This window comes from Lithobates pipiens, unplaced genomic scaffold (genome assembly GCF_037356315.1).
Source record: "Lithobates pipiens isolate NorthernLeopardFrog02 unplaced genomic scaffold, aLitPip1_a1.2 Scaffold_8, whole genome shotgun sequence".
In the NCBI taxonomy this organism is placed as follows: domain Eukaryota; kingdom Metazoa; phylum Chordata; class Amphibia; order Anura; family Ranidae; genus Lithobates; species Lithobates pipiens.
In genome coordinates, this window is record NW_027507903.1 from 73400499 (window position 1) to 73516124 (window position 115626).

Below are 115626 nucleotides of genomic sequence, written 5' to 3' on the forward strand. Positions count from 1 at the left end.
GCGCCCTCACATTTTTATATTATTTTTATAAAATTTTCTAAATATTATTATGTTTCCATTTTTATAGCATTTTATAAAATGTGCATATAACTGTGGGACAGCGCTGTGTGTATATAGCCGTACTGTGCTCCTTTATTGCTAGGAGTGGAGTTGATGTCACACCTCAGTCACACACATTCCTGCTCAGTGACTGACTCACTACAACTCCCAGACTCCCCCGCGTTCGGCTTCCAGGGAGTGTCTGCGCAGGCGCAGTGTGTGTGAGTCGGAGTGAGCGGAGTGAGTTGTTGGTGGGTGCTGGCGGCTTCCTGGCAGCGGAGCCGGGACACGGAGCGGACAGGTAGGGGCACACGGTGTATGTCAGAGGTGTGTGTACCGGGAGGGTGGAAGACGGGGAGAGCGGGCGGGGGTCAGAGAGTTCTCTGGGAGGAAGAAGTTCTCCACAGCCGGTGCAGGAAGTGTGCGGAGAGCCCAGACTGGGGTAATAGGGGGTCCCCTACCGGACCGGGAAGTCACCTGTAGATTCGGTGCTGCTGTACAACTACAAGACTCAGCATGTTGACTTGCTGGGAGTTGTAGTTCCTCGGGGTCACTATAGCTCCGGTCTGTATACAGCTGGACATACAATTTACAATCTGATTGGACGATCTCCTAGCCATGTAGTTCAGGGATCTGCCTGATTGGCTCCAGATAGGATAGGCTGGTGAATCAGATCTGTACATTGTATGGTGGAGATTGTATACACCGATCAGCCAGTACATTATGACCACAATGTGAAATAACATGAATTATCTGGTGACAGTGACATCTGAATGTGGGTGGGATGTTTTAGAATGCAAGTGAACATGTTGTCCCAGAAGTTGATGTATTGAAAGTAGAAACATTTTGATTTGAGTGACTTTGACAAGGGTCAAATTGTAATGGTCAGAGGATGGGTCAGATCAACTCTAAAACAGCAGCTCTTGTGGGATGTTCCAGGTCTGCAGTGGTCAGGATCTACCAACAGGGGTCCATGGTATGGGGACCGGTGATGGGTGGCCCGGGCTCATTGATGTATGTGGGGTGTGAAGACTGGACCGTGTAGTCCGATCCAATAGAAGAGCTACTGGAGCTCAGATTGCTAAAAAAACATAAAAAAAATTGTGTGCTGCTTCTAGGTGTCAGAACACAGCACATTGCAGTTTGTTGTGTATGGGGCTGTGTAGCCACAGACCAGTCTGGGTGTATACCTTGACCCGTGTCCACAGCCAAAACTGCCTACAATGGGCACGTGAGCATCAGAACTGGACCACAGGGCAATGAAAGAAGGGTGGCCTGGTCTGAGGAACACAAGTTTGAGGTGTTGACTTGGCCTCCAAATGCTCCAGATCTCAGTCCAATTGAGCATCTGTGAGATGTGCTGGAAAACAAGTCTGATCCATGGAGACCCCACGCCCTGCAGGAACGTTTCTCTACTTCAGTCTTCAAGTACCACCAACAGGTCATGTTTTCAGGCTTCCCTTCATTATTTTGCACAGGTGACTTGATCAGTTTCACTGCCTTAGTAATTACCAAAGCCGCCTCATCTGAGGGAAATCCGAAAAATATGACCTGTTGGGAGGACTGGAGTTGAGAAACTCTGCCCTACAGGCTTTAAAGGATCTGATACTGACAGCTCCGTGCCAGATACCACAACATGTGTTTATTGGTGTCTGTGCCCCAACGGGGTATGGTGGGTGGTTATAATGTTGTGGCTGATCAGTTTAGAGATTGTATGGTCAGCTTAAAGCAGAGTTCCACCCAAAAGTGGAAGCTCCACTTGTGTTAGTCCACTGACAATGTTGGAAGTTATTATGGCACCCACTAATGCCCATGTTGGGGGTTAATATTGCATCCAGTGACATGATGGGGTTATATAGAATGTGGGCTGCAGAAGATCTGGTAGTCCTATAGGAGATAGCCTGACTAGGATGTGTGTATATATATATATATATATATATATATCACACACTGTAGAAGATCTAGTATTCTACTTAGGCTGTGGGCTATAGAAGCAGTGTTTGCATTGTAAGGAGCAGACATTTAAACAGCAGTGTGGAATAGCCCCTCTTATTGGGTGTGTGGACTAGGTATATGATTCATCGCTCCCTGTGTATCCGCTCTCTGCAGTACAAGGGACACATGTGTCTGTATTATGTAATACACTCTTCTCCACACTAGAGATCATAAAAATGTGTTACTTTGTTTCCTCAATTGGTAACTTTGTGTTCTTCTTTGTTTTTGTTATTTTCTTTTGTATTTTTAATTTGTAGATGTGATGTATGTTATTTATCTGTATGTGCAGTTTTATTTGCTTGCATATGTTATTTTGGTATGATAATGTAATGAAGATGTAGGGTTTTATTTCTTTTTTTTGATTGAAGGTTTTTTTTTTTTTTTTTTGTAAACATTCGTAGAACAGAAAAACTAGGCACATATACCGTCTGTACTAACACATATCAATTTAGAATACACTAATATTAAAAAAATAGGAATACAAATATCAATATACAGAGGAAAGGATAGACAAAATTGAGATTGGGACGGGGATAAGTGGGCACCAGCTTGTAGGTGTATTGTAGCTGTTAAGATGGTGTATGCACTATACTTCCAACCTGGGTCAAGGGCCCTTGAGTAACTAGGCATGTGATTCCCCAATTGGGGTGCTTGCTGTTAAAGCGGAGTGCCACCCTAAAAAACAAAAAATTACATCAAAATGTTCCAAAAAATCAAATTTTCTTTTTTTTTGTTTTTTTTTTAACTTGACAGAAATGGCTGTTGCTAGGCAGATCATCCTAATCGTCAGTTCTTTCACCGCTGTGATCTTCAGTCTTCTCCTCCTGGCCTTGTCTAATGGGGAATGGGGAGTGGTGTGTTCTGGGAACTGTGTGTCCCAGAATACAGCGTGCCACATACACAAAGCAATGCGCGACTCACGCATGCGCAGTAGGAAACTGGCTGTGAAGCCACAAGGCTCCACTGCCTGTTTCCCTTAGATAGAATGACGGACCCAAGAGCCGAGGGATGGGTCGGCCTTGGGTGGCCGACATTGCAGGCACCCTGGACAGGTAAGTGTGCTTATTAAAAGTCAGCAGCTACAGTGCTTGTAGCTGCTGACTTTAAAAAAAAAAATAAAAATTTTCAGCTGGCCCACCACTTTTTAAGAGGATAGCTTTATAATGTTTTCTTACAATATGATAATTTTAGTTATTTTATGCTACCACAATATGCAGATTTAAAGTGGAGTTCTACCCAAAAGTGTAACTTCCGCTTATTTATCTCCACTGCCGGGTTCCCTTAACGGCAATGTCAGCAGCTGCATTAGACAGCCAATATGAACATCGGTTGGGGAGCTAACATTGCGGGCTCCTTGGACAGGTCAGTGTCCTAATATTAAAAGTCAGAAGCTACAGTATTTGTAGCTGCTGACTTTAAATTTTTCGTGGGGTTGGCAGACCTCCACTTTAAGTCCCATATTTTTTATTAAAAGTGCCAACAAATGACACAGAGCTTTTATAAACTGTTCATTCATATAATGTCCTGCCCTTAGGGTGCTTACATTCTCAAGGTCTCATCTACATACATAAAATATCTCTTTAAAAGTGAGTACACTCATCAAATTTTTTGTAAATATTTTATTGTAACTTTTCATGTGACAACACTGAAGAAATGACACTTTGCTACAATGTAAAGTAGAGAATGTACAGCTTGTATAACATTGTAAATTTGCTGTCCCCTCAATAACTCAACACAGCCATTAATGTCTAAACTGCTGGCAACAAAAATGAGTCCCAAACAAATAAATGGCCCCTGCCCCCACCTATAATGGTCCTTCACAGCAGGGAGCACATGGAAGGGAAAATGCATAAAAGACAAACACAGAACATTCCATAGCTCAACTCACCAACCAGTCTGTTAACCTGTCCAACAGTCGGAGTTAAAAACAGGGGTTTAGTTAGCATGCATTTGATAACAAAAATTAGTTTACCCCTAAGTGAAAATGTCCAAATTGGGCCCAATTAGCCATTTTCCCTCCCATGTGACTCATTAGTGTTACAAGGTCTCAGGTGTGAATGGGGAGCAGGTGTGTTAAATTTAGTGTTATCACTCTCACACTCTCATACTGGTCACAACATGGCACCTTATGGCAAAGAGCTCTCTGAGGATCTGAAAAAAAAAGAATTGTTACGCTATATAAAGATGTCCTAGGCTATAAGAAGAAGGCCAAGAGCCTGAAACTGAGCTGCAGCATGGTGGCCAAGACCATACAGCGGTTTAACAGGACCCGTTCCATTCAGAACAGGCCTGGCCATCGTCAACCAAAGGAGTTGAGTGCACGTGCTCAGCGTCATATCTAAAGGTTGACTTTGAGAAATAGACGTACGAGTGCCGCCAGCATTGCTGCAGAGGTTGAAGGGGTGGGGGGTCAGCCTGTCAGTGATCAGACCATACACCGCACACTGCATTAAATTGGTCTGCATGGCTGTCGTCCCAGAAGGAAGCCTCTTCTAAAGATGGTGCACAAGAGAGCCCACAAACAGTTTGCTGTAGACAAGCAGACTATGGACATGGGATTACTGGAACCATGTCCTGTGGTCTGATGAGACTTATTTGGTTCAGATGGTGTCAAGCACGTGTGACAGCAACCAGGTGTGGAGTACAAAGACAAAAGTGTCTGCCTATAGTCAAGCATGGTGGTGGGAGTGTCATGGTCTGGGGATGCATGAGTGCTGCTTGCACTGGGGAGCTACAGTTCATTGAGGGAACCATGAATGCCAACATGTACTGTGACATGCTAAAGCAGAGCATGATCCCTTCGGAGACGGGGCCACAGGGCAGTATTCCAACATAACGACCCCAAACACACCTCTGAGATGACCACTGCCTTGCTAAAGAAGCTGAGGGTAAAGGTAATGGACTGGGCAAGCATGTCTCCAGACCTAAACCCTATTGAGTATCATCTGTGGGGCGTCCTCAAATGGAAGGTGGAGGAGTGGAAGGTCTCTAACATCCACCAGCTCTGTGATGTCATCATGGAGGAGTGGAAGAGGACTCCAGTGGCAACCTGTGTAGCTCTGATTAACTCCATGCCCAAGAGGGTTAAGGCAGTGCTGGAAAATAATGGTGGCCACACAAAATATTAACACTTTGGGCCCAATTTGGACATTTGCACTCAGACCCCTTTCACACTGGGGCACTTTGCAGGTGCTACAGCTCTAAAAATAGTGCCTGCAAAGCACCCTGAAACAGCCGCTGCGGAGCTTTCACACTGGATCAGTGCGCTAGCAAGATGGTAAAAAAAGGTCCTGCTAGCGGCATCTTGAAATCAATGGGGCAGCGTGGCTATACTGCTGGCAAAACGCTGCTGCAGCAGTGCTTTGTGGTGGTCTTAAAACTTTCTCGGGAAAACCCCCCCTGCTAGCAGCCGAATACCGCTGCTAAAACGACGGTAAAGCGGTGCTAAAACTAGCGCCGTTTTAATGCAGATGCTACTCCCACCCCAGTGTGAAAGGGGCCTTAGGGGTGTACTCACTTTTGTTGCCAGTGGTTTAGACATTAATGGCTGTGTGTTGAGTTATTTTGAGAGGACAGCAAATTTACACTGTTATAGAAGCTGTACACTCACTACTTTACATTGTAGCAAAGTGTCATTTCTTCAGTGTTGTCACATATAATAAAATATTTACAAAAATGTGAGGGGTGTACTCACTTTTGTGAGATACTGACTACTGTACATTAGGACAGAAACCAATTAACCTTCCAGGATGTCTTTGTAGTGTGGATGGAAATCCACACATGGAGAGCATGCAAACTCCATGTAGATGATGTCCTGGCTGGACTGGAGTCCCCAGTGTTGTAAGGCAGAAGTGCTGCTCACTAAGCCACTGTGCTGGGTCAACATGAAACGCGCCGCTGTGAGAAGTTTAACTTTGCAACAGAGAACTAGAAATGCGCATCTGTGTGTTCATAGTTCTCAGGCACAATGTCATAATGTTGTTGTCAGTTTGTGCATCTAGGCTGTAGAAAACTTGTTCTTAGTACCACAATTTTCCACATAAACCTGGGGGCTGTACACAGTCATTAATGCTCGCAGTCTAATGTCATTACCATATCCATTTAGACATGCCAGCTTGGACAGAATCCCAGCACGTTTCACATTATGGCAGGGAACTAGAACACCTGGAGAAAGCCCATATAGACAACGTGATATATTAACCTCCATGCAGATCATACCGTGGCTGGAATTCAACATTGATCTGCAGCATAGTAAAGCAGGCTTGCGTATATACACATGTGAGGCCTGTGTTTTGCCTGCACAGGTGTTCCATTAATCTGTGTGCAGACAGTCCCATTCATGTCAGTTGGAAAGCAGAGGCTGCACGGACAAAGCTGCTTCTTCCAATCAGACATCCATGTGGGTACATGTCCCCGAATGCTGGCATTGGGGGTTTGGGGATATGTACCCTCAAGCATACGGATGTCAAATTGGCAGTAGAGGCTGTTTCTGTGTAGCTACCGCATCTCAATTGCCATGGATGGGGCTACTGCCTGCACTCAGATGCCATGGAACATCTGTGCATTCAATGTATGCAAAACATGGCCCTCACATGGGTGGTACCAAACCCGTAGTACTGCTTGGGTCAATGGGGATAGTGACGACTCCACATACTAAGCACACTTGTCCAATAATATGTATTATCATTTTTTTATTCATGCTAGATAATAGGTATGAGTCAATCAATTAGCTCATGTGCGGTTAGAATGCTTTGAAGTACTGTTGTATAGAGATGAGCATGTGTCTCCTGAACTCCAAACTCATGCTTTTTTTTTTTTTTTTTTTTTCCTCTACTCCTGTAAACTGCGGGCCTGGTCATTCCCTATTGAAGCCGATGTGTAATTGCTTCTAGCTGAAGTTTAGCATTTTATTTTTATTTTTTTTTCATTTTGGAATACAGCATCATATACATTAGTTACCTGTAATGGTGTAACTATTACAGGTCCTGCAGGCTGCTGCTTCATGTAATAACTCGTCCTTCATGCTACTGGATATTGTCCTGAGTGGCTGTCTTCCAGTGCTGCAGGGATTAATCGCAGCCAGTGCTAGTGTGAACAGTTGAGTGAGTCACTCGCCCACCCAGAGGTGTAACTACATCCTTCAGGGCCCTGGTGCAGTCAACCTCAACGGGCCCCCCTAACCATTGGGTTCCATTTTACTCTTGTCGTGAAGTCCTTTTATAAGCCCCGGTTCACAATGCTGCAAAACTGTAATTTCAATGGGTGCCGGGAAAAAAAAAAAGGTTCCTCCACTACTTTTCTGCAATTTGGGTATGTTTTGAGTTTCATAGACTGCAATGTTAAATCACAAGTTGCGAGGGAATCGCAGACAAGTCACAAGACTTTGGGATCTCAGCTTGTGAAATGAGCCTTACAGGTCCTGCAGTGGGACCCTTTCACATATTCTGCAGAGGGCCCCTTTCTGCTGTCTTGCCACCCTACCCCACCCCCCCCCCCGCAGTGGCGAAATGCCAGGGCCCAGCAGTCATAAGTGAAACTTTTGCGACCCTGGTAGATTCACCACTGCACCCGCCCCCTTCTGCCCTCCTCCTTTCAGTGAGCTCCTCATTCACAAAACACTATTGCACTATGGGACAATAATAGTGCAAGGCAGAAGGGGGCAGGCAAGGGACTGAACTCTTAACCCCTGCTGCCCTGGAAGATCACCCCACAGGGCTCTGAGGGCAGAATGAAGGAAGGATACGTACATGGAGTGTACAGGACAAAGAATACACACCATTACACATAACTAACGTGTTTGGTGCACAAAAAAATTGTAAACTTTAAATGTAAGCAAGAAAGTGCTGTTCATAGTAATTCCATAGATGGGTGCTGCTCTTATCTCTGTGAGCAGTTCAGCCTGTTGAACATGTCTATGAATACTGATGTCTGTAAGGAAGATTTTATCCTTTTCAGCTGTTGTGAAAAAATGACAACAATCCTTTGCAGCCTCTTGTTATTTTCATACTTGAAAGGACCTCACCTCTCACTACAGATTTATTTTTTGCTTTTAGCTTTCTTGTTTATTTATATATATATAATATAATATTTTTTTTTTTATGTAAAAGTGGTTTTAAACCCACAGGGAGAAGCGAGAATCTGCAAGACAAAGGCATAATGAGCTAGTATACATAGCATACTAGCTTATTATGATATACTTCCCTTAGATCAAAGTCCTGGCACACCACTTTGGCCGGTGACATGTCTCCCAAAGTCACTTCCGGGCATCGCCGCAATGACGTCACTCCCACGCATGCGCATGGGAGCCGCTGATAACGGCACACTAGTTGAAGAAACTGCACATATGAGCTGTCTCTTCAGTGCGCATGTGCCGATGACATCGTCAAATGCTTATACAGTGAATATATCCTAAACTTTGCAAGTTTAGGAGAAATTCATGGTAGCTACAGGTAAGCCTTAATATAGGCTTACCTGTAGGCAAAAGTGGTTGTAAAGGGTTTACAACCATTTTAAGGAAAGTACTTTCAGCAAGCTTTATAGGAACACTGGAATCCAATTTTACAAGCTAACCAGTTAAAAAGAACATGAATGAGTTATTTTTTTTTTTTTTTTTTTTTATCAGCATTGTACGTTATGCTGTGACTCAACTTTGCTTTTCTAAAGTGGCACATTTTTAGGGTGCGTCTATTATTAAAATTCTTTAGAGGTTATGTTGAAGATGGTCTAGATCAGCCTTTCTCAACCTTTTTACTTTGGAGGAACGTTGTTCAGTTCTCGCTATAAATTTAGGCCTGGTTCACAGCTATGCGTTTTTTGCTGCACTACAGTTCATTTAATATGGGACACTTTCACATGCATACTTCTTTCATCCGCTGTGTTTTTATTAAAGGCCTGGGACTTTTGTAAATGCAAAGTGATGCATTCAACTTGGGTACATTCAGCCTGCCCACATATGGTTCAAATCTTGGGCAATATTTGCTGAACCGGCTGGGACTCAAATCGTCTATTGCTGGCTTAAAGAGGTTGGTTTGAGGGGGGACCCAAAAAAAACTGTCTGCTGTAGTAACTATCCAAAGTTTGTATAGTGGCCTCCCCTGCTGAGCTGTTGTGTTCTGACAGGGAGATGGTCCTCTCACCAGAACACTCCATTCAGCGCTCTCCAGCATTGGCTGAGATCACTGATCGGGAGTCGGTCAGCTGCTGGTTTTCCAGACAGGGTGGCATACACACAGGCCAAATGTCGGCACTTTTTTTTTTTTTTTTTTTAACACGGCCAATGTCTCCTGATATTTTTTTAACCCGGCCAATGTCTCCTGATATTTGACCAGTGTGTGTACAGGGCTCTAGTTTTTATTTTCTTACCTGTTTAATCAAATGTTTACTATGAAAAGCCTCAATAGTTGGTATCTCTGAGTGCCTCCAAGACGTATTGTTACCTGCATGGTCAAATCGGGTACTATCATCTGATAGTTATAGGTACACACAACCCACTATTGTGTATGTATAGGCCAATCGGTGTACTGTCTGTGGCTGTGCCATACAAAACTGCAAGAGGCTCATCGGGCAGTCATGCAGTTAGAGTCCATTCACACAGGGGCAACTTGAAGTCGTCCCAAGTTGCCTCAAGTCTCGCAAAACATGATATAATCAATGTAAGTGAACGAGAGCCGTCTTAATGTTCACTACTCAAGTCGCTCCGACTTCAGAACAGGTTTCTGTAATACTTCAATTCGACTTCTAGGCAACTTGTGCCCATTGATTTCAATGTAAGTTGCCTCCAAGTCGGATCCCCTGTCTTAACTAAAGCAACTTTCCAGGAAGTAAAAATAGTTTTCTAGGCAAACCCCTCCCTCCCACAGAGCTGATTGTTATGTGATTGGTCATTGGCAAAGCCCCCTGTCCTGGAGGCAACTTCAAGTTGCCTTGTAAGTTGCCTCAAGTCGTGCTGTGATTCATACTCAAGTCGTGTCCAAGTTGCCTCCCAGTCTCGCTGGAAGTCGCGCTGCCCCTGTGTGAATGGACTCTTAGGATAGAGAAGGTACCATACTTCCACTGATGACTATATTGGTGTCTGTTGTGTTACTTCAACAAAAGTTTGCTTTAAACGTTTTTGATTTTGCAGTTAATGCATTTTCCCAGACATGAATCACATTCTTTGATAGAAATTTGTTGATTTCCATTCTACTGCTTTGGATTTTCTAATCGCTGCAGTTAGAAATTAATGTAAATTTGACCCCACTATGATTAGACAATCTAACAATAGTTCTTAATCCTGATTTTTTTTTTATTTTTTTTTTATTTTTTTTAATGAAATTCTACTAGTACTAGCTTTAGTGTAATCTGCCTAGAAGAGGTTCTAGTTGGGTGAGTAGCGTAGGGTTTCTATGTTGTTACAATGATCATTTGTTTAAAAGCTTGAGCAAAATGTCATAATACCTGATACAGTTAAGTCCTGTGGGTCACATTCTGATGTCAAAATATTCCAGTTAGACTGGGATAATAAAATATGAGGTCACACTTATAGTGACTGTTGTTCCAGCAGGAAAGACGAGTTGATCTGGCACAGGTGATTTTATTTGGTTAGTATGAGGATGGGCAGATAGACTAAAAAAATTGAACTAGCTACATTTGACTATATTTAGCTTCTGTGAAAATAAAACAAAAGATTGGCTTTAAAAATGTGAAGGTGTAGGCTGTAATCTTTCCTGAGATCTGTTAAGCTGCCTTACAGCTCTGATCCCTGTCAGTTGAGATGATAAATGAAAGCTGCCTATTATAGTCTCCTAGGCACAAAATTGACACAAATCTTAAAGTGGCTGTAAAGGCCCAAGGTTTTTTACCTTTATGCATTCTGTGCATGAAGGTAGCAAACCTTCTCTGTGCAGCTGCTCCCCTAATGTTTACCTGAGTCCCATCGCAAACCAGTGATGTGCATGACAGCCTTGGCTCTCTGGGGACTCACTCCTCATCGGCTGAGGCAGCAGCGGGAGCCATTAGAGGGGTGGTGCTGAGCCACGGCTGTGGGTGTGTGAATGGACATGCAGAGCAGTGACTCTGGAGTGACCCTGCTTGGGTGCCCCCAGAGCAATCAGTTTGCTCTGGGGGCACTCGGGAAGGAGGGAGGGGCCTGGAACACCTTCAGGGAACCAGGAAGAGGAGAATCCAGGCTCTGTGCAAAAACAACAAGCCTTTATGCTTTAACTGATTTACTACGGTTTGAACATTTTAAAGCATTTAGAAAATATGTGAAGCTAAAGCTGGCCATGGATGGAATGAATTTAAGCTGATTCCTACTAAATGTTCTGAAATCAGTAGGTACCACCCAGCTCAACAAAAGGTGGAAGATGCGCTGTTCACCTGGCCAGAACACAACTGAATTTAGAAGGCCCAATAACATTGTTCTAGCAGCTTTTGCACTTAATGAATATTAAAGTGTTTGTAAAAGTAAATTTTTTTTTAAACTTTATACTTGCCTGCTGTGTGCAAGGGTTTTGCACAGAGCAGCCCTGATCATCCCTTTCTGGGGTCCCCTGGCTGTACTCCTCCTTTTGATCAAGTGACGCTTTTCATGGGAGCACTCGTGCGGACATGCTTCCGAGTCCTGCTGCTGAGTCCATTGACACAGACGGCAGGGCTCAGCCCCGCCGCCCCGGCTCCAGTGTCACTGGATGGGCAGCTCCAGCAGATTTTTCACCTTCATGCATTATGGTGAAAAACCATGAGACTTTGCTCAACAATCGAAATCCTAGGTTTTCAAATCGTACCTGTTCACATTTGAGCGTTCAAAAGCTTGTAGCTCAAGCTCCAAAAGATGCATGAGCTGCTTTTGGAACAGAGATGTGTTTTTAGCATCATTGACTTTAACAGAAACACATGACAAAATGTGCAAACACTGTTTTCAAGCACTCCCAATATAGTTATCTTTGAGGCTAAAAATGTGTGATTCTGGCACCAAAATGTGGGGAAAATGCACAAAATGATCACCTCAAAATCGCCTACTTAAGCTAATCTCAACTGTGAACTGGGGCTTACAGTGGTTCTGGAGGCTAAAGGCCTTCCAGTATCGGCTCCTCTCCCCAAATAATTACCTTGCTGGCATCATATAATGAGAACTCTGCACTAGATATTTGGCATTTTTTAATCGGCATCGCCCGATTGTGCTGATAAAAAGGGCGATTATATGTTCAGCGCAATTTACAAAGACTTCTGTAATAGAAATCAATGTAAGTTGCCTGAAGTTTATCAGTGAAGTGACTTTGCTCCTCTCTGGGCAGTCTGCCAAGAAAAGATCAAAAAGATACAATGTTTCTTCTTCAATGGATTGAAGTCCCTGTGTAGGAGTTCTCAGTTTAACCATTTAAAGACTAAATCTTTTCTGACACTTGTTGCTTACAAGTAAAAATCCTGTATTTTCTGCTAGAAAATCACTTGGAACCCCCAAAAATGATATATCTATATATATATATAGATATATTAGCAGAGACCCTAGGGAATAAAATAGCGGTTGTTGCAATATTTTATGTGACACGGTATTTGCGCAGAGGTCTTTCAAACGCAATTTTTTTGGGAAAAAATACACAGATTTAAAAAAAAAAAAAAAAAACGAAAACCGTAAAGTTAGCCCTTTTTTTTTTTTTTCGTACAAAAGTTTTGAGTACCTGTTTTTGTGTATTTAATATATAGTTTTTGTTTTTTTTTTAATCCTAAATTATACATACAAGTGAACTGATTGGAGGTTTGTTTTGTTTTAATAAATGTTTAAATGTAAGAAATTTTCTGTATCATTTATTACTGAAGACTGCTTTCACACTGGAGTGGGCAGGCGTTGACGGTAAAATGCTGCTAGTTTTAGCCGCGCTTTACTGTCATTTTAGCGGCGCAATTTGGCTGCTAGCGGGGCACTTATAACCTAGCTAGTGGCTGAGGAAGGGGTTAAATGCGCTTGTGAAGTGCTGCTGCCAAATCGCATTGCATGCGCTTCAGCGGTGGTGCCCATTCATTTCAATGGGCAGGAGTGGTGGAGGAACGGTTTACACCGCTCCAAAGATGCTGCTTGCAGGACTTTTTTTTTTTTTTTTAACATCCTGCCAGCGCATCTCCTCATTGTGAAAGCACCCGGGCTTCCACACAGACTGCAGGGGAGCCGTTTTGAAGGCAGTTTACAGGCACTATTTTTAGCCCAAAAGCGCCTGAAAAACGCCCCAGTGTGAAAGGTGTCTAACTTAGATTTTATGAGATGAAGGGGGAAAAAAAAATCGGCCTAACATATCGGCCCAAAAAAATCGGCATCATATATCGGGCATCGGCCGCTGCGATTTTTTTTATTTTTTTTTCCACAAGAAGGGCCGCCGCGATTTCTAAATATCGGCATCGGCCAGAGAAAAACCCATATCGATCGACCTCTACTCTGCACTTCGAAGTATCAAAAAGGAGCAGCCAGCACTAACGTGATACCAAATTCTAAAAAATTATATACATAAGTGCAGGGCTTATAAAACATGTAAAAAGATACTCAAAAACCAAAAATTGAAGAAAAAAAAAAAGGCAAACATGTCATGTACCTGCTTTGTGCAATGGTTTTGTACAGAGCAGCCTTGATTCTCCTCTTTTTTCAGGTCCTCATACCGGTGCTCCTCTCCTCTCCTCTATCAAGTGCCCCCATAGGAAGCCGCTTCCCCTGGGGGCACTCTAAGCCGGGTTGTTTGTGTGGAGAGAGAGGGAAGAAGAGCTGCTGCAGAGTGCACTATGTGCTGAACCGAGATCTGGCTCAGCTGAGTATTTGGGGGGGGGGGGGGGGGGGGGGGTGGCTGCAGGGGAAGCTGCACTTGAAGTGAATGTAAACCTGATTCATGAAATTTTGAGCTGGGCACATATATCTAGTGGTTTTTGTTGTCTCTCTTTAACCACTTGAGATCCGCGCTATAGCCAAATGACGGGCTCTCTGATCGGCGAGTCCATGAGACTCGCCTGATCACCGATCCGTGCAAGGGGTCGATCCCGACCCCTTATCACGTGATCAGCTGTCAGCCAATGACAGCTGATCAGGTGATATAACGGAGCCGGTAATCGGCTAGTATTCTTCCTCGCGCTGACAGCGCGAGGAGAAAAAAAAAAGCTGATCACCGGCGGCCGTGATCGGGACATCAGTCCCGATCACGGCCAGAAATGCAAGCGCCCACCTGCCCCTTGCAGTGCCACCCTAATAAAAAGTGCCCCCCAGCAGTGCCCACAGTGCCACCCAGCAGTGCCCAAAGTGCCACCCAGCAGTGCCCACAATCTGCCTCAAAGGTGCTGCACCCCAGTGCCGCCCATCAGTGCCCAGCAGAACCACCTATCAGTGCCCATCAGTCCCATCTATCAGTGGTACCTATCAGTGCCCATCCGTGCCACCCATCCGTGCCAATCTTTGCCCATCAGTGCCGCCTTATCTGTGCCTATTAGTGCCGCCTTAACTATGCCTATCAGTGCCCACCAATGCAGCCCATCAGTGCCGCCTAATCAGAGCACTTCAATGAAGGAGAAAAATGACCCGTTTGCAAAATTTTATAACAAACTATTAACCACTTCAATACAGGGCACTTAAACACCTTCCTGCCCAGACCAATTTTGAGCTTTCAGCGCTGTCGCACTTTGAATGACAATTGCGCGGTCATGCTACACTGTACCCAAATGAAATTTTTATAATTTTTTTCCCACAAATGGAGCTTTCTTTTGGTGGTATTTGATCACCTCTACGGTTTTTATTTTTTGCGCTACAAATAAAAAAAAATACCGAAAATTTTGAAAAAAAAAGTTTTTTTTTGTTTCAGTTTCAAAACTTTGTAAATAAGTACGTTTTCTCCTTCACTGATGGGCACTGATGGGGCTACACTGATGGGCACTGATAAGGCGGCACTGATGGGCACCAATGAAGTGGCACTGATGGGCGGCACTGATGGGCGGCACTGATGGGCGACACGGATGGGCAACACGGACGGACACTGATAGGTGGCACAAATTGGCACTGATAGGTGGCACAAATTGGCACTGATAGCTGGCACGGATGGGCATGGATAGGCGGCACGGATGGGCATGGATAGGCGGCACAGGTGGGCACGGATAGGCGGCACGGATAGGCGGCACAGGTGGGCACGGATAGGCGGCACAGGTGGGCACGGATAGGCGGCATCGGTGTTATAGTAATGGATGCCAATCAGTGCCAAACAATAATGCATGCCAATCAGTGATGCCCATTGTGGGCACTGATTGGCATCCATTATGGGCACTGATTGGCACCCATTGTGCTGACTGGCATCCCTGGTGGTCTAGGGAGGATTATGGCCTTTATTACCTTTTCCCTGGTTGTCTAGTGGCGTCCCTGGTGGTCCAGTGTGGGCATCCTCGGGGGGGCTGTGCTGATAATCGATCAGCACAGACCCCCCCTGTCAGAGGAGCAGCCGATCGGCTCTCCTCTACTCGCATCTGACAGATCACCGGCTCTTCCCATTTACACTGTGATCAGCCGTGATTGGACACGGCTGATCACATGGTAAAGAGTCTCCGTCGGAGACTCTTTACCGAGATCGTAGTTGCCGGGTGTCAGACTGACACCCCGCAACAACGATCGCCGCGATGCGCGCCCCCGGGGGCGCGCAGCGGCTCATAATCCTGATCACGTCATATGACGTCCGGTCAGGATTATGAAACCACTTTGCCACCGTCAATTCCCTATAGGGCGGGCGGCAAGTGGTTAAAACATGATTTATTTTTTATTTTTTTTTTGCATCTTTTTTTGTTTAGCAAAAAATAAAACTCCGAGCTGTAACTAAATACCACCAAAAGAAAGCTCTATTTGTGGGAAAAAAATGATAAAAATTTCATTTGGGTACAGTGTTGTATGCCCGCGCAATTGTCATTCAAAGTGCATCAGTGCTGAAAGCTGAAAATTGGTCTGGGACTGAGGGGGGTTTAGGTGCCCAGTAAGCAAGTGGTTAAAGCACTGTCCTGTAGATGTCTCCTGCTCCATTCTTCTGTTATCAGCCTGATAACTGCTGACAAATTCTCCATTGCATATGATAAAAGCAGCCTGAGGTTTGTGTTGAGGAGGATGGGAAGGGAGCTGAAGATATAAGGGACAGAGCTGAAAGTCTCTACCTATGAGAAGCGGGGTGTGTGCCTTTCCTGCAATCAGCTGTCCTGGCTGTATGCCCAGGCTTCACTGAAGTGCTAACCAGGAAGAGAAAATCTCCTAACACGACAACAGATATGCATGTAAAACGTATGTAGGGAGATTTATTTCATCCCTGTGTATCATCTGGGGCTGTTCACTTCACTGGGTGTATGTGAGGGTTTACATCCACTTTAAAAGGTTTTGCATAGAATACATTAAAGAGGTTGTACAGTCTTGTGTTTTTTCACCAATGCATTCAGGTGAAAAACATTCTGTGGTGCAGCTGCCCCCAGAGCCTCATTTTCACTTACCTGAACCCGATTTTTCCAGTGACGAGAATGAGCCCAGCAGCTCTAGCCGCTGTCTAGGGTCCTCGTTTGATATATTGATAGCAGTAGGTACCATTGGCTGCTGCTGCTGTCAGTCAAATTCAATGACACGGGAGCTGGGGGACAAGGCCGAGTCCTGCTGTTTGTGTCAATGGATGCAGCAGCAAGACTTGGGAGCGTGCCTGCACAAGTGCCCCCATGGAATGCAGCTCTCCGTGGAGAAGGAGCCAGGAGTGCTGCCGGGAGACCCCAGAAAAGGAGTATTGCGGTCGCTCTGTGCAAAAAACCCTTGCACAGAGGAAGCAAGTATAACATGTTTGGTGTGTGGGGATATTTTTTAACAAATCTTTACAATCACTTCAAGGTAAAAGACCTTTTACCTTTACAACCACTTTAACCTTCCACCATATTATACATCAGAAGACCCTTCAAGCACTGCATGTTCACCCGATGTGTACACAGGGTACCTTACCAAAGAACCTGTTAGTGGAGATTAAGCCTCCAAAGGATAACATAGAAGGAAGAAAACTCTCATAATGTAGTCAGGCTTATTTACATATATATTATGCCAGAATGCACACTTACATCGTTATAAATGTACAAAAGCGGTATAAGGGCTCATTTGCACTTGCTTCGGCTTCAACACACATTAGCGGTTAGTTTACAATTGCTTCAAAACCAGGCTTCGGACAAGCTTTGTTAAAGTCTCTGAACGCCAGTCAAAGCCCCTGTCACTAAATAAAATGGTTAGCGTGCAGTACTGTTTACACCTTGATTTAGCTTTGCTTTTGTCTTTGCTTCAGAAATTGTACCCTATGTAGCTTTAATGGTGCTTCAAAGCGTTTTCAAAGCCTCCATAGAAGTCTATGGCAAAGTTCGCTTGAAGCTCCACCAAAGCCTCATCAAAGCACCAGGCAAAAGCAAGGTGTATACAGGACTGTAAGCTAACCATTTTATTTAGTGACAGGGGCTTTGACCAGCATTCAGAGAACTTTAACAAAGAGTGTCCTAAGTCATGTTTTGAAGCAAGTGTAAACTAGCCCTAACAAAGCCTCAATAACATCCGATCAGCGGCTGCATCTTTTAGGATGCTGTGTCCACTACTATTGGCGTGCGTGGAGATGTCAGATGGTATTGGGGTTCTTTTATATTGCTTTTTCTCTTTGATAACAATGTGAATATGCATTCTGGGATGATTTTAACTTGTTCAGATCTGCGCTATAGCCAAATGATGGCTACAGGGTGGACCTACTTTGCCGGGAGTACGTCTATTGGCGTTCTCCTGTGCCCGAGCAACCTGCACGCTCTGTGATCGGCCGAGTCTGAGACTCGGCCGATCGGAGTAAGGGGTCGATCCCGACCCCTTACACGTAATCAGCTGTCAGCCAATGACAGCTAATCATGTGATGTAAACAGAGCCGGCAATCGGCTGACAGCGGGAGGAGGAAAAAAAAAAAAGACGATCACCGGCGCCTCTCAGAGGGACATCAGTCCCGATTGAGAAGAGCTCCTGACAGCTCATCTGTGCTACCCACAGTGCCACCTATCAGTGTGGCCAACCAGTGCCTCAACAGTGCCGCCTCATCAGCACATATCACTGAAAGAGAAAAATGACCTGTTTGCAAGAATTTATAACAAACTATGAAACGTGTTTTTTTTTTTTTTTTTTCAAAAATTTTCCATCTTTTTTGTTTTAGCAAAAAATAAAAACCCCAGCTGTGATTAAATACCACCAATAGAAAGCGCTATTTGTTTTAAAAAAAAATTATAGAAATATAATTTGGGTACAGTGTTGTATGACCGCACAAATGTCATTCAAATTGTGATATCACCGAAAATTGGTCTGGGCAGGAGGGGGGTTTAAGTGGCCGGTAAGCAAGTGGTTAATAAATATGGGAATAGTCACAGTGTATCGCCAGCTTTACTGTGTGTCTCCCAAGTTGGTAATGCCGGAAGTTCTCATTTGTTTTGAATGGCGCTGAGGAAAAGGTATGGGGTGGCACTGTTTGCAGGTGGTAACTTTAAGGGGCGGCTGTATAACAAAGTTTCAGTGATTTGGAGAATGTGGTCATATATTCCTTGTTGCTGTGTTCTGACCCAGAGTTGGCTATGAGGAGCTCCTCTAAGATGGCATTGCCTGATTTCCTCTGTTGGTCAGCTTAGCACAATGCTCTTGATTGTCACTTATGCATACCTTTTGTCACTACAAAAAATAAGTATACTTTGGAACAAGTTTCACCAGACGGGAAAGATAAGTTTCACTGTGCTTTGTTGATGCGGAAGGCAAGGAATCGCAAAGAGGAATTTCTCAGCTTTTATGTCTTCAGATCTTAATTAACAAGTGACCTCACCCCGCTGGTTTGGAATTTTTCAGTCTCTTTGTTGAAGCCTGATAAAGGTCCTTCTCAGGTCTGTTTGTTAAATCCTGTTGGTTCGGAACAAATATTTCCTGGTAAGTGCTTCTGAGTGGTACAACTACCAAATATTTAAGGCTGGCAACACATCGGCTATATTTATTTTTGGTCAGATTCTTTGTAAGAGTTTCCCAATACTTGAATAACATTGCAGCAACATATTTTTCATGGGTAGTAGAATGATGTGTTGGAAGATCATTCTCTGAAAACTGTTTTCAATAAAATGTTATGATGACCAAGACAGGGGAAGTCGTCCCCGCCGGGAGAACACAGTGATTACTGCTAGGGGCTATAATAACTGCTAGCAATATTCGCATAAAAAAAATCCCACTCAGACACAGAGAGCAGGCAGGCAGTGCCGTGGTTGGGGTTTTGAACCTACAATGCTATTACTGCTAGGCGGAAGTGCTAAACGCTTAGCCACTGTGCTACCTTTTTTAATTTTTGTGAACTTACACTTTAAAAAACAATCCTAAATGGCCAAGTGACACTATAAAAAGCATACTTGGCCCTCATTGTTCTTCTAAAACACAGGGAAATGTACATGCATTGCAAAGATGTACTGCATATGTACATCTTTCTTCATGAAGAATTTGGGGAGTAGACTGTCAGCTCTCTCTTGCTTTTTAGCCAATTGTAGCAGGCTATTTGGTTTATGCCCAAGCTATTATCATAGGTCTATGGAAATTCCCTATTTGAGGATTGTTTTAGGCACCCATGTGCATGGACTCAGAGCAACTGACTCATTCTGTCATCTGAATGTGTAAGATGTAATAACATGTAATGAAGTGTGTTTTGTAGATTGCTTTTGACGTGCTCTGTACATTTGCAGTGAAGCTGGCTGAAATTATTCTACCAATCAGTAGTAAAGATCGGAAGCAGCTACTGGAAAAGCAATAGACATCTGGGCTGGTGTTCTTGTTGAAATATTCTATAAGCAGCATATTGTACTAGAGCTACACAAAAGGTTAAAAGATTAACATGATTATCAAGTTATAAACTATACAAAAGTCCTATGAATATGCAAGTTTAAAGCCGAACCTTGTTTGGGAATAAGACAAAACCTACCCTTGCAGTGGTTAAACCCACATTAAAGTTAAATTGGGTAGTTTGTAGATTGTAAGCTAACAAACCAAAATAAGAATTCCCATTTTCCCACAAAGTGAGTTATTTTCAGCTGAATTAATGAGGTTTGAAAGTTAAGCCATACCTAGATCAAAATTTGGCCAGTTCTGCAGGGACTGGCTGAATGCTGATCCCTGTATGGGCAGGGAGGTTGTACAAAAAGTTGCCTACTCATCTACAACTGCCCTGTTGGATTTCTGCTGCTCGATCAGCACCGCAGGCTATAGCCTGCAGCTCTGATCAGTGTATTCTGACAGCAGGGATATCTCCATTCTGTCAGAATGTCCTCCATCTACCTCAAATGTGTGGATAGGGGGAACCAAGTCCACCTCCCCCTCCTTCCCCTTTTTTATTTTTTTCCTTCTTCAATTGAATGGAAAAAAAAATAAAGAAATGTCTATAGGCTGCTTTAGTCACATGGCTAAAATAATTATCCAAATTTTTGTGAATTCAGCCTGATGTCTGTTGTTTGGGTTACGTTTTAAAAGTTTGTAAAACTTGTATTTTGAATATGGAGAATGTGGCATGTAGAATGGGAAGGACTGTTACTCCAGTGTGGGTAGAGGGACAACACTGGCTATAACAATGGGGAGGCTTCAAGAGACCTATGAGAAGCCAGAGGTGATATCGGACTATGACGACTCTCGAGGGTTGATTTACTAAAGGAAAATACACTGTTTACTTTGCAAAGGCGTTTTCCTCAGCTTGTGTGGTGAAAATTCACACTGAAAAGAATACCCAATCGTGGGCAAGGAAAGTAAAAACAGTATCTTTGCTTGTACATGATTGGATGTTGGAAGTCAGCAGAACATCAGTTCATTCACTGAGCAAAAGCCTTTTGCTTTTTTGCCTTTAGTAAATAAACCGCACTAAATCTCCAATTTTGTATATAAATTATTACATGGGAAGATTTGTGTAGAAGTTATTACATATGTAATATTAGTATCACTTTTATATAAAGTTAACCCTTGTATAAGTTATTGATATCTTTAAATGCATTATCCTCAGGGACTATTATATTGCTGAGAAAGGTAATTGAGTCTTTGGTCAGTTGAATAGTGTATTTGAGACCATTTTCCATGGAAGAGCTGGATGTTTCTGTGTAAGAAGTGTTTTTTCAACACTCACTTTTCTTGCTCAGTGTTTGCAGGCGGAGAGAATATCTGGATGTTTTTATCGTTCTTGTGAAAGGTCTCACAGGTTACAGCTAGCATTAGAGCACACTCAGCATTGGCAGCTCAGACAAAGGTGTAGAATGTTTCTTAATCCCTGTAATTGGAAATTCAAAAGTTTGCAGTGATGTTCACTTTTCCAAAGGTTAAAGTGGTTCTAAAGTCAGAAGTTTTTTTTTTTTATCTTTGAGCATTCTGTGCATGAAGATAAAAAACCTTTAGTGTGCAGCAGCCCCCTTAATACTTACCTGAGCCCCCACTCGATCCAGCAGTGTTGCATGAGAGTCTCAGCTGTCTGGGACTCTCCCTCCTAATTGGCTCAGACACCAGCAGGGCGCTATTGGCTCCCACTGCAGTCATGCAAAGGCAATGAGCAAATGAGGAGAGAGGGGCAGGCCGAGCTTCGACTCCATGTCTGAATGGACACGCCAGCTAGAGACCCGAGAAGAGGAGGAGCTGGACTGCTCTGTGCAAAACCACTGCACAGAGTAGGTTAGTATGAAATGTTTATTTTTAAAGGAAAAAAAATTTTTAGTATCAATTTAAAGTGTATGCCAAAGCACAATGAGAATAGACATATGCAGTACATCTCTTAACCGCTTGCTGACCACACGCCGTCATTTCACGGCGGCAGAATGGCTCCCCTGCGCGAATGTACGGCTGACACTATAAGGGGCCGCGTCACTGAGGCGCCAATACGTGTGCCCGGCGGCCGCGATGTCCGCCGGGCAGCCCATCACTCCCGACAGAGCCAGTGCGTGTGTGTGTGTGTGTGTGTGTGTGTGTGTACGTACACTAAGTAAGTGTAATATTGCACAGTATTGAATTTGGAATCATGTAGCCAGTATCCTTCATTTTTACCCTGGGGACCCAAGTCCCTTCATTCCTAAAATAATCTGAGGACATTTTCCATATAACAGCTGGACTTTTTTTTCTGAGCTGACCAAGACGGATACTGGAATATGGATTAATATCAGTTTGTATACATCTTATTCCGGTCTACGTTCCACTAATGGTTTATGTGGGAAATGGAGGGGATGATTTTGACTTCACCAAACAAGCCTTTAAAAAGCTACTAATTCTTCAAGGCTTTGATTACTTCATTTAGCTTCATGGAGCCAATTGTATGAAATTGGTGAAGATGATAAATTGGTGCTGTGATCTCTTTGGCTTAATGTATAGCTTGCAGTGGCATTCATATATACAATATAAAAAGAAACACAATGGTCAAGGTGCTATGGCCTTACTGCTACTTAAAGTGGTTGTAAAGTCAAAAGGGATTTTTATCGTAATGCATTCTATTCATTAAGATAAAAATACCATCTGTGTGCATCAACCCCCTCTAATACTTACCTGAGCCCCATCTCTATCCAACAACTGCTCAGAACTCTCCTCCTCATTGGGTGAGAGAGCAGCAAAGCACCCTTGGCTCTTGCTGCTGTCAATCAAAGTCGGAGAGCCAATGAGACCAAGAGGGTGGGGCCTAGCCAAGGCTCTATGTCTGGACAACACAGAGCTGCAGCTCGGCTGGGGGCCCCCCATAGCAACCTGCTTGCTGTGAAGGCAATCATTGGAGGGAGGGGCCAGGAGAGCTGAAGATGAACCCAAGAAGAGGAAGATCCAGGCTGCTCTGTGCAAAAACCACTGCACTCAGTACAACATGTTTATTTTTAGGCAATAAAACTGAGACTTTAGTATCACTTTAAGGCTTCATGTACACGAGACATTTAACTTCACCTGAATGATTTAACTTGACAGCTAGAATCCGACGTTTAACCACTTAAGGACCGCCTCATGCCGATATACGTTGGCAGAATGGCACGGCTGGGCAGAAGCACTTACAGGTACGTTGTCCTTTAAGTGCCCAGCTGTGGGTCACGCGCACGCCGCCGCACTCACGATCTTGTCCTAAGCTCCGTGAGCGAGATACCCGCGGACCAAATCACCGCCGGTGTCCCACGATCGGGTCGCAGAGCTGAAGAACGGGGAGAGGTAAGTATAAACAAACCCCTCCTCGTGCCTCCTAGTGAGCCTGTCACTGATCGTCTGTTCCCTGTCATAGGGTAAGATGATCAGTGACGTCACACGCCAAGCCACTCCCCCCTACAGTAAAAAAACACACACACTTAACCCCTGCACTGCCCCCTAGTGGTTAACCCCTTCACTGCCAGTGACATTTTTACAGTAATCAGTGCAGTTTTAATCGCAATGATCGCTGTATTAATGCCAATGGTCTCAAAAATGTGTCAAAATTGTCCGACGTGTCCGCCATAATGTCGCAGTCGCAATGATCGCCACCATTACTAGTAAAAAAAAAAATTATTAATAAAAATGGCATAAAACTATCCCCTATTTTGTAGACACTATAACTTTTGCGCAAACCAATCAATAAACGCTTATTGCGATTTTTATTTTTTTTACCAAAAATATGTAGAAGAATACGTATTGGCCTAAACTGAGGAAAAAATGTTTTTTTATATATTTCTGGGGGCTATTTATTATATCAAAAAGTAAAAAATATTGAATTTTTTTTCAAATTTGTCACTCTATTTTTGTTTATAGCGCAAAAAATAAAAAAAATAAAATAAAAAAAGTTTTAATGTGATTGGTTTCTCTTTGACCAGTAAACGTGATGTGAAGGTACAGAGCTGCTTAGATCAGCTCTGCATGCTGTGCTTATGAACAGAACCATCTGGGGACAGCTCAAGTCACTTGCATTAATAGAAGGAATGACAGCCTGATGAAGCTTTACCCAATGTAATTTTTAGGTGGCACTAGGTAAATAACAATCTACCACTTTACCCTTTTTTCTATTTAAGGAAGTTGGTTGTACAAAGTGGTTAACAGGATAACATATGGGGGAATGTGCATGTATTGTAGAGATGTGCTGCATAGGGTTTTTTTTTTTTTTTTTGCCCTCACATACATTTGAAGCAGAATAGACAATGTATGGACCATAAAATACAGGCCATGGTGTGGAATTACGTTATTTTTTGGTATTCCAGTGGAATGTAGATAGCGATACTCTCTCCGTGTTATAAATTGGTCCCTAAGGCTTCATTCACATGACCATTAAAAAAAAAAAACATAAAATGCTACATACAAGATGTTTTTTTTTTTTTTGGGATCTGAATGCAGCTGCATTGTTTTCAATTGAACCATTCACACGGATATGTAAACATGAGCTGCTTTCAGATCGGTAACCCAGTATCCAGAAATATGCGTCTAAGTGCATGTGATTTACACGTATAAATGCATAAATTAAAATAGCACTGCATGCTTGTGGGAGCCGCCGTTCAGGGCACAGGGTTCGGAACAGCGCGGGGTAGCTGTTCCTTCAGAGCGCATGCTCCAGTGATGTGACTGGCTGCATGTGCAGTAAATATCTCCTAAATGGCGCATGTTTAGGAACTATTTACACCACCTATAGGTAAATGTCAGCAGAGGAAGTTTACTTCCTCTTTAAGGGGGCATTTTAAAATAGATCTAAATTCTAACTGGATAAAAATTCTGTTTTAAACACTGCTTAAAATTATTCGACATATTTTTAAATATTTAAAATGGTCTCTATACTTTAATAAACTGAGTTGATCAGCAGCATCCCAGTACTGTTAATTGCCTTCAGCTTGGTTTCAGCCTCTTCCTGTCTAAGTGCTCGCAAACTGCACGGTATTTCTCATGGATGGCGTCCAACGTCAGAACATGCCTGTGTTTCATCATGGCCGATTGTAGTCTGTACTGTGAGTGTGTGTGAGTGTGTGTTAGGTTAACAATGCAAGAGCACAGTTGGGAGACACAAAGTCACCCTTTGTGTCTGAATACTCACATGGTGGGATCACCGGGTGTAACTTTATTGAAAGCTGCAAATGTAAAGTAGTGGTGCACCAAAAACTGACAGTTTATAAAATATATATATATATATATATATATATATAAATGTATTATCTGCACCTCTCTGGTAAAATGCATTGAAAAAATTCAAAGGCAAAAACGCACTCGAGTTGCATTTTTGATGCAGTCGCATGACCTAGGAAAAGAGATTGAAAACAAGTGGGAAGTCACTTTACTTGTATGAATTTTTGTGATTTGGTTTACATTACTATAAGAATTTTGGGCCTGAGAGACCTGGCTGTACTATATGAAATCTCTGCACCACTGGGTCTCACTGTCATTTTTATCCCCTGTACGCAATTTGTGGGAACTGGGACAAAGATTTACAGCCTGTTGCCTTCTTGTTAGATACAAATGCATGTTGATGTGCAGATAATATGGGAAAGAGTATTCATTTGGTGAATTGAACCTTTTTGAGTTTGTAGGAATTCGGCTTATGTTAGAAAGTCTAGTGCCTTGAGCACCTATATATATTTTTTTTTTTTTAAGTCTAACCTCTTCAGTGCCTTCATTTTATAAAGCCTATCACTTTCAGCACCTGTATTTTGGAAAGTCTAGCGCCTTCAGAACCTTTTTTTGCTGTCTTGTTTAGCATAGGCTTTGATCTGCAATGCTCCCAGAAAGGAAAGCTCTGACAAGCCTGAACACCTCGGCAAGTGCAGACAGGCTTCTTTCCCAGAGACCATGTTTACTATCCGCCTACCTAATTCAATGGTCCCATTGTCCATGTTTTGTCTGCTCACTAGCTTGGCTCTCCACTGTTCAGGAAAGTACGTCATATCTCTGTCATATCTGTCATATCTCGTTTGCACATGAGCGTTGTATGCGCATGAAGTAGTGGCTGATAATTCATATATGGTTATTTACTAAAAGAAGAAAATCTACACTGTGCACTTCAAGTGCAGTTGCTCTAGATCTGAGGGGAAGCTCTGCTGATTTCTATTATTCAGTTCAGTCACGTTCAAGCAAAATTCATTTTTTTTTATTTTCCTTGTATGTTCCCCTCAGAACTAGAGCAACTGCACTTGCAGTGCACAGACTATTTACCTTTAGTAAATCAACCTCATAGTTTTGTAAATGTATTTGTATGAATGTTTTATATGGTAATCCTTAGAAAAAGAGAGAAAATTTGACTGGTACATAAATTAAATGAGATGCAACAACAATAAAGTCCAGAATAAATAATAGACCGCATATATATTGTTTTCTGTGCATTTATTGACTCGCAGTACATATACAGGTGCATCTCAAAAAATTAGAATATCATCAAAAATTTCATTTATTTCAGTAATTCAATTCAAAAAGTGAAACTCCTGAATTATTATATATCCATTACACACAGAGGGGGTTATTTACGAGGGAAATCTACTTTGCACTACAAGTGCACTTGCTGTAAATCTGAGGGGTAGATTTGAAATGAGGGGAAGCTCTGCTGATTTTATCATCCAATCATGTGCAAGCTAAAATGCTGTGTTTTTTTTTTTTTTTTTTTTTTTTTTTTTTTTTTTTTTTTCCTTGCATGTCCCCCTCGGATTTAGAGCCACTTTACTTCCAAGTGCACTTTTAGTGCAAAGTGAATATGCCTTTCTTGCTCAGAGTGATATATTTCAAGCATTTCTTTCTTTTAATTTTGATGATTTATGGCTTACATCTAATGAAAACCCAAGATTCAGTATCTCAGAAAATCAGAATATTGCATAAGACCAATAAAAAAAAAGGATTTTTAATACAGAAATGTTTGGCTTACTGAAAATGTCCATGTATAGTATAGTATAGTATGCACTCAATACTTGGTCAGGGCTCCTTTTTGCATGAATTAGTACATCAATGCGGTGTGGCATGGAGGCCATCAGCCTGTGACACTGCTGAAGCGTTATAGAAGCCCAGGTTGTCTCCCCCATAACTATGTAACTTAGACCCCTTTCACACCAAGGGCGTTTTACAGGCGATATATCGTTAAAAATAGCGCCTGTAGTCCGCCCTCAAACAGCTGCTCCATTGTCTCCAGTGTGAAAGCCCCGAGGGTTTTCACACTGAAGCGGTGCGCTGGCAGGATGTCAGGGAAAGTCCTGCCAGCAGCTTCTTTGGAGCGGTGAAGGAGCGGTGTGTTTACTGCTCCTCCACTGCTGCTCCCTATTTAAGTTAATGGGGCAACGCGGCTATACTGCCAGCAAAACGCTGCTGTTGCGGGCAGTCTTAACCCTTTCTTGGCCGCTAACGGGTTAAGAGTGCCCCGCTAGTGGCCAAAATGCGCCGCAAATCAGACGGTAAAACACTGCTAAAAATAGCGGCGTTTTTCCGCCGACGCTATGGGCGGCATGGTGTGAAAGGGGTTTTGCTGAGCCAGACTAAGAGACCATTTTTAAAGGAAACCTTTACAGGTGTTTTGGCTGATTAGAGTGTGACACCACGAGTCTACAATACTTGTTCACAATATTCACATTTTCTGATCTACAAAATTTTGGCTTCTCACTAGCTGTAAGCCATAATCATCAAAATGAAAAGAAAAATGCTTGAAATATATCGCTCTGTGTGTAATCTGTATAATATAAGTTTCACTTTTTGAATTGAATTACTGAAATTAACTTTATGATCTAATTTTTTTGAGATGCACCTGTAGATGCTTCAAATGTAGTGACCATACAGAGGTTTCTGTAGACATAAGATACAGAGCATTCTATAAAGTAGGGAAAGATCCGCTGATCAGTATAATAGCAAGGTTGTTTGTACAGCCCAGTCCTTGGCTCTAGTGTACTCTGTTATTAGTTACAGGAAGGAGTTTCCTTGCCTGATACAGCGCTGATGACTGTTTAATGTTTCCAGTGTTACAACGGACCGGAAAAACTCCCTCTTCCCTCATGTTTCAAAAGCTAAAGGCTTACATTTATCACAAGCACAAGTTCTTTATCAAGCTTCTCAGCCTTCACTTCACGTTCCTTGAAGAAAAATTCCAAACTCCTCAGAGAACAAATGAATAAAATGTAACTCTTAGGTTTTAACCTTTTTATGGCAAATAAAGAATTAGGCCCCTTTCACACTGACGATCCGTTCAGGCCCGCCTGTCAGTTTTTCAGGCGGACCTGAACGGATGCTCCATAGACCTCTATGGAGCGTCAGATGTCAGCGGTGACATGTCCGCTGACATCCGACCCGCTCCGATCCGAAAAAGTGTGACGGAGGAAAAAGCTATTTTTCCATCCGTCTGCTGATCGGATCGGGTGACGACGGACACTGCGGCCTGTCGTCATCCGATCTCCCATAGGGGAGAGCGGCGCTGGGACAGGTCTGTCCCTGCACAGTGTGCAGAGACGGACCTGTCATCTCCCTGCTCAGCGGGGATCGGCGGTGTGATCCCCGCTGAGCAAACGGATATCCACGGGGCGGATCAGCACTGATCCGCCCCGTGTGAAAGGACCCTTAATCGAATTACTGATGACTTTAAATTCCTCCAAATCACGGAAAATACTTTGTGACATAAAAAGTTGCAACAACCGCCACTTTATTCCCTAGGGTGTTTGCTAAAAAAAAAAGCATAATGTTTGGGGGTTCTGAGTAATTTTCTAGCAAAAAAATTAGGTTTTTACATGTAGGAGAGGAGTGCTGGAATTCTCGTGGTATGGAAGTGGTTAAATTGACTGAATTTTTTAAATCAAAAGACATTTGTATTAAATATTGCCAATGTCCCATTGTGCTGGTGGACTGGCAGTTATATCAGATTATTGTATACTGAGCAAAGAAAGGATTGGCAGCTGGTTGACTTGTCATACCACAATATTCAGAAAGAATACATAAGGTTATTCAGGGGTATGGCACGGATTAGGATTTGTAGTTACACACCAGCTGGTGACCTACAAGTAGTTGCTCGTGCAGCATACAAAATCTTCTTTTCTGTTGCCTAATGTATCAACTTATAGGTAAGAAATAATGCATGCACTTTCGTTGTTTTCATTACAGCTAATGGCTTTAAGTCCATTAAATTCGATTTTACGAAAAGCAAATAAATAATGAATGAAAAGTAATGTTTTTAAAATGCTACACTAATTAGCTATATACAGAGATCTTATTGTTGGAGTGTAAAATCTTATAGATCTATAGGTAGCCATAAATGGAGTATAACCATTACCCAATTGTTCCCAAAGAATGGGCCTGCTTGTTTTTTTTTTTTGTTTTTTTTTTATGTTTTGTTTTCTGTAAATTGTAATGTTTCCCCTAAGAGTATCTGGCCTTTCAGGCTCTGTTCACACTTGCGCGACCTTGATGCGACTTTACACTCTCTCTGGCACTCAAGTCGCATCCAACTAGTGCAGCAAACTTTTCAAAGTCAATGCGACTTTAAGTTGCATAGAGCCAAATGGGTGCCATTAAAAACAATGATTAGCAGTTGCATGCATGTCAATCATGCACAAGTTTTAACTGAGCTTCATCCTGCTATCCTCCACTGCATTAACATGTCTGCTTGGCCAAACCCAAGTGGCAGTTAGAACCTACCTGAAGCTCCATTCTCTTCTCTTTTTTTTTTTTTTTTTTTGGAATATAGTCAGGCTTCAACAGTAAACAATTTTTTCTTATTTTATTTTATTTTTTTTCATCTGGGTGCTGTGGTTTTATACTAAGATTCACTCTGCTGATGACATTCTGGAGATCTGGACTGCTGCTCAACTCCCGGAGTGTCAGATGGGCAGAGACCTGGACTGATGTGCTCTGTGCAGTCTTTATCTCAAGTGTGCTGCCAGCTCAGGGAATTGTAGTACAAGCTGCAACACAAGAAAAAAAATTCACTGACACATACTGTTTATGTAGCCCTATTTTGAAGGAAAAAAAAAAAAAAGTCACAGAATGTAAGTGCTTCATTTGCAGTAAGCCAGCATTTACATTATTGTCACAATTTTTGTTTTGTAATGACTTAAACAAATGTTATTGTCCTCGTTATTTATAGAGCGATAGCTCCGTTAACAAGACGGTGATAAACTTGCAGTCAGGTGTCGAAAACGCTTAGCTGGAGCCATGACCACGGCATTTCGAAAAGACCTCGACAAGTACAGGGAAATGGATGATGATGAGCTGCTCGGGAATCTCTCTGAAGCTGACCTAAAACAACTTGAAAATGTCCTGGAAGAACTTGATCCAGAGGTAAGAGCAGATAGGAAGTGATTTTTTTTTTTTTTTCTTTTTTTTTTCTTTTATTGTGAATCAAGCTGCATACCAGGCTCATGATATGCAATGTTCAGCAAACCATCAGGTTTTAGTTTCTGCAGTCATTTTAGTAAATATACATTCTGATTGTTAGAAAGTAGTGAGGTGCTGACAGTTAACTCAATCTAACCAATATGTGAGGTGAACACCTGTGGTAGGTAAAACCTAGGTAATCACTCCCTAATGGATAACCATCAAAATAAATATAAAATATAAAGTGACTTCAGTGCATAAACCAATTGAATGTTAATGGGTGTGACCTCAAGGCTAAAAGCAATCACTCTGTGATGCCCCTAATCATCCCGCGATCGCCACACTCTTCGCCACACTGTGCTAAATCAGCAGCAATAGAAAAAAGGTGTATATACATGCAATATAAATCATGATCCAAAACATGTAATAAAGGAGATCTTGGTACATAAATAATAACTTGTGTCTCAAGGCTGGACACCTGACACACAGCTCTAAACAGCAAATTAATGGTGCATGTCCATTGATAAAAGTCCTTACAGTGCTCTAAAAAAGTGATCTATGGTGGATTAGCCAAGCAGGCGCTGTTAAGTGTTTAGGAGGCAATCCTACCACCCCTTTTCAATGGCTTTAAAAAAAAAAAAAAAAAAAATATATAAATATAAATATATATATATATATATATATATATAAAAAAATTTTTTAATGGGACTGCCATGGTTTTTCTACAAAGGCTTCTTACTCAGTCTATAACACCCGCAATACTCCTTGAGCCCAATGAGACTGTGGGTTTGATGAAAGGACCGCACACACTAGAGAAAACGGGACCTTCCTTCCCTCGCTCCAGTTTTTTCATCCCCTTCTCGCCCCAAATGTAGACTTCCTTACCCCTCTTTTTATTCTTTATCTTCCTGTTCCCCATACCCTGTTTTACCTGTTACTCCCCCCTTTTCACTTACAGCTATACCTATCATAGGTGCTTATAAGTGTATACTGAAGAATGCTTGTCTACTGTTTAGGAAATGAACTGGATTATAATTTGTGGACACCAATTTTATAATAGGTGCCTATAATACAGGGATAAGCAATTAGCGGACCTCCAGCTGTTGCACAACTACAAGTCCCATTGTGCCTCTGCCTCTGGGTGTCATGCTTGTGGCTGTCAGTCTTGCTATGCCTCATGGGACTTGTAGTTGTGCAACAGCTGGAGGTCCGCTAATTGCATATCCCTGCTATAATAGCTGTACTACTTCATCACACTGAATAACCATTAATTCTACCTTGTCTTTATCTAAATTAAGAATTAAAAATAAAATGGCACTAATGTGCTGCAACCCAAGCGTTTGGGTTGCAATGTGAACCAATTGACTGGAATAGCCAAGTTTGAAAAGTCTGTCTATCTGTACACTCGGCATGCCACAGCAAAGTTGCAATGGCACAACACATCCCAGCCATGATATGTGAAAAGTCTACTCTGACTTTATTTAACACGTTAGGTTGGGGGGCAGTTAAACCATGGCTTGGCCACCTGTTTTTACCACTTCCTCGGCCATCCATGTGAAAGAGGCCTAAATCTTGTGAACATTATATGCAAGCCTTATTCTTAAAACAAAATTGGCAAAGTCGTTTTCTAAGGCAGCTTGCTGATGTGATAATGGGATGGGACAGAGATTGTATGCAGTACGGTGTTACATAATAATCATAAATTGTTATTATTTTATTTTTAGACTTGCTCATTTGTAGGCAAATGAAAGAGTAATTACAAACATTCCTTCCTGTTTTAATGTTCTAGTGGTAATGACCCAACCGCAGTGTTAGGAAAGGCCTGTCGACAAAGGAAGGCGTGGTACACAGATAAGAATTAAACATTTAAAGGGAAAGAAAATCCTGTTTTCTAAACGCTGAGTAATGAAGGCAAATCATAGGAAAAACCAAAACTTTAAAGTTTTAAAAAACAAAGGCTACTTTCACACTGTGGTGGGGGTGCATTAGCGGTAAAGCGATGCTAGTTTTAGAGAATGAGAGAGGAGCGCTCCTGAACTTCTGCAGCGCTCCACTCTCATTTCAATTGGCAGGGTGTTTTGGGAGTGGTTTATGCACTGCTCCCAAACTGCCCCAAAGATGCCGCTTGCAAGATGTTTTTTTTTCCTTGTCCTGCAAGCGCACCGCCCCAGTGTGAAAGCACTCGGGCTCTGGGAGGCTATTTTTAGCACTAAAACACCTGAAAAGCGCCTCCATGTGAAAGGGGTCTAGTAGTGTGTACCTACCATTCTAAACGATAGTCATTTTTGTTACTGAGACAAAGAGACGTAAGAATGATTAGTGTTGCCTGTAGATACAGTATTCTAAAGATTGTGCCTCCTATTGCTGGCTGGGAGTGTTTTTTTTTTTTACACAAATTTGTTTTTAACATACATTGTTTCAATTGTAAAATATTTAACTTTTTGTGTCTAAATGGAATATTTAAATTACAGTTATGGCAATTTCATACATAGTTACCTTGGTTCAAGATGGAGCAATGTAACTATGTTTGTATTGTATACCATACCATAGACACCACTACGTCAGTGATCTCCATTCTCTTCTGGGTCCAACACTGAGCAGCTGTAATTCTGTTTAATGATCAAAGTAGGTTGGCTGCTTGGCAGGGGTACCATTCAGAGAATAGGAAAAATTGTACTTGGTGTATCCAGTGAAAAACAATGAAAATCAAAATGAATAAAGTGGAATCGACAGCAGCACTCACAACATTGTACACGTTAACATGCAAAAAAAAAAAAAATATATATATATATATATATATATATATATATATATATATATATATATATATATATATATATATATATATATATATATATATATATATTAAAACATGTTGCACTTTCATGTATGGTGCATTGATTATTGCACCTAAACCAATAAATGTAATTATTGAAATTACATTTTTTAAAGTCCAGAAAGTGATATAAAAAAGTGCCAAGTCCTTCAATTCAGTGCAACACCCAGTGCTCAGGAAAGTAGGGCAAAAACATCATCTTAGCAGATCCAAAGACCTTTCAAGGTATATACTCGCATCTATGAGCTTTATTACCCCTCACATTAGGTACAGTCTGCATCAGCTTATTCAGCCATCTCATGGGAACCATTGATGAAAAACACACCAGAGATCTAAACCCTCAAGGTTAGGAGCCAGCCATGCCCGTTAATCAATGAGAAAAAGGAAAAGTTATTGCGCAGAATCCAATTAAAATTAAGGAATTTAATAAAGAATCTACTTAGAACAGTGTATACAGGCATTAGAAATATGAAAAATACCTCCACGGGCATCGCAATATCACCGATATTTCCTGCCTTGCCTGATGTAAGTTTTTGTCTGAATGGACGTCTTCTGTGAGGTATTTCTGGACTTTATTCTATTTAATTTCAATAATTCATTTTATTGGTTTAGGTGTGATAATCATTGCACCATACATGACGGCACCACACATTTTATATATAAAACCGTAGCAAATCTGTCTGCTATTCAAATCGCTGTAGTGTGAATGCAGCCTATAGAGCCGGCGGGGTGACAGATGCATCCACCTTGGTAATTAGGATTCCCCATACTTCTCTTTTAAACAGTTATTTGACATTGTTTGTAATCTTTCCACCCTTACCCGTTCTGCAACAGACACAGTTTTGCTAGTTATATAAGAGCCAACTGCAGAGTACAGTCTTATATTAGACCCAGACTAGGCAGGTTCTATAGAAGCATATACATTTTATTGAAACCGTAATGGTTATTGCCATATATAACTATTTTCAAAGCTGTGACTTTATGGGTTTAACATTTAATGATTGCTCTCACTTTATATCAGAATTCAGAAAGCAATCTAATGCTTCAATCCCAGCACACTTAGAGATCAAATCTGTCTTCTCTACTTTCCTGTCTTCAGAGCTCTTGTGTGCCAGCCAGTTTCTGTTTGGTTTGTGTTGTGTTTGCATTTCCTGTAGATTATGGTCCCTCCCCGGGGTTTGTTCTTGGAGCTCTGGCACTACGGGCAAGAAAGAACATGAAGTCCTGGCGTTTGAAGCTTAAATTTATTGTGTGCAGTAAAAGCTTGGGCAAACTCATTTCATCTATAGTGACTTTATAATGCATTCATTGCTTATGCAGTAGAAACATACAAGACCTCCGTTCTGATAAACTGTATGCAGCATCTCTTGTAACTGCAAAGTTAGTTCCTCCCTTTTTTATAGGCATTTCACTGTGTAGAAACATCTAGTAAACTTATAGGGCTCCCTTTTTTAAGCTGACCATAGATTTGTACAATCTCTGTACAGTGAATCCGCAACAAATGTAATGCAAGAGCCTGCGTGATTGGATACATATTGAATAGATTGTTTAGCTTTGTGCTCATGTCACATAGTTTTCTTCAGTTTAAAGAATATCGTATGGGGATTGCACATTCTGATTGTAGTATGTGTGGCCACCATCTCAGAACGTTGTTTGGAGTGCACATCTCCAAATCACCAAAATGCACATGCCTTCCAGCGCACCAGAACACACTGTGCATTGTGGTACACCGGGTTCAAAACAAACGTCTGTTAAAACCTGAATTGCTATTCAAAATTATTAGTTTCACTTTAAGGTCAGGCAACCTATAGGCAAATTTTTCAAATAAAAAAAATAGGTTATACTTGCCTGTTCTGTGCTATATCGCACAGAGGTTGCTTTTCTCTGCTTCTAGCAGCCCCCTGCTGGCACCATCTACTCTTCCCTCCTTTGGGTGCTTTCTATAGCAAGCTGGGTGCTATGATTGGCTCTGCTTCCCTCAGTTTCTCCTATCAAAGCAGGAAGGGGGAGGCGGTGCTGAAACCTGAGTTCAGATTTCACCATCTCTGCTTTGGCTGCTGGTACTTTAGAAAAAAAAAAAAAAAGCATTTTTTGGGCTTCAAAGTTGCCTGTTCATTTGAAGAGATAAAGTTAATATGTTGTAATAGGATTGGCCTTTGTGGACTTTTTTTTTTTAATTTTTTTTATAGAGGTTGCTGGTTCCCTGGCTGCCATGCTTATTCTATGGGTCTTATCAGGCCAGTTTTACTTTAAAGTAGAATTCCAGGTTTTTTAGGACTTTTAGTTTTGTTTGGGCCTAGCTGGCTCAAAAAAACAATTTTGATTAGGTAAATATGCAGTCACATTGTGCAGTAATGAACTCTAGTAACATTAGCCACATACAGGATGCAACACTGTTCCTGCAGCAGTTTGGGTGACTCCCTGTCTGCTGCACAAACTAAATAGAATCGGGTTGAATGCTTCTCCACCATTCAGGAGAAGCCTTGTATTTTTATCATTGAGTACAAAAGCTTCCTCTGATTGGCTGAGGAGGAAAATGTCACTCCCTCCTCTTTTCCCCATCCGAGAGCAGGGATTGGTGGGGCTTCTCACTGACCCTGGAAGATACAGACATGCTGTGCTCTTTGGTATGATGACACGAGACATAATCTGACCACAGTAGCTTGGATTGGCTGCCATGCTGCCATGGTCAGTTTACTTTTAGGAGGAGCAGCACAGACAGAATCAGCCAGGTATATTATAGTATCGGCAGCAAGAAGTGTGTGTGTGTGTGTGTGTGTGTGTGTGTGTGTGTGTTTGTGTAAAAAGTGGAGGTTGATAAATGTGTTTCAACCTATCTTGTATAAAGTGCTTTTGGGGTTTGGAAGCATCTGGATGTCATGAACACCGTAAACTAATGGATTTTTTTTCTATAACAGCATGCACTGCTGCCAGCAGGATTTCGACAGAAGGATCAGACAGGGAAGACGGCCACAGGTCCTTTTGACAGGGATCGTCTGTTGGACTATTTGGAAAAGGACGCACTTGCACAGAAGGACCGGGAGGACTATGTGCCATTTACAGGAGAAAAAAAAGGTAAGATAGCCATACATTCTATGTGGCCTCCATCTGGAATACATACAGCACTTCACCTAATGTTATGGTAGTTTGCTTTATTACCAAACAATCATTTAGAGGTTTTCTGCAGTTAAAACTAAGGGTTTGGGCATACAGGCATTTACACACACAAGGAAGCTCCAGTGTAAAAATCCTGATGTTTTCCCACATCCGGGAGCCCCAGGTTGCACTTGGAGCTGGCCAGAGAAGTGCATTGCTGTATGTACTTTATACTAGTGTAAAGGCTGATGTTCTTTTGCATCAGTGTTTACCTGTGTATAAAGTATTTTTCCATAAGTTAAACACATCATACACACACAAAAGGTTACAAATTTATTCAAAAGAGCATCAGCGTTTACAGCTGTGCTCATAAGTTTACACACCCTGGCATAATTTATGATTTCTTGACCATTTTTCAGAGAATATGAATGATAAAACGCAAACTTTTTGACCAAATTGCCTGTGCCTTTGTAGCTCACGCACCCCCAAAAAATCAGCGATCCACCTCCGTACCTTTCATCATAGGCCTTGTTGACTTCTCTACAAATGTAGCGTTTATGGTTGTGACCAAAAAGCTCAATTTTGGTCTGTTCACTTCAAATTACTTTGTACCAGAAGGTTTGAGGCTTGTCTCTGAGCTGTTTGGAGTATTGTAAGCGGGATACGTTGTGGCATTTGTGTGGTAATGGCTTGGCAGCCACACCACATGTTTTCAGAGAGTCCTGTATTTCACTTGAAGTTATTTGTGGGTTTTCCTTTGCATCCCGATCAATTTTCCTGGCAGTTGTGGCTGAAATTTTAGTTGGTCTACCTGTCCGTTGTTTGGTTTTAACATTAACCCATCATTTTCCTCTTCTTCATTAAAGTTTGAACATTGCTGATTGGCATTCTCAGTTCCTTGGATATCTTTTTACATCCCTTTCCTGCTTTATACAGTTCAACTACTTTTTCCCACAGATCCTTTGACAATTCTTTTGCTTTCCCCATGAATCAGAATCCAGAAACGTCAGTGCAGCACTGGATGAAAGATGCAAGGGTCTGTCAGGAGTGCAGAAACGCATTAATATAATATAATATAATATAATATATATATATATATATATATATATATATATATATATATATATATATATATATGTGTGTGTGTATATATATATGTGTGTGTGTATGCGCACACACACTCTCAAACACTACAAGCAAACAGATCACAGGTGAGGATGGTTACCTTTTTTAATAGCCGTCAAATCACCTTGTGTGCATGTTATCAGGCCAAAATCACCAGGGTGTGTAAACTTTTGTTCAAGGTCATTTGGGTAGTTTCTGTTGTGATTGATGTAAAAAGAGTAAACACAGTTGGTTGATAAATGGCTTCAGCCAAATACTAACTATGAGTGAAAGACATGTTTTTGTGTTCATATTCTCTTAAAAATGTACAAGAAATCATAAATTCCACCAGGGTATGTAAACTTATGAGCACAACTGTACATGAATACATGCACTTGCAGTCATACACTTCTGAGACCAGCTGTATGCACCACCTGTGGCTCCTTGGGAGTGTGAAAATGGCCAGTTTTAGCTTACCTGTTTTGTGCAGTGATTTTGCATAGAGTAGCTCCAAACTTCTTCTGGGGTCCCCTGCTAGCATTCCAGGCTCCCCCTCTTCGGTAAGTGCCTCCATGGACAGTCCCTTTCCATGGAGGAACCTATGCAGGTTTGCTCACGAGCCACCTTGTATGTGTCTATTTTTTAATTTTTTTTTTTTTTTTTGGTGTAATTTTGTTATATCACCTACTACACATATCACTACACAGTGATTAAGGTTATTATTATTTGCGCTGGTAGAAATTTGTTTTATTGTACCTCTGTATAGGCTATCAGTTTGAAAACTGCAGGGCTAGTGAATGAGCTACAAAGGCACCCTCACAGTCTAATCCAGGTATTTGCTCCCACTTCCGAGCATAGATCACCGCAGGCTCCGTGACGATCTACACAATGTCCGGCCCCTCCTGTGTCCCCCCACTGTATTCTGGGAGACACACAGGTTCCAGAAGACAGCACAGACCAGTGAGAATGCGCAGCATGACTGGAGCATGCGCAGTAGGGAACAAGGCTGTGAAGCTGCAAGGCTTCGCTTCCTGAGTCCCTTACTGAAGATGGCAACGCCTCCAATTGAGGGACAGATCGGCTTCGGGTGAGGACACCGCGGGCGCCCTGGACAGGTAAGTGCCCATATTTTAAAAGTCAGCAACATTTTGGCCGAACTCTGCTTTAAGAGGTGAGGTGAAGGGCTTGGAGCATGTTATACCCTAACAATTTTGTGGGTGTATAATTTATTATGTAAAGCAGACTATGGTTGAAAATATTTAGGCCCCATTCCACACCTACATTTAGGGGCAGATTATGATTTCCTGTGGGATACTCAGCTGGGTTTCTGCAAACTGCTGAGGATGCAAAGCTCCATAGACAGCAATGAGAGGCTGACAGCTCTTGCTGCAATTTGCGGTCACTTGCGTAATAATTGGATATGGAGTTTGCATCCATGGCTGATCATCCACAGGTAAATGAGGCATGTTCATTAACATGCGAACAACCGTGAATATAGACCTACACATACAAACTGTACATAGATCTGTGTCTACGTATGCAAATCAGATTTTCTGGTATGCAGTCTGTATATTGCCGTTGAACGTATAAGGAGTTTCCTAGGGAATGTTGATGACAAAACACATTGTAAACCAAGTATTTAGGTGTAATAAACAGAGCAGGCCTACATATTGGTAACTGATTAACTCAACTTGTGTCCCAGCTGATAGGCCTATGACTCAGACGTGAATGAAGAGATATGGTGAACAATATTATAAGAATACCTTAAATGGAATCATTTTACTTTGCTGCGTTCATACCTGCACAGATGTAGTTCATACATGGAGGAAAGATAAAAAGTTCACACGACATTCCTTCGCTGTTGTAATTGTTAAAACACTAAAAGCGATAGCTAAATAAGGTCACAAATGTTTATAAATTATTGCAGACAATGAGGGGAATTTATGAAATTAAGAGCAGTTGTGTGTGGTAACCAATGAGCTTTTTACCTTTTCGTTATCAAAACTTACTTGAACAAGCTAAAGCTAGGAGCCGTTTTTTTGTTTTTTTTTGTTTTAATAATTGCAGTGATTAGTCTTATTAGAAAAATGTATATATACCCCACAGGCCGTGCTCCAGAGAGATCACTGTTACGGCCCACTGCCAGTACCATGTGATCGCTGTGGCCAATCACAGTAGATCACATGACAGTTGTACACAATGAAAGGCTTTAATTCATGCCTTTCATTGTGTACTATTATGATGAGCTCTGTGCCAATCATTGCTCATCTGTATCATGTGATTAGCTGTGACTGGGCATAACCATAGCAAACACTGTATAGTTTTCATAAAAAAAAAAATGGTTGCTTATAACTGTAAAATTGTAAATAAAACAATAAAAATAAAATATTGTCTGTGTTTTGTATGTATGTGTATATATTTATATATTATGTGTGTGTGTGTGTGTGTGTGTGTGTGTGTGTGTGTGTGTGTGTGTGTGTGTATATATGTTTAATTAGAGGTCGACCGGCATCGGCCGATTGAGCTGATAAAAAGGCCGATTTAGAACTACAGCGCGACTTGGAAATGACTTCTGTAATAGAAGTCAATGCAAGTTGCCTGAGTCTTCATAGAAGAAATTGTTTCCTCTCTGGGCAATCTGCCAAGAAAAGAGTAAAAAGATACAATGTTTACACTTGAATGAATGAACTCATCTCAGTGTGTAGAGTTCTCAGTTTAACCATTTAAAGACTAAATCTTTTCTGACACTTGTTGCTTACAAGTAAAAGTCCTGTATTTTATGCCAGAAAGTCACTTGGACCCCCAAAAAATTATATATATTTTTTTTTAGCAGAGACCCTAGGGAATAAAATAGCGGTTGTTGCAATATTTTATGTCACATGGCATTTGCGCAGAGGTCTTCCAAAAGTTTTGACTACCTGTTTTTATTTTATAGGCTTCTTTCACACTGGAGCGGGCAGGCGTTGATGGTAAAATACTGCTAGTTTTATCGGGGCTTTACCATCATTTTAGCAATGCTGTTCGGCTGCTAGTGGGGCGCATATAACCCAGCTAGCGGCCGAAGAAGAGGTTAAATGTGCCCGTGAAGCACCACTGCCAAATCACATTGCATGTGCTTCGGCAGTGGTGCCCATTAATATCAATGGGCAGGAGTGGTGGAGGAGCGGTATACACCACTCCAAATGTGCTGCTTGCAGGACTTTTTTTTTTTTTAACATCCTGCCAGCGTATCGCCTCCGTGTGAAAGCACTCTGTCTTTCACACAGACTGCAGGGGAGCCGTTTTGCAGGCACTTTACAGGCGCTATTTTTAGCCCAAAAAGGGGGATAAATAAATAAATAAAAAATCGGCCTAACATATCATCCCAAAAAAAAAAAAATCGTCATCATATATCGGCCATCGGCTGCCATGATTTCTAAATATCGGCATCGGCCAGAGAAAAACCCATATCGGTCGACCTTATATATATATATATATATAATTTTTTTTTTATTTATTTTTTTTTTTTTACTCGACACATAGCCATTAATGTCTAAACCGCTGGCAACAAAAGTGAGTTCACCCCTAAGGGAAAATGTCCAAATTGGGCCCAATTAGCCATTTTCCCTCCCCGGTGTCATATGACTCATTAGTGTTACAAGGTCTCAGGTGTAAATGGGGAGCAGTTGTGTTAAATTGGGTGGTGTTGCTCTCTTACTGGTCATTGGAAGTTCAACATGGCACCTCATGGCAAAGAACTCTCTGAGGATCTGAAAAAGGGAATTTTTGCTCTACATGAAGATGGCCTAGGCTATAATAAGATTGCCAAGACCCAGAAACTGAGCTGCAGCACAGTGGTCAAGACTATATAGTGGTTTAACAGGACAGGTTCCACTCAGAACAGGCCTCGCCATGGTCGACCAAAGAAGTTGAGTGCACGTGGTCAGCATCATATCCAGAGGTTGTCTTTTGGAAATAGACGTATGATGGTTGAAGGGGTGGGGGGCCAGCCTGTCATACGCCACACACTGCATCAAATTGTTCTGCTTGGCTGTTGTCCCAGAAGACATCCTCTTCTAAAAATGATGCACAAAGCCTGCAAAACAGTTTGCTGAAGACAAGCAGACTAAGGACATGGATTACTAGAATCATGTCCTGTGGTCTGATGAGATCAAGATAAACATATTTGGTTCAGAAGATGGCGTCAAGCATGTGTAGCGGCAACCAGGTGAGGAGTACAAAGACAATTTGTCCTGCCTACATTCAAGCTTGGTGGTGGGAGTGTCATGGTCTGGGGAGCTAAAGTTAATTGAGGGAACCACGAATGCCAACATGTATTGTGACATACTAAAGCGGAGTATGAGCCCCTTCCTTCGGAGACTGGGACGCAGGGCAGTATTCCAACAAGACAACGTCCCCAAACACACATCCAAGATGACCACTTCCTTGCTAAAGAAGCTGAGGGTAAATGTGATGGACTGGCTAAGCATATCTGCAGACCTAAGCCCTATTGAGCATCTCTGGGGCATCCTCAAATGGAAGATGAAGTGCAAGGTCTCTAACATCCACCAGCTCCATGATGGCATCATGGAGGAGTGGAAGAGACTCCAGTGGCAACCTGTGAAGCTCTGGTGAACTCCATGCTCAAGAGGGTTAAGGTAATGCTGGAAAATAATGGTAGCCACACAAAATATTGCCGCTTTAGGCCCAATTTGGACATTTTCACTTAGGGGTTTACTCACTTTTGTTGGCAGCTGTTTAGACATTGATGGCTGTGTGTTGAGTTATTTTGAGGGGACAGCAAATTTACACTGTTATACAAGCTGTACACTCATTACTTTACATTGTAGCAAAGTGTCATTTCTTCAGTGTTGTCACATGAAAAGATATACTGTATTTATTGGCGTATAACACTCAATTTTTCCCCATGAAAATCGGGTGCAAATAGCGGGAGTGTGTTATATGCCAATACAAAAATTTTAGTTTTTTCCTGAAACTTCCCTCTTAAAATTAATGTGCGTGTTATACGCCGATAAATACGGTAATAAAATATTTACAAAAATGTGTGTGGTGGGGGGGATAAAATCACTTTTGTGAGATACTGTATGTGTGTGGGGGTGTGTATATGTATGTATGTGTGTGTATATGTATGTATGTGTGTATATGTGTGTATATATATATATATATATATATATATATATATATATATATATATATATATATATATATATATATATATATATATATATATATATATATATATATATATATTCATTTTTTATTTTTTTTTCATACTATCACCAGTCAGTTTCCCTCATCACTGTCACACCGGTTATATGATGATGCTGTATTTTTTTTTGTAGTTTTTCATTTTTTTAAATTCCTTAATTTACCAAAAAAAATTACGACTTCAAAAAACTTGCCATGCCTCTTACTAAATACATCAGACTGTGTACTTTCCAAAAAAAAAAGGTAATTTGGGAGATATTTGTACAGTCCTGCCATTTTTGGGCCTGATGAAGAAATGAGCTAGGCCGTCAGTAAATCGGGACTGATCTATTTTTCAGATATATCCCATAGTTTGTGGACTCTAGAACATTCCAAGCAATCTTCTTGGACCTGTGACATGTCCCAAAAGATTGCAATGAAGGAGGGGGAAAGGATGAGTCGCCTTGGCGGCGCAAGCAGAAGTGGGAGCTGGGTACCTGTCAAAATTAGCAGACCAACGATTGTATTGCCAGTCTCATATTATATATGATATCCCGCCGGAATTCTGTCAGGAAAACCATCAGACCTTGTTCCGATCAAAAGTCCGATCGTGTGTACGCGGCATTAGACCTTCAGATTGTTATTTATATATATATTTATTTATAATTTTTTATTTTGGAACATATTACTATAGATTTAGAGTAGTAGAAACGTAAAATGTAATGGAAACTCTACATACTCTACACTTCCCAGTAAAATACATATTACTCTAGTATTCTACTATACTCACAGGGGCGTTTCTTAATGAATAGCAAAGTCTTTGTGTAATATGTGAATCAGTATCCCTTTTCCTAAAGGGTGTGTAGCGGAGATATGCATGTCTTCATCCAAGGCTGCATTTGCTACGTATTTTCAGGAGTAGAAATTGAAGAATTCTTTGTTTGTCCAATAGTTGGTTTATTGTTCAGAAAGCTAAGCAAAGACAAGATTGACATCTGGTAACATATGGCATGGTTTTGGCTTCGAAGGTGGTAGGTTCTTCTGGTGTTACATTTTCAAAGTATAGAGTTCCTTCTCTTCCCACCGATCTCCCCCACTCTCATAATCTTACTCCATTCTTATACTGTTTCATGATGTTATGTCAGCATATCCTAATAACTCCCACATTTGCATATATACCTAATATGGTTCAGTCTATAGATAAGTAGCATAACTCCACCCATTGTTCTGACATAGTAACTCAAAAATATAAATACCTACTCGGCAAAACCACTGCTCCCTATACTCTGTTGTTCTGTGACCTTCAGAAACCATTCTTATTACCGTACATATAACTTACATATATTTTCAGAAACTTTTATCACTTAAAATATTAACTCAAAAACTTCTAACAGTAACTAAAGAATTATTGTAAATTTATTATAAAGTATGAGAAGAGACCTAGCTGTAAAATATTTTTATGCCTCACTGTTTGCATCTAGTGGAGTTAGTTTATGCAGGTCCTTTTGTCTCATGGCTGCTGCACCTGGCAGTCTAATGTGATTTTATTGGGGTAATCTGCTTGGAGAAAATCGCTTACGCATCTACGTTGCTAGATCTATGGGCAAACTCACACATTGTATATATGATTTCAGTAGCATTTACCCTGTAACGTAATGTGTGTGTGTGTGTGTGTGTTTTTTTTTTTTTTTTACTTTTTTTTTCCCCCTCTTCCTCTATCAGGCTAAGCTGTCTAGCAAAAGTGGAATATACAGGGGTTGAAACTTATAATTTATCACTGACAGGGATGCTTACAGTAGTCAACGTATGTGTTTAATTCTTCCCAAAAGAAAGAAAAATGTTGCTTTAGGCTGGGTTCACACTGCTGCGGGGGGAGATCCGAATGTGATTCGCACCGCAAATCACATCCGATCTCCGTAGCGATGCGAGTACAGCCATACAGATAGTATGGCTGAATTCGCATCGCTCCCGCAGCAAACTCGCACGGGACCCTTTTCTTGGTCCGCAACAGAATCGGATCGCATGGGGGTTCACACCTTAGGCCGGCTTCACACCGCTGCGATGCGGGAACGCCGCGAATCCGCGGCGTTTTCCCGCATCGCATTACTCCCGCCGGCAGTTCACACTGCCATATGCGGACGGCTGGGAGTGTCAATGATATGTTAATGACACCCCCAGATCCGTCCGCATATCGCAGTGCGATCTGCCGACTCGCACAGGAATCGGATCGCATGGTGTGAACCCCTATGCGATCCGATTCTGTTGCGGACCAAAAAAAGTGTCCCGTGCGAGTTTGCTGCGGGAGCGATGCGAATTCAGCCATACTATCTGTATGGCTGTACTCGCATCGCTACGGAGATCGGATGTGATTTGCGGTGTGAATCACATCCGGATCTCCCCCCGCAGCAGTGTGAACCCAGCCTTAATGCTAGAGTTAGGCTTTTGTTTGATCCATAATTAGTCACTGTAGAGCTATCCATCCATACCATGTCTACAGCGCGACAATGTTGCAGTGACTTCACTGCAGAGCAAACAGGTAATAACTAGCTTATGGAGGAACTCTACAAAACTAAACTTCTGTGGTAATGCCGGTGATAGGCTGAATCATAAATGTGTTGTTTTTTTTGTGGGTTTTTTTTAATTTATTTTTTGCCCACATTTAAGTCTAAGGTGTTAAGTAAAAGGCTGCAATTTAGTTATTGCAGTATTTTATATGCCACTAATCCCCAAAAAAGGTAATCAACAGATATCATTCTCTTGTATGATCACCATTGGATTTGGTGGCTGGATACCCAAAACTCTTCTTTAGCCTACTACAGACTACTCGTCCCTCATTAAGGCCCTGTGTCAGGGGTTTCAAAACTTTCTAAACAAAAGGCCAGTTTACTGCCCTTCAGACTGGAGGAGTGCCAGACTGTGGCCAGTGGAAAAGGTCCCGACAGTGGGGAAAAAAATAATGCCCCATAGTTTTTCAGTGAGTAATTGCGCCCCATCCTTGGTGTCATTGATTGGAATTGTGCCCCATCCATGGTGTCGTTGAGCGGAATTGTGCCCCATCCATGGTGTCGTTGAGCGGAATTGTGCCCCATCCATGGTGTCGTTGAGCAGAATTGTGCCCCATCCATGGTGTCGTTGAGCAGAATTGTGCCCCATCCATGGTGTCGTTGAGCAGAATTGTGCCCCATCCATGGTGTCGTTGAGCAGAATTGTGCCCCATCCATGGTGTCGTTGAGCGGAATTGTGCCCCATCCATGGTGTCGTTGAGCGGAATTGTGCCCCATCCATGGTGTCGTTGAGCGGAATTGTGCCCCATCCATGGTGTCGTTGAGCGGAATTGTACCCCATCCATGGTGTCGTTGAGCGGAATTGTACCCCATCCATGGTGTCGTTGAGCGGAATTGTGCCCCATCCATGGTGTCGTTGAGCGGCATTGTGCCCCATCCATGGTGTCGTTGAGCGGCATTGTGCCCCATCCATGGTGTCGTTGAGCGGCATTGTGCCCCATCCATGGTGTCGTTGAGCGGCATTGTGCCCCATCCATGGTGTCGTTGAGCGGAATTGTGCCCCATCCATGGTGTCGTTGAGCGGAATTGTGCCCCATCCATGGTGTCGTTGAGCGGAATTGTGCCCCATCCATGGTGTCGTTGAGCGGAATTGTGCCCCATCCATGGTGTCGTTGAGTGGAATTGTGCCCCATCCATGGTGTCGTTGAGCGGAATTGTGCCCCATCCATGGTGTCGTTGAGCGGAATTGTGCCCCATCCATGGTGTCGTTGAGCGGAATTGTGCCCCATCCATGGTGTCGTTGAGCGGAATTGTGCCCCATCCATGGTGTCGTTGAGCGGCATTGTGCCCCATCCATGGTGTCGTTGAGCGGCATTGTGCCCCATCCATGGTGTCGTTGAGCGGAATTGTGCCCCATCCATGGTGTCGTTGAGCGGAATTGTGCCCCATCCATGGTGTCGTTGAGCGGAATTGTGCCCCATCCATGGTGTCGTTGAGCGGAATTGTGCCCCATCCATGGTGTCGTTGAGCGGAATTGTGCCCCATCCATGGTGTCGTTGATTGGAATTGTGCCCCATCCTTGGTGTCGTTGATTGGAATTGTGCCCCATCCTTGGTGTCGTTGATTGGAATTGTGCCCCATCCTTGGTGTCGTTGATTGGAATTGTGCCCCATCCTTGGTGTCGTTGATTGGAATTGTGCCCCATCCTTGGTGTCGTTGATTGGAATTGTGCCCCATCCTTGGTGTCGTTGATTGGAATTGTGCCCCATCCTTGGTGTCGTTGAGTGGAATTGTGCCCCATCCTTGGTGTCGTTGAGTGGAATTGTGCCCCATTGTTGGTATCTGTGGATGAAATAGTGCCCCAAGGGCCGGATAAAAGCAAGCAAGCAAGCAAAGGACCAGATCTGCCCTATGTACATCTGAGACTCATTATTTGCCCCCATTACTATTTCTAAAATTCTACAAATGTGTGATAGTTTGTGTCTAGACATGACCATTCAGTATGAGCAAGCAGAAAGGGCTAATCAACCATGATGCAGTGCATGCATATCCTGGCCCACTTTGCTTCTTGTAAGCTGGTGCTGATACGATGCCAATATTTCGGCCACCTCTACTGCCTTTTTTTTTATTATTATATTTTTTTAAACTGGCGCCTTTAAGATGCCAGTAATCCGGGAAGTGATGTCATGACATCGCTTCCAGGTTACTAGATCCAAGACTTTTTTTCGGGTCTTCAGCCAGCAACCAGCGGATTTGCTGGCTAGTTGCTCAAGCCTCCCGGTGGGACCGGAGTGCGTGGGTGGGGAGAGAGTCCCCTCCCGTTGCTTGTAATAACAGCTGAGCTAAGCTGCATTGGTTTTTAATACAATAGAGGCTGGCCGTCCACTCTGAACAACAGTACCGGGGTGATGCATGCAGATACATGTATCACCCTGGTAAAACCCCTTGAAGCAATATCGGACTAGTTTGTGTCCGATAGCGATTATTTTTTTATTTTTATTTTTTTCAGAAAATGCTGATATCTGCTGCCGATAATCGGTCAATCCCTAATTGCATGTTTTCCCTCTGGGTAAAGGGGCAATTCTTCTTGTTTTTTTTTATACCAACTGTACATGTAAACTAACTCCTGCAGAGCCCTTTTACCATAAAACCTAATTTATATTTTATTACTATCCATAATTTTGTTTGCTACTTACTCCCTTTTCAGGCCTCATGCACACTGGACATTTTTTTACATTTTTACAGCAGCTGTTTTTGTCTGTAGATGTTTTTTTCTACAGTCATTAATGTCTCCATCATGTTATCTTATGTGTCCATGCACACATAGGCTATTATCAGCAGTTTTGGGCAGTGGCGTTTTTGAGCAGTAAAAAAATGTAGTGGGTTCCGAGAGAAGTTTTTCAGCTGTAACAATGCTCTAATGCTGATAAATGTTGATAAACACTCAAAAACGTCACTCACCAGGGTTTTTTAAAGTTTTTTTGATCCATTGAAAAAAAAAAAAAACAATGCTGACTCGGAAAAACACTATTGCAAAAATGTTGAAAAAAGTAAAAACAAACTCACTGCAAAGCTACTAACGTTTTTATAACATTATTTTATGTGCATGAGGCCTAAATGTTGTATTGTCACACCTCTTGCATGGGGCATTAAAAATAATTTAATAGTAAAAAAGGGCCACATGTAATGTTCAGTGATGTAAATATTAGGACTGAAACAACGAATCGATTAATCGAGAACCAATCGATTATGAAATTAATCGATTACTTTTTTCCTAATTGATTAATCAGCCAGTAACATGGGAGGTTAAAATGGGGTTAAAAAAAATAAAATGAGCCCTTTATAGTACAAAAAGAGCAAATAATCACTACTGTAAATATTACTGTTCTACAGTAAAAAAATGAATCGCTTACAGTAGTGATTATCTGCTTTTTTTTTTTTTTTTTTTTTCTACTATAAAGGGCTTATTTTATTTATTTTTTAACCCCATTGTGTTACTAAATGTCTTAGACCTGGTTCATGTCTATGTGTTGGTGCTTTTGGCAGAAATGCACTACAGTTCATTTACATGGTTTCTTATGGGACACGTTCACATCTGAAAGGGTCAGGGACTTTTAACGCAAAATGGTGCTTTATTGGTTCAATATTCTTCAATGGAGAAGCTGCAGAAAAGCATGTAATGCATTTTTGCAGCAATTTGTGTTTTTGAATCTGTCCAAAAAAAAGAAAAAATGCAAATTGCAGTAAAATCACATGTGCAGAAATCAAAACGTACAGCAAAAAGCACTGCAGAAACAGATCAAAAGCAAACTTCATAGGTGTGTACAGAGCCTTATGCTGGTCACACTGATCCATTTTCAGATGAGAATATTCAGACGAAAAATCTTTGTACATTCGCTGAATGAAAGAATTTTGTTTGAAATTTTCACTTGGTTTTTAACATTCTGTTTTTAAAATGAATGTAATTTCTGAACAAAAACCACATACATTGTCTGAAAATTCCTTTTGACTAAGAAGTTTTCTATTTCCAAATTTTCCCATCACTGTGGTTGAAAATGAAAGTCAATTCGACCCACTTTTTTTTTTTTTAAAGTTATTAACCGATTAATTGAAACAATAATCAGCCAACTAATCATTATGAAAATAATCGTTAGTTGCAGCCCTAGTAAATATACAGAAAACTGTCTTTCTGTAGACAGAAGATGGTCCAGTAACTGCAGACATGCTACAGGAGACAGATTGCCAAGCATGCTATAGGTCAGGGGTGCTCAACCCTACAAAGACCATTTAGGGACTTTGGTAACCAGTCGCGGGCAAAAATGAAATGGTTCAGAATTCTATTTTTTTTAAATTTTGAATAGCATAACAAATATTTTAAACAACAAGCAGGATAATAATTTTCGGTGGGACCAATCCTCGTTGGATGTTTACCCACTGTTTAATCACAAAAAGAAAATGGACAGGCAGACCCTAGCAGACCGATCTTGGACAAAAAGGGGCCAAGGCTGCGTTCACGCTGATGCGCTGTGGTTTATCCACACTGCGGGTGCAGCGCAGTGCACCAGTGGCTTTCCTGCGGGTTAGCTGTGCTTTGCCATAGACTTCTATTATATCTTGCAAGTGTGGTGTACTTTCTGAAAGAGCTCGAAAACTCGCACCCAACCAGTAGGAAAGCCGCTTCTCATATATGCCCATTGCAACACTATTATGTTTGATACATAATATGCCCGTTGCTAGTCTGTGCTGATTAATAAACTGACCTTTTTATTATGTCTTTTTATCCCCACCAATTCTATGGCCTATGGGTATTATGATCACTACGTAGTTGTTATCCCATTTTTTTCTTTTCTCTCTTAATGTTGAGCCAAAAAGAGATACGGGGAAACTTGAATATACCTACCTCTCTCAATGAGCTAAGTTAAAGTCTCGTTTTTTTTTTCTTTTTTTTTCCCCTCTATAAAAATAACAAACATGTTGTATTTGTAGTCGGAGTCTTTACTTGGAAATGCGATAACCCTAACTACCAAGTCCTGAGGTGTGCCTTGGCCTAGCTGGTCAGTACGCCTAAAAGAGGGCATAACCTGAATAAATGTAGCTGAAAAGAGGGAGATGTGAAAGAGTTGATGAAAGCAAAGGGGAACCTGGAGGGTGAGAACCAGAAAACGAACCGACAAGGGGTTTGACAGAGGAGGAAGGATATATACTCCCCCAGACTCCTCCTACAAATTGAGGCTATCCTCCGGCCAGCCTTCTAATTTGTAGTCGCAGTCTTCACTTGCAAATGCGATAACCCTAACTACCAAGACCTGAGATGTGCCTTAGCCTAACTGGTCAGCACGCCTAAAAGAGGGCAAAAAGACACACAAGTAGGAGTGATATGAAAGCTTGATGAATGCGCAAACTTGGGTAAACCAACACATCAGGGGGCCAACCACTCACGTTGAAGCTGGCCATAAAACCGACTGAGGCAGCAGCATCTGAAAACACAAGACCTGTTCGTTGGTAGCGGAATGAACCTGGAGATGCCATTCCAGACCCACCTGAACCCGGTTCCCAATGATTAGATCGGCTTATGCATTTGCTAGTGACCTGATAACTGAGTCAGAGACCTGATGCGGGGGAAGGGGGTCCAGTAACCTGCAATGAAACTTTACCCCTAGTTTAATGCTTCTTATGGCACGAGGCAAAATCAGAACGTTCATGCCATTGCACCATGCCGTTGCCGGAGGGCAGCACTGATGGGAAATAACTGGAACGCATATCATTCTTGGATAGCCAATAACCCCTGCCTAATTGTAGAATGTGCTGGACAACCAGATCAATGGACGAGTACTACAATGAGCATTCTTCCGAGGGAAAGAATAATTAAAGCTAGGAATGTATGATGAATTGCAGATAAATCGCAAAACAACCGATATTGGTTGGAAAAAACTGGCAACAGACCACCCCGATGAGCCTGAAACTCCACATGCAGAAAGGTGGTGAAAGACGCAGACCAACCACGAATCCTTTGGAAACTTCTGGCTTTTAGTAAAATCAACAATGGAAGTATGACTGACTACTGAAGCCCAGTCTCTAAATTCAAAGGCCTGTGTGAAAGCTTACTGAAAATCCAAGTTGGGCTGATGACAGTTTGTGCACACACACAGGGGATTTCTGGTTGGCCAAATGCCTGCAGAAAAGTTGCATATCAAAATTTCTCCAAGATGTCACGACTTGTGTCCACGTCGCGGCCATCTTTGCAAAACCTATGGTAGCCATGGAAAATGAACCCTGCCATGGACGTGCATGAAGTCCACCACTTTAAGTGTGAAGTAAGTATGGATCTGACTCTACTCTCCTACCAAGACTGACAAAACAGACAATATCTCTGAAAATACCGAATACTAGAATGAAATTCCGCCAAGCCAAGTTTGCGGCTAAGCCTGGGGTCCTTAGTTTCAAGCACCACGAGACCTCCCCGCAAGCAAAAACTTTAATCTTCGGAATGTCCTGACATGCTGTAGTTGGAGGGATCAGGTTGACATCTTAGCCTACCAGAATGTCCTACCTGATATTGACAGAGATTAAATGGGCCAGGGACCCTGAAGGTAACACCGCTACAGGTGAAGGAGCTGCCACAGGTAAAGAAATTAAGCAAGGTTTGCTTGCTGGAAAATAAATAAATATATAAAATATATATAATTTTACCTTTTATGATACCTTGTCATATTATTTATACTGTTTTTTTTTTTTTTTTTTCTATGCTAGTAAGTACTGGAGTTTTGAATTTTCCTTGAAAATTTCAATAAAAATTATTAGAAAAGAAACTGACCTTTTTTTTATCTTCAGTGTCTGCTGGCTTTGCTGGCTGTTAGGTTCCTGTCCCAGGTGGAGTGATACCAAATCCCAGGGTTTTGCATAGACTTCTATTAGATTGCGTGGTTTGGTAAATTTTTCTGAAAATGCACCAAAAGTCCAGCATGCTGCATATTTGATGCACCTTTTAGAAAACACACCAAAAAACGTGCAATCTAATAGAACTCTATGGGCAACTGCGGGTACACTGTGCTAAAGTGTGAAAATAAAATGTAAAACACAGAAAAAGTAACGGTGTCAAAGAAATAAACCAAACCATGTAACTACTAGAACCCAGTCTAAATATTTTTTTTCCTTTTACTGGCCTGAGTAAACACCTAGGTAAAGAAAATATATACTGTCTGCAGGGGCCCCGAGGGCCACAACTTAAATGTCAAAGGACCGCTGGTTGTGCTCCATGGTTTTAGTGAATTATGCTACATTCTATATCCTTGTCGGTGACCTTTATGTCCCCACAATACATTACCAAGGCTGAATTATGTTTTATGACTTTTATGGCACTTAACCTTTGTACAGTGTTCTATAAAGCAGATCCACCATCTTTTATCAGCGTGACGCTTTCCATACTGTTCTGGTTCTTTTGAATTTTATTTTACTAGATTTGTTTTGTCTGGATATTGCAGAAAACATAAAAACATAGTTAGACCTTTGGTGCTGTAGTAAGCAGCAACCTTTATCAATAACCTTCATTTGTTAAAGCTGAATTCTGGGCAGGAATAAAGCACCCTTACAGTGGGTCCCCCTGCACTTCGAGGGTTAAATGTTTATCTGTAGGGGGTAAAGGCTGTAATACTCTAGTCCTTTTTATGGCAGGCTCCAGAGGCTCTTCTCCCTGAAGCCCCAGGCTGTGGGCTTTTCCTTTGTATCATCACATACAACGCAGGGCTATGAGCCCTGCATTGTGTTTGGAGGGGTGATCCATTGTACGACTAAAGGTATGAGTGGCTTAGAGAGGAGGCATGCAGCAACTTAGTTGCACAGATAGCTTGCTGGTGTGCAGAATAAGGCAATTATGTCTCCTTGTTGTTTTGCGGTTTCCTGCTCTCCGATAGCGTGTTTATTTTTTTATTTTTATATATAAATTTTTTTTTTAAGCTGTAGCATTGTAAATGTTATGAATGTTTTGGGAACAGGATTAATGTGGTATTGTGCCATGAAGACTCTGTCTTGGGCTGTGTCATTACATGTCCAATTCAGAAGAACCGATAAGTATTACACCTTGTTCATACATGAAATCGGATCGCTGTCCTCGCCTGCTGAGATCCTGTCCTTGCTTGTCAAAGCTAACCCAAACACTTCTTGTTTTGCCTAAATGTCCTGACGGTGGTGGAGCCGCCAACAATAACACTATACCCATTTGCATCAGCCTTGAATATTCTGAGTATTGCTTACATGAAAGTACAGTGTTTACTGAATCAAGCTGAATGTTTGGTATTGAATCCTGTGATTCATTGCCAACTTTGTCTACCTTCCTCCTTTTTTATGTATATAGTGTATTAAGTACAATACCACAATGAAATAAATCTTTGACCTTTGTGCGTAGCTACCTTAATCATAAGGGCTCATGCACACAGGATGTTTTTACAGCTGCTGTTAGGGGCGTTAGACTTTCTTAAAACTTTTACGCCTCCAAACGCCTCTTACAGTTTATGTGTGCATGGACACAGGCTAACATGGAGGGGCCTCTAAAAACCCCTCCATGTTAGCCTGTGTCCATGCACACATAAACTGTAAGAGGCGTTTGGAGGCATAAACGTTTAGGGCCAGTAGAAAAAAACTACAGCCTGTGCTTCCAGGGGCTGTAAAAGCGGAAAACTCCAAAAAACATGGCTAAATGCGTCACGCCACCTTTTTTAGGCGTTTTTACATTATTAAGATGGTTTTTAATTAAAAAAAGGGCCAAAAAACGCTAACGTCAAAAACGTGGGAAAACTCCCAATAAGACTAATGTAAAAATGCAGCTAAATGCGACAAAAACTATTTTTAGCCCCGCTGTAGCACTGATGTTTTTAAAACGTCCTGTGTGCATGAGCCCTAAATCTGGTGGTAGATATAGACGGGTATGACATTCACTGTCACTTGTCCTAAATTATAAAAAAAATACTCTTGTAAATTTTAAAACAATACAGACAGAATTTGATCACTCGTCTAAATGAAAAAGAAATGTTTTTATGTATAGTTTTATATATGTATATGGAAGCAGTTGCATTTGCTTTATACCCAGCCTGTGCTTTAATGCATAGTGATTGTACTTAACTGCTCCCCCTACCATGGTGCAAGTCGGTCAGTATACTCAAACTTTGAGAGTAACAGGTGTAATAACTAATCACAGACAGTGTTTTGGGGATGCTGATTCTACTGCCTGATATCCGGAATACCCAGCCACTAGGGGGTGAATATGCAGATGTGAGTGAGATGTTTTCATGATCGTATGAAACGGCAAGCATCTAAAAACATAAAAATGAAATGGCATTAGGTGAGCATTTTTATTTAAAAAGCTGTTAGTTGATGTGACAATTTGGTCCATTCTCTGTACTGAATTGTTTTGATCATTCAATTAAAAAAAGCGTTCTGAAATAGTTTACAATACCTTACTGGCCAGATGTGCCTAAAATATCAGTCCCTTTAGCCACATCACCTGTGATCATACCTACGTCTACATTCCATGGCAGTCTGCTTTCTTTTAGATGTAGGACTGGGTTACAGAAAAGAGTCTGGTGTTTCTTTCCTAAATGTCTTAAAATTTCAAAATGTGTGTACAAAGCAGCATAGAGCTCCATTCACATCCCAGGCAGGTTCAACTGTGTGTGTGTGTGTGTGTGTGTGTGTGTGTGTGTGTGTGTGTAAACATGCGTTTTCTGCAGTATAACATTCATTGTGCTAGGGCAGCTTATTCATTTACAAGGTCTGCCCAGTGCACTAATATCACCCCAAAGAAGTGCTTGCACCTTCTTCTCTTTTTTTTTTTTTTTTAACACATTGTACCAGAATGCATGGTACTTTACTATGCCTCCTGGTGCACTAGGGCATAGTTGTGCTATTGGGAATGAATGGCACTGCAGCACAGCTACAATAATAAGTACATGTATTTTTGTGCGCTGCAGTGATGGATGAAGCCTAAGGTTGAAGTTCTACTTCAAGTGATAATGCTGATGGCAGCACCTTGCTAGTAGAAGGATCACCAAAGTACAATTCCACTTGGTGAAAGTTGCTCAATCTCTGGATCTAATCCTGATTTCTAGCTAAGGGGGGGGGGGGGGGGGCTACACCATAGAAGAAGGTAAATGTCGCTGGCACCTCCTTTCCAGACTCTGTAATGTGACATGGCCCCTAAGGCTTACAAATGATGCACCTGTAATCCTCCTACCGATCACTGTAATTACACAAGTCATTGTCACAGTGACAACATTGTCTTTCGGATTACTGCATTTTTGATTCTTTGTGCTGGGATAGTTGTATGTTAGCAGTAAAGTATAACTAAAGGCAAAATGTGTGTTTTAGAGTGCAGAGGGATTAAAACATCTGTCATTTTTTATACTAACGTCTGTCTTCCCGTTGGGAAGATTCTCCCGCTTTGTTTTGGTGACCGTTATCCCTGAGAGTGAAGGAAGATGCTACGTTTTAGTGGTCACCAGAACAAGACTGAATCTTCCAATGGGGACACTTTAGAAGTATCCTCTCTCACTTCCTGTTGTAGGTATAGGGCAGGAAATGAAGGGAATCTCCTCAGTGGGGCACAGATAGCAACAATAACCTGACAGGGGCGATATCCCTCTGTTACTCTATATAAATAACAAGTTTTGCCCTCAGTTTTACTTTAAGTATTCTGTAAGACATCGTAAAGAGCGGGTGTAATGTGCCATGTGTAGTATCCTATGGTGATGACCATTCATATTGCATATATTATTGAATTGGACTTTATCACTCTGTTTGAGAAGTCCAAAAAACCTGTTAATTCTGCCAAAACTCCAATGTTGTCCTGTGTCTTCTGCAGGTGTGATCTCAAAAACTGTTATTACCCTGCTTAGCTTACATCTGTAAACTCCTATTCACCCCAGCTCTCTTGTTATGGAGAAGATGAGGTCTCCCTGTCCTTGAATGACAACGCTGCATCCTTATAAACTATTTGCATTACAGTGAGTGAACATTGTCACCCTAGAACAAAAAAATTGTTACTAGCAGGCTCAAGACACTGCAATCTGTGCACATTTCTCACACTGCATTCAAATCTCACCGCCCTTATGATCCACAGTGGATGTCGGTGCAATGTTAATGACACCCCAAACCAGGTCTCAAACACAGTGCGTTTTGGCAGCACCAGATGGCACAGTGAAAAACAAAATGAATGGGCTCAAAGCGCACAGCACTGAATTGCATGTGAATTGAATAGGAATACAGTGTGATTCACATGCAGTTCATAGTGTGAATTGAGTCTTAAAAGAGGAGCTCCAGTCTCCCCTAAAAAAAAAAAAAAAAAAAAAAAAAAAAGGATTGCAGCTGCTGACTTTTAATATAAGGACACTTACCTGTCCATGGATCCTGGAATGTCTGGATCCAAGCCGATTTTTCAGTCGGCTTCGGATGCAGTCACTGGGCATCTTAGTTAAGGGAAACCGGCAGTAAAGCCTTCTGGCTTCACAGCTGGTTTCCTACTGCGCATGTGCAGATGATCCGGCAGTCTTCAGGGACCTGTTTGTGTCCCAGAAGTCTGTGGGCAGAAGGAGGAGAAGCTAGACAACATCATAGATTGCTGTGGCTATCTGGCCCAGAAGTTGGAGTCGGTACATGTCAAAACCTGGTACCAGCAGTGGAGGTTGCAAACAAGTGAAGCTCTGCTTTAAGGTCTCATGCACACTGTGTTTAGCCTCAGTGCGTGAGACTCCAGTATATAGGTGCAGGCAGAGGCCACAAGTGCATCGTCCAGCCCTGCTGCTAGAAACCTGTATAAGTCTACAAGAGGCCGATGACAGCTGCTGCGGAATATTCTGTCAGGTGCCACTAATGTTTAGGACAGTATGAGCCGAGGAGCAAATGCCTGAAATGCAAACTGTGTTCTGGGCATTCATCCCAGGTTGCATACTGCTCTAAACATTAGTACGTTGTCCAGCTGCAGCAGCTGGACATTCTAACAGGCTGCCAGAAGTGGTACTGGATGGTGCACCTGTGTCTCCCCCCACACCTAAACGCTGGAGTCTCATGCATCAGGGGTTAAGGCGGGAGTAAACCCGCTGAAGTGTTTTTTTTTTTTTTTTGTTTTGTTTTTTTGACCTGCAAAGGAAAAGGCATAATGAGCTAGTATGCACCGCATTCTAGCTCATTATGAGATACTTACCTTAGAACGAGGCCCCGACATCTGGCCCGATCCACACCAAGGGAGCTGACATGTTCCCCTCAGTGTGTCTTCCAGGTATCGTGGCTCTGGCGCTGTGAGTGGCCAGAGCCGCAATATAGTTACTCCCGTGCATGCACGCGGGATATTTCTTTCCGGCAGCGTCTGGCGTCTGCCAGACTTTCAGCTGAGAATCCCCTGTGCTCATGCGCTGCTGCAGTCATGCGCCGCTGGGTAATATCTCTTAAACCGTACAGGTTTAGGAGATATTTTTTTCAACTACAGGTAAGCCTTATTATAGGCTTACCTGTAGGTTAAACTTATAAAAATTTACTAGACAACCGCTTTAAATGCCCACTGTGCATGGGGCATGAAGTTTATGTAAGTCTTTCTAGGGCAGAGCTGTTATTAAAATAAAAAAAATACATTTAAGTAAAGGAATTGCTTTTACATTACGCTAAAGTCTGTTATTTGTAGATGGAGTCCATTGTTGATCATGGTGTCCAAATGATTTTGGTTTGTGATCCAGCTAAGACTTAAAATATGAAAACAGAGATGCATTTCCATCTCTTCTCATTTCGCTCTGTTTGGTGATGTAGGTGAGGTTTTGGGAGTGTTTGTGTGAACATTGTGTAATATACTAAAAGTCCAAACCCTTCAGAACAATAAACACTGAGTTGGATGATGTCATTCCATTTATTTCAATCATATTTGCATTGGTGGATTAAAATAACACGATAAAATGTGATGTCTTAGATTGCTCTCTGCCTGCAGACTTCTTGAAAGTCCACAAAGGATTGTTGCTGCCTCCCAGAAAGAGTAGTGCTATGTTATTGGATGTATAGACTGTGTATATTTATTACAGGTACTTATATAGTGCAGAAAGTTTACGTGGCTCCTTATATAAATTGTACATTCATATCAGTCCCTGCCCGCAAGGAGCTTACAATATATGGCCCCTAGTTTGCATGTAAACACATACTAGGGTCATTGTGGATAGGAGAAAATTGGCCTACCGGCATGTATGGAAGGACTTCGGAGTACCCAATGACCGCAGTGCTGCTTGACAGAACTGCCAACCACTAAGCCACTGTCAACCATTCAAATTTCTGTCCACAGATTATTGAAACATTAGTCCATTAGTTACTGACAGCTAATGCCTTATTCAGATTAGGTTGGTTAGATTTCTCTTGTTTTCTTATAAATATAGGTTATTGCCACAAGTACAAACCTTTGATAATGCCATAACATATCAACCAATCAGAAGTTGTCTCATACAGCTTGATTTGTTTGGATTTCTCATACTTTTCATCTTGTTCATGCCTCTTCTTTTTCTTGTGGACTTCCCTGTATCTGCCATATAACTAATTTCTTTAGTTACTGATCAGTCACACTTATGGATGTACATATAAAAAATGTCTTGGCGTGATTTGTCCAGTAAACTGCATGTATACTCATTCCATAGGGATGGGGCAAAATCAAGTGTTAGGATATTTTCCCTCCTGGTCAAATGATGATCTTCATACAGAATAGAGTGAATCGGAAAATACTACATTATGGCCACTAAATGGAGATGATCATCATAGGATATAAGTGATGATATAATTGTCCACTCCATCTAATAGCCATAATGCAATATTTTCCTGATACGCTTTATTTTTAACGAATGTCTAACATTTGACCTGCAGAGGAAATAACATATCTAACAGTCGAACAAATGTACCTGTAGTTTCACAGAACAATTGGCTCTATGAATCTGTTATGAATACCACTTTGTGTCCTATGCTATAGACTTAGAAAAAATATAATGAACTGTGAGTTCTTTGAATGAAAATATTTATATTAACGATAATTTCTATAAATCGCCTACCATGGGTAGCTAGTTATATTTTATGTCTTTATATATGGGAAAGAGCAGGCAAGAATGTCTGCTTTGTGTTACTGAATGGTTTACTCAGATCCAGAGGTAAATTAGAGCAGACCCAGGACTGTATTGAGCTCCTATGTGAAACAAAACCAGCTGAATAATAGACCTGGACTGTTCAAAGGCGAAGAATGTATAATGGCCAACAATTTGATACATGTGAGAATATCTGCATGTGTTTTAAACAATGGAAAACTGAGCGGTGTTTACATATTGAAGTTTGCCTACAATAGCACGTTCCTGTTTTTCAGTCTGCTCTCATTGTATGCAAAAGTGATATCACAGAAAGCTTTAAAGCTGCACTCCACACTGGCTCACAAACATATCTTTAAAGTGGGCCCCCCTGCACTGCAAGGGTTAAATGCTTGTTTTTTTTTTTTTTCCCGGGGGGTTGAGAAGTCTGTATGACTTGCCCTATTTTCTGTTCCAGCTGGCTCCAGCTCTTTCCTCTTCTCTTCATATCTCTGGCCTTGACATCATCACGTATAATGCAGGGCCATTAACCCTGCATTGTATGTGGGGGGAGCAGGGACAAGCATGCAGCCATGCCTGGGAGCACCTTAAAGAAGAGGCTTCAACAACCTGGTCACACAGATAGAGGGAGCCTGCTGGAGCACCTGTAAGGCACCTGCAGTGCAGGGGTTCCCACTGCAGGAGAATTTTTTTTGTTAGTGTAAATGCACATGCAGGAAAATTGAATGTGTTCTATCCAACTCCTTCATGACCAAGCCATTTTTTGCTATGCAACACTGCATTACTTTAACTGGCGATTGGCTGGTCGTGCAACACTGTACCCAAATAAAACATATTGAATTTTTTTTTCACAAAAATAGTTTTCTTTTGGTGGTATTTGATTACCACTGGATTTTTTTTGTTTGCTATCTAAAAGACTGAAAATGTATAAAACATATCCAATAAAATAAAAATAAAAATTCTTCATAGATTTTGGCCAAAATTTGTTCTGCTACATGTTTTTGATTGAAAAAATTGTGTGAGGAGGGTGCTCGCGAGCAGCACACGAAGATGGCCACGTGGTAATCCCTCTCCTCCGCTACTGACCACATCGGCCGAAATAAAGCCTCCTGGAGAGCTTCTCATCCTGGCTTCTGCAGGCATAGCATCCCCTGTACCCCCCGCGGATCAGATGGGGCGCAGAACAGGTATGGCATGGAGCTCCACCGTGTGAAGCACACCGCTCACAAGAACTCAGCGGCCGTCCTGCTGGAGACCCCGGCCTCTGACAAGGAGCCCTCAACCCCACCACTATCAGTTGAGCTGGATGCCTGCTCAGACGCAGAGAGCCTACACGGGGCCCAGCAGCCATATCCAACACCAGCATTGAGAGATACAGACCTGCCGGCTTGTTTTAAAACCATGCTCCAGGGTGAGTTATCTGCTGCCACCTCAAAGCTGGCTACACACCTCACAAAAGAGATCCAGGAGCTGGGCAGCCGCACAAATGCTTTAGAGCAGTGGTCATCAACCATGTCCTCAGGGCCCACTAACAGGCCAGGTTTTATTTATTACCTTGGGGAGATGCAGACTAGAATGCTGCAAACACTGAACAGCAAATGATATTACCTGTGATGTATTTAAGTTATCTTGCAAACCTGGCCTGTTAGTGGGCCCTGAGGCCCAGGGCTGACCACTGCTACTTTAGAGGACAGAATGGATGCTGCAGTGACTGATTAGACCACCATGAACAGGATCTGCAGGACCTTCATAAGAAATTGGTTGCAGCCCTTTTAAAATTGGAGGATTATGAGATTAGGTCCCGACATGGAAATCTCTGCTTATGGGGCCTCCCAGAAACCATTGTGCAACTCGCCTACACTGCCCTTTTCCAGGAACTGCTTCCAGCCATCCCCATAGAGCGAATGGAGTTCGCATCCACAGAGCTCTGGGGCCAAGGAGAGAGGAGGGTCGCCCCCCCCCCTCCCGAGACATAATCCTCAAGTTCACGTACTTGTGCACCAAGGAGACCCTCCTTAAGGCAGCACCCGACAAGCCTGATTTATGCTTCCCAGGGCCCAAGTACCAGCTCTTCACGGACCTGGCACCCTCTACAGTACAAAAGCAGCGACAGTTGAAGCCATACACCTCAGTTCTGATGGAATGTCATATTAAGTATGTTTGGGGCTTCCCCTTCCACCTCACATTCACTTACCAAGGGCAGAGACACATTATTCGCACTGTGGAGGAGGCCCAGGCGATCTTCGAGGCACTTCACCTGATGTCCCCTCCGGATGCCTCCAACAGCCAGGTGAGGGCTTCAGGCCCCCAGCCTTCTTCCAAGCAATTGGGTCATGTGTGGGAGTCAGTCGGCAGCCGTAAAGGGCCCTCCCTAACACCCCACCGCTTTCAAGATCCCCTCGATCCGACCCAGGTTGAATGATGGAATGGGTGAGCCCGCTTGCTGCTACTCTTCTGTGAAGCTGAGACTTACTCGCTCCCCAGATGTAGTTTACCCCTGATGGGTAGATGGTTCCTGCTTGATTTGCAATGACTGTGCGCCCCCCCCCCCCTTTTTTTTATTTATTTTTTGTTTGTATAGCACTGTAACTTGGGCCTTATTACTACCTTTATGCCCTGGCTCCAGGCACCTGGGAAGTTGTAACTCTGGTGGCACCTGAGCCTCTTTGGAGGCCTGAGCCAAAAACTATTACATGCAATATTTCTATCTTTGTATAAATTTGTTAGCCGAAAGACCTACTGTTCTTCCCACTTCTGTTTCTCCCATTCCCTTCCTGCTTTCTTTCTGGTTTCTCACTATCCTGGTTCCTGCCATTGCCTCATGGACAGGGGTTGCTGGAGAAGAGCCTCCCCTTCGGCAACGATTTTGGGGCTATGGCATTTTATGCAGTATTCATGTTTTGATACCATCCCCTATTTTCATGTCATAGGATAATTGTGAACAATATTGATCATTGGTAATTTTTACACATTTCTAGCCCGTTTATTGAATGTTTGGGTAAAAGAAAATTCATAAACATGTTGAAACAGAAAAAAAATTGTGTGAAAGTTATAGCGCCTACAAACGTGTGTGTGTGTGTGTGTGTGTGTGTGTGTGTATATGTATGTGTGTGTGTGTGTATATTTATATATATATATGTGTGTGTGTGTGTGTATATATATATATAATATTGTGACATTGAGGTGATTAGCTCAATTGGTAGATGCATTTTTAGTCCACATCAGTCAGGCGTGTATGGTTAAGGGCCTGGTAGCCCGCGTTTATTAGAAGAAAACAAAATATTAGTCCATCCAGTAATCCCACGCAGGGGTCCAAGCTTAAATTAAATACAGCAAAATCGGAACGAAAATGCTAGCCCACCTGGCTACTCTTCAGCAGTACTGCTGCTATAGGTACTTGCCCCGTCCAACAAACTGCTTGGACGCACACAGCTTCCAACCCTTCGTCACACAGCACACGGCTCCCTGGACGCACACAGCTTCAAGTCCTTCACACAGCTTTGGACATGCACAGCTTCAAGCAGCAAGCTGCTCACACACACCACCATCCTACACAAATCCCCTCGTTATATGGGCTGTGTGCAGCTGGGCAGACACCCTGCTCGCTAGCCTCAAGACCCGGACACAGGGTTGGAGATCCCGTCCCACCCATAACTCTCAGGGATCTCCAAACTACAGAATCCCATCTGGAGCTAGCAAAACCTGGAGAAAACTGACAGAGCAGTTTTCTCCATTTAAACTCTACACTCTGTAGTCCTGCAGTCCGCAGATATGCAAACTCTGTGTCTCCTTTACCTCTAATTTCATAGGGACAGAGCCTCGCTCTGTCACATATATATATATATATATATATATATATATATATATATATATATATATATATATATATATATATATATATATATATATATATATATATATCTCTCATTTTAGACTTCCATCAATAACTTATAATGTGGCAGCCAATCTGACACTAATTGACACTGGGAGGAACTAACTGCCACTGACCTCACCAGTGACACTAATATAGTGATCAATGCTAATATGTACTGCACTGTATGACACTGGCTAGAAAGGGGTTAACATCTAGGGTGAGCAAAGGGTTAAATATGTGCCTGACAATGTGTGTAAAGTGTGCTGCTTTTACTAACAGATCTCTAAGTTCTTTGCAGCGATTAGAGAAACAGAGACTGTTCACTGTGTACAGAACTCTGTGTTGAATGTCAACACAGAGCTCTTTGCTGTGAAAGTACACAGATAAGCAAGTCCCGGCCATTAATCATTGGCTGGGACTTGGTGACAAGTTCCTGATGTGTACAATCACAGTTGAAGCCATCCAGGGGGTGCACATGCACGCGCCCTAAACCTGGAAGTAGACAGCAACATAAGTGGACGTCACTTTGCCCACAGCGCCTGCTTTGAGCCTAGTTTTTATTGTGTTTTAAGGGCTTGTTTATACAAAATGCAGTCAAGCACTATTTATTTTCTCAGGTAAGAGTACCAAAATGCACGTGAACCTACTACAAACCTATGTGAATAAAACTCAGTAGAAAGAAAAAAAAATCCTAATATTTCCAAAAAAAAGCACCAAAAACGCAATAAAAATGCATGTGAACGCGCATGTGGGACCGCGCACTGAACAAAGTGATTGTAGTGTAAAAGAGCCCTAAAAAAAAGTACAGCAGTTTGCATTTTTTTCCAACTCTTAATATTGGAATGCAATGCAATCCCCATGTAAATATAATTTAATAAAAATAATCCTCAGTGCCAAAAACACTGCAGACACCACAAATGCATGTAAATACACATGTGAAACTGCACACTGAATGTGGTCTAAATGAGTTTGATCATTAATAACTGGCTTTCTTAGACTCTATGCTGTTGGGATGAAATCTAGGATTGGCAGCCTTGTTAGATGGCACTTTTTTTTTTCCTCTCAGAGACTTTTCTGTCTGTCAGTAATAATGCCACCAATACATTTTACTGAATGTCAGAAAACAAGTCAGTAAAGCATTGACTAAAATGACAAACTGCTTAGTCCCCTTTCACACTGCCGCGACTTAAGTCACAAAAAATTGCCATGATTTTGGTGAATGCCTGTGTGAGCTTGAGGTCTATGGACCTTTAACTCACATGAAAGTTGGACCAAAGTAGTACAGGGACTACTTTGAAGTCGCACGGATATGAATGATTATCATTGAAAATCATGCGACTTTGCAGTCGCAGGCCAAATCGCACAAGTGTGAAAGGGGCCTCAGTAAATGAACCTTGTCATGTCTTATATCCGGATTGGACTGCTGCTTCCTTCTTTTCTACTCAGCCCCAATAAAGGAGGCTCAGCCTTCTATTTAGATTGTACCGTATATACTCGAGTATAGGCCGACCCGAATATAAGCCGAGGCCCCCAATTTACCCCCAAAAAACTGGAAAACTTATTGACTCGTGTATAAGCCGAGGGTGAGACATGGCTGTCCATCCCTGTGTGTCCGTCCATCCCTGTGTGTGTGTCCATCCATCCATCCATCCCTGTGTGTGTGTCCGTCCATCCATCCCTGTGTGTGTGTCCATCCATCCATCCCTGTGTGTGTGTGTGTGTGTGTGTGTGTGTATCCATCCATCCATCCATCCATCCCTGTGTGTGTGTGTGTGTGTGTATCCATCCATCCATCCATCCATCCGTGTGTGTGTGTGTGTGTCCATCCATCCATCCCTGTGTGTGTGTCCGTGCAGCCTTGTGTGTGTGTGTCCAGCCTACCTGTGTCCCGAGCCTCCGTCCCGAGCCTCCTCCGTCCCGAGCCTCCTCCGTCCCGTGCCTCCTCCGTCCCGTGCCTCCTCCGTCCCGTGCCTCCTCCGTCCCGTGCCTCCTCCGTCCCGTGCCTCCTCCGTCCCGTGTCGTGCCGATGGATCGCCGCTCTTCTCGGCGGCCATTCTACAATTCAAAAGCCGCGCCTCCGCCTCCGCCTGTGATAGGCGGAACACTCAATTTCCCAGCAGCCTGTGTTCCGCCTATCACGGACATCCTCTCATCGTCGTCCGTAGTATGAGAATGAGCGGATGTCCGTGATAGGCGGAACACTGACTGCTGGGAAATTCAGTGTTCCGCCTATCACAGGCGGAGGCGGAGAAGGAGGCGCGGCTTTTGAATTTTAATGTCCGCCGTCTGTCTGCTCGATACGCTGATCGAGCAGTCAGACAGCGGTGACTCGAGTATAAGCCGAGGGGGCACTTTCAGCCTCAAAAAAGAGGCTGAAAATCTCGGCTTATACTCGAGTATATACGGTATGTATGTTTATTATATAATGATGTACCACTTGTATGGTTTATGTATTTATATGAACTGTGTGTCCCTCTGCTCCTGTTTTTGTTTCTCTCCTGTACCAGACTCTCAATGGGTTTATTACAAAATACAAAGTATATATTACAGCTCTCCGGTATAAACAGCCATGCATACCATACAAATATTTAAAGGCTGAAGGCATGTTCAGTTCAGTCTACAATTTGACTTCCTTGATGCTGCTTGGATTTAATTTAGAGCATGGTGTAATAAAAGTATGATGATTGTTTGTGCTGACAGTAGTTATCATTTGATATATAAAAAATAAATGATTTTATAGTAAAATCTAAAAATAATTAAACGTTTTCTGATATTTGGAGTTAGTGACCTATTGCACTATCATGGTAATACACTGTGCAGGCATTTAGTGCATATGGGGAACTTCTCATCCATTCTGTGTGCTATGGTGCATTAAAATAAACAATTGTTAAGGTACTGCAAAAATGGCAAAACATTGAATGATAAACGGACAGCAATGTATTTTTGTGGACCAACACGTGACTGGACGATCATCCATTTACCATTCGTGCCTGTTCCAGTCTGTTGTTTTTAAATGGACAAAACTACGTCCAGATCTGTAGAAACAGAACAAATGTAAACGGGTGCCACCATCCATTTACATCTGTTCCGTTTTGTCTGCTTTTTAGGCAAAAAAAACTTTCTTTTTTTTTATACTTTTGACACCTCTGATTGGTCTCTGCAACAACAATGTAAAAATGGATGCAAAAAAAGATGTAGACTGATGTAAACTAAACTGAAGTAAACTAACATAAACTGATATAAACTAAATCTTAGTTTAAGGCTGGGTTCACACTGCAGCGGTGACGAGAATAGGATGTGATTCGCACTGCAGTGCAAATCACATCCGATCTCTGTGTGATGCGAGTTCAGCCATACAGATAGTATGGCTGAATTCGCATCGCATCCGGCCCAAACTCGCACAGGACCCTTTTTTTGGTCCGCAGCAGAATCGGATGGCATGGGTGTTCACACCATGCGATCCGATTTCTGTCCGAGTTTGCAGATCGCACTGCAATATGCGAACTGATCTGGGGGTGTCATTAACGCTTCACTGACACTCCCAGCAGTTCGCATAGGGCAGTGAGAACTGCCGCCGGGAGGCATTCGATGCGGAAACCCGCTGTGGATTTGCGGCGTTCCCGCATCGCTGCAATGTGAACCCAGCCTTAATCTTTAAAAAAAAAAAAAAAAAAAACTTAATGAGTGACACCTGTGTGAAAGGGGCGGGCTCTGCTAGGAGTCTGCATGCTTAGCAGGGGCTCTGTCTGCTGATCCCCGCTGAGAAGGCGGATGGCCGCACTGTGTCTGCTCATGCAGAATGGACAAAGACACAGCCCGCTTTCCTCTGTGTGTGGTCAGATGTAAATGGATCGCCTGTCCATTTACAACCGAATGCCATTCGATCCGTTAGAAGTCTGTTTTATCGGATTGGATGTCAGTGAGCATGTACGGACACATGTTCATTTACACCCACTGCTCCATAGAGGAGAATGGAGGGTCTGATCAGGTATGCCTGAAAAACTGACAAGCAGACCCCATCGGTCTGCTCGTGTGAAAGGGGCTTTAAGGAGCCTTATAGCTCATGCATTTTGAATGAACTGCCTAACAACTGGACTGATAACTAGAAATGCTCATTAGTGGACGTTTTCAATATTGTGCAATAAAGCAGTTTAGATTTATCATCCATCTGGTAAGAATGGTCTGAGCGAAGTTTGTGTTCTGAAATGATGTACTCCATTCAGGGTGGTTTTGATTTAAATCAAGTCGATTTTAAATCTTGATTTAAATCACTAGTAAAAAGGTTGATTTAAATCATCACTTTTAAAGAGCAGCAGCTGTCATCTCTGTCCCGCAGTGGTTCCTCCTCTGACCCGCTGTTGACTCACCGACAGTCCCATTCACTTTAATGGGAAGGCTGGTGATGTGGCACAACAAGGTCAGGGACGTAGTGGCAGCAGGTGAGTGGATGCCCGCTAACAGGCGCTGCCATGATGGATCTGAAATGACAGGTACCCTTTAAATGTAAGGACTCATTCTTGCTGGTAGTTAGAATCTTTATTATTTACAAACAAAATGAAGGTTTCCTATTTAGAATGGGCGGTCAGGTTAGTAAAACAGCGATATCAGAACAGATTCAATCGCAAAGTTTTTAGTGTACATAGATTGGCAAAACAATGGCATAAAGGAATATTCCTGAACTTTGTTTAATCTTGGTTACTGTCAAATTGTGTGACTGCATCAATGCAGTGCGCATGTTATCTCAGCTTGCAGAGTGAATGAGTTTACCAAAAATTTTAATATTGCAGAATAAACAGCCTCATGCTACATAACTAAGCTCCATTTCATGCTGAAGAAACTACATTATTGATGTATCTTAAAAAAATATCTTTAGATAGATTTTTACTCCAAAAGCATTTTATTCAAATAAACTTGTCAAAATCCCACCCAGTGATGGTGGGAGGAGTTCAGCAGAGCTAGCATCTGATTTCCTTTCACTGAGCAAGCTTCTGCATCTCCCACAAGGGAACTACATTTCCCATGAGTCCTTATGCCTTCTATCACGCCCATTCTATCTATCACATACCACACGCCCATCTGTCTATCAATAGCTGGGAGTGTGTCATGTAAAACAGAATCGGCACAATCCAAGGTATGTGACTGCCAGTGTAACTGCAGAATTGCTCTCAGTGAAAGTTAGAATCATTTTATTATTTAATAGTATTGAAATGTATTACCTGCTGCTAAATCTGCACACACTCACACACTGTGTGCTTTTCTCATGGCTGTTGTCTCCTGTTACATATAGAAGCTAGAACAAGCTCAATCAAGATAGGTGGGAGTGGGCGGGGCATAGGTGGGAGTGGGCGGGGCATAGGTGGGAGTGGGCGGGCATATGCGGGAGTGGGCGGGGCAGTAAGGGGAGTAGGAGGAGCCTTGCCAGGACTTTGGTGATGCCTCAGATGAAAGAGCATCTTCCCCAATGATGTCGGTACGACACGTCGTAGTCTATACAGAGCGGCACCACGCAAAAGGTGACAACGGAGGCTTTCAGAGAAGAGGAATCACAGTTGACTCCTGATTATAGGAAATTAACATGAGCTTTCAGCTGCAGAGCGAAAAGGTAAATATGTGAACATCCTTATTGTTGTTTGAAAAACAACTAGTGGCATATTTAACAGGTTACAGCTTTATATCACATACAGATTTTTTGTTTTTGACCATAGCAGTTCTTTAAAGCTCTGTTTCCACATCTCAAGTCGCATGACAAGTCAAAACCCATGTATTTCAATGGTTCCCTTTCTAATTGGTTCGACCTTTGAAGTTGCAGCGACTCTGAAAAAGGTTTTTGCACTACTTTGTTCCGACTTCAGTGCGACTTGCTCTCACATGGTTTTCACTGGTCGCATGACATTGCATAAAAAATCGTAGAGGATGTGCAGATAATCATCATTGTGCCATCTACAGAACAAAAACTCTGCATGATTTCTTATGTAGGAATTGTTGACCTTTCACATCAAAATGTATTTATTTTTATTTATTTATGTTTGCAGGAAAATTATTTATTCCTAAACAAAAGCCCAAAGATTTCCATACTGAGGAGAAGTTGTCACTTGATCCGGAGCTGGAAGAGGCATTGAGCAGTGCCACAGACACAGAACTATGTGACCTTGCAGGTTAGCATTTAAAAGGCAAAATAGCTCATAAATGGTTAATACTTCTGAACTAGACATTACAGCTTGGTAAATGCATCTAGACTTAAGTGAATGTGAATGCATGTGTTTTTTTTTTTCTTAAATACTTGAGGTGGAACTTTTATAAAATTTCAAGGCCTTGTTAACTGCCCCATCTGCACTTTCTCAAGGTGCCCATGACATCGTTGCCCCCTTCCAGGAAAGCTGAGTGCTTGAAATACCACAAAAATGTGCCCCGGTTCATTGCCTGAGAGTATTATCACAGGATTTCAAGCAGCCGGCTTTCCCAGAAGTAGTGAGGCACAGTGATAATGTCAGTACTTCCATGAACTGGGTCTACACTTGGTCCATGGTAAGTCTTTTAGTTCCCCTCAAATCGCTGTATTTTGTACATTTTGGATTTTTTAATTTATGGGGTTGGGGGGCTGTAGACAAAGCAGATATTGTATTTTCCTGAAAGATCCACTTTAAAAGCCTTACTACTTTACCATTATATATATATATATATATATATATATATATATATATATATATATATATATATATATATATATATAATCTTATACCTTTTCACATGCCACTTCGAACTTAAAGCGGACCTTCAGTAATTTTTTTTCAACTTTCCATCTATGAAATCTTCTGTCCTTGTTGTTTTAATTTTGGATAGTAAAACATTTTTTTTCTGCCAGTAAATACCTTATACAGCCCACTTCCTGTTTCTTGTCTAGTAAAAGGCCTAGGCTCATGTACACTTCTTTGGCTGTATAGGATAGGAGGGTTTAATTCAATTTTAAGGCTGTCAGCAGATTGGCCTCTTTTTTTAAATTTGGCAATGCCTAAAATGGAGAGCAACTGAGCATGTGCAGAGCAGTGTAAGACAGTGTATTATTGGATTTTAAACGGTATAGATACTTTTTTTGAATGTACCTGCAAAAGGGGCCAGCCTGAAGTGATCTAGCAGGAATAAATTTTCTGATTACAGTTCCACTTTAAGGTAAAATACGAGCAGCAATGCAGATGCATTTTCATATGAAATTTAAAAACTGATTGTACAGGCCCAACAATTTTCTGAATTGGGGTAAGCACTGATGACCATATGTGAATAAGAATTCTTAATACATATATGTTTATATATTTTTAGCAATCCTTGGAATGCCCAATCTGCTGCCAAATAACACCAGCAATGGCTATGATGTTCAAGGATTTCCAAGTAAGTAGTAAAGGCTTGTGTACTTTTACAGATGATTAAAAATTTGGAACTACAGATTTAGAAAATGTCTAATGGGGACTTTACAACATGTATACTTAGTAGGCACCACAGCACTGATCACGTCATGTTTGCAGTGCCATTCGTTGCTAATGCCACCCCAAATGCAGCAAACAGACATGCATTTTTCATGCAACCAATGCACCAAAACATGCAGGTAAATGTCAGAGCACCAACAGTTGCAAAAGCTACTTTGCCTCACGTAGGGCAGCCAAATGAAACTATTGGGTGGCTCTATGCAAACAGTGTGAATATGGACAAAATACAGTCAAATGTACATATGAATGGTGCCCAACATCATGGGCCTTAGGTGGAATAATACCTAAATCAGTCTGGCCATTAGCCCCTGTTCAAACCGATACTGCTTTGAAATCGCGCTATTTCAACATGATTAGAAAGCTGCAGATCGGTGCGATTTGCACCGCCGATTTCATTGTGGCTTGCAACTTCTTTAACAGAAGTCTATGCAAGTCGCAATGAAATCTGCAAAAAGTAGTGCAGGAACCTTTTTCATAATCGCTGTGATATGAAAAGTTCCATTGACAATGGGGTTGGACTTGTCATGTGATTTGGAACTGTCAAATCGCATGACACGTTGCAAAGGTGTGAAAGGGGGCTTACACTCATTCAGGTTCTGTGAGTAGCATATGTTGTGAGCTTTGTTCATTGCCAGATAACTCTATAGTTACTGTTAAAAGTTTATTTTAACAACTCACTATATCAAACGGTAACATGTGAATGCTCCCACTTGGGCCCCTTTCACACGGGGCAAATCCGTCCAAGCGGAATCCGCCTGCTCAGCAAGGATCTCTCCACTAAGCAAGCGGATGACAGGCCTGCTCCACTATGCAGAGTGGACAAGGACAGAGCCTGCTCTCGTCTATGGGGCAGTAGGATCCATCCGACCCACTGGACGGATGGCAACTGTATCGCCATAAGTCTGTTTTCAGCAGATTTTGTCAGATTGGCTGTCTGGTGGGTGTCAGCAGACACATGTCCGCTGATATCCGTCACCCCATAGGGAACAATGGGTGGGCCTGTTCAGGTCCATCTGAAAAATGGACAGGTGGACCCAGTGACCGCGCCCTATGCCTATATAAGTTGTTGCGCACACGACATTACATCGGGAGAGAGCGTCATGTCAACATCGGAAGAAGACGATGGAGAAGACCAGCCCGACGCTAGGAAAAGAGCAGAAGATAGCGGACAACGGGAGAAGAGGCCAGAGAGCACGGAGAAGAGGCTGGAGAGAGCATAGAAATTCAGAAGAGACCTCCGGATCTGCTTAATAAATTACTTTAAAAACCAGTCTAATGTGTTTTTTTTTTTTAATTGACACTTTTTCCCCCCAGGCGAATGGGTAGGGGTACAATGTACCCCATACTCATTCACATAGGGTGGGGGGCCGGGATCTGGGAGCCCCCTTATTAAAGGATGAAAGTCGGACCAAAGTAGTGCAGGGAGCATTTTCAAAGTCGAACCGACTTGTGTCGTACCAGTTAAGACTGCTCCCATAGGGGAACATTGATTTTTCACACGTCATGCGACATGTCAGAGCGTTTGTCACACCAGTCAGAGCGTTTGTCCCAATGTCAGAGCGTTTGTCACACCAGTGTGAACCCGGCCTAACTCCGAATCAACCTTCCAGGTGATTCTACAGAACTAGTAATCAATCCTAGTCTCCTATTATAGCCGGAGTATTCTCCACCATATAAAAACCAAACTGCTTATCTCTTGCATACTTTAATTGTTCTTGTTTTTATAAATTTGTGTATTTTCTACTTTTTAGGTGTGGTGAAAGCAGAGCCACTATTGCCTGTCTTTGATGAACCTCCAAATCCCACCAATGTGGAAGAGAGTTTAAAAAGAATCAAAAACAATGACCCAAGATTAACTGAAGTTAATCTAAACAACATAAAGGTAATATTTTGGCTGCATTAACATGTTTAGTAATTAATGTTAGGACTTTGTCTCAGACTCCTTATTATATTATTTAAAACAAACTATACGTTATACAATTTTCTTGTTCAATTTTCCTTTAGATTTTCCAAAATCATATAATATGAGGTCAGACCTAAACAAACCTAAACACTTTTAATTTGTATGCAGTCTGGCAGGCCCTTGTACTACATAATGGAAGATAAAGCTAAAGGAAATTGAATAAGAAAATTCTGTGATGTATGGCCAGCTTGAATCACCTAGAGCTAGTTCACACCAGAACGCAGTGCAGCAAACCCATATTTCGTGCACGTTTCTTGCACTGCGTTCAAACCACACTGTATTTATAATTTGCAGTGGTTGTCTGTTAACTCGGTTACACCCCAAACGCAGGTCACACACACAGTGTGTACCATGCAATCTGGTTACTGTGCATTTTTATAAAGTTTTTTTATAAAGTAGTACATGCACTATTTTTGCTGTAGTCAGTGCATTTTCACCCCATTCAAGGGAATAGGTTGAAATCGCACTGAACTTCGATCACGTGTGAATCGCACAGAAACACGCAGTACATTCCTGCATGATTCATGGTGTGAACTGGCCCTAAATTTGCAGTATAAATGTTTTATTTTTCCAAGGTCTGCCTAACCTCTGTTGCTAAAATCATTTAAAATGGTGGCTGCATACATCATGAATAACTGACCATCCATGTGTCGGTGTACTCTCCTATATTCTGTAAGTCCTAGCACGTCACGCACATGAGACTTGCTCCCCCCTACTCCTGCTTTTTGTCCTGCCCACCTGTAGTGGATTGTTGAACATACCATGAAGAGATTTATCAGCATTTACCATTCTGGAAAGCAGAATAGTACCTCCTGTGTGCTTGTTCTCCACGGCAGTTAAATGTGGAATGTGTTGGAGATCTGTTGCTACCTTTACGTCATAGCATAATGGAGACCTTTGCATCATATACTGTATTATGCCATCATTTGTAGTCTTTATAGTGTACGCTCAGTGGTGAAATGGATAATGTACCTGGGCAAGTGTGGACCAGTATGAAGCGGCATTGATTATTTTGCCACTTACACTCAACTTGCCAGCCCCCCACTCCCATTCCTTTATCCATCATAGCTGGTGACAATACCTGGTACTTCCAGGTATAGGGGATTATTTGACCTCCTCCCCTATGACAATGCTAGGGTCTAGCAGCTAATCGAAAGGCCAAATACCGTCACATGACTAAGGGTGTGATGTCACCACTGATTACAGCAGACACTGCGGATTTTAGTGCCATGTTTAGCATGCATGAATTAAAAATAAATGTTTACTAGTACTTTAAGCAGTTATAGCAACAGTTTAGGAAGATATATTTCATTCACATAATTTATAACTGTTTAAATACTCCTGTCAGTGTTATGTTTTATCCCCAAAAAACTGTCATTTGTACTGGACACCTTGGTCTCTATGGTTTAAAATAGAAATGTATATACAAAATTCTGTCGTATGTATGCACTACTTTCCTATCTGAATGCAGTATTTTTTATAATTAATATTTCACCACAAACTTATTACTTTGATTATCTAGGGCATTGCATCTAACCTTTTTTTTATTTTTATCTTTTTTCAGAATATCCCTATTCCCACCTTAAAGGAATTTGCAAAGGCTTTGGAAACAAACACACATGTTAAAAAATTCAGTATTGCAGCAACAAGAAGCAATGATCCTGTTGCAGTGGTAAATATTATGTGTTTTTTTTTTTTGTTCTGAACACGTTTAATATGATGATAGTTCAGCAGCTATTTGGCATAGAAACGGAGGAATACCTTCAGACCCCTTGCACACTTGCCATCCAATCGGGACCGCTTGTCCGATTTTCAGGTGGACCTGATTGACTTGTGCCCATTTACACTTCCTACATCTGATCCAATCCAGCTAAAACAAATAGAAGGGGGATCTTTTCCACTCTGTCTGGCTGGATCGGGGCAGTGGAGTGTAAGCAGATAGCCGGTCTGTTTACATCCGGCTACCTATAGAGCAGAGAGGGCTGTGTCATAAGCACTGACCTGTCATCCGCCTACTCTGCTCAGCAGGGTATCAGCAGACTAATCCCCTGCTGAGCAAACCAGATCTGTCCCGTGTGAAGGGGGCCTAAGACTATATTGCCACTACAAGATTTCCCCTGTATCTGTGTATTTGCAGGCATTTATTATACGGCTTTACATTGGATTATTACATATTAATTTTGTTATGTTGCTTATTAAAGCGGAGTACCACCCAAAAGTGGAAGCTCTGCATATCTGCCTCCTCTCCCTTCGGTGCCACATTTGGAACCTTACGGGGGGAGGGAGCTCGTTCCGAGAGATCTCACCACAGTGAAATCAGTTGGAAGTTCGCTCCCCCCCCCGTCCCCTGCCGCCAGGCCATTCAGAAAGTACAGTGCACTTCACGCATGCGCATTAGGGAACCAGCTGTGAACTCAAAAGGCTTCACTACCGGTTTCCCTTACCACTAGTTGTGGCGGCAGCACCCGAGAGCCGCTGGAAACATCGGTTTGGGTGCCAATCTTGCTGGATGCAATAAAATAACGATACCAAATTAGTTGTTTTACCTATTGCACTTAAAGCAACATCTTAAATAGAATGTACCTCTTAAGGTAAATGTATCATTTTCCTCTTTCTTTTTTTCTTCTTCTTTTTCTAAGGCATTCGCTGATATGTTGAAGGTAAACCAAAGTCTGAAGAGTTTAAATATTGAATCCAACTTTGTCACTGGAACAGGCATCTTGGCTTTGATAGAGGCACTAAAAGAAAACGAAACTTTACGAGAAATTAAAATTGACAATCAGGTAAGGCTTTCTTAGTGTATTTTGGTGCCATAAGCTGCAGCGTCATTATGAAGCCTCCTGGTGTTCCCCAAACCTTCAGTGCTGCTTAGGAAAACATTTAAACAGTTGCAGTATGGTCACTCCATTCACTTTGGTTGCAGTAGGGGCCGGTCCATTCACTTCAGAGAGACTGTGCCAGATCCAACATTAGGCATTTAGCATGTTTAAATCTACCACCATTTCGTATCTTGCTGCATCTATAGAGATGAGCTTTAATACATTAAACATACCATACTTACAATGGCATAGGGAAATGGCACAAGCCATTGTAGGGAAGCACCCCAGACATTGCAAAACCCTTCATAGATGTGCCCAAATTGTGTTCAGGACCTTTTCCATATGCAGAGTGTCTGTTACTTTTTTATATTGAAGCTAATGGCAGGCATGAGTGGTCATATTCAGGATGTGGCCGCAAGTGTTCAAGTTAATGCTAACCACAACAGGAACTTTTAAAGCTTTCTAGGCCACTGGCATGCTTTGTGTAGGTTTTTTTTTTTTTTTTTTTTTTTATGATATTTAAAATATATTTTGCCTCATTTTGTTTGTTGCGCCATTGACAAATTGTCCAAAGTATTTTAGAAAATTTAAGAAGTGTAAAGCTGACCATAGATGGCTCAAAATTCATCCAGTTCAGCAGGAACCAGCTAAATTTCGATCCATCTTTTGCTGTTCCTGTTTGACAGAAGTCAGTCTATCAAGATGGAGGAGTTCCGCTGTCAGAATACAATTACCAAAACCATATAATATGAGGTCAAACCTAAAGGAAAAAAAAATCGAAGTTGTATAGTGTGTATCCAGTGTTAGTATGGGAATCAGCAAGGTACCATGGGATATTTAGTTCTTAGTATTGAAAAGTAAATCAAAGGAATGAGCTGCAAAGCATGCAGAGAATCCAGGAAGTTGTGTATATAGATGGCCTTGGACAGACAAAACTAACAACGTAAAAGTCGATTTTTCAATTAAGCTTATACTGTATTTTTTCAGTGCTGATATCATAAAATGAAATTGTATGCTGTGGGCATAGAACGCTTAATGTTACTTTAGGTGGTGTCATGGCTGTGCTGTGTGGCAGAGCTGTGTAAATCTCAAGACTAGATGGAAAAAAAATACAAATCATTTGGCAGGAAAAACAAACGCACTTATATGTATTTTATTTGTACATTTACCGTATATACTCGAGTATAAGCCGAGATTTTCAGCCTCTTTTTTGAGGCTGAAAGTGCCCCCCTCGGCTTATACTCGAGTCATCGCTGTCTGCCCGCTCGATCAGCGTGTCGAGCAGACAGACAGCGGCCATTCTATTCAAAAGCCGCGCCTCCGGCTCCGCCTTCGCCTGTGATAGGCGGAACACTGAATTTCCCAGCAGCCTGTGTTCCGCCTATCACGGACATCGTATCATCCTCGTACTACGGACGAGGATGATACGACGTCTGTGATAGGCGGAACACAGGCTGCTGGGAAATTCAGTGTTCCGCCTATCACAGGCGAAGGCGGCGGCGCAGCTTTTGAATTTTACAATGGCCGCCGACGAAGAGGGCACGGGACGGAGGCAAGGCAAGGCACGGCACGGCACGGGACGGGACGGGACGGGGGCAAGGCAAGGCACGACACGGGACGGATGCAAGGCACGGCACGGGACGGAGGCAAGGAGGCAAGGCACGGGACGGAGGCTCGGGACAAAGGTAGGCTGGACACACACACACACACACACACACACACACACACACACACACACACACACACACACACACACACACACACACACACACACACACGGATGGATGGAGACACACACACACAGGGATGGATGGATGGATGGAGACACACACACACAGGGATGGATGGATGGATGGACACACACACACACACAGGGATGGATGGACGGACACACAGGGATGGACGGACACACAGGGATGGACGGACACACACACAGGGATGGACAGGCATGTCTCACCCTCGGCTTATACACGAGTCAATAAGTTTGCCAGTTTTTTTGGGGGTAAATTGGGGGCCTCGGCTTATATTCGGGTCGGCCTATACTCGAGTATATACGGTAGTTGTTTGCTGGGAGCTCAACTTTAATGTGAGGCAGAAACCACTTACCCATTATGTTGACATCAAGCACAGAAAACTTCAGTATTTTTGTAAGAGTCCTAACTATTCACTTAATTGTAGAAGTGGGATCACAACTGCTTGCCATGGTATACAGTACTAAAATCTGAAGTATTAACAAGATGAGCCATAATCCGGTATAATTTTAACTTGAACACAGCCCTGTACTCTAGTATGACACCGTTTTAGGTCACATCTTGACTGCATATTCATTTTTCCAATCTAAAATAGTGCACATGATTGTGTAATTTAATATTTTGGCATTGATATTTGCATTTCTTAAGTACAAAAACCACAGTAGGGCAGAAAGATTAATATAAATTTCCATTTCATCCTGGTCTTTTTTTTTTTTTTATTCCATTTTTGCTTTTTTCAACAGAGACAGCAGCTGGGAACTGAAGTGGAGATGAAGATTGCTAAACTGCTCGAGGAAAATTCACCGATTCTTAAATTTGGCTATCACTTCACACAGCAAGGTCCACGGACAAGGGCAGCCGCTGCCATAACAAAGAATAATGATCTCGGTAAGGCAAGATTGTACACATTGTTATGGCTGCTGCCTATTTTTACAGTTTATCAAATTATGCACTGCAGATACTACTAGGGGTGCAACGGATCGTCACCGATCTGTGATCTGAACGGGTCAGCCAAATGATGATTAGAACAAGTAACTCCTAAACTGCACCTTTAAACTGTCTCTTTCCATTAGCACATACTTTGGTGAAAGCTTTCATAGAAGTGTCACTTTTATACATTAAGAGTGTTATACTCAGGATTGGGACATGTCTTAAAAGTCCAAAATTCAGCGCTTAAATTCACATGAAAGTTCTTTCAATAAATGGATAGAAGATACGAAGGGCCCTTCACTAGCTTCCGTGTGTATGGAAAGGCACACCACACCCAAGTGAATCCAATCTACTTACCAGAAGGAAATGATATATAGGCATGTAATTATCAATCATAGGAAATTGTGGTGTCACTCTCCAAATAGTGCAGGTAAAACAAAAAAAGGTCCAATTATCGAATAACATGGCCACCAATTCTTTAAACTCCAAAGCCAGAGAAGATGTGATAACCATTCACCAGTTTAGCATTACCCAAATGGAAAAAAAGGCAGCAATAGTGAAGCCTGTAAGGTAAAAAAAGCAGTAGTTTATTGTAGTTCACTTACAGGAAGTAGTAGAAGACAGTCATCATGATGTAAGGTAAACAGTGGCGCTCAGCATGGCCAGCCTACTCTTAATGTACCCTTAAATTTAGCATGCCTCTGATTATAACTGTAGCAGTCTGTGACCTGCTGAAGAAGTCCCACACACAGTTGCTGGGTGTACGATATTTACAGGCTATAGGGATTGACAATGTAAAATTGGTGAGGCTAAGTAAATTAAGGGGCTCATTTATAGCAAAGCTGAGATATCACTATTCATTCTCCATTACACTGATCAATGCAAATCGCAGCTTATCCATTTATAAAAATATTAAAGCAATGTGGAGCCATCAGAGATCCATGCGTTCTTACTTTTTAACGGAGCAGAGAGAGCTAATTTGAGGAAAGTTAGGTGCTCCTTCTGGCTCTTTTAACAGAATTTTTTTCTTTGTGTATTTTGTATGGGTTTTGCATTTTCATACAAGTCTATGGTAATGCAACCCTGGAGGAGGTCAATTGTAATGCCCCGTACACATGATCGGACTTACCGATGGGAAATGTTGGATGTGAGGTTGTTGGCGGACAATTCGACTGTGTGTGTATGCTCTATCGAACAATTGTTGCACTTTCCGCCAACAAATGTTGGCTAGCATGTTTTCAAATTTTCCGCCAACAAATGTGTGTCGGACTTTCCGATCATGTGTACAAACACACATGCTGTGAAGCAGAAGTGGTCTTTCTTGTAAACTAATGTTTGTAATGGAGAATGAACATTCGTGACGTGTCAGATTATGAAATCTCCAAATGCAGCGCACAATTCTCTTATAATGATTAGGCTGCGTTGCTGGTTATACTGATGGGGTTATTGCAAATGAATTTTGAAAGGATTTTTTTTCTAGTGATATCAAGAATAATATTATTATGCTTTTCTTTTTTTTTTTTTTTATTTGGGCAAGTTACCACAGCACCATTATCCCCTAGTTTTTAAGAACAAAGATACATCTATGTTGGTGTCCCTTTTCAATTTTACATTGTATTTTTGTAAAATTTAACTGCCTACTCCCAAACTGTCATTTGAAGTAAAACACAGCCATGTATTATTCTCCACAATTTTTTTTTTTTTTTTATTGTGCATTAAAAAAAATAAAAAATTAGACATGCTAGAACTTAACCAAAAAGTGCATTCTATGCATCCAAAAATATAGAAAATATACCAAATCAAATAATTATTCAAGCAAGAACAAAATTCAAAGCAGCAACTCCAAAGCCGGTAATAAATAACATGATTTATATTCCGCAACATGTCTGGTTGACGAACGTCCGTTCAGAAACGAATTGAAAAGCGCTAAATGAAAAACGCGAAAAGAAAAGCTTGAATCAACACTCGCCAAACTTCTACTAACACGAAATTGGCAAAAGGAGCCCAAAGGGTGGTGCTAAAGAGCTGAAAAAACACGTAGTTTACGTCACTACTTTCGTAATTGTTGGCCAACATTTGTGTGACCATGTGTATTTAAGACAAGTTTGAGCCAACGCCCTTCAGACAAAATTCCATGGTTTTGTTGGCCAACAATCCGATCATATGTACGAGGCATAAGAAGGCAAACTAAAGCCATTGACACAGATTCTTAAGCTGGATATACACTTCCATTTCTTTCATTCAGCCTGCCAGCTGAACAAATGGAATCTAACAGGTTTCCCTATGCGTGCTAAACGGCACAGATGGACAAATCCCTGCTGGCTATTCTATTGACAGCCATCACCAGTGGCTGTCAGAATACCTGAATATTGGCTGCACCCGATTGGATGCAGTAACTGACAATTTTTTTTACCCGCTCCTTTAAAAAAGCCGAATGAAGCTTACAGTGGATTCTACAGCTTGAATTTTGGCAGAATTTTGAGCTGTGTATATTAACATTTAGTCAAACGTGAAGTTTGCAAAACCACATTTTCTATATACAGTATACTGTCTGATAACAAGCCTTGCCTAGCTCCAGTAATTTTTGTGTTTTTATTAAGTCAGCAGCTATAAAAAGTGTAGCTGTTGACATTCAATACACACACTCCCCTGTCCCAGGATCCAGCGAAGTGGTCACCTGAACCATTGCTTCTCTCTCCACTCTCCCTGGCGCCAGCATTTCAACTGTGGTCACCCAGCTGTGACAGCTTGTGGCTACACAGCTGGGTGTGCACTGCGCCTCCTGAATGGTCGGGCAGTCTTTTGGGACTTGTGACATGTCCCAGAAGACTGCACGGAGGGAGGGGGGGAGGAGAACTTGGGACTCCCCCCAAAAAAATGACATAATGTGTTAGGGGAGTGGAAAGGAGTGCTTAAAGCGGAACTTCCCCTTTTGGGTGGAGCTCCGCTTTAATCATTAGGTGGCTTTTTTTTGTTCAATTCAGTCTCTGCAACTGTACTGCTTAGTGTTAAAATATAACTAAAGCTTAGCTTTGGATAGAGTGGAGAAGGGTTAGAACACCTGTCCGTTTTTTTTTTTTTTTTTACTGTCTGTGTCCCCATTAAAGAGATTCACCCTCTCTGTTTCCTTTTTACCATTATCATAGAAAGTGAAAGCAAAAGAAAATCCCAATTTTTGGGTTGTCCCCAGAAAGATAATAAGGGTGAAATCTTCTAATGGAGACGCTGGTTCTGGTGACCTGGGGGTCCCCAAGGAATTCCCTTAATTGGCAGGGATTTCCTCTAACTTCCTGTTTGGCTATAGGGCAGGAAGTGAAGGGAAACCTCCGCAATGGGACACAGATGGTGAAAACAAAATCTGACTGGGTTATAACCCTCCCTAACTATCCAAAATGAGAAAAAATGTTTTGTCTGTAGTTCTACTTTAAAACAATCATCAAAGGGCTCTTCACAGAAAATAAAAACTATTAAGTTTTAAAAAAGAAAAAAAAAAAGATATACTACTGTATCTATTAGTTAATAAAATCTCGCTCTGTTATTGGGAACAGGGAGTAACCTGTGTAATTCCAGCTGTTTGCGAAGTCTCTTCCACTGATCTTTCCTTTCCAATGGGTTACATTCCTCAGTGTGAAGTTTAGCAGTCTTTGTCACTTCTCATCTACTGGCATTTCTTCAAACTTCACTCTGCAGGGACACAAGTTATACCGCTGCCAAATGCACCATCTCTTTCCATTGTCCTGCCTGCCTTGTGTTTTTGCTTTGCTTGTCTGTCTTTATAAAACCTAGTATAATTATCCACAATGATTTAGTGTGTCCTTGAGCTCAGTTGAATGTGTTTTTCATCTGGTCATAAACAGTTAGAGGTGTTAATTTTAAATTATAACTAAATGCAAAACTTTCATTTTTAGTTTTAGATTGAGTAGAGAGGGTAAGAACCCCTGTCAGCTTTGTATTGCTGTCTTGTGCCCTCATTTGGGAGACTCTCACTCTCTATTTTGTCCTGCCGATGGTCATCAAGCAAAAGAAAACTCCAAATTATTGTCACCAGAACCACAATAGAGGGGAAATCTTTAGATAGGGGGCCGAGTTCTGGTGACAAGCAGAGATTTCCCTCACTTTGGAGGGATTTTCTCACTTCCTGTTGTGGCTTTGGGACAGGAAGTGGAGGGAAATCTGCCCAATGGGGGAAGAAACTGACCAGGGTTCTAACCCTCCCTTACTGTACTCAGAATAAACAAGTTTTGGCCTAAATTATACTTTTAAGATCTCTTGTATGTGTGTTTTGTGTATTGTTGTTCTAATAGCATGAGCCAGCCTTTGCGCTAGCTGTCATTGTCATGTATGCTACTACTATTTGTGGTGCAATACTAATGGCAATGATAAAAATACTATATACATGAGGATGTTGTCATATCCACTGTACTTAATAAATGAATACCGTATTTTTCTTGAGGCCAGGTACTGTAAATAAACTAGCTTACTTATTTATTTGTCCCCTGTAAAAATATGGAAATTTCACAGAAAAATCAGAGGAAGGATAGAAAAAAATAAAAATAAAACTTTTTTTTTTTTTTAAAGTTTTATTATAAAGATACAATCACCTCCTTTTTTTAGTGGTTATGGGTGCAGTGGTACTAGAACTAGAGGCTGATATTCCTCTTTGCATACAGCTCCACCTGCTGGTGTAAACTAGTCACAGCAGATTTCTTCAGCACTGATTTAATGGAGCGTTTTGGAGTTTATTATTGTAAACCACAGTGGGAAGGGAATTCAGAAGTTAGGACACTGCCATGCAGTTCATGTATAGAGGCATGAGAAACTTTAGTTTAAAGACCCTTTTTAAAAATGTGGTTCATTTTAAGCTTTCTGTTCTCTTTACAGTCCGCAAGCGAAGAGTGGAAGGGGGCTACGAGTAAGCTTTATTTATTATTTGAAGAGCGCAACTCATTGCTGAAAAACATCAGCTCTGTTTGAGCAATCAGAGTCTCAGACCTGGCTGGGAAGAAGGGAAGATACTGGAAAACAGCAAAACCATTATCTGATCATTCTTTTCACTATATTAGACAAACTCGCTTCTTTTTATTAAACCTAGTTTAAACTCATTCGATGATGAACTGAAGAGCCATATATTGGATACTTGCAATTTAAAGTCTGCCTATGAAATTATAGGAGTGCCCATCATCCAAAAATCTTTGCTGCAAACACCAACCTAAAGAGATGTGGAGTGTGAAGACAGAAGCCTAATAGCATAAGTTGCTGGACCTTAAAAAGGGAATGTCTTGGTTGTAAGGAACTTCAATACTATGTCCTGTCATTCATTTACAATTGTCCAAAAATATAATTGATGATATAATAAATGGTGAAGAGTCTGTTACATCAGAGTTGTTATAGTGATAGTAGTCTATCTCACTGCTATTTCATAAGATAAATTGGTGACTTTAGAGGAAATTGACCCAGAATGGCCATATATATTAATATAAAGAGTTTCCCTAATTGAACCAAAACTTTCTGGGCATGATGTAACTACCCATAATACCTTCATCTGACAGATTAGCATAATTTGAGTAAAAAAAAAAAAAAAAATGGTGTATATATACCTTAGCATTTGGCTAAAGGTACCCATACATGGTATGTCTTAAATGTTATAGATTTACACACCTTGCATGATATTCACACCCGGGTGTGTAGGATGAGACTGATCAGAACAGAGAGCTTGGGTATGAAACATTGAAAGAAATGGAGATATCCCTCTATTAGGTGAAAGTGGCACACGGCTGCTTTTCTGAGGTCGAATGGTTGGTAAAGGAACAATGGAAAACCTCCATGTACAAGCACCTTTTTAAAGTGGAAGCATTCAGTTGTATAAAGTACGGCGTGGAAGCGCCTTGTGGTGGCCATTAGACTCCAGCAATTCATACCTCCAACTTTTATTAGTAGCAGCAAAAATCTGGGCAATCTGTGAGGTAATAATCACCTTTGCAGACACAATTAGGAGAAAAATACTATTGTCTGGGTTGTATTTTTTGCTCCCAGATTAATGCAGGGTTGCCCAACTCAACCAGGTTCCTCGCAGTTTTCTCTAATAGATATTAGTGAATTAAGTAAGGTGCGGCTCCACAACTAAAAAAGGGGTTTTGGGCTCTTAAGGACTATGTGCTGCCCTGGCCTACTGTTACCCCATTTTCTGACATTCAACTATTGTCTAATTTCTGTGGCCAGCTTTAGAATAAACTTTGAGGGACTAATTAAAAAAAAACTACAGCTGGTTCCTGTAGCAAGCCACTATACTCCTTTTATTTAAAGGTTGAAACTTGATCGTTATGGGTGTCTACTCCAGTTTTATGTATGTTTTAGTCCTAAGGACATGTTGTTGATTTTTGGTAACATGAAGTGATAATTGCATTTCTATACCTAAGTGCTGGATTTTGTTCCTAATTATCAAATTCAATGCAGACTTTATGAAAAGCACTCCTCCCACAAGATGGCTTCTTCAGTAATACAAGGTATTGGATGATTTCCATCAGTTTTATGAAACCCTTTATGCAGAAATGTCTTAATTTGTACAAGCTACAAAAAAAGGAGCAATTTACTATTTTGCTAACTTCAGGGAAACAGAATGTACCAAATATCACGGCCCAGGCATGTATATATCTGGGTATGCTATGTTATGTCTTAACTGCTTCTGCCTGAGGATTTACAGTATAAAAGCAGGAATATGTCTTAACAATGCTCATGAATTAAGGGATACCCCAGTAAACATTGCTGTCATTTAGATTTCATTGTCTGAACTCCATGTTTACTTTCGTAGTTATGTGAGTAAAAAATATATATTATTTCCTTTATCATTCCTAATTTAGATGCTGAAATTATGTACATTGGCTGTATTTTTTGTTATAGTTTATACATCATTTAAAGGGTGCCAAACACTGTATTGTGGTAGAAAAAAAGTCATATGTAAAATATATACTACGTTTGTCTTCAAATGAAAGCCCTTTATGTTTCAGCATTTATAAATAAAGATGTTTTTTTTCAAATTGTGTAGTTGTGTGCGTGTGTAATATCAGGGATAGGTGGTTTTAAAGCAGCTTTGCCTGCATTGTACACAGATAAATAAATAAAATTTCCACAAATAAAGAAAAGTTGTTATACACATACTTTAAAGTTTTACTAAACCCACAACAGTAAAATCTGTCTCTATATGCAGTTAAGTATGTTTGTTATACTCAATGTGGAACCTAAGGTATTAATCCTTTGCATTGTGTAAAAAGGCTGTTTGATCATGTCTTCTCTGATCCTCCCCTTCTTCCACTGTTCCCAGTCCATCTCCTAATAAGACAGAACCTTGGGAGTCACTCTGCACATGCTCAGTTTGGTGTGTATTGTTAAGAGTTTTTCTTGGGAGGGTGCATGTGATCAGCACAGGGCCAATCGGCACAGGGGTCCTGCAGCCTTTTAGGACAGTCAGAGTTGAATGAAAACTCCTCCTACAAACTGTAACCAAATACTGATGTCACAAGAGTGCTATATACTGCTGATGGTAAAAGGTATTTTAGCAGTTTATATTTACTAGAACATTTGCATTCCCATGTTCTGTGTACTGTGTGAGACCAGATATAGTTAATGCAGGGTCCTGGGTTTAGTAACACTTTCAGTATAGAATAAAGAATAGTTAAACCCCTGACAGAATAATGAAAAGGTGATCTAACACTATAGTATACACGCTCCCCACCCCCTTCCCAGTCCCCTCTATACTTTCCTCAGATGGTATTTAGTTGTCAGTGCCCACTCAGCCAGTGCAGCAGTCTGGGGATTTAAAATCCCTGTTCTTCTGTCTGCAGTGCTTCCAGAATGGATCAGAACTATTCTGATAAGTCAGTGGTGGCACGGAGCAATAGCTCTGATCTGGCCAGAAAGCGCTGCAGAAAGGAGGAGGGCAGGGATTTCAAATCCCTGGATGGCTGTGGGGGCACTGGCGGCTAATCATCCACACAGGTAAGTACAGTGGGGGGAATGTGATGGTGCAGCACTAGTGACAATTTGAAATTTAACCACTTGCTTACTGGGCACTTAAACCCCCCTCATGCCCAGACCAATTTTCAGCTTTCAGTGCTCTCACACTTTGAATGACAATTACTCAGTCATGCAACACTGTAACCAAATGATTTTTTTGTCCTTTTCTTCATACCAATAGAGCTTTCTTTTGGTGGTATTTGATCACCTCTCGGTTTTTTATTTTCTGCGCTATAAATGAAAAAAGACCGATTTTTTTTTTTTTTTAAATGCATTTTTCTTCGTTTCTGTGATAAAATTTTGCAAATTAGCAAATTTTCTTCATAAATTTTGGCCACAATTTATACTACTACACATCTTTGGTAAAAATAACCCAAATTATTGCATATTATATGATCTGTGTGAAATTTATAGAGTCTACAAGCTATGGTGCAAATCATAAAGATTTGCAAAAAAAGATCACATCTGATGTACTAAGGCCTATCTCCATTCTTGAGACCCTAACAAGCCAGGAAAGTACAAATGCCCCCCAAATTACCCCTTTTTGGAAAGTAGACATTCCAATGTATTTAGTAAGAGGCATGGTGAGTTATTTTAAGTTGTCATTTATTCCCACAATTCTTTGCAAAATTAAGATTTTTTTTTTTTTCACAAAGTTGTCCGTTTATAAGATATTTCCAACACATAGCATTTACATAGCAAAAATGGCACCCCAAAATACATTCTCCTACTCCTCCTGAGTATAACGATACCACATGTGTGAGACTTTTACACAGCCTGACCACATACAGAGGCCTAATTTTGAAGTAGCACCTTCAGGCATTCTAGGAGCATAAATTACACATTTCATTTCTCAACCACCTATTACAGTTTTGAAGGCCCTGGAACACCAGGGCAATGGAAACGTCCAGAAAATGACCCCATTTTGGAAAGCTAACACCCCAATGTATAATCTATGAGGCATAATGAGTCTTTTCAATTCATTTTTTTCCAGAAGTTTTTGGAAAATGTGGAAAAAAAAAAATGAAAACGCATTTTTTTTTTTTTTTTATACAAAGTTGTCTGTTTATAAGATATTTCCAACACATAGCATTTACATAGCAAAAATGGCACCCCAAAATACATTCTCCTACTCCTCCTGAGTATAACTATACCACATGTGTGAGATGTTTACACAGCCTGGCCACATACAGAGGCGCAACATGCAAGGAACACCGCCGGCGTTCCAGGGACACATAGCCTGCACATACCAAGAATTACACCCCCAAATACATTATGCTGAGCAAAGGGTAAAGAAAAGATTACCTGTGGTTTTTAGAAGCGCAGTTGTCCACAGGAGGATATCACTGGTCCAGGCAGCAGGCAGGGACTTGGTCAGCAACAGCGAACACAATTTTTCAGGCAGCAGGCAGGGATACTGTCCATATACAGTCCAGGGTCAGTGCAGAGATATTGTCAGCAGTGCCAAAAATATTGGTCCTGGTAGTAGGCAGGTCCATGTGGTGTGGTCAGTGCGGCATGACGGCAGTAAGTCCTACAGGCAGCAGACAGAAGTAGAGCCTCGTTCAGGACAGAATGAGGATAGGGGTAGAGGCTTCTCCCTCCCAAATCTCTTTGAAGCCTCCGAGTCTCCAGACCCTAATCTAGGAATAAGAAAACAAAGAAAATTGTTTTCTTCATCCAGAAAAACTATACTGGAGCCCCTCACATATGTGAGACCCCGTGTTGAATCCCACTAGTCCAGTTGCAGAATACAAGATCAGTCCAAGAGGCAGGCAAATATCGTGGTCAAACAGTCCAAGGTCAGTTCCAGATCAGGCAGAGGTATGTACAGAATCGTTAGGCAGAAGCGTGGTCGAATAACAGTCCAGGGTCAGTTCCAGCTCAGGCAGAGGTATGTACAGAATCGTTAGGCAGAAGCATGGTCGAATAACAGTCCAGGGTCAGTTCCAGATCAGGCAGCGGTATGTACAGAATCGGCAGGCATAAGAGTGGTCAAATAACAAGCCAGGGTCAGTTACAGAGCAGGCAGTGGCATAAGGGGTGTGAAGGTGTATGAAGGCACGAACTGAGGATTATGTTTACCATACTTCACTAAAAATTTATTGAAGTATGTTAACGCTGAAAACAGTCGCCTATGCAGAGGCCTGGTTGGGAAGGACATTGTGCACAATAATAAGATGTGTCTCTTCTGACTCCTGCTCTGGTACACACCTTACATCTTTTTTGACGTCTTTGGCCTGTTGGTTTTATCGGGAAAGTGGCGCTCGGAGAGTCGACTAATAACGTCTGATCAGATATTTTCTGGTGGGCCGTTTGGGAAAATAAGGGCAGTGAAAACTTCCTCCTGGTAGCCAAAGAAACGTTTGGGGTTTTGGGTGGAGTTGCAGTAAATGACATAGGAATTGTAAATGGCCAATTGAAAAAAATAAATTGCAACTTTTTTGTACCAATGGTATGTCTGTCTTGTGGCAAGATATGGTTCCATCATTTGGTCGTTAAAGTCGACTCCCCCCATGAACAAATTGTATTCATAAATGCATTTTGTTTTTTTTACGGGGCCATTCCTTCTGGGGATTTCCACGAACGTATCATTGTGGATAGAAGACAACATATACACATCCCTTCTGTCCCTCCACTTCACTGCCAGAACCTCCTTGTTTCTCAGACTTGCGGTTTCTCCTTTTCGCAGCTTCTTATTCACAAGACTTTGAGGAAAGCCCTTCCGATTCCTTTTTACGGTGCCACATGCTGGCTTCTTCTTCCGGTGAAGGTTGTGGAACAGGGGCAGAGATGTGTAGAAGTTATCTACATACAGGTGGTAGCCTTTATCCAATAGGGGGTATATGAGGTCCCAAACAACTTTTCCGCTGGATCCCAAGTAGTCCGGACAATTAGGGGGCTGCAGCTGGGTGTCCTTCCCTTCGTACACTATGAATGAATATGTGTACCCTGTGGCTCGGTCGCATAATTTGTAGATATTCACCCCATAGCGGGCCCTTTTGCTGGGCATAAATTGCTTCATTTTAAGCCTACCACTAAATTTAATAAGGGACTCATCCACACATATGTGTTGGTCCGGGGTAAACAATTTGGGGAATGTTTGTGAAAAATAATTCAGTATTGGTCGAATTTTGTAAAGCCTGTCGTAATTTGGGTCATTTCGTGGAAGGCACTGGGTATTGTCGCTGAAATGTAAGAACCTCAGGATCATCTGATACCTGGTTCTGGGCATTACCGCGGAGAAGAGCGGTGTGTGGTGGAGGGGGTGGGTTGACCAATAGGTACGCAATTGATTTTTTTTGTTGAGTCCCATGTTAAATGTGAGGCCTAAAAAAAAACCTTGAACTCCTCCACCGTTAGGTCTCTCCATTCGTAGGGACGGGCATAATAAGATGTCGGATTTTTCAAAATAAATTGTTGTGCATACAGGTTGCACTGGGCCACAATTGACGACAACATATCCTCCGTAAAAATTAAATTAAAAAAATCTATTGGGGTAAAATTCTCCGTGTCCACCTGGACTCCTGGCTGGGCAGTGAAAGGGGGAACATTGGCCTCTCCTGAATTAGGAGGAAGCCACAAGGGGTTCTGAAGGGCATAGGGAAGGCCAGCATGGCTCCTAACCCTTTGGGGCTGAGATGACACCCCACTGGTACTTGGCCTTTCTTGCCGGGGCACTGCGGTGCTGGTGGACGGCACTGCCTCACTAGAACGCCTTCGTTTGATGGGCCGGATATCTTCCTCCTCGGATTCAGTCAGTGTTTCACTGCTGAGGACTGGCGCATAATTTGTCAGCTTCAGAATCCGAATCTGAAAGAGAATCTGAAGAGGAGAGCTCCCCGTTGCTCTCGTCGGCCGTGGAAAGAATTTTGTACGCCTCCTCGGCGGAAAAGACTCGTTTAGACATGGTTGCTGGTGTTAAGCCTGCACTGATGGGCACTGATTGATGGCACAGATGTGTACTGTTGAAGCAGCACAGAGGTGGCACTGATGAGTCGGCACAAATGTGCACTGATTGTACAGATGTGCACTGTTTAGGTGACACATGGGCGCTGTTGAGGCGGCACTGATGGGTCGGCACAGATGTGCACTGATTTATTGCACAGATGTGCACTGCTGAGGCGGCACAGATGGGCACTGCTGAGGTGGCACAGATGGTACAGATGGGCACTGGCGGTGCACAGATGGGCACTGACATTGCACAGATGATGCACAGGTGGGTACAGGTGGGCACTGGCGGGGTACAGATGGGCACTGGCGGGCACAGATGGCACAAAAAACACTTTTTTTTCAACTCACAGAATCTCTCCCCTCACACGCTGTCTCTGTGTGAGGAGACAGATTCGGCAATGGGAGATGATCTCATTTGTTTACATTTGAGATCATCACACATTGGAGGCGGCGATTGCGCTGTAAACGGCCGCTGTGATTGGCCGTTTACAGCGATCTGTGATTGGCTGTGTCCAGGGGACACGGCCAACACAGATTTTCCCCGATGCGCGCTCCCGGGAGGGGACGACGTCAATAGACGTAGTCCCGGCATTCGAGATCCGCGCTGTAGCCATCATTTGACTATAGTGCATAGATAACCTGATAAACATCTAAATCAAAGTTAGAATAATTGTGAAGATATCAAACTAACAGTATACATGTGCAGTATTGAAATAATATCAGGTGATTAAACCAATGTATACCATACATGTAAAATGCAGTGATATCACGATCAGGGTGTAACAACTGCTCACGCTTAAGGCTATTTGAGGCACTTTAGCTATGTGCCGACGCTGGACCACACAGACGGCATGTACCTGATTTGGTCATGCGAGGTCTGGTTTCAGAGGGGGCACCGCCCCCCTGCACGGGGCAGCGGGGGCTCTGGTCCTCCACAGTGGTTATCTCTCACGGGGTGGCACGCGTTGGGGGATTGGACCCTGCAGTGTTCCGGGCATTGTACCGCAATGATTTGCGTGCACATCATGGACATGTGTTTTTTTTTACGTGTGTGTGTGTGTATACACATATATATAAAATATACATATACATTTTTTTTTTATTATTTCTCTTCTTTTGGTCTTTTTTGTTTTTGTTTCTTCCTTTGCTATTTTTTCCTATCTCCCCGCCAGTCTTGCAGGAGATATGAATTTGATGCATTTCCCCAACGGATCCAATGGCCACGATCAATTTGATTTCCCTCAATGTGAGAGGGCTTCACGCTCCAGGTAAGAGACACATCCTTTATAGAGAATTTAAGCGTATGCAGGGAGATATCTTCCTGCAAGAAACCCACCTTACACACACCATGTCAGTTAGATTGTATGCTCCTCATTATCCCACGTGGCATTAGAGCGTTTCAGATGTTACGAAGGCAAAGGGTGTGGCCACTGGATTGCGGAAGGAAACATTATTTACTCTAGAGGATACTCTTGTGGATCCACTTAATAGATTTTTATTCTTGAAGGGCAGCCTGGGCAACTTACAATGCACATTTGCTAATTTCTACGCACCAAACCAGGGTCAAGCGAGCTTCCTAGCAGTTACTCTGGACGAATTTAGTGACTTTGCTCAAGGATGCATTGTTCTTGCCGGGGACTTTAATATCCCTCTAGGAACCTAATTCTAGATACCTCTCAAGGGAAGTCCTGCATCCCTCACAGACGTCTTTCATTTTTACGCAAACTGTTACATACAGCCCAGCTTATGGATGTTTGGAGGATAATGCATCCACGAGAAAAGGACTACACCCACTATTCACAACTTAACAGCTCCTACTCAAGGATAGATCACTTGTTTATAACTCACCACCACTTAGAGCTCGTATCACAATCTCCCATTGAAATCTCAACTATTTCTGATCACGCCCCAATTAGTTTAACATTGCAAATACCATCCCTGCCGGTAAAATCCACAAACTGCAAGCTGAATGCTTCCCTTATTTCTGAAGAAGTAGACATAAAAAAGATTGGGGGTAGTCTCTTTCTCTATTTTCAAGAGAATGTCTCCTCTGAGATATCTCCTGGGGTTCTATGGGAAGCCCATAAAGCTCATATACGTGGCAAACTTATCGAACTGGGCTTCAGAAAAAAGATGGAGAGAACGTACCTACAATCACAACTATTTTTCACTCTCTTACACAGAAAAGAGAAGAATTAAAGGCTCCGTATAGTGTCCCAACAATACTATGAGTGGGGGAATAAACCCAGTCGTCTTTTAGCACGTTCTTTGCAAGTCAAAAAACCAGCCTCTTACATAACTAAAATCAAATCACCTCAGATGCTATGCTGTAAAAAAAAACTACTGGAATTGCAAAGGAATTTTGTTCTTTTTACCAACAACTCTATCAGATTAGCAAAGCCACCTCCGATGGGCAACTAGAGAGGCACTAATACAAGAATACCTCACCCAGGCCAAATTACCGAAACTCCTCGCTGCTGCACTAGAGGTAGATCTCGACATCGCATAGCTCAGAGCGGCACTCGAATCCATGGCAAAGGGTAAAGCTCCAGGTCCTGATGAATTGACAGTGGCTTACTATCGTGCCTTTGCTGACACTTTACTCACATATCTGACGTCATATGCCGACTCGGTCTCCGCGGGTGGGGGGCTCCGTCCGGAGGCTCTTCACGCCCATATCACAATACTCCCCAAACCCGGAAAGAACCCAAGCTTATGTGGCAGTTATCGCCCAATCTCTTTACTGAATATAGATGCTGATCTATATGCTAAAACAATCGCATTAAGACTTATGACCCTGACCCCCCAGTGGATTTCCAGAGATCAAACAGTTTTTTTGCCAGGTAGGGAAGCTCGGGATAATTCTCTCAGAACGCTTTCTTTAATTTCCTACGTGCGCAGGTGCTCCCAGCCCACCCTTCTCCTGTCTACTGGGGCTGAGAAAGCGTTTGACAGGGTGGACTGGGAGTACCTGAAGTCTACGTTACAGCATCTCGGCATAGGCCCGAACATGCTGATGAGAATCTCGCCATTATACCAGTCACCCTTGGCACAATTGAGAATTAATGGCACACTGAGTGAACCCTTTCACCTCCACAACGGAACCCGCCAGGGCTGCCCATTTCACCTATTCTATTTGCCCTTTTACTGGAACCCTTCCTAACAATAGTACGCAATGACCCTAGCATACACGGGATTAAAATGGGAACAAATGATCCCTTACAAGATTCCTCTGGGGTTCTTTAAAATAGTACAATCTATTATATGTAGGTGCGTGTGGAATCGTAAACGGCCCCGAATTGCTTATAATTGGCTAACCAGAACAAAGAGTAGAGGTGGCCTAGCGCTCCCAGACTTTAAACGATACTTTCTTGTCATTGCACGAAACAGGATATCTGAGTGGAAATACCACAAGGGCTCTAAACTCTGGGTGCAGCTGGAAGTGGACTTATGCGTTATGGACCCATATCCTCTAATCTGGATTCCTAGCAAGTTCCGAAAGCTAGCAATAACAACTTCACCACTTACTAAATCAACTTTGGCAATGTGGGACTCAATATGCAAAAATGGCCCTACAATTAACAGGGCATAATTATTTCCCACCTGGGAACATTAACCCTAAATTCAGTAATTGGATATCTGAAACACCTGTCCTGTTACATCAAGTAGCTACAGATGCCGGAATCCTGCCGATGTCCACACTCATCCCAATGACAACGATATCATCCATGAACCAATGGAAATGCCACCAACTCTCAAAATTTGTTAAATCTCTTCCACAACCATTGAGCTCTGAGAGAGATCTGAACCCGGTAGAGGGACTACTTATTGGGGACCAACCACCCGATAAACCCATTTCCTTTTTATTTTATCAAGCACTATAGACTCTACCTCCTATAGCTTGGCACTCATTCCTAGTAAAATGGGAACAGGAGCTCCAAAGTCCACTATCAGACACTCAACACTCCACAATACTCCAGCTGTCCCATATCTCATCCATATCCTCGGAAGCAGTAGAAGTAAACTACAAAATGCTCACAAGATGGCACTACACTCGTAGGGCTCCATAAAACATTCCCATCGATCTCTGATCTTTGGGGGGGTTGTAGGGGCCAGGGCATGCCCATGGTCTTGCCCTCTTATTAGACCATACTGGACTAGTGTAAAGGCTGGCCTGTATTTGTGGGAGGAGCCTGAGAGGGCTATTTAATCCTCCTCCTCTGTCGGGGCCAGTGTTGTCTGCGTTTCTGGGTTATGCCGACACTGCTGGGTCCTTGCTGAGTGAGTCACGGTGGGGGGTGTGAGGCACTACCGGGGATACCGTTCGCCCGCCGCCACCCACCCCCTCATCACTCTGATCCCCGCCTGCTTCTCCCGGGGTTCCCGCCGTGGGGGTTGGGGATCGGCGTGCCTGCCAGTTCCTTTCTCTCGGTGTTCCTGCAGGGGGGGAGGGGGGATGAATCGGCCGCCCGCCAGCTCCTTTCTTCTGGGCTGATCCTGTTTCCCTGGATTCGGCCGCCACCAGCTCCTCTTGCCAGCACAGATCTGGGGGTCTCCCGGTGTTTTCGCCAGGGGGAGGGGGGTGATCGGCCGTCCTTCCATCCTCCACCTACACTCTCCCCTCCCCTCTCCAGCCTGCAGCCCGCCCGCTTCTCCTGGTATTCCCGCTGGGGGGTGGGTGATCGGTCGTCCTCCACCTTACACTCCCCCCTCCACTCCAGCTGGCCAGCATGCAGCCACCTGTTACTCCCGGCACCCATGCGGGGGGGGGGGGGGCGTCCGTTCATTCATCTCTTCTCAACCACTTCCCCAGTGCTCAGTCTGGCCAGGGTGCCGCTCGCTTCCCACGGTGTTCACGCGGGGGTGGGGGGGTGTTGTCTGTCCACCCACCATCGTCGCTGGGCACACTGCTGCATGGTTGGGGGGGCCACCACCCACTTCTCCCTTTCATCCCTGTGTTTCCTGCCAGCGCTGGGGGGGCCGTCCGCTTCTCCCGGCACTCATGCAGGGGGGCATCCATTCGTCTACCCTACACTTGCCATTCACCCGCCAGTTCACCTCCCTGGAACCCACGCCATGGAGGGGATGCCTGCATGCTTCCCGGGTTCTCATGGGGGGGGCAATCAGCCCCCTGCTCACCTCCGGGTACTCACGTGGGGGGGGGGATCCCCGCACGTCTTCTGGGCACCCACCATTTCAGTCGCAAGTGTTTCATGATGGCGTTTCGGCCCCAGGATTCTGTCTCAGCATTTTTCTGTCATAGCGTTCTGTCCAGCATTTTCCGTCATAGCGTTTGGTCCAGCATTTCTTTTTTTTTTTTTACTTTCTTTATTTATACCACATAGGACAAGTAGGGGGGAACATTGATCACAAGAGACAACAGAGACATCATTTCTTACATAAATTTATCTTATATGCTGTAGAACATATTCCATTTTCCTCTTCGTATTTATGAATTAAACCAAGTTATTCTATCTACACTTATGTCTTTCAGTTTATATATATTTATCTATTTGTCTCTTATCTACCCTGTTTATCTAGCTCTTTCCAGCTCTATCTGTTATAATTCTTATCTCCCCCTGCTATAAATCCCCCAAACCTCCCTCACCTTTTATCTATTTTTATATCCCTTAGCCCAACTCCCCACCTAAAAAAATAATAACAAAAAAAAAATTATTATTTGCCCCTGATCTTAGCCCCTATCCGCAATGTTGGGCCTATAAGTGGATGTCTTTTAAGCAATTCTGGTAGTGTTGTGTAACACCAGATTGCCCTACGTAGGGGTACTGGACTGCATTCTTGTTCTATTTCTGTCCATAATTTAAATTCTGTGTGTCTACACCAGTCTATCATTCTGCCAATATGTACTGCCTGATAATATTTAAACATATCTGGTACTGCCAGGCCGCCGTAGCGTTTAGGAGCTCTCATGATTCTATTGATTCTTGGTCATTTATTCGCCCATATAAATTTAGTGAAAAGGATATCTATCTGGCGGGAAAAAAAAATATTAGAATATCTATAGGTATGGCCTGGAGTAGATATAACAATTTTGGCAGTATGTTCATTTTTATAATATTACATCTGGCAAACCACGAATGTAGTCCCTGTTTCCATTTGTCTAATAGTGCCCGAATTTCCTTTAGTAGCGGGGGGAAATTTACTGTAAAAGTCTTCTCCATCCTATCTGGCATATATGTACCTAAATACTTAAATGCTACATTCACCCATTTAAAGCCATAATTAGGTTGTATAATCTGTTGTACCCTTAAAGGCAAAGCTACCCCCATTGCCTCTGATTTTGTATAATTTATTTTTAGGTTTGATATCTCCCCATATCTTACAATTTCTTCCATAAGGTTTGGTAAAGAGATGTGTGGTCTGGATAGGGAAAACAAAAGGTCGTCCGCATATGCTGATATTTTATAGTTATGCTCCCCTATTTGGAGTCCCTGAATGTCCAGATTTTGTCGGATTTTATTCAATAGTGGTTCTAATGAAAGGACAAACAATAGGGGTGAGAGAGGGCAGCCCTGGCGGGTTCCATTCGAGATCTTAAATGGTTCTGAGAGAACTCGATTTACCTTCACCCAGGCTTGTGGGGAAGTACAGTGCCTTGAGAAAGTATTTGGCCCCCTTGAACTTTTCAACCTTTTGCCATATTTCAGGCTTCAAACATAAAGATATAAAATTTTTATTTTTTGTGAAGAATCACCAACAAGTGGGACACAATTGTGAAGTGGAACGAAATCTATTGGATAATTTAAACTTTTTTAGCAAATAAAAAACTGAAAAGTGGTGCGTGCAAAATTATTCGGCCCCTTTACTTTCAGTGCAGCAAACTCACTCCAGAAGTTCAGCGAGGATCTCTGAATGATCCAATGTTGTCCTAAATGACTGATGGTGATAAATAGAATCCACCTGTGTGTAATCAAGTCTCTGTATAAATGCACCTGCTCTGTGATAGTCTCAGGGTTCTGTTGAAAGCGCAGAGAGCATCATGAAGACCAAGGAACACACCAGGCAGGTCCGTAATACTGTTGTGGAGAAGTTTAAAGCCGGATTTGGATACAAAAAGATTTCCCAAGCTTTAAACATCCCAAGGAGCACTGTGCAAGCGTTCATTTTGAAATGGAAGGAGTATCAGACCACTGCAAATCTACCAACACCTGGCCATCCCTCTAAACTTTCAGCTCAGACAAGGAGAAGACTGATCAGAGATGCAGCCAAGAGGCCCATGATCACTCTGGATGAACTGCAGAGAACTACAGCCGAGGTGGGAGAGTCTGTCCATAGGACAACAATCAGTCGTACACTGCACAAATCTGGCCTTTATGGAAGAGTGGCAAGAAGAAAGCCATTTCTCAAAGATATCCATAAAAAGTCTCGTCTAAAGTTTGCCACAAGCCACCTGGGAGACACACCAAACATGTGGAAGAAGGTGCTCTGGTCAGATGAAACCAAAATCGAACTTTTTGCCCACAAGGCAAAACGATATGTTTGGCGTAAAAGCAACACACCTCATCACCCTCAACACACCATCGCCACTGTCAAACGTGGTGGTGGCAGCATCATGGTTTGGGCCTGCTTTTCTTCAGCAGGGACAGGGAAGATGGTTAAAATTGAGGGGAAGATGGATGCAGCCAAATACAGGACCATTCTGGATGAAAACCTGTTGGAGTCTGCAAAAGACCTGAAACTGGGACGGAGATTTATCTTCCAAAAAGACAATGATCCCAAACATACAGCAAAATCTACAAAGGAATGGTTCACAAATAAAGTATCCAGGTGTTAGAATGGCCAAGTCAAAGTCCAGACCTGAATCCAATCGAGAATCTGTGGAAAGAGCTGAAAACTGCTGTTCACAAACGCTCTCCATCCAACCTCACTGAGCTCAAGCTGTTTTGCAAGGAAGAATTGGCAAGAATTTCAGTCTCTCGATGTGCAAAACTGATAGAGACATACCCCAAGTGACTTGCAGCTGTAATCGCAGCAAAAGGTGGCTCTACAAAGTATTAACGCAAGGGGGCCGAATAATTTTGCACGCCCCACTTTTCTTTTTTTTATTAGTTAAAAAAGTTTCAAAAATCCAATAGAATTCTTCACAAAAAATAAAAATTGAAGCCTGAAATGTGGCAAAAGGTTGAAAAGTTCAAGGGGGCCGAATACTTTCGCAAGGCACTGTATATATCCCAGCCATCCACCGTAACATACCCTCTCCCACCCCCATGTGTCTTAATACCGCGAACATAAATCTTCAGTTGACCCGATTAAATGCCTTTTCTGCGTCCGTACTTAAAGACACTCTGGGTTTTTGTTTGGTTGGAAAAGTGTACCAAATTCAGTACTTTGATTACATTATCGCTCGCTTCACGCGAAGGGATAAACCCTACTTGGTCCAAATGCACCAGCTGATGTAATTGCGATTGTAAACGGGAAGCCAATGTTTTAGTGAAAAGTTTTAAATCCACATTCAACAATGAGATCGGCCGGTAAATGCCGCACTCCGATGGATCCTTCCCTTCCTTTGGAATAACCGAGATGTGTGCCCTAAGCATATCCGGAGGGGGTGTGGCAGTCTGGCCGAACGCATTGAAAACCTTTACCATATGTGGACCCAATATTGGGAAGAAGTTCCTATAGTATTGTATTGTATATCCATCCGGACCTGGTGCCTTCCCTTTTTTTGACTGATTTTATTGCTACACTTAATTCTTCAACAGTTATTGGGGTTTCTAAGCTATTGCGGTCCAGAGAGGGCAGTCTATGAAGACCTGCCGAGGATAGATATTCCTCCACTTTAGCCATGGGAAAAGAAGGAGATGTCAAATTATAGAGGGCCGCATAGTAGTCTTTGAACCTCTGCATTATATCTTTAGGCATTGTAATTAACTGTCCATTTCCTCCCTTTATATTGGGTACGTAGATTGTCCTCCTCTTCTCCTTAAGCTTCCCCGCCGACACTCTGCCACACTTGTCTCCTAGTTTATACCCTATTCTCCTCCCTGCCTGTATCGCCGCTTTCGCCTAATAACGGAGCAGATCTGTCATCTGCCTCCTCAGATGTGCTAGGTCCTTTCCCAGGAGTGGTGTCCGTACTCTCTTATGTTGCATTTCAAGTTTTTGAATTTCTTCTGATTTGTTATCTGCGCTTCTCGTGCTTTTTTCATTTGGGAGCCATGTTTAATCAAGATCCCCCGCATGACCACTTTGTGTGCCTCCCATATCATGCCCGGGTCGCTCCCCGGGGTGTCGTTGGTCTGGAAATATGCCATTATTTCCTTTGTTATATCCTCCTGTATATCTGCTTTCTGTAGCAGCTTTCATTCAAACACCAACTACGTCCCGAGGAGCGAGCCGGGCTAGACAGGGAGATCTGCAATGTGACCGGTGCATGATCTGACCGGGTTATATTTCCTATCGTCACCTCTATTACCGACGTGAGTAGGTAATGTGGCACAAGGAATAGATCAATAAGGGAGTACTGTTGATGCGGGTTGAAAAAAAAAAAAAGTATAATCCTTTTCTCCTGCTTGAAAAATCCGCCATGCATCTACCAACTGCATCTCCTGCATCTCCCGTTTGACCCTTTTCCTAACACCATCAGGGGTCGAAGATGATCCCATGGAGGTATCCATTCCGGGGTCCAAGGAGACATTAAAGTCTCCTCCCAGAATCATAGTTCCTTCTGCAAATTCTGCTAGTTTTCTCAAGGTTTTGTTTAAGAAAACATCTTGTTGTGTGTTTGGTGCATATATCGTAGCCAATGTTACTTTTACTCCATCAATATGGCCTTTAAGAAATAGTGTCCATTCCCATCCACTCGTATGTCCAAAAGAGACCAAGATATCCGATTAGAAATCAGAATGGACACCCCCTTAGATTTTGCTTCTTGATTATGTGCATGATAAACGCAGGGAAAAAATCTGTTCTGAAGTAAGGGGAGTCCACCCATTCTAAAATGCGTTTCCTGCACAAATGCTACATCTGTATGGTAGCGTTTCAAATCATTTAATAGCACCCTTCTTTTTTCCAGGACGTTAAGTCCCTTTACTTTCAAAGAAGTCACCCTTATCCCCTCCATCCTGGGGGAGGGGAAGGGGAGAGGAGAAAGAGAGAAAAAAAAACCAATACCCCTAAGAGAGACACCCCCTTCTGAGCCTCTGGCCGTCTGACTCAGGTGGGTGTAGGCCTAATTGGGGGTTCGGCCTGGATCTGGCATAGAGCTCTGTTCCTGGTCCCCTCCACCCGGTCCTATAGCCCCCGTCTAGGGCTTCCTATCCATTTTACCTCGCCTTTTTACCTATACTTACATGCCTTCCTTCCTTTCCCTCCTCCCGTTGCACCTTCCTCCCCACCATCCCCCAAGGGGCAGTGGTAGTCTTCTCCCACTTTCTTCTTTCTTACCCCCGCCCACCTCTACCCCTCTCTTGCTTCCTCCCAATTACAAATACCATACGCTCTATCTTAGATTCCCTAGAGTTCCCATTCTTCTAAGCTGTCAATGTAAACAAATCCGATACCTTCCCCCCTCTCCCCCTCTTATTTGTATCTTCCCCTCCAGATTTACCTATTTATTCCATATATTCTCAATCTTCCTTCCCTTTTCAAAAATGAGTCAGAATATTCCCCCCAAGTATTCCCTACACACATACCAAATTATATAGTGCCACCTAAATTATGTAGTAGTACAAAATAATACAGTGCTAATTTCCTTATTTCATAATATAATTACAATATAATATAATTACAATAGAAACAAAGATACCATTCCTCTTTATATGTTCTATTACTCTCTGAAATTCTTTCTCTCCCCATATATATATATATATATATATATATATATATATATATATATATATATATATATATATATATATATATATATATATATATACATATACATATACATACATACATATACATTCCTATAGACGCACACCTGTGAATGCATGCATACCTACACCAATTTATACAAAATCCACTACCCCCCCCCCATCCATCCCCCCTCACCCCCTAGCTCCTAAAAAAAACGTGTGTTTTTAATAAGGGTGCCATATCTATTTGGCACCAACAAATTATACAGTGATACCACAGTGATATAATATTATCACAACAACAAAAAAAAAACATTTCTCCTGTGTGTCCCCATTATCTTCCCCATATACCCCCCCCCCCCCCCCCGATATAACCACCTCCCACCCCTCCCTCCTTTTCATTCTCTGCTCCTACAGCCCCTATTTTCCTTCCCCGGTGTGTACCGAAGCCCACCAAATCTCAAAATTCCGAGAGTGTTCACCAATCCAAAAAAAAAATAAAAAATGTCCTTCCTTCCCCCTCTTCCTTCTTCTCAGGTATGGAGAGGGGCGGTATCTAAGTTCTAAAATCTGTGACACCAACCCGGATGGATATTCTAGGAACCTCCTGGGGGGGGGGGGGGGGGGGGAGATAAGGGGGAGGTAAATTCCCCCCTCCATCTACCCTCCCCGAGACGCCCACCCCATCCAGACTCTCCAAGGGGGCAAATAAAGAGGAGAAAAAAAAAGTCTAATGAGGCATTACCGAAAAACAAAAAAAGGGAAGGAGAGGGGAGTCGGGCGGGGGCAGCACCTTTTAGCTAATAAAAAGAAGGAACCAAAAAAGGGGGGCATCCCACCCAGACCCTATATCTTCTCTTCTATTTAAAGTGAAATTGTCCTTTCTCTTCTCAGTCCATCTCTTTCTGGGGTACGTGGTCCCCTTTCTCTGCTAGTGACTTTATTTCTTGGGGTGTTTACTATTGGTTGCAGCCAGTTCTGTATCGCAAACGCCTCCACTTCAAGGAAAGCAAATAACTCCGGGAGTTCCGTCGGGTATCGCAAGGTAAATGTCATTGAGTTTTTTTTTATAATTAATGCGATGGGGTAACCCCACCTATAGGACCCCCCTATCATCTTGATTTTATCCAGGAGTGGGGGGCGCAACATTGCCCTACGCTGCAGGGTGGCCCGTGAGAGATCAGGCAGTATTTTCACCAGAGGCCCGTCCTGTTCTAAATCTCCATTTTCCTATGCCTTACGGCTTATTAACTCCTTTTGCGCAAAGCGAAAAAAACGACATATCACGTCCCTTGGCCTGTTTGCATTTGTCGCAGGGGGACCCGGGGCTCTATGCACTCTTTCAAATTCCAGAGGTTGGGAAAGGGGTCCGGCTAGTTTTTGGCATATTGAAAAAATTGTAGTCTGCAGCATATCCCGTCCTATAGCCTCCGGGATCCCCCTAAACCGTAAATTCTGACGTCTACTACGGTCTTCTAACTCTTCCAGCCGTAATTGCATAACAGAGACCTGGGAGGTTTGTGCATTCTGTACCTGCTCTAAATGGTAAACTCTGCTTTCCAGGGAGAACCATGCGGACTCCCCACTCACCAGTCTCTCTGTCAGCTGCTGAACTTCTACCTGTACAGCCTTGAACTCTCTGCGGTGCATCTCCTCCAGGCGAGCGACCATCGCTTCCACACGTCCCTCAGCATTCTTTGTATCAGGCTCTGCGTGTCTCCGCGAGGCTCGTGTACGGGGGAAAAACAGCTCAATCTCAGGCTGTGCCGTTTGTCTCCGCGGCTTCTCCCTTCTCTTCATCCCAGTGCAGATTACCACATGCAGGCTACCGCATCATAGTCAGGCATTCCAGGTATTTCCATCTCCGTCTAATGACCAGGTGGAGGGTCAGGGCTCTCAGAGCATGTGTCTCACTCCTCCACCATCTCCAAGCCACGCCCCCAGAAAAAAAAAAAAAAAATCGGTCCAGCATTTCTGTCGTCGTGTTCTGTCCAGCATTTTCCGTCCTAGCGTTCTGTCCAGCATTTTCCGTCCTAGTGTTCGGTCCAGCATTTTACCATCATAGCGTTCTGTCCAGCGTTTCTGTCATAGCGTTCTGTCATAGCGTTCTGTCCAGCATGTCTGTCATAGTGTTTCTGCCCCTGGATTCCTGTCATAGCGTTCTGCCCCGGCATGTCTGTCATAGCGTTCTGTCCAGCATGTCTGCCATAGTGTTTCTGCTCCTGGATTCCTGTCATAGCGCTCTGCCCCTGGATTTCTGTCATAGCCTTTCTGCCCCTGGATTCCTGTCATAGCGCTCTTCCCCTGGATTTCTGTCATAGCGTTTCTGCCCCTGGATTTCTGTCATAGCGTTTCTGCCCCTGGATTTCTGTCATAGCGTTTCTGCCCCTGGATTTCTATCATAGCGTTCTGCCCCAGGACTTCTGTCATACCGTTCTGTCATAGCGGTTCTGCCCCAGGATTTCTGTCATAGCGTTCTGCCCCAGGATTTCTGTCATAGCGTTCTGCCCCAGGATTTCTGTCACAGGGGTGCACCCCAGAATGCTGCCCAGCATTTCTGTCATAGGGTTCTACCCCAGCAGTTTGTCTTTGCGTCTCTGCACCAGCATTTCTGTCTTTGCGTCTCTGCCCCAGCATTTCTGTCTTTGCGTCTCTGCCCCAGCATTTCTGTCTTTGCGTCTCTGCCCCGGCATTTCTGTCTTTGCGTCTCTGCCCCGGCATTTCTGTCTTTGCGCCTCTGCCCCGCCATTTCTGTCTTTGCGTCTCTGCCCCAGCATTCTGGCTCGGGGTTCAGTCTCAGAATTCTGGCTCGGGGTTCAGTCTTAGCATTTTGGTCATAGCATTTCTGCCCCAGGATTTCTGTCATTGCATTTCTGGCCAGGATTCTGCTGTTGCATTGCTGTTATTGCGTTTCTGTCCCAGGATTTCTGTCATTGCATTTCTGCCTCAGCGTTTCAGTCTTGGTGTTGCTGTCATTACGTTATTGTCCCTGGATTTCTGTCACTACGTTTCTGCATCAGCATTAAGTTTCAGCGTTTGTCTTGGGTTTTTCTTTCATTGCATTTTTTCTGTCATGGCGTTTTTTCTGTCATTGCATTTTTCATCATGGCGTTTTTGTGTTTCTGTCATAGCGTTGATATCCTTGTGTTGCTGCCCAGCATTTCTGTCATAGTGTTTCAGCCTTGGTGCTCAGTCTCAGAGTTTCTCAGAGGGGAGTTGTTCACTCGTGGCATACTCTAGTAGTTCGTCTTTGTTGATTGTCATGTCCCATCATATCTGTGTTCATGTTTGTACCTGGGTCAGTTAGCTAAGGCTCACACGTCAGGATCTGTCACGTCTACAGATCCATACGGGCTGAAATTTCCTTTGTTAATTAACCGGTTCCCGACCAGCGCACGCCGATGTACGTTAGCAGAATGGCACGGGCAGGCATATTGGCGTACAGGTACGTCCAATCATCAATGCCGCCCTGCCATCGCTCGCATGCCGCCGGCGGCGAGCTCGCGTGCCGGTCGGGACCCCCGTGAGTCCGGTCGCGGGTCCTGCGGACTCGATCGCCGCAGGCATACCCACGATCATCTCACGGGACGGCTGAATAGAGGAAATGCCGTGTAAACAGCATTTCTCCATTCTGCCTAGCAACTAGTGACGCTGATCTCTGCTCCATGTGATTGGAGCAGAGATCAGTGTTCACTAAATGAAAGCCCAACCCCCCCACAGTTAGTAACACACCCCTAGGATCACTTAACCCCTACACTGCCACCCACTGGTTAACCCCTTCATTGCCAGTGTCATTTACACAGGAATCACTGCATTTATATAGCAGTGATTATTGTATAAATGACAATGGTCCCAAAAATGTGTCAAAAATGTCCGATGTGTCCGCCACAATGCCGCAGTGACAATAAAAATCGCTGATCGCCGCCATTACTAGTAAAAAAAAAAATAATAAAAAATTATTAATAAAAATGCCATAAAACTATCCCTATTTTGTAAACGCTATAACTTTTGCGCAAACCAATCAATAATCGCTTATTGCGATTTTTTTTACCAAAAATATGTAGAAGAATACGTATCGGCCTAAACTGAGGGAAAAAAATTTTTTTTTATATATTTTTGGGGGATATTTATTATAACAAAAAGTAAAAAATAATGAGTTTTTTTCAAAATTGTCGCTCTATTTTTGTTTATAGCGCAAAAAATAAAAACCGCAGAGGTGATCAAATACCACCAAAAGAAAGCTCTATTTGTGGGAAAAAAAGGACGTCAATTTTGTTTGGGAGCCACGTCCCACGGCCGCGCAATTGTCAGTTAAATCGACGCAGTGCCGAATCGCAAAAAATGGTCTGGTCTTTGACCAGCAAAATGGTCCGGTCTGTAAGTGGTTAATTGTTGTCCACAATCTTCTCGCCCGTATACCATACGTCATACGATGCATGTTCATTCACCATATCTATACGACTACCCACCATGGCCTGTGGGTACACTAGCCCTGAATTTTTCAGTTAATTACCTGTCTCTGCGCTGCAGGTTACTCGGGCTCACTTACAGGTTCATTTACGCGCAGTGGTCTTGACATTTCTGCTCATGTTTCATTCTTAGGTAGGCAGTGGGGCATTGTTGTTCTCATGGCTGGTTGTCTGTCATTTCTCTAGTTTGTGTGTTCAGGTTGGGCCGTCTTGGCATCCATACCGCTATCAACCATGCTTGCACTCACTTCCATCAGCCTGGCCGTTGTTGAGGGCTAGTTGATTGGTGCTGATGTTGTTTCGCCACTGGGCTCACCCTTGGGTCAGAAGCAGTCGTCAATTTTTCTTCAGTTGATGTCCTGTTGCGTTGAGGGCCTGGGATGTATAGTCTCTCTTAGGGTGTGTGCTAAGCTACGTCCCCGTGACGGTCCTTGGGTGGTAGGTTTGGGCAAACGTCATCATGATTCTGGATTCCACTCTTGGCTCTGATCATGTCTAGCATATTGCCTGGAGTACTACTCAGGGACGTCAGGCCAGTCGTTTTTTCCGATCCCCAGCCTGTTCCAGGTAGGGGGGGCTTCAGTCACTTTGGGTATGTCTTTAGCATGCCATGGGACTATTTCCCCGGGATGGAGTCTGGCCCTCCTTCCTTGGTTCAGGATTCTGACTCAGCTGTTAGGTCTCAGGATAAAGCATGACCCAATCGTATCCGGTGGGATCAGTGTCCTGTGTTTGGCAGGGTTTCTCCACAATTGACGATGTTATTGCCATGGTGCATGGGCCTTATCCGCTTACTCCATCACATCCATCAGGTATCCAGCATTTCGCACTCCTGCTAGTGGTATTTTTGGCACTAACTCTCTCACTACTTCCCCAGATCAAGTATGGGTAGGCCAGGGATTGGGGGGGACATGTCACTAAGCTATTTCTCTGGTGTTCGTTGAAGTATTTCGATCTTCTCGGTCATCATTTGCAGGGGTTCCTCGGGCTAGGCCTTGCTCCTTTTCCCCCCCGTATCCTCTCATTTCACAAGCAGTTCATTCTCTGGTCTGGGTGTCACGGGCATCAGGCTCAATCCAATCTTTCAGGGGATGTTCAGTTCAGGGTAGTTTCGCAGGTTCTATAGGGGATTCCTTCTCATCACCAAGTCAGGAGTCGTGTGTTCTCTTGTCACAGCGAATACTTTCCGGATACTTTCTGGATACTTACTGTTGCCATCCGGGCGCACGCCATTATCCGTGGTGGTTCATTGCCTTCCCTTCTTCACCTAAATTTGTGTCTTTTTGCCCTCTTTTCAGGCATACTGACCAGCTAGGCCAAGGCACACCTCAGGCCTTGGTTCTTAGGAGTATAGCATTTCCCGCTTGAAGACTCTGACTACAAGTGTAAAGGCTGGCCAGAGGCCAGCCTGTATTTGTGTGAGGAGACTGAGAAGGCTATTTAATCCTCCTTCTCTGTCGGGGCCAGTGTTGTCTGCGTTTCTGGGTTCCCGCCCACCTGTTCCCCCAGCTTTTCATACATACTCATAGTATTTTCTTATTCTTACACTCAGGGTATGCCCTCTTTTCAGGCATACATACCAGCTAGGCCAAGGCACACCTCGGGCCTTGGTTCTTAGGAGTATCGCATTTCCCGCTTGAAGACTCTGACTACAACTATATTAGATCAAGGAAATACAAGGTAGTGCGGTCCCCAATGACCCTTGGGTGATACTATTTCACTGTACAGGTAGACCAACAGGATCATATAGAAAGTCAATAACACCTCATCTACTGAATCTACTAAGATGCTTATCCCAAAATTTTGGAAACAGGCAATCCCCACATTACACCAGTGGCTCGCATATACCATATGGAAAAAAGTACACTTACACTGAGAAATAAATCTGATTTAGCAAACAAGATATGGCCCTGTTGGTTCGCCTTTAAGTTTTCAACAGCTAATGCTGAAATTTTGACCCAATAGGGCTAACTGAGAAAAGTTGACAAATACTCATGATGATCTACTGTAGAGGCTGGTCAATCCCCCCCCCCCCCCCCCCCCATCCCTCCTTAGCTCTTTCTTTCGCTCACTTTCTCCCCTTTCTCTTACTATTCGTTGTTATTGATGTAAAGTTTCTAGTTGGTAACTGGAGGTTTTAATGATTAGAGGTACTTATTCCCCAGATGGAAAATGTATATGGTTAAATGATTATTCATAAGTCACAGAAGTTAAGTAACTCAAAAATAATGTACAGATTTTAATAAAGAAGATAATCAAGTGTAAGTCAATCTTTCTCAAGAGTGATCTACTGATAAACAATAAGATGCTACTGTATTTATCATGCAGGGATGTGATACCCCTTTCTGTTTGTTTACATCATTTTCTTTCTAATGTTACTATAAAATGCTTTATACTTTTCAATAAAAATGTATTGAACAAATTCAGTGATATCCGGTGATTAAACCAATGTATACCATACACCTAAAATGCAGTGAACAACTTATTATAAACTCAAAAGCAATAATAGAAAAAATTAATAAAGAAAAAGTCCACTGAGTGAGAGATTGTTTGATGAAATGTCCAAAACATATGTATCTTGACACCCCAAATGGTAATTTTCCATCCATTGTTGAACGTGCCAGAAAAGGGGCGATGGTGCACCGCCACCAATAACACTGAGGCTTACCGGAAAGTGTAGATTCAGTAGGACATACGTCTTATGAACCAAACAGACTTGTTGTACAGTTCGGGGGGGGGGGGGGAGGGGGGGGAAGGGGGTGGTGGTGTACAGGGTTAGTTCACCTTTTCAGAAAAGGTACCAGTTACTTACCGGTAACTGTCTTTCTGGGAAATCTTCCAGGACGGCACACCTGAGAGATGAGAGGCTCCACCCTACAGGAAACACAATCAATTGACAGCTGTTTTAAGTCCCCACCCTTCCTCTTGATCCTCAGTTTCTAGAGAAGTAACTCCTGAACCAGGTTCACAAGGGAAATCATTCCTCATAGGTACTCACCTTCTAGTGTTCTAGAATTTTCCCTCCTCCAACGGGCGGGAAGTAGGCCTGCCGTCCTGGAAGATTTCCCAGAAAGACAGTTACCGGTAAGTAACTGGTACCTTTCTCAAGTCATCTTCCAGGACGGCACACCTGAGTGGATAAACAAGTACCTCAGGCCTACCTTAGGGTGAGGCCACTGCAAGACCCTCTTGGCGAACCTTGGTTCTGCAGTGAGCTTTACCTCCACTCCATACGCTCATATGCTTGACGAAGGCATCTTAGCTGGATCATGCGGCTGATCTGCAGGTCTGCTCCACAGATGTTCCTGCCTTTTCCGCTTCGGATGCAGTATCTAGGTGAAATGGGCTCTTAAAAATGGAATCAGAAAACATGTTAAACTTGTAGGTTAGCAATGTTGCCTATCTCACACATCTAACAACCATGGCCTATTGTGCCTGTAGGTGCTACTTAGAACCACTAAAAAGATAAATAAGAGACCTGTGTAAGACAAGGACACTACATTAATCAATAAGAGGGCCTGTCTTAACACTACCCTGTTAAGGGAAATAAAACTGCAAAAAAGGGGGGGCCCCGACAGACAATTTTTTTTTTTTCGTTCCTTTTTATCTTTATGTCAGCAAAAGACTAAAGGGAAGCCTACTTAAGGGAAATAGATTAACAGAAGCTTGAACCCTGGGTTTAAGGCATGCCCAATCTATGTCCTTACTTACGCCTGAGAGCCTACTTCAGGAGATTAAAGTCCCTAGCAGGAGTAGACTACCCATATTGCTACGTCTAGTTTTGCTAAAAGGGCGAAATGAAGGCCATGCACCGAGCCGAAACCTATTCGATCGGGTATACATCTTTATACTTCATCCTCAGGCCCTAATACTCCTCTGAACAGAACTCTGCAAGTTCTTACTAAACAGGGCGATTCATTATCCCCTTTCTCCAGTGTCCCATAACCCTACAGGGCTTCAACCCTAGGAAATGGTTCTGGCATCCCTAAATGTAAGTGGTCAAGGTTTTCTGACATGTGGCATCTGCAGCCCGAACTCCTGGCCCCTATCACAAATAAAATGATCATAGATTGCGGGCACGGCACAATAGATTTAGACAGAAAGGACACAAGCATAGACAACAATGTTGTGTGCCTGAGTGTGACTAGCTAAACCAATATATCAAATATGGGAAGAGACCCAAATCTGAACCTCAATGTAGACAAACAGTCCTCACAGTCTGTTTTTTTGATGTGCTGCCAAGACGTAAAAACATTAAGACTCAAGCAAACCCTAAATGCTGCGTATTTCTTTAGTGCAGCTAGCTAGGTCATAACTGATATATAAATACAGAAAGGACAGGAACCCCCTTTACTGTTGTGTTTTACCTATGTACAGCAAAACAAGGGTATAAATATAAAGACAGAAAGACCCAAACTTCTATGTTGTGTATTTCTGACAAACCACCAAATACAGTTATAAGATTAATATGAACACCAACTCCTGTGTTGTGCATTTCTGCTATGCCACAGGGAAAAATATTGAACACAAGACAATCCTTTCTGTAATGCACTTCTGTTGTGTAGTTCAGATAGAACCAACACAGAGAAAGGACACAAGCAACCTGCAGCATTGTGTTTTTCTGAAACAGAAAGCACCAACAAGCTTCAATCTTGAGTATTTCTGCTGTGCAACAACATAAAAGCAGACACTGAGGAAAAAGACAGACAGCCTTTACAGCTGCAATCTTTCTGGTCTGCTGCAAAATAAAACAATAACGCCATGATGAGTATTCCTGCTGTGTAGCAAAACCTCAATCAGGAGGGACAGATAAGTTTAGGGTTCCCACACCCGTGCGACCCAACCTGTGACTTGGGACTGCAAGACGCATGAGAAGTCATATACTATGGCTTCCAATGGGTACCATTTGTGTCTGTGCGACACCAGCAGTCCCTGATTCCTGGATCCACAGACCTCATGATTACACAGGTCGCAGGGAAAAATTTTTGCAATTTTCAGGTCGAACAAGTAAGGGGTCCCCAATGCTGTGACTCCCTGGAGGATTGCACCCACTAAACCCCTGCTGTGTATCCCTAAGATGCAGAAAGGTAGATCCATGAGAAACACTGCTCACTGCTGTGCATGATATACAAATGATAAGGCAGTAAATATAGGACATACAGGACACAAACATTCAATCGTTGTGTATGTCTGATGTGTAGCAATATACCAATACTGAGCAGAGATGCCACCATCCTCAATGTGTCTCTCAGCTGAGCAGCAAAAACAAAATCAGAAAAAGACAGGCAATCTTCACTGCTGTGTCCTTTCTGATATGCAACCAATAAGGCAGTATATGCAAGACATAAAGGACAGACAACCTTCAATCTTTTATATGTCTGATGTGCAACAATATAACAATTCTGAATAGAGATAGCACATCCATATTGAAGTGATTTGGCCTTGCGACTCAACATGTCAAATCGCATGGCTAAAATCAGCACAACACCACTTTGTGGTGCTACACGGATTACCAAAGGCAGTATATGTACTACACCTGGCAGGGGTTCAATTTGTATTTCTGCTATGTAGTCCAACAAATTCGAACCATTAATTTTCACTGCTGCCTTTCTGATAAGGCAGTAATACAGGACACAAAACCTCACAGACCTTAATGCTGTATATATCTGATGTGCAACAATAAAACACTATGAATAGAGATAGCACATCCATATTGAAATGATTTGTCATGCGACTCAACATGTCAAATCGCATGTTTAAACTCGGCAGCCATTGCCGTTAATAGCACTGTCTGAATCAGCACAACGCCACGCAAATCAGGACCATCAGACTTCACTGCTGCTTTTCTGATAAGTAACCAACAAGGCAGTAAAACAGGACACAAAGCCCCACAGACAGACCTCAATCTTGTGTATGTCTGATATGCAGCAATATAACCATTATGAGCAGAGATGTCACCAGACTCAATGATGTGCATTTCTGCTGTACAGCACAAAACCAGAAAGTACAGATCACACTCACTGTTGTATTTTTCTGATTTGTAGCCAAACAAAGCAGTACCTTTAGTATATAAAGGACAGCAAACAAGCTTCAGTACAGTACATTTCTGATGTACAGCAATATAGCCCTTATAAGCAGAGATGTCACAAATCTCAATGTGTATTTCTGCTGTGCCACAAAAACATCCCAGCAAGGACAAACTTTCACTACTGATCTACTGGTGTGCAGCCAATAAGGAGTCATGGTCTATCCCTTTATGAAATAACCAATAGGCAATTTATTTCATAGGCATAGCCTGGGCTGTAGATACTAAACCTCACCACCAGTGAAGGAACAAATCCTAAAATGGTTGTATTAGTAGTTGTTGTCCTACCTTACCTCCATAGGTGCTGATTAGCAACTAAAGTCTCAATGAGCCCAGCCCTAGAGACCAATTTAAGACAGCCTCTAGAAGAAGTGGTTACCAATTTAGCCTGGGGGGGGGGGGGTAAATAGCTATTTGCAGGATTCAAACAAGCAATTATGTAGCTCTTGCATAGGTTTGCACAGAAAATCCTCAATTAAAAGGATGTAGGCAGCGATCTATGGTGCATCGCCTTTAGATCTGCCACTGAGTGGATTGTAGCCCAAACCAATAAAAAAAGTTTCTTCTTACCTCCTACACTATAATATAACCACAGTCTAAAGGTGGAGTGGGAGGTTGGAGCTTATGAAAGTTAACTATAGCAAGCAACCCCCAAAAGGAGGATCTGTCACAAGGGAACCCCTACTGTGCCACACAGTAGCTTGGTCTCTGCCCATCCTTGAATGTTAGGTCAGCTTTTAAACATCGTGAAGCAACTTCAGATTCCTAGCAGCTGGGTTAATAGGGCCGGTAACCTAGTGCACCTGCTGACCAGGGGAGCTTCTGAATCCACCGCCCAATTAATAACTTGTTCAGTGGTGTACCTGGCCTGTAAGTAACTTTGTATCTACCAGGTCCCCTCTGTATGCTATATTCATCCCTACTAATGTTCCACAACTGGGCATGTAGGGAGAGGCTGGCAACCTACTGCTGCGATAACCACAGTGTCTCTGCTGTAAGAGGGAGCTGTGGCTGGTGGTTTTAGCAGTGGCGTCTGTGCTATTTGTATCCCGACCCCAGGTTCTGCACTGCACCAGTCAGTATATACACGGGGAAGGGGGAGCAATGGCCTACCTACCTCTTTCCCATCTGAGGTGGTTTAGGCACACTCGTTCCTCTACACCACCTGTCCACCATACAGCTTCTCTTATGTAAGAGGGAGCTGCAGCTGGTGTTTTTAGCAGAAGCTTAAGGGCTATTTGAATCCAGACCCCAGGTGAGATCTCAAATGCCCAGAAACTCTCTGGCTGGAATTGGGGATTTTGCAGCTAAATTCCCACGGCAAAAGGAAAGTACTCACCGTTGTCTTCCTCTTTTTGCCACAGCCAGCGGGCTTGCTTTTCCATCCTTATGGTCCACACGCAAGGAGGATAGCCGCCAAAGTGCTCCCCCCCAACTGCTGTCCCCATAGGGAGGTGCCAGGTTAGGCTGTGTCCTGCACTGTACCAGTCAGTCTATATACATGGGGGGGGGGGGGGGCAATGCCTTCCATTCCTCATTCCCATCTGAGGTGGTTAAGGCAGACATCCACCGTAGTAAACTGGTGCCTCGTCGCTCTAGAGAAAGGAGGATGTGGGCGCCTGCTCCTACTGACTCTCAGCCTTCCCTCCTGGGTAAGAACGCAGCCGCCATTTTCCCGAAGTTTGAAAATGACGCGGGTGCTTGTTGCCATGCCCTCTCCGGCAGCCCACGCGAGCTACCGGGGACCCAGGAGTCGAGGACATGATCCCCCTGGAAAGAACCGATGGCCAGCACCCCCGTCTGAACAGCCACCTGTACAGGTAAGGAGGGGAGACAGGATAATGGCCCCTGAAGTTCTGGGTACACCACTGTACCCAGGGTCCTTCAGCTCTCAGGGGGGCTCTTCCAATTTATGCTGCCCCCACTGAGGAAAAGATAGGGGAACCCCCCAGGAAGGACAAGAATATCCTACCAGACCCAGAGGCTTCCCAAGCTTGTGGTCCGGCTCCCAGGGGGAGACCACCAGCCCCAGGCTTCGGGTCATTTGGAAAAAAAACAAACAGTTTCGCTGTGTAGGGAGAAACACAATCAAAAACTGAGGATCAAGGGGAAGGCTGGGGACTTATAACAGCTGTCGATTGATTGTGTTTCCTGTAGGGAGGAGCCTCTCATCTCTCAGGTGTGCCGTCCTGGAAGATGACTTGAGAAAAATGAAAGGTGAACCAACCCTTTAAGGACTAGTAATTCTGGGCATACTCGCAACCGATGGTAATACTTATGCCGCGTACACACGAGCGGACTTTTCAACATCCAAAGTCCGACGGAATGATTCCGTCAGACTATTCGATCGTGTGTGGGCTGCAACGGACTTTTGATTCGCAAAAGTCTGACGGACTTTAGAAAATGGAACATGCTTCAAATTTTTCCGACGGAACTCCGCCAGACCCGGTCCCTTCGAAAAATTTGCTCGTGTGTATGCTATTCCGACGGACTAAAACCGACGCTAGGGCAGCTATTGGCTACTGGCTATGAACTTCCTTATTCGAGTCCAGTCGTACGTCATCACATTCGAATCCGTCGGAGTTTGGTGTGATTGTGTGTGGCCAAGTCCGCTCAGTCGAAAAGTCCGTCAGAACTCTGTCGGAACTCCGGCAGGACTCCTTCGGAAGTCTGTCGGACATATGTCCTCTCGTGTGTACGGGGCTTTAGACTACCAAAATATGCCTATTTCAGAATAGACATAGGTGATATTGTAGAGTGGGCAGGATGTGCAGGACATGAGTGCTCTCATGTTGCCATTTATTAGGCTGTTGGGACAAGTACTATATGCATTGTAGTGAGTGTCCCCTGCAAGCAAGATATTTAATCCACCTCTCCTGCTGCCCGCAACATCAGCTGCCGCTTTGCCATTCCCTAAGTTACCACAAGACACAGTAGTGTGCCATAGGGGAAGGATGAATAACATAAGCTAGACGGATGAAGTGAAGGACAATGGATGAAGGTTTGGGGTATGCAGGGACAGAGAGATGTGGGGTGAGCAGAGGGATGGAGATGCAGAGGGATAGATCATGAGGGTTGGAAGGATAATTAATTTGATATGGAAGTATAGGGAGATGAGGGATTTTTGATGGGAGTATGGAAGGACAAAGGGATTTGGGATGGGAGTATGGAAGGACAGAGTGATGAGGGATGGGGGGGGGGAATGGATAAGGGAGTGAGGGATGGAAGGACAGAGGGATAAGGGGATGAAAAATATAAGAACCAAGGGATAGGGGGATGAAGGATGGAAGGACTGAGGGATTTGGGATGGAAGGACAGAGGGATGAAGGATGAAAGGACTGAGGGATGAAACGACAGAGGGATGAGGCATGAAAGGATAGGGAGATGAGGGCTGGAGTGAAGGACAATGTAGGATGGGGGCATGCAGGGACAGAGATGTGGAATGGATATGCGGAGTGATAAGTGATGAGGGTTGGAGGGATAATGAATTTGATATGGGGGATTGGGATGGGAGTATGGAAGGATAGGGGGATGAGGGATTTGGGATGGAAGGATAGAGAGATGAGGGATTTGGAATGGAAGGACAGAGGATTAAGGGACGGAAGGACAGAGGAATGAGGAATGGAAGGACAGGGGGATGGAATTACAGGGGGGTGAAGGATGGAAGAACAGGGGGATGAAGAATGGAAGGATAGGGGGATGTAGGGTGCCCACGTGTCCCGGATTGCCCGGGACAATCCTGAAATTAGCAGGTCTGTCCCAGGCACCCTCATTCCGGGACAATACAGTGTCCCAGAATTGCCCCCTGGCCCTGGACTGGACAGGGGGCGTCCCTGAATGGCAGTTTGGAAATGTGGTCACCCTAGGGGTGGGGGATGGAAGGACGGCAGATGAGGGATGGAAGGACAGAGGGATGAAGGATGGAAGGACGGAGGGATGAGGGATTTGGTTCCTTGTTGGGATGCCAGGGGAAGGTGAGGACAGAAGGATGAAGGACGGAGGGATGAAGGATGGAGGGATGGAAGGGACAAAAAGGACACATGGATGAGGGATGGAAGGATGGAAAGACAGACGGATGAGGGATTTGGTTCCTGGTTGGGATGCTGGGGGAAGGTGAGGATGGAAGGATGGAGGATGAGGGATAGAAGGACGGAGGGATGAGAGATGGAAGGACAGGCAGATGAGGGATCTGGTTCCTGGTTGGGATCTCGGGGGAAGGCGAGGACAGAGGGATGATGGATAGAAGGATGGAGCTATAAAGGGCTGAGGGATGGAAGGACAGATGGATGAAGGACGGAGAGATGAGGGATGGAAGGACGAAGGGATGAAGGATGGAGGGATGAGGGATGGAAGGACGGAGGGATGAGGGATGGAAGGACGGAGGG

The 115626-nt window shown here is 42.8% G+C and overlaps 1 protein-coding gene across 1 annotated transcript; it reads left to right on the plus strand.

The window, feature by feature from the left end:
- The first annotated feature begins 209 nt into the window (after positions 1–209).
- On the plus strand, positions 210–84940 carry LOC143960665 (tropomodulin-3-like). The gene is made up of 10 exons (XM_077469459.1): positions 210–340; positions 30051–30244; positions 36035–36191; positions 68998–69120; positions 70280–70348; positions 72195–72325; positions 73971–74078; positions 75046–75189; positions 77720–77864; positions 82788–84940. The coding sequence occupies exons 2-10, from the start codon at positions 30119–30121 to the stop codon at positions 82820–82822; spliced, it is 1038 nt and encodes a 345-aa protein (XP_077325585.1). The 5' UTR covers positions 210–340; positions 30051–30118; the 3' UTR covers positions 82823–84940.
- Positions 84941–115626: the final 30686 nt, after the last annotated feature.

Excerpts from the sequence above, each read along its gene's own strand:
- LOC143960665 (XM_077469459.1), top strand. The coding sequence starts at position 30,119 with ATGACCACGGCATTTCGAAAAGACCTCGACAAGTACAGGGAAATGGAT. Across the intron at positions 36,192-68,997 it reads ATTTACAGGAGAAAAAAAAG|GAAAATTATTTATTCCTAAA; the intron begins GTAAGATAGCCA and ends TTATGTTTGCAG. Across the intron at positions 69,121-70,279 it reads AGAACTATGTGACCTTGCAG|CAATCCTTGGAATGCCCAAT; the intron begins GTTAGCATTTAA and ends ATATATTTTTAG.